General features: G+C 45.4%; 3 protein-coding genes across 4 annotated transcripts in view; all 3 read left to right on the forward strand.

The window, feature by feature from the left end:
• LOC310843264 (uncharacterized protein) overlaps positions 1–244 on the forward strand; it is a 21,749-nt gene extending 21,505 nt beyond the window's left edge. The window contains exon 6 of the mRNA XM_083736312.1: positions 1–244. This exon is cut by the window's left edge and continues 366 nt beyond it. The gene's annotated coding sequence lies outside the window, so the exon portion shown is untranslated.
• Positions 245–12,738: 12,494 nt separating this feature from the next.
• On the forward strand, positions 12,739–62,827 carry LOC310843341 (uncharacterized protein). Of its 2 annotated transcripts, none has more exons than XM_083736577.1 (6): positions 12,739–13,035; positions 14,203–14,695; positions 14,892–14,973; positions 15,249–15,331; positions 15,989–16,115; positions 26,994–28,101. In XM_083736577.1, exons 2-6 carry the CDS (start codon positions 14,294–14,296, stop codon positions 28,082–28,084), a joined length of 1,785 nt encoding a protein of 594 aa, XP_083592703.1. In that variant the 5' UTR covers positions 12,739–13,035; positions 14,203–14,293; the 3' UTR covers positions 28,085–28,101. The 2 variants fall into 2 exon arrangements, with proteins under 2 accessions (XP_083592703.1, XP_083592702.1); XM_083736576.1 differs by lacking the exons at positions 15,249–15,331; positions 15,989–16,115; positions 26,994–28,101 and adding exons at positions 50,982–51,064; positions 51,803–51,929; positions 59,565–62,827 and having other exon boundaries at positions 12,814–13,035.
• A 21,083-nt stretch (positions 62,828–83,910) lies between these two features.
• Positions 83,911–125,357, forward strand: LOC310843279 (uncharacterized protein). The gene is made up of 6 exons (XM_083736345.1): positions 83,911–83,995; positions 85,180–85,672; positions 115,115–115,196; positions 115,464–115,546; positions 116,271–116,397; positions 123,063–125,357. Exons 2-6 carry the CDS (start codon positions 85,271–85,273, stop codon positions 125,159–125,161), a joined length of 2,793 nt encoding a protein of 930 aa, XP_083592471.1. The 5' UTR covers positions 83,911–83,995; positions 85,180–85,270; the 3' UTR covers positions 125,162–125,357.
• The last annotated feature ends 4,801 nt before the right edge of the window (positions 125,358–130,158 follow it).

The following is a 130,158-nucleotide window of genomic DNA, read 5'->3' on the forward strand; positions in this document are numbered from 1 at the left end:
ATGCTAGAAGTGTTCTCCGGGGCAAGGGGAGCAGCTGAGAAATTGAACTACGGGCGCAAAATATTACTTTTTTTAAAAGTCACTGCCATTATAGGCATTGCCATTCTAATGGTGTGCATGCACCATGTGATTGATAGTGCAAGGCGGGCCTTACCTGGCCCCCACCAATATTTTATTCAAGTCGGCACAACTGGTCAGGTGATTTACAAATTAAATAAATACATAAATCACCTTCCTTTGCACATGTTCCAGCTTGCCAAGATCCTCATTTATGCTTTTTTAAATGTGTTTGCCCATCATCTGAAGATTTTACAATATAAACATACAGGATGAAAGCATGGCTTTCTCAAAAACAAGACAAGCCAGAGAAATCTCTCCATTTTTATTCTTTTCTTTTTTTGGATGGAGTTATACACTTTGTTGATCAGGGAACTGCTGTGGAAATTGTGTATTTTGATTTCAGTAAGGCTTTTGACAAAGTCCTCTGTGATATTTATGTGAGGAAGCTGGTAAAATGAGGCTGAATGAGGTAACTGTTAGGTGGATTTGACAGACCGAACCCAAAGAGGACTCCTTCATGGTTCCTCCTCATCCTGGGGAAAGTGACCAGAGGGGTGCTGCAGGGTTCTGTCCTGGGCCCGTTGTTGTTCAACGTCTTGATAAGTGACTTGGATGAAGGAACTGAGGGGATGCTCCTCACATTTGCACACGACATCAAACGGATCATAATGGCATCCTCTCTATTCCTCAGCAACAGACAGGGAGACAAAGAACAGTGCAAAAGCACAGCAGAGCAGAAGAGATAAGACTGACTTCTGTTCTTACACTTTCCAAGCCTAGGAAAGTAAACAGGGGCATGTGACATACTAGCCACATATCCAGCAACGGGAGGGGTGAATTGCTAACACACCACACATGATTGCAGGTGATATAAGGAAAAAAACCTGCTCCTTTTTCCTTATGGGGTACCCAAGAGCCCACATACAGTCCTTTTGTACATTCTCTGTTGGTAGATAGAAGAAAATAGCAGAGACCAACCACACCAATTGTACATTCTGGACTTCCAGAAGCAGCGCCATCAGCAATGGCGGAATCCCTCTGAGAAAGCAGCCAGTAAGCCTCTTCTTTATTAACTGTTGCAACAGGGTTCTTCCCCACACGCAAGAGAGAGGAGGAGGACCCCGAGCCCTGCATGCAAGCCCTTATACAGACATTTTTAATTGCCCGCCCTGGAGTCCAAGACCACACCCAGAAACATCATACATACATCACAGAAAAGGCAGTCTACAACAGAAATCTGAGTGCATTGTTTTTACCTTGAGAAATATTTGAGGTGACTGAAAGAGTGAAAGAGTCAAAATGGCTTTAGGAATTTTCCTGTGGGTTTTGGACATGTGGTTTATATATATGTGTTTGCGTGTTACATTTATATGTATATATATATATAACACCTATATATCACCTAAAAATTCTTATAACAATTCCCCCCTTTGAGGATATAATTTTGTAGCCTTATTGGAGTTCACTGATTGGGTCTGCGTTGCTCCGGGACAGGAGGAAGGAAGTCAAATGACGCCGAGGTTGGTTCAAAGAAAGAGTTTATTCTGCTCTCCGGATAGCAGAAGGCACTTGCGTGGTGAGTCCACAGCAAGTCCAAAGAAGTTTCATGCAGTATTTATATCCTCCACACCCTCTCCCCCTTCCCCAGCCACGTCAGCTTGTACACGCAGGTTGACAACACAGATGTTCCTGCTCCGGCACTCTTAACCATAAAAGGGATTTCCTTCCTGCACTCCTGACCATAAAAGGGTATTCCTGTTCCTACTCCTATCTTGGAGCCAGAGGTCACCATCTCTGGGAACACGCTTCTTGCGTTTTTCCTGGACATCGGTCTGCGCATATTTTGTGGTCAGCACATAAGATAAAGTACTGATGTGTTTTCTCTGTTCCCCTAGAGAGCCAGGGTCATCCCTAGCCGTGACTGATAAAGGAGAGAGCTTGTTTATGCAGCCGTGTCCTTGTTATGCTTTTTGCTCAACAGCTCAAGTTTTACGCATTTTAGAGTGCTCCCTTTTGAAAGGCCAAAAAAAGGGGGGGGTGAGTCAGTTTTAAATTTACTGCACTGAAACCCATTCCTTCAATTTTTTTCTGAAACATTGTTGCCCCACAAATAACCTGGTATGTTGCAAATGGATGCCTTCGTGTAAATCTTAAGAGACCTGCATGTCAGGCCTCTTAAGGTTATTTGCAGGTGTAGCAGTGCACATAGCTGGACATAGGATATCACATAAAAAATAACACGTTGCATTTTGTTACTAAATTACTTGTGGCATTCTAGCACTTTGGGAGAAACATTCTCCATAGTGGTCTATGCTTTACACTTAGCGGGAAGGTCAAATAATGAGTGGAAAAGGCAGTTTGTTTTGTTTCTGCCTTTTTTGTGTGTTCCCACCTTCATCATATCACAGCAGCAACAATCCCTGGTGAATCCCCGTAGGGCTTTCATATTGACCATGTCACCTTGTAGTGGCACAGGTTTGGGCATTTCTTGAGAGAGATGTCTTTGCCTTGGCCTTTCTAGGGGATTTTTTATTATTATTATAGGCTCTGGTCTTCCACCCTAGGGAAGTTGCTCAGTTGTTCCTAAGGGACCAAAAAGCTGGATACACTTGCCCAATTCAAACGGAGTCCAATTAGAATTTATATAGCCCCATGGTTCTCCGACGTGGAGTTCCGGCCGCACCTGCCGGTGGCGGTCGGCCTGGGCCTTGTACGCATCCTTGGCCTGGCGCAGTTGCTCCATCAATAGTTGGTGCTGAGACTGGTGCTCCTGGAGCCAATCTGTCACCGTGGGGACCGCAGATGCTGGCAGCACGTCCGGGAACAAACACAGATGGTAACCGTAAGTGGCCTGGAACAGGGTCTGCTGGGTGGAGGCGTTCACCGCATTGTTGTAAGCGAACTCCTCCAATGCCAAGTGGTCAACCCAGTCTGGAGGTACTCCAGGTTCCGGTGGTCGGTTCTCATTTCCACCAGTCGTCTTGCCCCCTCAGGATGATGGCCCCTTGCGGTGATGATAGGTCCTTGCGGTTCCGGGGTGCTGCCCATTCCCAAACTGCGGCCACTTTCCCGGGATCCATCTGCACCCCATCAGGGGAGAGTTGGTGACCGAGGAAGTCCACTGACCACTGGTGGAACTTTCACTTGCTGAGCTTAGCATACAGGCGTTGCTCCCGCAAGCGCTGCAACATGGACCGGACATGACCCTCGTGGCGAGCTGGGTCATGGAAGTAAATCAGAATGTCATCTAGGTACACCACCACATACTTGTCTAGCAAGTCTTGGAACACGTGGTTGATGTACCGTTAGAACAGGGCAGGCGCATTGCACAACCCGAAAGGCATTACCAGGTATTCAAACTGCCCATACCGGGTCCCAAATGCTGTCTTCCACTCATCCCCTGCTAGGATCCGAATCAAATTGTAGGCCCCCCAAAGGTCCATCTTGGTGAACATCTGCACCCCTTGCACCCGTTCCAGCAACTCCGCAATAAGGGGCAAGGGATACCGGTCTGGGATGGTAATCTTATTCAGGGCCCAGTAATCATGGCAGGGATGAAGCTTCCCACACTTCTTAACGAAGAGAACTGGAGCGGCGGTGGGCGTGGTATTGGGCCGAATGAACCCGCCCTCCAGGTTCTTGCGAAGGAAGTCCTGCAAGGCTTAGTGCTCTGGCTCCGTAAGACAGTATGGGCAACTCACAGGCAGGGGCACCCCGGGCTGGAGGTCTATGCCACAGTTGAAAGTGTTCCTTGAACACTTCTTGGTACTCCTGATAATCAGCGGGGAGCATTGAGGCATCTTCCCCTGTGGGGGCGGCCACTAGCATCTTGGACCAAGCATGGGGACATGGGTTTGGGAAGCGCACAGTCTGATTGACCCAGTCGATCTGAAGATTGTGAGACTCCAGCCAGTCCATCCCGAGCACCAGGGGAAACCGGGGCATGGTGGCAATGTCCAAGGTGCGCACCTCCCGGTGCTGCTGGTGACACAGGACCAAGGGCTCAGTCTCCTGAGTAACGGCACCCGAGCGCAAGAGCCGTCCGTCAATTGCCTCCACCTGTACCGGTTCTGGCTTGTCCTGGAGTGGCACCTGATGATGGGCAGCGAAGGCAGAGTCCATATAGGAGCGGGTTGCCCCTAAATCTACCAGACTGTGGGTGAGAATCCAGGGCCCGCCAGAGGCGTATAGGCGCACCGGAACTATGAGGTGTTGCAATTCCACCGGTGAGGGCCCATCATGCGATGTCTGGGACCCCAGGTAGCCTGGGCCATCGGCTACTGGGGTTGGCCATTTCCCTGTGGCTGGCGTTTTCTCGGGAGTGGCATACTGTCCACTCCCGCCACAGTAGAGACACAGGTTCCCCTCCAGACGCTGAGTCTTCTCCGAGGGGGAGAGGCGAGGCTGCACTGCCCCGAGCTGCATTGGCTCCTCCAGTGATTTGGCTGTGGCCATGGAACTGTTGGGAAGAACCGGGAGTCGGGAGTGCTGGCGGCCCTGAGCCTGGCGACAGTCCTCCAACCGATCGTCTATCTGCAGGCCCCATTGAATGAGGGTGTCTAGCGTGGTGGGTCGATCCATCATGGCCAGCTGGTCCAGTATCTCATCCGAAAGCCCCTCGAGATACTGGTCCTGAAGGGTGGAGTCATTCCAGGACAAGTCCTGTGCCAACGGCCGAAATTCTGTGGCATAGGCGGCCACTGTGGACTTGTCCTGTTTCAACTGCCAAATTGCCTGATTGGCTTGACTCCCCTTGACTCCCCTTCTGAGTGTTGCCGAATGCGGTTTCCAGATGGTTGCAAAACCCTGTATAGTCTGTCAGCAAGGGAGAGTCTTGCCGGAGCAGCTGATCAGGAAGTGTACCTTTGTGCAGTCATCGGGGAAATTCCGGGCTTGCCCCTGAATATACATGTGATGGCCTGGGATTCCGATTCAGAGGCTGAACCAGAGGAATCCCAGCCTGCACAGGAGTCCCCGCCTCCAGGGCCGGCTGAACTGGGGCAAGGCCTAGATTCTGAAGAGCCTACACCTGTGGCAGAGCACCAGGAGCTGGCCCCAGGTGAAACCCTTCTGGCCCCAGAGGTGCTTGAGGACTCAGTGGCTACAGGTGAGCCTCCTCCGGGGCCCAGTAACCCTTCGGCCTCTCCTGAACTGCAGAGGCTTAGGGCAGAGAGGCGAAGGGAACTGGTTGCTCCCAGGAGGAGTGCTCGCCTTAAGGCCAGAGGAGGCGGGGCTCCTGGGGGCCGGGACCGCCCCTGGCCTTAGAAGAGGATAAAGGCCAGTCAGCCCGGTCCCAGGTTGTGGGAGCAACGTCGTTGTTGGCTTCGGACCATCCCGTGTTCCTGTTCCCTGCTCGGCCTCCTGTTCCTGACCATCCAGTGTTCCTGTTCCCTGCTCGGCCTCCTGTTCCTGACCATCCAGTGTTCCTGTTCCCTGCTCGGCCTCCTGTTCCTGACCATCCAGTGTTCCTGTTCCCTGCTCGGCCTCCTGTTCCAGCGTTCCTGTTCCCTGCCCGGCTCTCCGCCTCGGACCTCGCCCCTCTTCGTGTGGACTCTGACTACGCCCACGGTACCTTTCCCCCGGGACCAGCACAGTTTGCTCCCGCCACACCCGCACTCCCCCTTCGTTGGGGTGCGTTCGGGAAGAGCCAGAGGCCATGGCTGACCAGGCGGCTGCGCTGGTGGCTTTGGCCCAGGAGAACCAGGCCTTGACTCACACCGTGCAGCAGCTCAGCGACACTGTTTCGGCACTTCAGCAGCGCTTGGAAGCCCTACCGGCTCCTGGGGCCGACGCCCCGGCTCCTGGCAAGTACCCAGTGGCTTTGCCTGAGAAATTTGATGGGGCCCCGGCCAGCTTTCCCATGTTCCTTTCCCAGGCCAAGCTGTATATTCAGGGGCGAGCCCGGAACTTCCCTGACGACCGCACCAAGGTGCACTTTTTGATTAGTTTGTTAAAGGACCAGGCGGCCAAGTGGGCGTTGCCGCTACTCAGGCAAGACTCCCCCTTGCTGGCAGACTATACGGGGTTTTGCAATCTTTTGGAGGCCGCGTTCGGCAACCCCCAGAAAGGGAGTCAAGCCAACCGGGCGATTCGGCGGTTGAAACAGGGCAAGTCCACGGTGACCGCATATACCACGGAGTTTCGGCTGTTGGCACAGGACTTGACCTGGAATGACTCGGCACTGCGGGACCAGTATCTCGAAGGGCTTTCGGACGAGATACTGGACCAGCTGGCCACAATGGAACACCCCACCATGCTAGACACTCTCATTCAATGGAGTCTACAGATAGACGACCGGCTGGAGGATCGTCGTCAGGCCCGGGGCCGCCGACACTTCCAGTTCTCGGCACCAGTTTCTTCTGGCAGCCCCACGGTCACAACTGAGTTATCGGAGGAGCCTATGCAGCTCGGGGCAGTGCGGCCACGCCTTTCCCCCGCAGAGAAGGTGCGGCGTCGGGAGGGGAATCTATGTCTCTACTGTGGCGGAAGTGGACACTACGCTCGGTCCTGCCCTGAGAAACGCCAGCCGCAGGGAAACCGCCAACCCCAGTAGCTGATGGCCCTAGCTACCGGGGGTCCCAAACAGCGCAGAATGGGCCCGCACCAATGGACTTGCAACATCTTATGGTTTCAGTACGTTTATACCCTCCAGGTGGGCCCTGGATTCTTACCCATGCTTTGGTAGATTCAGGAGCAACCCGTTCTTATATGGACGCTGCTTTTGCTGCCCATCATCAGGTGCCACTTCGGAACAAGCCAGAACCGGTCCAGGTGGAAGCAATTGACGGACAGCTTCTACGTTCAGGTGCCGTTACTCAGGAGACCCAGCCCCTGGTCCTGTGTCTCCAGCAGCACCGGGAGTTGCGAACTTTGGACATTGCCTCTATGCCCCGGTTCCCCCTAGTGCTCGGGATGGACTGGCTGGAAGCTCACAACGTTCAGATTGACTGGGTCAAACGGACTGTGCACTTCCCAGACCCATGTTCCCATGCTCAATCCGAGATGCTAGCGGCCGCGCCCACGGAGGAGGCAGCACCCACGCTCCCAGCCGTGTACCAGGACTACCAGGACGTGTTCGAGGAACGGGGGGCAGACCGTTCGGCCGCTGCCGCCGCATCGGCCTTTTGACTGCGGCATAGACCTCCAGCCCAGAGCGCCTTTACCAGTGAGTCGCTTATATTCTCTAACAGAGCCAGAGCGCGAGGCTTTGCAGGACTTCTTGCGCAAGAACCTGGAGCGTGGGTTCATTAGGCCTTCCACCTCGCCTACCGCGACACCAGTGCTCTTTGTTAAGAAGAAATGTGGGGAACTCCGCCCTTGCCATGATTACCGAGCCCTGAACAAAATTACCATCCCAGACCGGTACCCCTTGCCCCTTATCTCGGAGTTGCTGGAGCGGGTGCAAGGGGCACAGGTGTTCACCAAGCTGGACCTCCGGGGGGCCTACAACTTGATTCGGATCCGAGCCGGGGATGAGTGGAAGACAGCGTTCTGGACCCGGTACGGGCAGTTCGAATACCTGGTTATGCCTTTCGGTTTGTGCAACGCGCCTGCTGTGTTCCAACGCTACATCAACCACGTGTTCCAGGACTTGCTAGACAAGTACGTGGTGGTGTACTTGGATGACATACTGGTTTACTCCCGTGACCCGGCTCGCCATGAGGGACATGTCCGGACCGTGCTGCAGCGCTTGCATGAGCACCGTTTGTACGCAAAGCTCAGCAAGTGCGAGTTCCATCAGCGGTTTGTGGACTTCCTTGGTCACCGGCTCTCTCCAGATGGGGTGCAGATGGACCCTGGGAAGGTGGCAGTGGTTCGAGAATGGGCGGCACCTCGGAACCGCAAGGATCTACAGCGTTTCCTGGGGTTCGCCAACTACTACTGGACCTTCATTGCAGATTATGCTCATCGCACCACCCCGTTGACCCGGCTACTGCGCCCAAAGACGCCGTTTTCCTGGGACAAGGAGGCAGAGGAGGCGTTTCAGGGGTTGAAGGCCTGTTTCCAGAGGGCGCCAATTTTACAACATCCTGACACCTCTCGACCCTTTGTGGTGGAGACCGACGCCTCCAGTACGGCTCTCAGTGCCGTCTTGTCTCAACAGAATGGACCTGAAGCGCCACTCTTACCCTGTGCCTTCTATTCCCGCCAGCTCCTACCAGCGGAGCGTAACTATACTGTGTGGGAGCGGGAACTACTGGCCATCAAGGTGGCCTTTGAGGTCTGGTGCCACCATCTTGAGGGGGCACGACATCTGGTGGAGGTGAGAACCGACCACCGGAACCTGGAGTACCTCCAGACCACCCGCAAGCTGAACCAAAGGCAGATCCGGTGGGCGTTGTTCTTTTCCCGGTTCCAGTTCCAGATCCGCTACATCCCTAGCTCCCAAAATCAGAAGGCGGATGCCCTGTCCCGGAAACGTGAAGACGTCGCAGACACGGTACAGCAAGCAGTACCCACCACGATCCTACCTCCAGCTGCATTCCTGGCCACCCAGGAGGCGGAGCCACTGCAGGCTCGCGTGCGGGAACAGCAGCGGGTCGACGCTTGGGCCCAGGAACGACTCCGGGAGCTGGCTGAAGGGTCCAGCCCTCAGTATCCGGGGCTGGTCCTGCATCAGGGCCTTCTGCTGCACCACGGTCGTCTGTACATCCCGCCAGAGCCACTGCGGCTGGAGGGTCTCCGGATGGCCCATGATGCCCCAGCAGCGGGGCACTTTGGACGGTATCGGACCACCCATCTGGTAAGTCGTGAGTTTTGGTGGCCCCGCCTGAAGGCTGACGTGGCTCGCTACGTTGCTGGTTGTGATGTCTGCCAGCGCGCCAAGGGCCCTATCGGGCGACCCCCCGGCCTACTTCAGCCATTGCCAGTTCCACCAAGCCCTTGGCACACGGTTTCGCTGGACTTTGTAGTGGACTTACCCCCGTCTCGTGGCTGTACCTGCCTTCTAGTTTTCTCCGACCATTTCACCAAGATGGTGCACTGCGCCCCCTGCCCATCTGTACCCACAGCCAAGGAAACCGCTCAGCTGTACCTTCAGCATGTCTTCTGCCTGCATGGCCTACCTGAGCGTGTGGTGTCCGACCGGGGCGTTCAGTTCACATCCCGGTTCTGGCGAGCATTACACCAGACCCTCGGGACAGAGGTCTGCCTCTCGTCAGCCTACCACCCACAGACCGATGGCCAGACGGAATGGGCGAACGCGGTGCTGGAGCAGTATCTCCGGTGTTACTGCAGCTACCAGCAGGATGACTGGATCGACCACCTGGCACTGGCAGAGTTCGCCTACAACAACGCGGTGAATGCGTCCACCCAGCAGACCCCGTTCCAGGCCAGTTACGGTTATCATCCACGGCTGTTTCCAGATGTGCTGCCGGCATCCGCGGTCCCGGCGGTGACGGAGTGGCTTCAAGAGCTCCAGTCCCAGCAACAGCTTTTGGTGGAGCAACTGCACCAGGCCAAGGAAGCGTACAAAGCCCAGGCCGACCGCCACCGCCAGGTGGGGCCGGAACTTCGCGTCGGTGACCTGGTTTGGCTCTCCACTCGCCACCTCCACCCCTCTCGACCTTCACGGAAGTTGGACGCCCGTTTCACCGGCCCGTTCCCTATCGTGGACCAAGTCTCACCTGTGGCATTCCGTCTCCGGTTGCCCGCAACCCTGAAGGTTCACCCGGTCTTCCACAGGTCCCTTCTGAGTCCGGTGGCCCCACCCGACGAGTTCCACCTGAACCGTCCCCGACCGCAGCCAGTGTTGGTTCAGGGAGAGCCCGAGTACGAGGTGGAACGCATCCTGGACTCCCGATACCGCAGGGGAAAGCTGCAGTATCACATTGACTGGAAGGGGTACGGACTGGAGGACCGTTCTTGGGAACCGGCGGCCAACGTCCACGCACCTGCCTGCCTCCGAGAGTTCCATGCGACGTACCCCGGCAAGCCGGGTCCGGACCCTCGGTTGAGGGGGGGGCCTGGGAGGGGGGATGGTGTGATGGCCTGGGATTCCGATTCAGAGGCTGAACCAGAGGAATCCCAGCCTGCACAGGAGTCCCCGCCTCCAGGGCCGGCTGAACTGGGGCAAGGCCTAGATTCTGAAGAGCCTACACCTGTGGCAGAGCACCAGGAGCTGGCCCCAGGTGAAACCCTTCTGGCCCCAGAGGTGCTTGAGGACTCAGTGGTTACAGGTGAGCCTCCTCCGGGGCCCAGTAACCCTTCGGCCTCTCCTGAACTGCAGAGGCTTAGGGCAGAGAGGCGAAGGGAACTGGTTGCTCCCAGGAGGAGTGCTCGCCTTAAGGCCAGAGGAGGCAGGGCTCCTGGGGGCCGGGACTGCCCCTGGCCTTAGAAGAGGATAAAGGCCAGTCAGCCCGGTCCCAGGTTGCGGGAGCAACGTCGTTGTTGGCTTCGGACCTTCCCGTGTTCCTGTTCCCTGCTCGGCCTCCTGTTCCTGACCATCCAGTGTTCCTGTTCCCTGCTCGGCCTCCTGTTCCTGACCATCCAGTGTTCCTGTTCCCTGCTCGGCCTCCTGTTCCTGACCATCCAGTGTTCCTGTTCCCTGCTCGGCCTCCTGTTCCAGCGTTCCTGTTCCCCGCCCGGCTCTCCGCCTCGGACCTCGCCCCTCTTCGTGTGGACTCTGACTACGCCCACGGTACCTTTCCCCTGGGACCAGCACAATACAGCTTGTTCTGGGCAAGCAACATGGGAAAGCTGGCCAGCGACCCATTGAATTAACCCGAGGCAAGGTCCAAGTCCAGTCCATGGTCAAAGGTGCAACATGGAGGCAGTCCGTAGTAGCTGAAGCTGGGTGCAGGGCAGGGAGTTGGGTGAAGTTAGGAACAGGCTTGCAAGCAGGGAGCCAGAATGGGTCAGGAGCTCAGGCAGGAACTAGCAACCAACAATGTTGCTTCTGCAACTTGGGACTGGGGCTGGTCGGCTTTTATCTGCCCTGAGGCATAGGGCGGCCCCAATCCTCTGGTGACTCGCCTCTCTAACCCTGAGCCTCTGCAGCTCAGGAGAGGCTGGAGGGTTACCAGACCCATAGGCAACCTCAGCTTTCTCTGACGGGGCTGAGAGTGGAGCACCTGCAGGCAATGGGTCCTCCAATACCTCAGGAGCCAGAGCAGACTCAGCTGGTGCCTGCACCTGAGGATCCAGCACAGGTGAGGACCCTTCAGGCTCATGCCCCAGCCCTGGCTCAGCTGGTTCTGGAGGCGGGGAATCCTGTGCAGGCTGGGATCCCTCAGGTTCAGCATCCAAGTCCGAATCCCAGGCCATCACACCTTGTCAACAATGTGGAACTGTGGTAGTCCCCAATTTGGACTTAGCAGACATTTGGTCTTTATGAATGAACTGATTTATTGGGACTTCCGTCTATATTATTGCACTTTATATGTTGTTGATGTGCAAGATAAACCTTTGGACTGGGAAAAGTTTGTAGAGTATCTGAAAACCTGTGTGATGTGCAAACAACGCTAGTGGGGTTTCAAGAAGCACTGTAAAAGTTAAGATATATTGTCAAAAATAAATAGAAGGCGGAGGCGTTAAATGGCAATATAACGAAGGGAATGTGTACTAAAGAATAACTATGGATGATTACCAGCGTAACTGAAGATTTAATTTTTAAAAATTTGGATAAAATTGTATACTTTTGTTGGAAAATTAATAAAAAAATATTTTGTAAAAAAACCTTTGATATTGTGATAAGAATAGATAGAAGATTATTGTTTATGTGAATGCACAGCCGGTTACGTCTTGTGTGTTTGTACATTCAAGGAACAGCATTCCTGACCCAGATGTTCACAGGAAGTCCCTAAGATGATTCCCCTTTCAAACAGGATACATGCGCCTAGGCCAGTAGGGTCCTCTTCTCCGGCAGACGGACAACCCCTCCCCCAAAGCCCCTCCATCCCCCACTTCCCCATGGGGGTGCCCCACACCACCCATCACTCACCAGGATGGTTTTGAATCACCTCCAGCAGGTACAGCTGAGCTTCCAACAAAATATTAAAATAAAATAGTCCATCAAATATTAAAAGCTTCCCTAAACATAATAACAACAACCATCCATTTTCAGTCCATTGAATTAGCAATTAAGCATTTCTGCAAAGGGAAATGGCAGAAAAAAGCATAGAAAGCATACATAAGAAAGTATTACTGATTTATGATGAGAATAGGATTTATTTATTTTGAACTTTGCTTGGTTCCTCCTTGGCAGCCAGTGCGATTATTTCAGCAGGGCTAGACCTCAGGACCCGCTGCCTTGAGGGACATCTAAGAGCAGTTGGGCAGGAGAAAGGTCTCCCTTGGGCTCCCTTGGGAGGTGGGGGACTCTCCTTCCTTGGAGGTTTCTCAGCAGAGATCGGAGGGCCATCTGCCATGGATGCTTGAGCGGAGATTCCTGCATTGCTGGGGGTGGGACGAGAAGACCCTGGGATCCCCTCCTCTCTCTCCACTCCTGAATTCCAGGAGGAGCTTCCTTGCCTCCTGCAAAGCCCCTTTCCCTGCAGGCTCCTCCTCTGGTTTCTGGCCAAGGGAGGGAGATGCTCAGAGTCCAGCCAAGAGCCTCACCCCCAAAAGGATATCTGGGCATTGGCGGAGCCAGGGGGGCAGCTGCCCCCCCCCGAAATCCATAAAAAATAATAAGAATCTGAGAGAGGGCTGAGCGAGGAAGGACTCAGCTTGGCAAGGGTTAAAGGGAAGTGAGCTGCCTTCCTAGAGAGGACAGGAAGCAAGGGGGGGCAGGTCCTCCAGAGCCAAGGCCCCTCCCTCCCCAGTCCTTCCCTGCTTTGGTGTTTCTGCTGCAAGGGCTGCCTCGCTCTCCCCTCCTGGGATCTGGTGAGTCCATAGCTGTCAACTTTCAGATGTGAAAATAAGGGATCAGCAGCCTCACCTATCTACCAATCCGGGATAGCAGCAGGAAGCAGCGGGAAACGGCGCTGGAATAAGGGAATTTCCCGCAAAGAAAGGGAAGGTTGACAGCTGTGGGTGGGTCTCCTCTCTCCCCCCCCCCAGGGTGCAGTGGGGAGACGGGGGGGGGGGTCCCCGGGCTGTGGCAGGGGAGGGGGCCTGGGGGGCCTGATCTGCTCCTGTGGGGGGGGGGCCCTAAGTCAGGGAGGAGGAGAGGGTCCTGCCAGGGAGGGGCCAGGTCTGCCACGCTCTCCTTCCTGCAGATCAGAGGATCCCTGACTCCCACGAAATCTCCCTTTTTTAAACAAAGGAGTCCACGGGACACTCTGTGTGACATCGCTCAGCCTCATTGCACAACGGAGGAAACAGGTGCAAATGGTTTTCCAAAGCTGGACGAGGAGGTGGACTAGCCCCCCCCAAAAAAAAACCCCACAGGGAGGGAGGAAGTTAAGGTGGGAGAGAAAGGGCAGGAATAAAGAGAGGGATCCCAGCCCAGAGTCTGCCTGCTGCATTGGGGACCAGTTTCCCAGTCATCTCTCAGGGCAGCTCCCCACGGAGGCCACTGCAGCAATCCCCTCGCACCCAGAGCATGGCACCCCAGGACCACATCCTCTCTGCCCCAAAGGGAGTGTAGCTGGAAAACCAGCCGGAAATGGGCGCTGCTACTCACTGAGCCTCCAGGGACCTTGGCATCAATGGCTGTGTGTGCGTTAATAGTAATAATAATAATAATAATAATATAAGAATAAAAAATTACCCTCCTAAATTTCAAGGGAGATGTCTTTGGCCCTGCCCACTTGGCCCTCAGGGGGTTGGCCAGATACATACCTGGCCCTCAGAGCAAAGAAAAAGGGACCCCGCCCCAGAAGTCTATTCTGAGAGTGGCAGAGAGTCCAAGTGCAAGAAAAGGAGACAGAAGCAGCGGAGTGGGTGTAGGTGTGGGGGGCAACTCCTGAGGACCCCCACTAGACCCAAGCATCCATTTTTCACAAGATGGAAACGACTCCTTTGTCAGTAGGTTCCGACGTCATCAATTAACTGGAAGGATGGAGAAACCAGGTTGATTCATCTCTCAGAAATCCCTTCAGTTGCCTCCACATTTTGCATTGCTAGAAGGCTAGAGACTTGTTTCTTCTCCTCTTCCTCCTCCTCTTGTTCCTAGCAAGGAGCATCATGCTTGCTCAGGGAACCATTTCCCCTCCTGTCCTACAAATTCTGTAACAGAACAATGTATTTGCTTTGTAGGATTTGCTAGAGCTTCTCATTTAGACGGACAGAACTTGGCAGAAGACCACAGGGTTCCTTCCGATCTCTCAGAGGCTTCCTGAGAGCACAGATGGATGAGCGAGACTCGGCTGGCCCTGGAACAGGAAGAGGCCATGGTAGCCAAACTGGGAGCAGTGGGGGGTTCTGGGAAAACTCTGTGCAGAAGATCCTGGGTGAGGAGGACACCCTCCGCTCAGAGGTGCAGAGCCAGCAGTTGAGGCAGTTCTGCTGCCAGGAGGCCAAAGGACCCCGAGAGGTTTGCAGCCGACTCTACCACCTTGACCATCAGTGGCTGAAGCCAGAAAGGCACACGAAAGCTGAGATGCTGGACCTGGTGATCTTGGAGCAGTTCCTGGCTGTCCTTCCCCTGGAGATGGAGAGCTGGGTGAGGGACTGTGGAGCGGAGACCAGTTCCCAGGCGGTGGCCCTGGCCGAAGGTTTCCTCCTGAGTCAGGCAGAGGAGAGAAAGCAGGTGAGAGAGACTTTCCTTTGGATACTCCCAAGGGGCTCCAAACAGGACGGAGAACATCCCATAATGCTCTGCTGATGGCCCATCCTTTTTCTGGGAAAGCATCCATGGAATGAGATCTCACACCCTTCAAGTCTTTGTCATTCTCTTTCTAGTATTTCTCACCATTCTCTGTTTTGAATCCTTGTTTCTTTCTCAGGGAAAGGATCTCTTTGCAGAAATGGACCTGGATTCCTGTGAGGCAGAGAGGCCTCCGTTGGACACCAGAGAGAGGCCACTGGGTAAGCAGGAAGGTGGCTTTTCTCTCATTCTGTTGGTTTTCCAATTCATCTGAGGGTTCTTTTCATCTTGTTTTGGGGGGAGACAGTTGGGAACAAGGGTCCAGAAGAGGGGAGATGTATTTTTTCACAACAAACATATGAAATGATCATAAACGTCCAAATGCTCTCAGCAGGTAAGACTTTCTCAAAGGCCCATCTGTAGTTAGAGATGCCCTGTTTCACCTGTGAAAGAAGCAGGCACTCCTGGCATCCTGCTTACCTTTTTTCTCTTGCAGGTGGCAGAAGGATGCCAGCAAGACCTCCTGATCTGCCTTTTCATGGGGGCAGAAGGGAAGCAGCGGCTGTGGAACCAGATCAGGTCAGGGGAAGCTGCCTTGTGGGGACAGAGGCCGAGGGATGGAGCAATGTCATGGACTGGTTGGGCACAGAGGAATGGTGGGAGGAAGCAGCCTGGGAACCAGGAAAGGAAGACGGCTCAGAGCCCAAGGATTGGAGGTGGAGGAAGAATGAGCAGTCAGAGGGGGAAGCCTGGGAAGAGGAGGTGTCAGAAGCTAAAGGGGAAACAGGGCTTAGTGAGCTGGGAGACTCTGTGGCAGAATGCAGTGCAGAATCAGAGGCAGAAGAGGAAGGATGCGAGTGGGAGAGGAAGGTCGAGAGGCTAAGGTGAGTCTCGAGAAGGAGGAACCACCGGTGGAATCTCTGCTAGATAATCCAAGACCAAAAGAGGCTTATTTTATTTCTAGATTGATAACTGAATGCAAAAATTTGTTTCTAAGCAGTGGACAAATGAGAACAAATAGCGGCCTGAAAACACAAGGTGGAGTACCACCTATTTGCACAAAGACGAATACCCATAATTAAAATGCAGAATAAAATAAGCATCCATAAATAAAATGTGCAGCGAAGCAATCCTATTTAAACAACACCGCAATTTACAGGAAGGAAACAACAGAGCATTGTGGAGCAGATCATATTTCTGCTGTTTCAGAGGAGGACATTTCCCTTTTTCCTTTAGGGTCCAGTGTGCTTTGAAGATGTTGCTGTTCGTTTCACGGATGAGGAGTGGGCATTGCTGGATCCTGACCAGAGAGCTCTGCATAAGGACGTCATGGAGGAGAATCGTGGGATTGTGGCCTCTCTTGGTAAGGCTCCCTGTGGGGTTGTCATATCTGCCTGGAAATTCAAAAAATACCTCTATGGACCAACCTCATATATTTTCACAGAGCTCAACAGAGCCCCCTATAACACCTGGGAACCTAACACCCCCACAATAAAAAGTAACTTACAGTTTTTTCTTTGAACAATCTTCTTCAAATTATTCCTTTTTCTACCACGATTGGGCTGGTCTCAACTGCCCAGGCCATATTCAATGTCAGCTTCAGAAAGATAAGTAGCTTCAGGTTTTCTGTTTTTGCTCCTGTCAGTCTTTAAGAAACTTAAAATTTTCCGGAAGGGGACTGTTCTTAAATCGAGGTACCACTGTAGTAATAATAATAATTTTTATTTCTACCCTGCCCATCTGGCTGGGTTCCTCCAGCCATTCTGGGCAGCTTCCAACATATATATTAACATGAAACATAAATAATTATAATCTGATCCCATATAAAAAGAACATTAACTTTATTTTATTTTTACCAATCAATTTTTATTGTTTTCTTTACGCAGTCATTTTACAATACATTAAATCACATATATACTTTTAGCTCTGCCAAGCTTGCGACTTCCCTCCTTCCCTCCTTCCCTTCAGCAGGTATCCCTTATTTTCTCCAGTCGCGTATTTTAATTTCTAACCTTGTATCTGTCTTATACATTGTAGGAGTTTAATTTTACAATTATCCTTTAAGTACACAGTACATTTACTCCAGTTTTCCTGAAATCTCTGATCGTCCTGATCCCGAATCCTGCCAGTCAGTTTGGCTAATTCCGTGTAGTTCATCATTTTCGTCTGCTACTCCACAATGGTGAGAACTTATTGTAATTTCCAGTTTGGGGCCAATATATTCCTTGCCGCATAAATAGCCTTTGGTCTGTTTTCTTAACCTCCTTCCCCTTCAAACTCAACAAAAAAGCCTCTAGTTTTTTAGGAAAGGTATATTTAAGTACTTTCTTAAGTTCATTACAGATCAACTCCCAAAAATTCTTGACTTTATCACAAGTCCACCACATATGATAGAAGTCTCCATCCACCTTTTTACATTTCCAGCATTTCCTATCCCTCATCCTATACATTTTCGCCAGTTTTACTGGTGTCAAATGCCACCTATATATCATCTTCATTAAATTTTCTTTTAAAGCCGTACACGCCGTGAATTTCATACTTTTGTTCCATAATTTTAGCCATGCATCCAGTTCAATAGTATGCCTAAAATCTATATCCCATTTTATCATTGCTTCTTTCACCTCTTCAACTTTTGAAACCATTCTAATAACAAATCATATATCCTAGATAGTATTCTACCTCTGCCTTCCACTAATTCTAATTGAAATCTTGATTTTTTTATCCTTAAACCCGGCTTTCCTTTTATCCTCACTCAATATATCATTCACCTGATGGTATTGCAACCAACCTGTAAACATGCCCTCTCTTTACTCTTATGGTTTAAGTTTTAACCCTTGTTCCAGTTTTCTAATAATTTCCTCATAGGTGGCTCACCTTCCTTCCATATTTATCCATATTTACTTTTTTAACTGTCAGTACCTCTATTGGTGATATCCACCATGGGGTTTTCCTTTCCCATACTTCATAAATTGACCTTCTGATAATAATAATAAATTTTATTTATATCCCGCCCTCCCCAGCCAAAACTGGGCTCAGGGCGGCTAACAACAATCAATAATTCAACGATTCTAAAAACATTTCATTATAAAATTAATTAAAATCAAATTTATGGCAACCAATAAGCAAAATTCTGTGTAGATTTCCAGAGGAGGGGGGTCAGGCTGCGCCCTGACTGAAGGCCTGTTGGAACAGCTCTGTTTTGCAGGCCCTGTGGAAAGATGTCAAGTCCCGCAGGGCCCTGGTCTCTTGTGACAGAGTGTTCCACCAGATTGGAGCTGCGGCCGAAAAGGCCCTGGCTCTAGTTGAGGCCAGCCTAACCTCTCTGTGGACTGGGATCTTCAAGATGTTTTTATTTGCAGACCGTATGTTCCTCTGTGGGACATACCAGGAGAGGCGGTCCCGTAGGTACGAGGGTCCTAGGCCGTATAGGGCTTTAAAGGTTAAAACCAGCACCTTAAACCTGATCCTGTACTCCACTGGGAGCCAGTGCAGCTGGTATAGTACCGGAAGAATGTGATCTCGCAGCGAAGACCCCATAAGGAGTCTCGCCGCGGCATTCTGCACCCGCTGGAGTTTCTGGGTCAGTCTCAAGGGCAGCCCCACGTAGAGCAAGTTACAATAATCCAGTCTGGAAGTGACCGTCGTGTGGATCACAGTGGCTAGGTCAGGGCGAGAGAGATAAGGAGCCAACTGCTTAGCTTGGTGGAGAAGAAAAAATGCTGCCTTTGTTAAAACTGTAATCTGCGCCTCCATAAGAGAGGGAGGTATCGAAGATTACACCCAAACTCTTAACGGACGATGCTGGCACTAATTGCACCCCCGCAAGAGATGGGAGTTGACCCCTCAATCCCATATCGCCCCGTCCCAGCCAGAGGACCTCTGTCTTCGAAGGATTTAACTTCAACCGGCTCCCACGTAACCATCCAGCCACAGCTTCCAGACATCTGGTCAGTGTGTCTGGGGCCGGGTCAGGATGGCCATCCATCAACAGATAGAGTTGGGTGTCATCGGCATACTGATGGCAACCCAGCCCGAAACTCCAGATCACATGGTTTAAAAAACCTTTATGAACTTTTACCTTATCATACCACAGGTACGAGTGCCACCCGTACCTGTTGTCATGACCTTCTAAATCCAATAGGTCTGTATTTTCCAATGTTATCCATTCCTTTAACAATACGAGACAGGATGCTTCATAATAGCGATTCATACCTGGTAATGCAAATCCTGGTGAGGCGATTCTGTTGGAATTCTGGCCCGGTCAGAGGTATGTGCCTATCTATTCAGGCACCGGCTGAATTCCTTAGACCTCCCTCCGGCGACTCCCGGCAGGAAAAACATACGAGGTCCGTTCCGGCGATTTTCCTCAGGCTGTGAGAAAAACACACCAACTGCTTCTCCTCCTCCCTGCTCCCTGCATATCCCCAGGGAGGGGAATCAGACACAGACAGAAATGTAACTACATGCTTTTATTCCTGTCTTTAGCAGCCATACAGTAAAAGATGTCTGCTCTCTTCAACAAACAGAGAAAAACCAAACTCCACCCACGTACATCCTGTACAGATCATATGACACATCCTGAGCTCACATCCTGTGCTCAATAACGAGAATGGACTGCCCCTTCGTTTTCATGGCAACAGTCACATACTTCCTGTTTGGCTTTCCAGCCACAAGCAGCAGACTGAGCTGCTAGAGCCTTTGCTTGCTGCAGCATTGCTGCTTTAGAATAACAGATTCATACCTGGTAAGGCAAATCCACAGCTTTCTTTTTCATCTACCAAAATTTTCATTTTGATCCTCGTCTTCTTTCCCTGCCAGACAAATCTTGACACTATTTTTTGCCATTCTCTACATTGTCCTGTCCCTTTAATCAATGGAATTGTTTGGAATAAGAATAACATTCTAGGTAAAACGTTCATCTTAACCACCGATATTCTGCCCAAAAAGGATAATTTCAAACTGTTCCAAATTTCTAAATCCTTCTTAATCTCTCTCCATGCGGTTTCATAATTATCTTTATACAATTTTCCCCCTGTTGTCAACCAAATTCCAAGGTACCGTATTTTTTGCCCTATAGGATGCACTTTTTACCCTCCAAAAATGAAGGGGAAATCTGTGTGCGTCCTATGGGGCGAATGCAGGCTTTCGCTGAAGCTTGGAGAGCGAGAGGGGTCGGTGCAGAGCTCCCCGCGCTTCGGGAAGATATCCGCAGCCTAGGGAGCCCTGCAGGAGTTCCCGCATGGCTCCCTAGGCTGCGGATAGCAGCCTGCTGCCCAGAGCGCGGGGCGCGTTGAAGCATAGTGCCCCGCGCTTCGGGCAGATATCCTTTTCTCCTCTAAAAACTACAGTAGGTGAGTTTTTAAAAGCTCGGGCTTCCCCCGCAGCTGGAGGGGGATAATTTTTCCCCTTTATTCTCCCTCCCCCAATTAGGTGCGTCCTATGGGCCGGTGCGTCCTATAGGGCGAAAAATACGGTGTTTCACTTTCTTAACCACCATAATTCCTGTCCTGTGTTACAATTCCTCTGTCTCTTCTTTATTCATATTTTTTACCAGCATTTTGGTCTTATTTCTATTGAGTTTGAATCCCACAACTTTTCCAAATTCCTCCATTCTCTCTAGGGCTTTTTGTACACTGTTCTTTGGGTCTTCTAATGTTAAAACTAAATCATCAGCAAACACTTTTACTTTAAACTCTTTCGATCCCACCTTAATACCTGACACTTCTCTCAAATTCTTGTTTAATACCTCCAAAAGTGTAATATACAACAGGAGCGACAAAGGACACCCTGCCTGGTACTCAATTATAGCCACTATGTTCCTAACATTGCCCTTCAGTTGTCGCCCTGGTAGGAGACCAGCTTGATCTTTATGTATTACTTCCTTTAAAAGTTTTTTTAATCTGTCGGCCAGCACATCCACAAATAATTTATAGTCATTGTTCAAAAAGGAAATAGGTCTATAATTTTTAACACTCAAACCATCTGTATCTTTCTTTGGGATTAAAGTGATGTACGCCTCTTTCCAGGTATTTGGAATTCCCCCTTCCTTCAAAATGTTATTCATAACCTCACACAGCACAGGTAATAATGGTCCACCTAGTGTCTTATAATATTTTGCCGGAATGCCGTCAGGGCCTGGAGCTTTCCCTATCTTCATTCTCTTTATCGCTTTCTCAATTTCTTGTTCTGTAATTATCTGGTTTAATTGTTCCTTTTTTCCTGGGGGGATCTGCTGTAATTGATGACTTTTCTATTTTCTATTTTCTTACCATCTTCTTTCTCTGTCTTATACAACAACAACAACAACAACAACAACAACAACAAGTTTATTAAATTTGTGAGGTCCATGCCTTTACACAAAATACCATAAAACATTATTAAAAAGATAAACAATAAAATTATAAAAATAAGCTAAAATTCATGCTATGCTGTCCCAGCAAAGGAAACTACCCAAAAAACCCCACCATTCAGGAAAGAAGATACAGCAACAGGTTAGGAGAGCAATGGGAGGGACCTCACCATTTCATCCAGGAACCATACCCTAGTTTTCATAGCCTTCACCACAAAGACCGCTACCACGTGAGAAATCCGTGGGTCAGCGTCCACCAGTAAAAACTTTACTTGGTCCTCAGAGTTGACTATTGATTTGGGAATAGTTTGTAACATCGCATCCCTGAAGGCCGAATAGATGGGACAATACAACATGTAATGTGTGTGATCCTCTTTAGTTCTCATATGACAAGGACATATACGCTGCTCTGCTGGGATTTTTGCATATCTGCCTGACAGATAGGCCGTAGGAATGGTTTGAAAACGGGCCATGGTGAAAGCTCTCCGAAGGGTGGGATTGGTGATATTCGCCAAGTAATTGGCACAGGTTTTGACTGTTTTCAGTCGGGGAAACCAGTGGGAGGACCCTGGGTTCTGTATTTTTGTGATGTCTAACAGGGCGTCTCTCTCCAGGATCCATTCCCGAACTTTGTCCGGGCTCCACAGTTTGAGAGTATTAAACTCCGATAGGGTGTATCTAACCAGGATCTCAGATAGGTTTTGACGCCAAGTGGTGTTCTTTTGAAGAGATACAAAGGCTTGTTTGGCCAGTAAGGTGTTTGAAGTGTTTGCAAGGTTGATGTAAAATCGTAGGAATCTTAAGTGGGCCCTGGCAGACACAGAGGGTAAACCAACCTCCACCCTCAAGAAAGCTGCTGGGGTTCCTTGAGGAAGGCCTAGAATCCTCTTGAGATAATAATTTTGCAAAATTTCAAGCCGTTCCAACAGCCTCTGGTTCCACCCCCAGAGTTCTATCCCATATAACATCTGGGGAATAGCTTTCCCAACAAAAGCTCTTAAGGCCGGGATCACCAATTGTCCTCCCCGGGTATGGAAGAAACTAAGCAGGACACCAATTGTTCTTCGTGTTAGGATGGTTACAGCCTTAAAGTGGGCTAGCCAACTAGATGTAGCCTGGAATGTAACACCCAGATATTTAAAAAAAGGGCACTGTTCAATCACATGTTCGTCAAAAGACCATCTAAAAGTGTGGCGAGCTCTAGTGAACACCACAATTTTTGTTTTGTCAAAGTTTATCTTTAGTGAGTTATGGGAACAGTAGGCTGCGATCCCCTCCAACATGCTGCGTAAGCTTCTTCGGGTGAGTGCCATTAAAGCCATGTCATCGGCATATAGCAATATATTCAGACGTTTACCTTCGAGGGCTGGAGCCGATGACTTGTACTTTGCCATGTACTGGACAATGTCGTTTATATAAAAGTTAAAAAGAAATGGGGCTAGCAGGCATCCCTGTTTGACCCCTTTCCCCAATGGCAGTGGGTCCGTAAGAGTTCCCGATGGCCCAGTTCTGATTTTAACTGTAGTATCTGTGTGTAACTCTCTGAGAATTTTTAAAAGTCGTCTATCAATGTCCGTATATAAATTCTCTGTTGTGCAGGCGTGGGAAGGCCTCCATGCTTGAAGAGAGGGAGGAGGACTAGTTTATGTTTAATTAAAGTTAAGTTCTGGCTCTTTTGTACTCCCTTCTGGGGAGTTTCTTGCTTTGGGTCTGGAGTTTTCTTTAGTTTTCCACTAGAGGGCAGTGATTGTTTTACTAGCCTTGGAGGGCTAGCCACCTGATGTTTATTTAAAATGTTTGGGCTTTGGCTCTTATTTGGCGTTGTTATGCTGGGGTTCTTTGTGCTTGAGTTCTCCAGAATCTTGAATAACTTTGAGAAATTCATTTTCCCAGTCCGAGAGGGCAGCTTAGCCTTTCGACCCATTTTCACATTCTTCGACTTCTTCTTGTGCATTGAACTCTTTCCCTTATAGGAAGGTTTCCTAGTGGCCAGTACTTTTCCCTGGACTAGTTTGGCTCTGCTTGTTTTCCTTTCTTTGATGTTGGGCTGGGTTTTATTTCCAATTGGCTTGTTGTTGGCTTCTTTGTGAAAGTGGCAGTCCTCTTTCCTCCTGATTAGTTCAATCAGGGAGGTGAGCAAACCCAAACATTCTGAGAGAAAGTTTTTAATTGGCCCCAGTTCTTTAATTAACTGAGTTTGATGTTCTTCCAACAGATCTTTATACAGCCCTGTCATTATGTAATTATAGCTGCCCAGGTCTGGATGTCGAACTCTTGTGTCGTTTATCCACTCCTCCACCTCAGTCGGGGCAGGGGACCCCCCCTTCCCTCTAAGCATAGATTGATGAATGGGTTCTTTTGACTTGGTTTCTGGGTTTCCCAGTTGAGGCTCCTGTTCTGATCGGGCCTTAAAGGCTGTATTTTCTGTAGTTGCCTGCTTTAACTCGGTTGCCAGGTCGACTCCTTTTCCTCCTCCTCCCTCTGCTTCCATACCCCTTCCGAGCGAGGTACGGTCGACAGACCATTCGTGCGGATGCAGGCTCTCTGTGTTTTTTATTTCTTCTGCTTTTGGTTTAAAATAATATGGAATTTTTGCCTGCTTTTTCTTTGGGGCAGGGGTTCAGCAGCTTGTGCTTGTGCTAGAAGAATCCCCAGTTCTTTATAGTTCTGTCTTGTAAGTACCATTTGAGTTATCTCCTCTAGCCGTGTGCTAGGGCCTTATTCAAAAGGAGCTCAGAGGTTGTAATTAGCCTCGGATAGCCTCAAATAGCACTGGATGGTCTTGGGAAATTTGAATGGCTTCCACGGGATTACAAAGGCCAGATAAAAAAGCTCAAGAGAGGAGAGGAGAGGAGAAAGGGGAGGTTTAAAAAAAACCTCTGGTAGCTCCCGGATTCTTTATCAGGCTAGACTTTGATCTTTTCTGAGTGTCTTTCTGTATTATTGTTATTATTTTGTAAAAAGCTCCTACTCTGTTGAGGCTCACAGAAGACTTACTGCTGGTGCCATCTTGCTAATTAAAACCTCTCTGTCTTATACAAATCTTTATAAAATTTCAGAAAGGTCTTTCTACTTTCTTTGGGGTCTTCAATGATGTTTTCTGCCTATCTTACAAATTGTCTTTTGTTTTTGTCTTGCCTTTAATTGCCATGCCAATAATTTTCCAGTTTTGTTGGCGGATTCAAAATTCCTTTGTCTCATTGTTTTTGTTTTCCACTCTACATCCTGACTCACCGACATAGAGAACTGAGTCTGCAACAATTTAATATTTTCTCTTATTAGCTCATCTTTTGGTTTTATTTCAGCAGTCTCTCATTCTCCATGAGATGGGACAGGATTTCTTCTTTCTTCTTCTCCCTTCCTCTTTTCTGAAAACTGTTCTTTTGGATCAGGAATCCTCTCATTACAGCTTTGCGTGCATCCCATACTGTTTCAATGGGTGTTCCTTTGTTTAAATTCCACTTATTCTGTAATTGTCTCTTTTGCCTAATTTACTATATTTTGGTCATTGAATAAACTTTCATTCATCCTCCATCTGAATGATGAAGGGTCTTTTCCTTTTAACTCCAAATATAACGAATTATGTTCTGATAATGTCCTTGGGAGAATCTCAATTTTGGAAATTCTTGGCACCAATTCTTTAGAAGTCCAAATGTAATTTTTTCTAGCAAAGCTTTGATTTGGACCTAGAAAGAATGTGAACTGTTTTGTTGTGGGATTTCTAAGTCTCCAAATATCTGTTAGCCCCATAGTGTCTGATATATCAAAATATTTTTGGTAGTTTACCTTCATTTGTGTCTCACCTTTTCGTTGATCTATCCAAATCCGGAATAACCACACTGTTGTAATCCCCCATTACTATCACTCTCTGATCCAAAAATTCTGACAATGTTCCATTGAGCTTCGAATAAAAGTCGGCTTTTTTGTCATTAGGTGCGTAGATTCCCACAATGATTACCTTTCCCCCCTGGAACGTAATTTGCACTATCAGCACTTTCCCCTCCTCATCTTTATAAATTAATTTTGGGTTATATTTCTCCTTTATATACAATACAACCCCTCTTTTTTTGTTTGTGTCTGAGGCAATAAAGTCTTTCCCCAATCTTTTAGTTCTTAAAATCCTCTTATGTTTCCTTGCGACATGTGTTTCCTGTAAACAGGTTAAATCTAAATTCCATTTAATCAAGATTTTGTGCCTTTTATTTTTAAGTCCATTCACATTCTATAAAAATATTTTCAGAGCTTTTTTCTGGTTTGTTTAAGTCTACTATCAAACTTGGGGGTCCTTGTTATCATTATCCTCTTCTTCCTCTTCTCCCTCTTCTTTCTCCTCTTCAGACTGGTCCCGTCCTGGTCTTACCTTCTCCACTTTTCCCAACTCTTTATAATATCTTCTGGAGAATTTTTCCAGATCCTGAAGGCTACTTAGTTTGAACCTCTTGTCTTTGTAATAGAAGGAAATTCCTTCTGGAAATTCCCATCTATGCTGGATTCCATTTTTCTTTAACTGGCCAACTGGTTGGTGGCAGCAGATTAGTGGTGTACGGGTCAATAGTCCGTGAGATGACTGCGGCTCTGTACAAATGCCACAGTTGGCGCCATAGATTTCTGATTGGGTTAATGTTTGGGCTATTCCCAAGCCATTCCAGCAGTGCAATAGGATTATCTTTAAAGCACCTTTTGCACACAGCATGGAACATTCATGGAACTGAATCCTGTTGAAAAAAGAAAGAAAGAAAGAAAGAAAGAAAGAAAGAAAGAAAGAAAGATTTGTATAAATATATATAGAAATGCTTCAGTATCTGGGAAAAGATCACTTGTGGAACGCTTCAGTTTGGGCTCAACATTCCCATTAATGATGCAAATTCTGCCCACACCTTTTGCTGCCATACAACCCCAGATCATCACACTGTCTGGGTGTTTCACAGATGGTGTAATGCAATTAGGATGTAAATCTTCTCTGATTCTTCTCTTCTCCGATTAAAGAAACTCACGTATTTCATGCCATCACAACCAAGCAAGGTAGTGTCCCATTGTTCCGCTGTCCAGTTAACATGGGTTTAATCTTTTCAACTTTTGCTTGAGAGATTACCATGGCTATTTTCTTAGAATTCTAACATTTCGATCAGTCCTTGCACTCAACTTCCCATTATATTGTGTCATGTCATCTTGTATACACCCAGAAGATTTTCTTCTGTCATGTAGGGACAGTCTCTCCACTCGTCCATCGTCACTTGCCTTTGTGCACCTTTTCCTGCCTTTACCAGTCAGATTTTGTAGTGACTGAGTCTCCTTATACCCCTTCAAAAATATAGAAAGGGCAGCTTTGGTTTTGTTTTCCCCAATCTTTCATTTAATTTCTTCATAACTGTAGCCTTGTTCACTTAATATTAGAATCTTACATCGCTTTCTGGGTGACCAGTCAACTCTTTGTGCCATTTCTATAATTTTATTATGTTTTACAACCTCACTAAATGAAAGAACACAAAAAACCAACCAACTTGATAGCAATCACATAACACACCAAAAAAAAGTCAACCTAAGCAAGTTGTGCTTCCTTTTTTGGTTATTGGCTATAACGTTTGATAAAATACAGGTAATTGAACAAACTTTGTTGGATTACATTCTTGATTAAATTATCTTTCCATTGATATATAATTTTATGAAATTACTCCAAAAGAAGTGGTGTTTTGAGCCATCAAACCTCTGAAATACACTTTTTTCCGGAAGTTGTCCACAATTTTGACCACGACTGTATAACAAAGCAACATTCAACAACTCATCAGAATCTCATAATAAACAAACAACACAGGTAATGAACACACAGCCAACTCCCTTCAGATCTTCTCCATTTGTTCCTGAGGCTCTAATCCCTTTTTGTTTCCATTGCAGATGGTGATGAATTGGAAATCGAGAACAAAGGTGACCACGACAAAATCCCCAGAGAGGAGAAGCCATGTAAAAATTTGGAGTGTGGGGAAACTTTCAGTCAGAGCTCCTATTCGACTTCCCATCAACAAAATCTCCTTGGAAAGAAACTATATCAATGCATGGAATGTGGAAAGAGCTTCAGTAAGAGCTCCTTTCTCACTTCCCATCAAAGAATTCATACAGGGGAGAAACCCTATCACTGTGTAGAATGTGGAAAGAGCTTCAGGAGGAGCTGCGATCTCACTTCCCATCAAAGAATTCATACAGGGGAGAAACCTTTTCAGTGCTTTGAATGTGGAAAGAGCTTTAGTCGCAGCCACAGTCTCACTTCCCATCAAAGAATTCATACAGGGGAGAAACCCTATCAGTGTGTGGAATGTGGAAAGAGCTTCAATATGAGCTCCTCTCTAACATCCCATCAAAGAATTCATACAGGGGAGAAACCCTATCAGTGTGTGGAATGTGGAAAGAGCTTCACGCATAGCTTCTCTCTCACTTCCCATCAAAGAATTCATACAGGGGAGAAACCCTATCAGTGTGTGGAATGTGGAAAGAGCTTCAGGAGGAGCTGTGATCTCACTTCCCATAACACAATTCATACAGGGGAGAAACCCTATCAGTGTGTGAAATGTGGAAAGAGCTTCAGGAAGAGCTCCAATCTCACTTCGCATCAGAGAATTCATACAGGGGAGAAACCCTATCAGTGTGTGGAATATGGAAAGAGCTTCAATCAGAGGTCCTCTCTCACTTCCCATCAAAGAATTCATACGGGGGAGAAACCCTATCAGTGTGTGAAATGTGGAAAGAGCTTCAGGAAGAGCTCCAATCTAACTATGCATCAGAGAATTCATACAGGGGAGAAACCCTATCAGTGTGTGGAATGTGGAAAGAGCTTCAATCAGAGCTCCAATCTCACTTCCCATCAAAGAATTCATACAGGGGAGAAACCCTATCAGTGTATGGAATGTGGAAAGAGCTTCAGTCAGCGTACCAGTCTTACTTACCATCAAAGAATCCATACAATGGTGGGAAAAACCATTATACAGCTTTAGGAACCAGGCAGACGCACCTTTTTGGATCCCTTCGAATCGGGATTTAGGCCTCACCATGGGACTGAAACTGCCTTGGTCGCACTGGTTGATGATCTCCAGCGGGCTAGGGACAAAGTGAGAGTTGTTTCCTGGCTCTGCTGGATCTCTCAGCGGTCTTTGATACAATGACCATAACATCCTTCTGGACCGTCTAGAGGGGCTGGGAGCTGGGGCCATTCCAAATGGAAGTCCGTTGTGAAGAGGTCACTTTCCCCACTGCTGAAAGGTAGGACTTCCAGGTTAGCGCCATTGGCAAATGGCGGATTCCCTCTGATTCGGAGGGACCAGCTCTGTGGAAATTGGGTCTGCACCGCTATGGTGAAGCGGGGACCCTTTAAAAATCACAGGCGGATGAAGCCTGTGAGCATGGGACTCGGCAGGCACCCTTTGCACCCCAGTTCGCAAGAAAACCCATTTACGGGCTCCGGAGCAAAGCGGGGTGAGTGGCGCGGTGCTGTGAGTCAACTGCTTCTTTCACGGAGCGAAGCCACATAGCCGTTGCCGTAGAGCGCTGATTTTTTCCTGGGACAATTCGACTACAAAAAGCAATTACCTGTGAGTAGGGGAAATTGGATTTATTTAAAAAGGAGGAAAAAAAGACTTAATTGGATAACGAAGCGGGGTGGTCTAAACAGGATGTCCGCCTTCCGCTTTTGTAAATAGATAAAAGCAAACAGACTTTAAGCTAAAGCTTTGGGATTTCGCCTGGAAAGGACTGACTTCTAACACAATAAAGTTCTGAACCCCCTTCCTAGGAAGCAGGGAAGGAGGGGGGACGTTTTGGACTGTGTATACCTGCAAGAGAGAGGGAAAGAGCTTAAAATCCACTGCTCAAACTTGGGAACGGTCTGCCAGTAGACAGTAGACAAAGACTGTCGTCTTTTGAACTGTGCTCTAACTGTCAATAGAAGGTTTGCTGACAGCAAGAGAGATACATTGTGATCAGTTATCCTACTTTGTTTGCAAAAACGAGAGAAAGTAATTGGAAAGTAACAAAAATTGGAACTGTTTATTTTTCCCGGTTGGAGTTTTAAAAGGTTATTTCCTTTTTGGACTATTGCAACTGTTTCCCCCTAGAGGGAGTTTTAGAAATTGCTGCAAGGGGAATTTTCCACTGGTAAACAGAAACTGTGTATCTGGGTGACCTTGGCTCTTCTATTGTTTAAGTGTTATGGCAGATGGGAAAGAAAAAGTAGATTTGTCACTCCCAGACAGAACAATAAGGTCTGGGAAGACCTTGGGGCAGCGAAGGCAATCAGCTGCTGGTCTCACTACTTTATCTGCGACTGTACCAACACAACCTAAGTCTAGTGGAATGTCTTCAGAAGATGCTTTAGCGAACGCACTGGCCAAGATTAATGAATCTTTGGTGCAACTCAGTACAAGGGTCGAGGAGACAAATAAGAGGGTCGAAGAGACCAAAACGACTGTGGATGAGACAAAAGTGAAGGTCGACACTGCAACCACTAAAATTGACTTAAATACAGAAACTTTAAACAGTTTGGGACAAAAGGTCAACACTAATACAGAATCTATTCAGAAATTGTTGCAGGAATCCACTTTGATCCAACAGACTGCAGATGAAGCTAAGGAGAAAGCTGCTGCTGCGGAATTCAAGATAACACAACTGGAAACAGAGAAGGTTCCAGACCTACAGAAACAAATTGAAGACCATAAACTGATGCTGTCTATGATTGAATTGAAGGAAAAACAGACGAACTTAAGGATTAGAGCTGTACCCGAATTGGAGGAGGGCACCCTGATAGACTTTTTGACACAGGAATTTGCAGAGTTTTGGAAGTCGGATCTGAAACAAGAAGAATTTAAAATTGTGAGGGCCTTCAGACTAGGAAAAGGAGGAAAGAAGATCAAAATAAGGGACTGTCTGATTACCCTCCGATCTAAAGAAGAGAGAGACCAAATTTTGGGTTTGCACTTTCAGAATCCTTTGATAATTCAGCAATCAAGAGTGGAAATTTTTTAAGACATACCGAAACATCTTTTGGATCTTAGATCCAATTTTGGAGATTTGGTTGCCCTTCTGAGAAGGAACAAAATCATTTTCAGGTGGGAATTCCCCCAAGGCCTATCTTTTAGTTACAAAGGAAGAAAGATAAAAATAAGATCAGTTGAGGAAAAAGACAAGTTTTTGGGAAACCACGAAGATCTGCAGAAAGAACTTGGAAAAGAGCCAGAAGTTTTGGACAAGAGTTCACCAAAAAGAGGGAAATCAACACCACCGACAGATATAGACAAAGTACTGGGTGCTGGTGGAGGAAAAGCAGAGTAATTACATCATGACACTGCAAGTATTAAGCTGGAATGTGAATGGACTGAACTCCCCGGAAAAAAGGCGGAGAGTCTTTCATTTATTAAAAAAAGAACAATTGGATTTGATTTACAAGAAACACATGTGACAAGGCTACATCGGAAGATTCTGAGTAACAAAAGATTAGGACATGAATTTATTTCATCGGATAAAGTTAAGAAAAGAGGAGTAGTACTTTATGCAAAGGAGAGCCTGTCACCGAAATTCTTATTTAAAGATGACAAAGGAAGATTTGTTGCAATTGAAATTCAATCACAAGGAGAGAAGTTTTTGATATTAGGCATTTATGCACCAAATGAGGGGAAATCGGAGTTTTTTAAGAAGTTGCATGAAACTCTGATGGACTACTTGGACTATAATATGATCTTGATGGGAGATTGAATGGAGTGGTGTCCACTAATATGGATAAGACCCAGAGACTGGTGGTTACAAAAGATGGCAGATTACCAAAGACGTTTTTTGACATGGCTGACAATATGGACCTTGCTGACATTTGGAGAACTAAGAATCCCTTGGGAAGAGAAGGAACTTTCTTCTCTGAAGCCAAAATGACATGGACCACAATTGACCAAATTTGGGTAACTAGGGGGCTGGCCCTGAAGATTTAAAAAGTGGAAATTTGCCCCAAAACCTGCTCCAACCACAATGCGGTGAAGATGGAAATGAAACTAACACCAATTGGTTCCTTTAGATGGAGGATGAATGACACCTTGTTTAGGAATGAAGGAGTGATTAAATAGGCTCAAAAAACCTTGAGAGACTATTTTGACCACTGTTGAAAAAAGAGTAATATGGGACGCATGTAAAGCAGTTATGAGAGGGTTTCTGATACAACAAAATGCAATTAAGAAGAGAGCTCAAAACGAAAGAAAGGATAAAATTTTGGAGAAAATTAATGAAGGAGAAAAGAGACTGAGAGCAAAACCAAAATCACAGGAGATCCTGAAAGAGATAAAGTTATATCAAGTACAATATATGAAATTGATAAATCAGGAAATAGAATGGAAGATTAAACATATGAGACAAAAGACATTTGAATCGGCTAACAAATGCGGGAAACTGCTGGCTTGGCAAATGAAAAAAAGACAAAAGCTTAATACTATTACCAATTTGGAAGTGGAGGGAAAGAATATACAGAATCCTGTGGAGATCAGGAAGTGTTTTCAAAAGTATTTTAAACAGCTATATACACTGGAGAAATGGACATTGACCGATTTCTGAAAATAAATGGACTACAAAAAATCTCTCAAGAGAATAAGTCAATGCTGAATTATAAAATAACAGATCAAGAGGTGGAAGGAGCTATTCAGAATATGAAATTGGGCAAATCTCCAGGGCCGGATGGCTTGACTTCAAGATATTATAGAGTTTTGAAAGAATGGCTAGTACAGCCTTTGAAGGAAGTTTGCAATGAAATACTGGAGGGGGAAAAGGCACCAGAGTTGTGGAAAGAAGCCTATATTACACTTATACCGAAAATAGAGTCTGAGAAGACACAGCTTAAGAATTACTGCCCCATATCTTTGCTCAATGTGGATTACAATTTTTTTGCTGAAATCATGGCTAAAAGATTTAAAAAGGTATTGGTAGAAGAAATCCATAAAGATCAGGCGGGCTTTCTCCCGGGGAGACACTTGTCAGATAATACAAGGAATATAACTAATATTTTAGAAAAATTACAAGTGAATATTAACACTAAAGCAGTTTTTATATTTGTGGACGCGGAGAAAGCCTTTGACAATATTTCTTGGAGCTTTATGAAGAAAAAATTACAGGGAATGGGGGAAGGCCAAGGTTTTGAAAACGGTATAAGTGCAATTTACTCAGAACAAAAAGCTAAATTAATTGTGAACAATGTAATTACAGAAGAATTTAAGATTGAGAAAGGAACACAACAGGGTTGCCCAATCTCCCCATTGCTTTTTATATCGGTACTGGAGGTTTTGTTCAATATGATTAGAAGGGACCAATTGGTTAAAGGTATACAAGTCGGAGCCAAACAGTATAAATTGAAAGCATTCGCTGATGATTTAGTTTTGACATTAAAGGAGCCAGAATCCAGTACTAAAAGAGTATTGCAATTAATTCATGAATTTGGTCAGGTTGCGGGATTTAAGTTGAATAAGCTGAAAACTAAGGTGTTAGAGAAAAATCTAACAGTGATTGAGAAAGAGAGGTTTCAGAAGGAGACAGGATTAACATTGGTTAAGAAAGTGAAATACCTGGGGGTTAATATGACTGCTAAGAATGTGAATTTATTCAAAGATAACTATGAAAAATGTTGGATGGAAGTGAAAAAGGATCTAGAAATATGGTCAAATTTGAAGTTATCAATGCTAGGCCGAATTGCTGCGATAAAGATGAATGTATTGCCAAGGATGTTGTATCTGTTTCAAACATTGCAAATTTTGGACAAGATGGACTGTTTCAAGAAGTGGCAGAGAGACATTTCTAGATTTGTCTGACAGGGCAAGAAGCCTCAAATAAAATTTAAGATTTTAACTGACGCTAAAGAAAGAGGGGGATTTGCCCTGCCAGACCTGAAGCTTTATTATGAATCAGCCGCTTTTTGCTGGCTGAGAGAATGGCTGCTTCTTGAAAACACGGACATTTTGGATTTAGAAGGTTTCAATAATGTATTTGGGTGGCATGCATATCTGTGGTATGATAAGGTCAAAGCACATAAAGCATTTAAAAACCATATTGTCAGGAAAGCACTGTTCAATGTTTGGATAAGATATAAGGACTTGCTTGAAAATAAAACTCCAAGGTGGTTGTCACCAATGGAAGCTAAGGCTCAGAAAAAACTCAATGTGGAGGCAAATTGGCCGAAATATTGGGAAATTTTGGAACAAGAAGGAGACAGATTAAAACTGCAGAGTTTTGACAAATTAAAAAACAAAGTACGAGACTGGCTTCATTATCAAATAAGGGAGGCTTATAATTTGGATAAGAAAATTGGTTTTCAGGTGGAAAAATCAAAATTGGAAACAGAATTGTTAGATCCTAAAACTAAGAATTTGTCAAGAATGTATAACTTGCTGTTGAAATGGAATACACAGGATGAAACGGTTAAATCTGTTATGATTAAATGGGCACAAGATGTTGGACATAACATTATGATGGCTGACTGGGAACAGTTATGGACCACAGGTATGAAATTTATGGCATGTAATGCCTTAAGAGAGAATATAATGAAAATGATTTACAGGTGGTACATGACACCAGTCAAGCTTGCAAAAATTTATCTCCTGCCCGATAATAAATGTTGGAAATGTAAAGAGATTGAAGGTACATTCTTTCACCTTTGGTGGACATGCCCAAAGATTAAGACCTTTTGGGAGATGATTTATAATGAAATGAAAAAGGTATTTAAATATACCTTCCAGAAGAAACCAGAGGCCTTTCTCCTGGGCATGGTCGGCCAATTGGTGCTAAAGGAGGATAGAACTTTATGTACGCCACAACAGCAGCAAGAATACTTATCGCAAAGTATTGGAAAACACAAGATCTACCCACCCGGGAAGAATGGCAGATGAAGGTGATGGACTATATGGAACTGGCTGAGATGACTGGCAGAATCCGAGACCAAGGAGAAGAGTCGGTGGAAGAAGATTGGAAAAAAATTAAAGTTTATCTTCAGAAATATTGTAAAATTAAGGAATGTTAGAAAGATGTTGGAATAAAATTATGTGGTTTTAGCAGAAAAGATATAAAGGATTATGCAAAAATGAATTGGTGAAAGAAGAGAATGCAAAATTACAGTATATTAAGATAAATTATTAAGATAAAAACAAAGCTGGAAAGGATTTGCTGAAATATCTAACTCAATTAGAATAAAAAAATGGGAGGTACGAGAAGGTCACGGAAGGAAGCGAATGAAAGCAAGTGATGTAAAGGTTTGACTTGTTTCCTTTTTTTCCCCTTCTCTGTTTTTTGATGATGCTTGTTTTCTATGTATTGTTCTTTCTTTTTCTTTTTTGATTGTTCTGTTTTAACTACTTATATTTTTTCTTTTTTTCTGTAACCTTTAAAAAAAAATCCTAATAAAAAATTATTTAAAAAAAAACAATGCCACAGGTAGAGGAGATGGAATGCTAGAAGTGTCTCTGGGGCAAGGGGAGCTGCTGGGAAATTGAACTACGGGCTCAAAGTATTACTTTATAAAAAGTTGCTGCCATTATAGACATTGCCATTCAAATGGTGTGCATGCATCATGTGATTGATAGTGCAAGGCGGGACTTACCTGGCCCTCCACCAATATTTTATTCAAGTCGGCATCACTGGGTCGGGTGGTTTACAGATTAAATAAATACATAAATCGCCTTGCTTTGCACATGTCAATATCCTCATTTATTCTTTTTAAAATTTATTTGCCCTTCATCTGAAGATTTTACAACATAAAGGATGAAAGCATGGCTTTCTCACAAACAAGCCAGAGAAATCTCTCCTCCTTTTCTTTTTTTGGATGGAGTTACAAACTTTGTTGATTAGTGGACTGCTGTGGAAATAGTGCATCTCTAGTTCAATAAGGATTTTGACAAAGTCCTCTGAGATTTATGTGAGGAAGCTGGTAAAATGTGGGCTGAATGAGGTATATGTCTTAGGACATCAAATTGGGAAAGTGGATTTTAAACTGACTGAAGAGGTTTTATGCCCTTGGGAATTTGGTCTCTTAAATCTACCCCTTCGCCTTCCGTTTCTGTGCGCTGCTCTGGTTTGCCAGAAGCGGCTTAGTCATGCTGGCCACATGACTTGGAAGCTGTACACTGGCTCCCTCACCCAATAAAGAGAGATGAGCGCCGAAACCCCAGAATCAGCCACGACTGGACCTAATGGTCAGGGGTCCCTTTACCTTTACCTATGCATTATAGCAGGGACATCCAAATTGCAAGATGCTGAGATCTACTCCCAGTAATAAAAAACCTGCCAGTCATCTACCCATTGTCTTTGACCAGAGTTGTTGAGCTTTTCTCAGGGAGCAGTGACCAGAGTTGTGGATCCACCAGCAGATCGCGACTGACCTGTTGCACGTGCCTCCATTCTAGGAATTTGCAAAACAACATCAAACCTTGCGTTATGTGAAATACATTTGACAAACACAAGACGTAACCGGCTGTGCATTCACATAAACAATACTCTTCTATATATTCTTATCACAATATCAAATGTTTATCTTGCACAGAAACAACACATAAAGTGCAATAATATAGACGGAAATCCCAATAAATCACTTCATTCATAAAGACCAAGTGTCTGCTAGTTTCTTTTCCACATATGTTCATAAAGTCCAAATTGGAGCCTACTACAGTTCCATAGTATAGCAGTGCCTCCATTGTAGGAACGGCATTCCTGACCCAGATTTCCACAGGAAGTCCCTCAGATGATTCCCCTTTCAAACAGGATACGTGAGCCTAGGCCAGTAAGGTCCTCCTCTCCGGCAGACGGACAACCCTTCCCCCAAAGCCCCCACCTCCCCATGGGGGTCCCTCCCCAGAATGGCCTCCGCTGTCCAGTGCTTGGACACCTGAAGGGCGTGGAGGCCTCTCAGGGCAGCTGCCTGGCAGCTCGGCATCACCTGGAGCAAGAGATCTTGTTCTGGCTCCAGCAAAAGTCAGGCTGTCACGTTCCTCGCAAGTGAGAGTCCTGGCAGCAGGGAGCAGGTCTTTGAGATCCTCTCCCTCATTCATAGCTGTCAACTTTTCCCTTTCCTTGCGAGGATCCTTTTCGGAATAAGGGAATTTCCCTTAAAAAAAAAAGGGAAACGTTGACAGCTATGCTCGCCCTGCTCTTGTTTCCTCCAATAGTCACCATTGCTGGATGAAGAAAGCCTGTGGCACATCTTCAAGAAGAGAAGAAGAAGTAATAAATGAAATAAGAAACTGAGAAAATAAGAATCCACTGACTGCCTTGTCCTCCGTCAACTGCCACCAACTGCTCTCTCCTCCACTCGCCTCACTGCTAACCCAAAATGGCCGCCTGCAAGTCTGTGGCTTTTACCGGTCCTTGTCACCATGGCAACCCCCTCCCACCTGGACCTGGGCCCACCTGGCTCCACCTATTGGGAGATGATGTATAATGAAATGAAATTAAAATGTTTAAGATAACCTTTGTTAAAAGACCAGAAGAATTTTTATTAGATATTTTAGGGCAGGATTTACCAAAAATTAAGAATAATCCATTCATGTATGTGACAACAGCGGCCAGAATTTTTCTAGCTCAAAGATGGAAAGGCGATGAAATACCAGCGAAAGAACACTGGCAAGAAAAGTTGGTGGAATACGCTGAAATGGCAAAGCTAACTGAGAGACTTAAAGATAAGGACAAAACTGACTTTTAAAAAGATTGGGAACCTTTTAACAATGTGTAGAAATGAACTCACTGGCAGGATTTGAGTGATACACTTACAGAGGACAAATACAAGTAGAAAATACAATTATGAGGTAAAAATGAGAAGGAAGAGACAAATGTTATAACCTTCATTTTAATATATAAGGAATACAAAATTATAAGCAAAAGAAACAGAGGTGTTATAAACCGGGGGGGGGGGTGTTAATTGAAATTGTACAATGTAATTTGAATTTTTGATTATATTAAAATTTATTTAATTCAGATATTAAAAGTGGCTCCTCTTACTTAAGGGCCCCACAGACCTCATGGGACACCAGAGCAGATTCCCTTGTTGCTTTTTTGAGTTGACCAGCAATGGAGGTTGCATTTCCTTATTTACAGGAGGGCTGTTGCTAAAGCACATGACATGCTCTTCACACTTAGTTATCTATTAGGAGCACAGGCACAAATTATTTGTGTGTGTGTGTGTGTGTGTGTGTGTGTGTGTGTGTGTATTTGCAAACTCCCCCAGTCCCTGAGCGCTGAGATTCCAGGGGTCCCAGGCGCTTCTCCAGATTCAGTTTCCTTGGAACAAAGGTCAGTGGAGACTGCGTTGTCTTTATGATATCTAGTTTTATTTACTCACATACACAACCGGAGTGTAGGACAGAGGGGCTCATAGCATCAACACCCAAACAGATTGCTTCTACATTAGTCACAGCTTTGGCTCCGGCACAGAGCAAGCTGGTTTCGGGGTTTCCCACAACTCTCTCTGGGTCTTGCTTTCCTACCTAGCAGCCAGGTGAGATGGGAGGGGGGAGGACAGGCCTCCCCCATTAGCTGCAGCTCTTGCAACCCAGCTCCTTCGTTGGGGATGTTGAGGAGGACACTCTATGGCCAGCAAAGGCCCTTGTCGTGCCAAGAAACTTGTCTGTGGGAATCGTGCATCCATAATGCTATGGAAAGGGTGAATGTCTTCTAGAATTCTCTGGTGTCACCAGAAGAGGAAGCCGTTCTTTTCAGTTAGGTCTGTTATCAACTGCAGAGGATGAGTAGCCTTGGGAGCCTCTTGGGGAGATGGAAGTGATGAAAGGACTGAATCCATGAGGGAGAGCTCCTTGCTCTGAGATGGGGGACCTTAGGGCAAAGGCCAGCAGAGAAGGGATGCTGTTGGCCGCTAGTTTCCGCACTTCCCCATTGTCACACAGGGCGTAACATCGGAGGTCCTGCGGGAGGAAAGATGCCTCAGAGTCAGGGGCCAATCTGGGCCAAAGAGGCCCCCACTGCCCCCACCACGGAGTCCCTGGCACTCCTGGACCATGAGGGATGCCAGCTTTGGTCTTGGACCAAATTGGGGGCCAAACTGTCAGTATTTCATTCTCCCATTGCTAGTGTAACATGATATCCACGTTTACACCTTCTGTACTGTCTGTGTAAGAATGGAGGTCAGTCTGTAAATCACTTCCATCCTTTGTTCTCTTTGACCGAGGAGGAGACGGCTGTGGAAGACAGCTCACGCCATGTGTGGTAAACGGGTCCCCAACCATTTGCCCCTCCCTCACCTGTCTTTGCGCTCCGGCCAGTCCAGGTTTCAGGAGCAGGGCGAGCAGACCCTTTACTTTTTCAGAATCAGGACAAAACAGAACTGGTAAGGCTGCCACCACTCCCTCATCCCAGGGTTACCTGAAGCCACAGCCCAAGGGAGACGGCTGTGCTCCTTTGTTACCGGTTAACCCCAAACTACAAGTTGCTTCCACAAGCTTGCAGGCAGAAATTCTTAGGAAGAGCGCAACCAAGAAGTTGGAATTAGGCGTTGGAATTAGCTATTCCCTCGGACAGGCACTTTTATATGCCTGTTGTCTTTGTTCATGGGGTTTTCTTGGCAGGGATACTGGAGTGGCTTGCCGGTTCCTACTCCAGGTGGATCACGTTTGGTCAAAACTCTCCACTATGACCTGTCCATCTTGGGTGGCCCTGCATGGCATAGCTCATAGCTTCTCTGAGTTATTCAAGCCCCTTCGCCACGGCAAGGCAGTGATCCATGAAGGGGATTTAAACGACTAAACAACAACAACGGACAGGCACACAATACAAGAGAAAGTTTCTTTCTTAAAATTTATTTTAAAAAGCATAAAGAAACATGCTAAAAAGCAGATACATCTTTTGTAGAATTACAAGCAAGAAAAAATAATAACATTGCAGAATATAACTGACTAATACTCACTTCTACACACTAAGACAAAGATAGGATAGTTCAGAGTCCTTCGGTGATCCGCATTCAGAGGTCTTAGAAAATCTTCATCACAAAAGAACAAAGGACGGCTGCCAGGTGGAACCTTAGCAGCCAGGCGGATTTGTGAATTGCAGAGGGCACCTTTCCAGCCATTCTCAAGATCTTTTATTCCCAATTTGCACGTGGAACCAGAACCCCCAGGTCCAATCACAACCCTTGGCTACATTCAAATTCTCCAATGACCAGCTTGTGGGCTAATAATTTTAACTTGTGACAGCTGGGCCAATTAAGGCTCCAGAGCCTACATCAAATGTGTTTCCTCCCTTCAGTGGAGCTTATGCAGATGCACCTCCTTTGGGCAATTAAAAGATAGATAACATCACCGCTTGAATGTGCATAACTTCCATCACAGGTGTCAAGCCTTCACATCACCCAGAGAATTCCTTTCCCATAATAAATCTTTCACACCCTTGGAGCCTGCTGGTCTGCGGCTTAAAGCAACACGACCTAGTTCCCATAATTCTTGTGGCTTGCTGATTTCCCACAAAGCCTTATTCTCTGCTTGAACAAGGAACAGCTTCTTGAAATGTACTAACTTCACTACACCATGTTTCTTTGTTATTTTCCGCTGTAAATAAAGCTTGATGTCACATTCCAACACAGTTTGCAGCACATCTGCAAAGAGAAGGACGTGGGAACAGGTGAGTTCCTCCCTGAGCACCTGGCAATCAGTGTGTATCAGGAATCAGGAATCTGTGTGTTTTCAGATGAGTAGAATGTGTCCTTTTATTTAAAATGCATCTCTGGGTTATTTGTGGGGTATAGGAATTTGTTCATCCCGCCCCAAAAAAATATAGTCTGGCCCCCCACATGGTCTGAGGGACGGTGGACCGCCTCATGGCTGAGAAAGGTTGCTGCCCCTTGCCCCAGGCTAACAAGATGGTCAATATCCGGTTCCACTCCATCCTTTTAAAATTGAAATATCAAAACAGATCCCAACTTTCAGAGCATGTAAACCACAGGAGATGAAAGACCGCTGCTCCATGCACAGAAACAGGACTGTACTTCCTTCTCCCACCTTTAAAGTAAATGTCTACGTAATGAAACCGAATCGACCCAAGTCTGCCTTCCTCCACTAACCTGAACTTCGCTCTTCAAGCCAAAAGACAACACTGCCCGTCCCCGAGTGAAACCCCCTGGCCTTCATTGGTAGAGCCGCCACCACGCCTGTGGCGTTTACCTCAGCACAACACAGGGACTGACTGAGCGGCCGGCGAGATGCTTTCAGCCTCAGACACTTGGCGGGTTCTGAAATGGCCGCGCAGGCCAGATTCACGACCCTGGAGGGCTGGATTTGACCCGTGGGACATAGATTGAGGACCCCTGGTCTACACTGACTGGCAGCAGCTCCCCAGAGTTTCGATTTTGCAAACATAATTTTTATTGATTTTAAACCATAACAAACAAAAATAAAAATATTTACATCTTGTTATCACAAATTTCTTTCTTTAAGACTTCCTTCAGCTTCCCCACAAATCATCCGTGCCCTTATTTGAAAAGTTTACGCAAATCCTGGTTTATATTGACATTATTTTCTCTTTTCTTCCTTTTCTCTTTAGACAATATTCCTACTTTTTCACAGAGCCTTTTTAAACCCAACTAGCGTTATCTGACCTTCACTTATGTTATCCAGATATTCCACAAATTTCCCCCAGTCATCAATGAACCTTTGGTCTTTTATATATCTAATTTTCCCCGTCAATCTGTCCATCTCCGCGTAGTCTAACAATTTTGTTCTCCATTCCTCAACCGTCGGTATGTTCTGTTGTTTCCAATTTTGAGCTAGTAGGACTCTTGCGGCCGTTGTTGCATATTGAAAAAAATTACCGTCATTATTCTTTATATCCCTTCCTGCTAGTCCTAACAGGAAAGCCTCCGGGTTTTTTCCAAAGGTGTATCTTAATATACTCTTCATTTCATTATATACGCTTTCCCAAAAACCCTTAACCTTTCTGCATTCCCACCACATGTGGAAGAAGGATCCCTCTTTTTCCCTGCATTTCCAGCATTTGTTACAGGTTTTATACATTTTTGCTAATTTTGCAGGAGTTATATACCATCAGTAAAACATCTTCATGAGGTTCTCCTTTAACGTTATGCAGGCTGTAAATTTAAGGTTTTTTTCCAAAGTTTCTCCCACTCTTCATAATATATGTTGTGACCGATGTCCCTAGCCCAGTGAATCATCACCGACTTCACTTCCTCGTCTATCAAATTCCACTCTAATAGTTGATTGTACATTTTAGATAGGATTTTATAGTCATTGTTTATTATTTCGGTCTGGAATTTAGAATCTTTATCCGCATATCCTCTCTCTTTAATATCTTGCTTAAACATTTCATTTATTTGGAAGTAGTGTAGCCAATCAAATACTTTTTCTTTAACCTGGTCATACGGTTTCATTTTCCATATCCCCCCCTACTTTAATTAACAGTTGTTCATAGGTTATCCAGTCACCTCTCATATTTACCTTTTTCACACTCATAGCTTCTAATGGGGATAGCCACTGTGGTACTTTAGGTTCTAATAGAAATCTATTCCTCTCCCATACTTCGATCAGAGGGCCTCTAAAGATGTGGGTTTCAAAACCCTTATGGATTTTCCTCTTTTCATGCCATAAATACGCATGCCATCCTACTCTATTGTCAAATCCCTCCAGATCTAGCAGTTCCTTGTTTTCCAATTTTATCCACGTTTTCAACCAGCAAAGGCACGATGCCTCGTAATATAATTTCAAGTCTGGCAGGGCAAATCCCCCCCTTTCTTTAGCTTCTGTTAAGAGTTTAAACTAAATTCTTGGTTTTTTGCCCTGCCAGACATATTTTGAGATCTCTCTTTGCCACTCTTTAAATATCTTGGTGCCCTTAATTATCGGTATATTCTGAAACAAAAATAACATTCTCGGGAGCACATTCATCTTGATTAAGGCTATCCTACCCCAGAATGACAATCTCAACTTCCCCCACCTCTCAAGGTCCTTCCTTATCTCTTTCCATACCAGCTCATAGTTGTTCTTAAATAGATCTATATTTTTCGGGGTTATCCATATTCCTAAGTATTTCACCTTTTTGGCCACCTCTATTTCTGTTTGTTGTTGCATTTCCTCGATTGCCTTCGAGTCCATATTCTTCACCATTATTTTAGTCTTTCTTTTATTTAATTTGAAGCCAGCCACCTTACCGAATCGTTCAAATTCTTCCAGTATCTCTTTTGTTGAGCTCATCGGATCTTCTGTTGTTATTACTAAGTCGTCTGCGAACGCCTTGACTTTATATTCGTTTTGACCAATTGTAATCCCTTTTATCTTCTTGTTTTGTCTTATTGAATTCAAAAGTATTTCCAATACTATTATAAACAACAACGGGGAAAGTGGGCAACCCTGTCTCGTTCCTTTCGCTATCATTATTTCTTCTGACACCACGTTATTTATAATCAGTTTTGCCTTTTGCTCCGTGTAAATTGCCTTTATTCCATTGAAAAATTCCGGGCCGACCTCCATGTATTCTAACTGTTTTAGTAAAAAATCCCAAATTATATTATCGAATGCTTTCTCTGCATCCACGAACATCAATATAGCTTGCTTTTCGCTCCTGGCCGACAGATATTCTATAGTGTTTATTATATTTCTAATATTGTCTTTCATTTGCCTGCCAGGCAGAAAGCCCGCTTGATCTCCATGAATATATTCTAACCAAATATTTTTAACTCTACTTGCCAATATTCCTGCAAAGATCTTATAATCAACATTCAATAATGAAATCGGCCTATAGTTTTTGACTTGCAGCAGGTCTGAATCTTGTTTTGGGATTAAAGTAATAAATGCGTCTTTCCATGTATCTGGTATTTCTCTTTCTTTCAGGATGTTATTCATTACTTCTCTTAATGGTGTCGATAATATAGTTTCCATTTCTTTATAGTAGCTTGCCGTGAAACCATCCGGGCCCGGGGCTTTCCCTCTTTTTAATTCTTTTATTGTTAATTTTATTTCTTCTATCTCTATTGGGATGTTCAGTTGCTCTTTTTTCTCTTCTGCACCTGCTTGTCCTTCAAAAATCTTTCTATTTTCCTCTGGTTGTTTCTCTCTCTGTTTTTATATAATCCTCTATAATAGTTTAGAAAAGCTTTCCTTATTTCCTTAGGATTAGTTATTTCTTCTCCATCCACTGCAATTTTATTTATTGTACTTTGTTCCTTTCTTTTTTTAGTCTGCCACGCCAGGAGTTTCCCTGACTTATTCGCAAACTCGAACGTTCTTTGTTTTAGTTTTTTGATGTTCCATTCCACTTCTCTGTTTATTAATGTTGCATACTGGGCTTGCAAGACTTTAATGTTTTCTTTTATTCTCCTATTATTAGGCTTTTTGACTAGCTTTTCCTCATTGTCCATTATCTGTTTCAGAATGTCTTTTTTCCCTTTTTCCCTTCCTTTATTTTTAATGGCATTCTGCTGGATGAAAAAGCCCCTCATCACTGCCTTGCCTGCATGCCACACCACTTTAGTTTTTGTACCTTTGTTCATATTATCCTTAAAGAATTCTGTCATCCTTTTCTGCGCTTTTTCTACAATTTCTTGATTGTCTAAGAGATAGTCCTTCAGTTTCCATCTAAAGGTACCTTCTTCCTGGCCTTTCAGTTCCATCTTTATTGGATTATGATCAGATATTGTTTTAGCCTGGATCTCTACCCGTATGATTCTTGGTATTAATTCATTCGAGACCCAGATCTGATCTATTCGGGACAATGACTGATTGGGCTCAGAGTAATACGTGAATTGCTTTCCCAGTGGATGTCTAAGTCTCCAGGCGTCTATTAGGTTACAATTTTTGACCAATGAGAAAAAAGTTCTGGGCAGCTTCCCTTCCTTACCCCCTCCATCTCTAAGTCTGTCCATTTCTAATGAAACCACCCCGTTCATATCCCCCAATATAAGCATTTTTTGGTCTAAATAATCAGCTAGTTTTTCTTCCAAGGTTTTATAGAACTCAGACTTATTATCATTTGGGGCATATAACCCCACTATAATTAGGTTTTGTCCATGCCATTTAATTTGTACCATCATTATCCTTCCTTCTTCATCTTTGAAGATTTGCTGTGCCTCAATTTGTTTTTTAACATAGATGACCACTCCTCTTTTTTTGACTTTGTCAGATGATATGAACTCATTTCCTAGTCTTTTATTTATCAAAATTCTTTTATGTTTTCTTGCTATATGAGTCTCCTGTAAGCAAATAATGTCTACACTTTCTTTTTTCAAGATTTGTTCAATTTTATTGTGTTTTTTCTTCTTGTTTATCCCATTAATATTCCAGCTCCAAATCTTTAACACCATGGTGCTTAAGTTTAACCTAATTTACTTCCCTTTTTATATTTCAGTTGTTTCTTCTTCCTCCTGTTCTTCTTCTTCTCCTCGTGTCCCTTCTGTTTCCTCCTCTGTCTCTTCCTCTACACCTCCTGCTGCCTCTCCTATTTTATCTTCCTCTTTTTCTAGTCTCAGTTCTTTATATTTTCTTAGGAATTTATTAGTTTCTTCTGGACTTGTCAATCTATGCCTCTTACTTCTGTACATAAATGAGACGCCCTCCAGAAACTCGATTTAAACTCGATATTATTTTTCTTCAGCATCTGTACCATTGCTTTATATGGCTCTCTACGTTTCAGAATTCTAATTGGTATATCTTTGAAAATTATTATGTAATTCCCGTTAATGCACAGTCTTTTCTCTCTTTTTTTTGCAAAATCATATTTCTCATTTCCTTTTCTTTAAATGTAATCAGGCAGTCTCCTACAATTTTTTTAGCTCTGGTTGTTTTTACTTTCAATCTAAATGCCGTTTGTACTGATTTTGCCATCTCTTCTATTGGCATTTCCATCCATTGAGCTAATTCTACTATCAAATTCTCTTTAATGTTTTCTCCTTTTGTTTCTGGAACTGCTCTGAGTCTTAAATTAACCTCCCTCTGTCTTAATTCATTCATAGCAATTATGTCTTTCAGATCTTCTTGCGCTTTACTTAGTTCTAGCACCTCTACTTTAATCCTCTCTTCCTTACGTCTTACCTCCTTCAATTCTAGTCTCGTCTTTTTCAGTCCCTCTTCTGCTACCTATGTTCTCCTAAACACTTCCTTTATTTGCCCTTTTAATTCATTGACTGTTTCGTCCATTTTTTAATCCATTTTCCCTATCTTATTGTCTACTTGTTCTAATTTTACTTCTAATTTTTTTTCGCTTTGTTTAATTTCCGCAAACATTCTTAGTATATCTGCCTTAAAGTCTTGTTCTTGTTTGGATCCCTTTCTTTCCGATGGTGTCCCCCCCTCCCCCTCTTTGCTGTGTTTGACATTGTCCCCAAATTACAATTATAAAACCACGACCCTTCACCTGATTATTGAATACAATACAATAACCAAATTTACACAGACCCCAAATGATACCGCTATGACCAATATAGTTTGGTAATAATTTCAGCGGACCGGCAGACCAGCAGCCTTCTTTCTCCTCTTCTTGCCTCTATTCAGGCTAATCCACGTATTTACTTAGTCTTCTTCCTCCTCTTTGACTCAATTGTCAAGTCACCGTTTAAGATCAGTTTTATATTCCCTTCAAATTCCTATATACATGACCTCCTCAGTCCAAAATACTTAAAGAGTTCATGAAGAGAAGCTGGTATCAAAATAGAGTCTATCTGCCAAGTATAGAATGTATTCCTGTTAGTAAAGAGTCGTGGGGCTATAGGGGAGTCACAAAAATAGATAGAGTCTATAAAAAAAGAAGGAAAGAAAAAAAAGACCAAATTGCGGTACTGTATTCTCTCCACTAGGTGTCGTCTGTTATTATAGCAGACTTCGTAGGAGAAGAGAGGGACTTCAAGCGAGAGTATCCGAGTTTCCACTTTATATCTGTTAAATGTTACTATAACCCCGTTCCAAAAATATCCCAAATAGGTTGGTAAGTAGAGATAACTTGCTTCAGTACAGTCTGTCAGGGTACGTTGTTAGTTATAAATTGTTAGTCACCACGCTTCGGCTTCTGTAATGGCGTAGGGACCTTCTCTTCCGCTTTCACTGTCTTTACTCTTTAATTACCAAGGTGGAGAGCTTCCTCTCTTTACCCCCTTCAGCTCATTGAGTACTTCCAGTTTGTAAATAATACTTTCTGTCCCCTGTTTAAATCAATCAGTCTCTTGATATTAAGTGTCTTTCCCTTTGGTTACTTAAAGACCAAAGATTAAAGCCCTTCAGGGAAACAAAGAAACGTCGCTAGGGTATTTCACTTTCCCTTTCTCCGCTCCGTGAATTACCTTGCGTCCGTGCTGATTCCAGGCGAAAGCTGAACTCCTTGATACTCTTATTTCTCACCCTGGATTTCTTTTGTTCTTAAACTATTCGCTCACTTCAATTTAATCCCGGGTTTCTTTGTTTGGAGAGCGGTGCGCTTGCCTCGGCAGGGTCGGGGCTTCACTACTCGGAGGGTAGGAAATGGCTTCCCTTGACCTGCTGCTCAGCTCCGCCATACTCTTCGCTTCTTATTGAAGTTACCTGACGGCCGGGCAAGCTGCTGTTGGTCTTGCTGGGATCCTCGCCTTCTGGACACCCACCAGAGGTAATTTGGGGGGCCTCTGCGCCCTTCGACACCCCCTTCTCTCCCCCGAAATAGCTTGGGATTTTCCTCGCGGCAAATCCCCTCCTGCTATGAGCTTGCGCTCCACCGGAAGCCCGTCGCAGCTCCCCAGAGTTTCAGGCAGGGATTTCGTCCAGCCCTTGCAGGAGATGTCAGGGGTTGACCCTGGGACATTCTGCATGCCAAGCAGATGCTCTAGGGCTCCCCATATTTCCCTGCACTTTCAATGCTATGCTATTAGCAACCGTGGATATTCCACCTGCCACTTTTGAAAGGAGAACACTCCCCTGATTAATAATAATAATATAATAATAATAATAATAATAATAATAATTTATACCCCACCCATCTGGCTGGGTTTTCCAAGCCACTCTGGGCGGCTTCCAACAAGATATTAAAATACAATAGTCCATCAAATATTAAAAGCTTCCCTAAACATAACAACAACCATCCATTTTCAGTCCTTTGAATTAGCAATTAAGCATTTCTGGAAAGGGAAATGGCATATTTTGTATATTAGTATAAAAAGCATGCATAGGAAAGTATTACTCATTTATTTTGAGAATAGGATTTATTTATTTTGAACTTCGCTGGGTTCCTCCTTGGCAGCCAGTGCAATGGTTTCAGCAGGGCTAGAACTCAGGACCCGCTGCCTTGAGGGACATCTAAGAGCAGTTGGGCAGAGGAAAGGTCTCATTGGGAGGTGGTGGACTCTCCTTCCTTGGAGGTTTCTAAGCAGAGATCGGACGGCCATCTGCCATGGATGATTTAGCAGAGATTCCTGAATGGCTGGGGGTTATAATAATAATAATTTATAATTTATACCCCGGCCTTCAGTTTGTAAACCGAGGTACCACTGTATCATCATCATCATCATCATCACCACTGCTACTTCTACCTGAAATTCAATAAGCCTAGCTCTTCTTCTCTGGGATGAATTTTGTTTGGCCCAGTCATGGCATCCCCTCCATCTCCAATGTCAGTCGTCTCTTTGGTCAACCCAAGACTGACAGGAGCAAAAACAAAAACAGAAAACCTGAAACTACTTATCTTTCCTAACAATTCTGAAGCTGACATTTAAGATGGCCTGGGCAGTTGAGACCAGCCCAATCGTGGTAGAAAAAGGAATAATTTGAGGAAGATTGTTAAAAACCCCCCTGCAATTTACTGTTTATTGTGGGGGTGTTAGGTTCACAGGTGTTATAGGGGGCTCTGTTGAGCTCTGTGAAAATATATGAGGTTGGTCACATAGAGGTATTTTTTGAATTTCCAGGCAGATAGGACGACCACACAGGGAGCCTTACCAAGAGAGGCCACGATCCCACGATTCTCTTCCATGACGTCCTTATGCAGAGCTCTCTGGTCAGGATCCAGCAACGCCCACTCCTCCTCCGTGAAATGAACAGCGACATCTTCAAAGCACACTGGACCCTAAAAGAAAAAGGGAAATGTCCTCCTCTGAGACAGCAAAAATATGATCTGCTACATAATGCTCTGTTGTTTCCTTCCTGTAAATTGCGGTGTTGTTTCAATAGGATTGTTTTGCAGCACATTTTAATTATGGATGCTTATTTTATTCCATTGTTTCAGCAGGGCTAGAACTCAGGACCCGCTGCCTTGAGGGACATCTAAGAGCAGTTGGGCAGGGGAAAGGTCTCCCTTGGGAGGTGGGGGACTCTCCTTCCTTGGAGGTTTCTCAGCAGAGATCGGACGGCCATCTGCCATGGATGCTTAGCTGAGATTCCTGCATTGCTGGGGGTTGGACTAGATGACCCTGGGATCCCCTCCTGTCTCTCCACTCCTGAATTCCAGGAGGAGCTTCCTTGCCTCCTGCAAAGCCCTTTTCCCTGCAGGCTCTTCCACTGGTTTCTGGCCAAGGGAGGGAGATGCTCAGAGTCCAACCAGGAGCCTCACCCCCAAAAGGATATCTGGGCATTGGCGTAGCCAGGGGGGCAGCTGCCCCCCTAAATCCATTAAAAATAATAAGAATCTGAGGTTCTGCCAAGTGAGAGAGGGCTGAGCTGGAGGGACTCAGCTTGGCAAGGGTTAAAGGGAACTGAGCTGCCTTCCTAGAGAGGCCAGGAAGCAAGGGGGGGCTGGTCCTCCCGAGCCAAGGCCCCTCCCTCCCCAGTCCTTTCCTGCAAGGAAGGGGGGTGTTACTTTGTGTCTCTCCTGCAAGGGCTGCCTCGCTGTCCCCTCCTGGGATCTGGTGAGTCTCCTCTCTCTCCCCCCCAGAGGGTGCAGTGGGGAGACCGGGGGGGGGGTCCCAGGGCTGCAGCAGGGGAGGGTGCCTGGGGGGCCTGATCTGCTCATGGGGTGGGGACCCCAAGTCAGGGAGGAGGAGAGGGTCCTGCCAGGGAGGGGCCAGGTCTGCCACGCTCTCCTTCCTGCAGATCAGAGGATCCCCAACTCATTTGGCCCTCCGCCCCCCCTTTTAGAAAAAAATCTCCCTTGTTTAAACAAAGGAGTCCCTGGGACTTTGACTCTGTGTGAATTCGCTCAGCCTCATTGCACAACAGAGGAAACAGGTGCAAATGGTTTTCCAAAGCTGGACGGGGAGGTGGACACTAGCCCCCCCCAAAAAAAAAACCCACAGGGAGGAAGGAAGTTAATGTGGAAGAGAAAGGCCAGGAATAAAGAGAGGGATCCCAGCCCAGAGTCTGGCTGCTGCATTGGGGACCAGTTTGTGTTAAGCTATCTAACAGAACAACAACAAAAATAAAAAAATCAAGGGAGATGTCTTTGGCCCCGCCCACTTGGCCCTCTGGGGGTTGGCCAGATACATTCCTGACCCTCAGGGCAAAGAAAAAGAGACCTCACCCCATGAATCTGTCTGGACAGCGGCAGGGATTGCAGAAAAGGAGACAGAAGCAGGGAGTGGAGGTGGGGTGGGGGTGGGGGTGGGGAGCAACTCCAGAGGACCCCCAGGTCAGGACCCCCACCAGAGAAAAGCATCCATTTATCACAAGATACAAATGACTCCCTTGTCATTCGGTTCTGACTTCATGCATTGACTGGGAGGCAGCAGAAACCAGGTTGATTAATCTGACAGAAATCCCTTCAGTTGCCTCCACATTCTGCATTGCTTGAAGGCTAGAGACTTATTTCTTCTCCTCTTCCTCCTCCTTTTCAAAAAGATATCTCATTGTCTGGGATCCGGTGCAGTCCAACCCAGGTTTCCAGCAAGACTCAGGGAACCATTCTCCCCCCCCCCCCGTCCTACAAATTCTGTAACAGAACAATGTATTTGCTTTGTAGGATTTGCTAGAGCTTCTCATTTAGACGGACAGAACTTGGCACAAGACCAAAGGGTTCCTTCCGATCTCTTAGAGGCTTCCTGAGAGCACAGATGGATGATCGAGACTCAGCTGGCCCTGGAGCAGGAAGAGACCATGCCATCAAAACTGTGAGCACTGGGGGATTCTGGGGAAACCCAGTGCCGAAGATCCATGGTGAGGAGGACACCCTCCGCTCAGAGGTGCAGAGCCAGCAGTTGAGGCAGTTCTGCTGCCAGGAGGCCAAAGGACCCCGAGAGGTTTGCAGCCGACTCTGCCACCTTTGCCACCAGTGGCTGAAGCCAGAAAGGCACACGAAAGCTGAGATGCTGGACCTGGTGATCTTGGAGCAGTTCCTGGCTGTCCTTCCCCCGGAGATGGAGAGCTGGGTGAGGGACTGTGGAGCGGAGACCAGTTCCCAGGCGGTGGCCCTGGCCGAAGGTTTCCTCTTGAGTCAGGCAGAGGAGAGAAAGCAGGTGAGAAGGACTTTCCTCTGGATACTCCCAAGGGGCTCCCAACAGGACAGATAACATCCCATAATGGTCTGCTGATGGCCCATCCTTTGTCTGAGAAGGCATCCATGGAATGAGATCTCACACCCTTCAAGTCTTTGTCATTCTCTTTCTAGTATTTCTCCCCATTCTCTGGTTTGAATCCTTGTTTCTTTTCCAGGGAAAGGATCTCTTTGCAGAAATAGACCTGGATTCCTGTGAGGCAGAGAGGACTCAGTTGGACACCAGAGAGAGACCACTGGGTAAGGAGGAAGGTGGTTTTATCCATTTGGTCTAATTCTGTTGGTTTTCCAACTCATCTGAGGGTTCTTTTCATCTTGTTTTGGGGGGAAGAAAGTTGGGAACAAGGGTCCAGAGGAGGGGAGATGTATTTCTGCACAAAAAAACATATGAAATGGGCACAAACCTCCAAATACTCTCAGTAGGTAAGGATTTCTCAAAGGCCCATCTGTAGTTCTCAAAGGCCCACTCCTGGCGTCCTGCTTACCTTGTTTCTCTTGCAGGTGGCGGAAGGATGCCAGCAAGAACTCCTGATCCACGTTTTCATGGGGGCAGAAGGGAAGCAGCAGCTGTGGAACCAGATCAGGTCAGGGGAAGCTGCCTTGTGGGGACAGAGGCCGAGGGATGGAGCAATGTCATGGACTGGTTGGGCACAGAGGAATGGTGGGAGGAAGCAGCCGGGGAACCAGGAAAGGAAGATGACTCAGAGCTGAAGGAGTGGAGCTGGAGGAAGGATGGGCAGTCAGAGGGAGAAGAAGGAGAAGCCTGGGAAGAGGAAGTGTCAGAAGCTGAAGGGGTAACAGGGCTTAGTGAGCTGGGAGACTCTGTGGCAGAATGCAGTGCAGAATCAGAGGCAGAAGAGGAAGGAGGCGAGTGGGAGAGGAAGGTCGAGAGGCTGAGGTGAGTCTGGAGAAGGAGGAGCCACCGGTGGCTCCCTCTCCTTTTGCCAGAAGCCACCCTCCCTGCTTGTCTCTCTGAGCCAGGAGACCCCCTGCAACACCGGAATCTCTGCTAGATCATCCAAGACCAAAAGAGGCTTATTTTATTTCTAGATTGATAACTGAATGCAAAAATGTGTTTCTAAGCAGTGGACAAATGAGAACAAATAGTGGCCTGAAAACACAAGGTGGAGTACCACCTATTTGCACAAAAATGAATACCCATAATTTAAACTTAGAATAAAATAAGCATCCATAAATAAAATGTGCAGCAAAGCAATCCTATTTAAACAACACCGCAATTTACAGGAAGGAAACAACAGAGCATTGTGGAGCAGATCATATTTCTGCTGTCTCAGAGGAGGACATTTCCCTTTTTCTTTTAGGGTCCAGTGTGCTTTGAAGATGTCGCTGTTCGTTTCACGGACGAGGAGTGGGCGTTGCTGGATCCTGACCAGAGAGCTCTGCATAAGGACGTCATGGAGGAGAATCGTGGGATCGTGGCCTCTCTTGGTAAGGCTCCCTGTGGGATCGTCATATCTGCCTGGAAAGTCAAAAATTATGTCTATGGACCAATCTCAGATATTTTCACAGAGTTCAACAGAGCCCCCTATAACACCTGGGAACCTAACACCCCCACAATAAAGAGTAACTTACAGTTTTTCCTTTGAACAATCTTCAAATTATTCCTTTTTCTACCAGGATTGGGCTGGTCTGAACTGCCCAGGCCATATTCAATGTCAGCTTCAGAAAGATAAGTAGCTTCAGGTTTTCTGTTTTTGCTCCTGTCAGTCTTGGATTGACCAAAGAGACGACTGACATTGGAGATGGAGGGGATGCCATGACTGGGCCAAACAAAATTCATCCCAGAGAAGAAGAGCTAGGCTTACTGAATTTCAGGTAGATGTAGCAGTGATGATGATGATGATGATGATGATGATAGTAATATAGTGGTGCCTTGGTTTACAAACTTAATAATAATAATAGTAGTAACAACAACAACAAAACAACAGCAAAACAACAACAATAATAATACAACAACAACAATAATAATACTACTACAACACCAACAATAATAATAAGAATAAGAAACTTAAAATTTTCTGGAAGAGGACTGTTCTTAAATCGAGGTACCACTGTAGTAATAATAATAATTTTTTATTTCTACCCTGCCCATCTGGCTGGGTTCCTCCAGCCATTCTGGGCGGCTTCCAACATATATATAAACATGAAACATAAATAATTATAATCTGATCCCATATAAAAAGAACATTAACTTTATTTTTATTTTTTACCAATCAATTTGTATTGTTCTCTTTACACATTCATTTTACAATACATTAAATCACATATATACTTTTAGCTCTGCCGAGCTTGTGACTTCCCTCCTTCCCTTCAGCAGGTATCCCTTATTTTCTCCAGTTGCGTATTTTAATTTTTAATCTTGTATCTCTCTTATACATTGTAGGAGTTATTTCAATCCTGCCAGTGTTTTTAATTTTTTTACAATTATCCTTTAAGTACACAGTACATTTACTCCAACATTCCTGAAATCTCTGATCGTCCTGATCCCGAATCCTGCCAGTCAGTTTGGCTAATTCCGTGTAGTTCATCATTTCCGTCTGCTACTCCACAATGGTGGGAACTTATTGTAATTTCCAGTTTGGGGCCAATATATTCCTTGCCGCAGCTGTGGTGTACATAAATAGCCTTTGGTCTGTTTTCTTAACCTCCTTCCCCTTCAAACCCAACAAAAAAGCCTCTAGTTTTTTGGGAAAGGTATATTTAAGTACTTTCTTAAGTTCATTACAGATCAACTCCCAAAAATTCTTGACTTTATCACAAGTCCACCACTCCATCCACCTTTTTACATTTAAAGCATTTCCTATCCCTCATCCTATACATTTTCGCCAGTTTTACTGGTGTCAAATGCCCCCTATATATCATCTTCATGCCCTCTCTTTACTCTTATGGTTTAAGTTTTAACCCTTGTTCCATTTTTCTAATAATTTCCTCATAGGTAGCTCACCTTCCTTCCATATTTACTTTTTTTTAGACTTCCGGGTTAGCGCCATCGCCTAATGGCGGATTCCCTCCGAGCTCCGGAGGGAATCGGCTCAGCAGGGGTCGGGTCCTGCCGCGGCGGCGACGCGGGGACCCTTAAAAACCACAGGCGCGGAAGCCTGTGGACCTGGTGACTCGGCGGGCACCATTTGCGCCCCCGACCCGCGAAGGAGCCTTTTTAAAGGCTACGGAACGGGGGACGGGGAGCGACGCGGTGCTGAGAGTCCTCTGCTTCCCCTGCTGAGTGAAGCCACATGCCATGGACGGAGAGCGCTGACGTTTTCCTTTGAACATTCGGACTAAAAGCAACAACCCATGAGTAATATGGAAATTGGACTTAAAAGGGAAATTTTTTCTTCTGAATTTGGCACGATCGGGGAGGGTGCCAAAAGGAAGTCTGCCCCCCCCGCCTTGTAGATAACTTAAAGCAAGGATTAGATAACTAAGGTTGAGAGAAATATCTTCGTCTTTATTGGACAAAAGTTATTAATTTCACGATTGGACAGTACAAGTAATTTTGCTGGAGGATAAGAGTTGGTTTGGAAAGCTGAAGTGCAACCCCCCGGGACCCGGGAGTGATCCGCGAGAGAGCCTGTTGAAAAGATACAGAGGACTTTGACAGCTGTCAAACTAGCTGTCAAAGTTGGGGAATAAAAAGAAACTTTGTTTCTGGTGACTTTGCTGGTTAGATTTCTTTAGTTTGGATACAAATTGTTGGGAATAAAGAAGAATAAGTTACTTTGACTTTTGGACTGGAACTGGAAGGATACTAAGCAACCATAATCCCCCTAGAGGGGATTTTTGGGACACTGTAAGAAATGGCTGCAAGTGGAAAAATACTCACTGAGCTGAACAGGACCTTTTATCTCCTGGGAAAGCTCCAGGAACAGAGCGATATTTTGACTACAAGGGTAATAACACTGAATGAAACAGTAAATAATTTTACTGGAACTGGAAGAGACTTGACTCAAGTCTTTGTTGCTGAACAAAAAGCCCTTGAAGTTGGAACAGAAGCCGTTGCAGCTGAGCAGGAAAAGAAATTTGATAAATCCGAGAAAGTGGAACAAGAGATATATGAGGATTTGGAGGAAAATGAAGGTGAAGTTACAATGCTGCAGAAGATTAAGGTAGGCCAGAGGCCTGTCAGGAAGGACATAAAGGAAGAATGGAGAGATCTCCTTAGGTGGGGTTTTCCTTTCCAACCAATATTTGTTTCTTTCCCATACTTCATAAATTGACCTTCTGATCACATGGTTTAAAAAACCTTTATGAACTTTTACCTTATCATACCACAGGTACGAGTGCCACCCGTACCTGTTGTCATGACCTTCTAAATCCAATAGGTCTGTATTTTCCAATGTTATCCATTCATTTAACAATACGAGACAGGATGCTTCATAATAGAGATTCATACCTGGTAAGGCAAATCCACCTCTTTCTTTTTCATCTATCAACATTTTCGTTTTGATCCTCGGCTTCTTTCCCTGCCAGACAAATCTTGACACTATTTTTTTGCCATTCTCTACATTGTCCTGTCCCTTTAATCAATGGAAATGTTTGGAATAAGAATAACATTCTAGGTAAAACGTTCATCTTAATCACCAATATTCTGCCCGAAAAGGATAATTTCAAACTGTTCCAAAATTCTAAATCCTTCTTAATCTCTCTCCATATGGTTTCATAATTATCTTTATACAATTTTTCCCCTGTTGTCAACCAAATTCCAAGGTATCGTATTTTTTGCCCTATAGGACGCACTTTTTACCCTCCAAAAATGAAGGGGAAATCTGAGTGCGTCCTATGGGGTGAATGCAGGCTTTCGCTGAAGCTTGGAGAGCGAGAGGGGTTGGTGCAAAGCTCCCCGCGCTTCGGGAAGATATCCGCAGCCTAGGGAGCCCTGCGGGAGTTCCCGCATGGCTCCCTGGGCTGCGGATAGCAGTCTGCTGCCCAGAGCGCGGGGCGCGTTGAAGCAGAGTGCCCCGCGCTTCAGGCAGATATCCTTTTCTCTTCTAAAAACTACAGTAGGTGAGATTTTAAAAGCTCGGGCTTCCCCCGCAGCTGGAGGGGGATAATTTCCCCCCTTTATTCTCCCTCCCCCAATTAGGTGCGTCCTATGGGCCGGTGCATCCTATAGGGCGAAAAATACGGTATTTCACTTTCTTAACCACCATAATTCCTGTCCTGTGTTGCAATTCCTCTGTCTCTTCTTTATTCATATTTTTTACCAGCATTTTGGTCTTATTTCTATTGAGTTTGAATCCCACTTTTCCAAATTCCTCCATTCTCTCTAGGGCTTTTTGTACACTGTTCTTTGGGTCTTCTAATGTTAAAACTAAATCATCAGCAAACACTTTTACTTTAAACTCTTTCGATCCCACCTTAATACCTCTGATTTCTGACACTTCTCTCAAATTCTTGTTTAATAACTCCAAAAGTGTAATTAATATACAACAGGAGCGACAAAGGACACCCTGCCTGGTGTCTTTAGAGATTTCAAAGTTGTCAGACAAATTATTATTTATAATAAGTTTGGCTTTTTGTTCTGAGTATATAGCCTCAATACCTTTCAAAAACATTTCTCCTATTCCCATTGTTTTTAGGTTTTCTTTTATAAACCGCCATGAAGCATTATCAAATGCTTTCTCTGCATCAATGAACACCAAGGCCGCTTGTTTATCATTTCTAGACTCCCAAGTATTCAATTATAGCCACTATGTTCCTAACATTGTCCTTCAGTTGTCACCCTGGTAGGAAACCAGCTTGATCTTTATGTATTACTTCCTTTAAAAGTTTTTTTAATCTGTCGGCCAGCACACCCACAAATAATTTATAGTCATTGTTCAATAAGGAAATAGGTCTATAATTTTTAACACTCAAACCATCTGCATCTTTCTTTGGGATTAAAGTGATGTACGCCTCTTTCCAGGTATTTGGAATTCCCCCTTCCTTCAAAATGTTATTCATAACCTCACACAGCAGAGGTAATAATGGTCCACATAGTGTCTTATAATATTTTGCCGGAATGCCGTCAGGGCCTGGAGCTTTCCCTATCTTCATTCTCTTTATCGCCTTCTCAATTTCTTGTTCTGTAATTATCTGGTTTAATTGTTCCTTTTCTCCTGGGGGGATCTGCCGTAATTGATGACTTTTCTATTTTCTTACCATCTTCTTTCTCTGTCTTATACAAATCTTTATAAAATTTCAGAAAGGTCTTTCTAATTTCTTTGGGGTCTTCAATGATGTTTTCTGCCTCTCTTATCTTACAAATTGTGTTTTGTTTTTGTCTTGCCTTTAATCGCCATGCCAATAATTTTCCAGTTTTGTTGGCGGATTCAAAATTCCTTTGTCTCATTGTTTTTGCTTTCCTCTCTACATCCTGACTCACCAACATAGATAACTGAGTCTGCAACAATTTAATATTTTGATTTTGTCTTATTAGCTCAACTTTTGGTTTTATTTCAGCAGTCTCTCATTCTCCATGAGATGGGACAGGATTTCTTCTTTCTTCTTCTCCCTTCCTCTTTTCTGAAAACTGTTCTTTTGGATCAGGAATCCTCTCATTACAGCTTTGCGTGCAGCCCATACTGTTTCAATGGGTGTTCCTTTGTTTAAATTCCACTTATTCTGTAATTGTCTCTTTTGCCTAATTTACTATCTTTTGGTCATTGAATAAACTTTCATTCATCCTCCATCTGAATGATGAGAAGGGTCTTTCCCTTTTAACTCCAAATATAACGAATTATGTTCTGATAATGTCCTTAGGAGAATCTCAATTTTGGAAATTCTTGGCACCAATTCTTTAGAAGTCCAAATGTAATTTTTTCTACCAAAGCTTGGATTTGGACCTGGAAAGAATGTGAACTGTTTTGTTGTGGGATTTCTAAGTCTCCAAATATCTGTTAGCCCCATAGTGTCTGATATATCAAAATATGTTTTTGGTAGTTTACCTTCATTTGTGTCTCACCTTTTCGTTGATCTATCCAAATCTGGAATAACCACACTGTTGAAATCCCCCATCACTCTTTGATCCAAAAATTCTGATAATGTTTCATTGAGCTTCGAATAAAAGTCGGCTTTTTTGTCATTAGGTGCGTAGATTGCCACAATGATTACCTTTCCCCCCTGGAACGTAATTTGCACTATCAGCACTTTCCCCTCCTCATCTTTATAAATTAATTTTGGGTCATATTTCTCCATTATATACAATACAACCCCTCTTTTTTTGTTTGTGTCTGAGGCAATAAAGTCTTTCCCCAATCTTTTAGTTCTTAAAATCCTCTTATGTTTCCTTGCGACATGTGTTTCCTGTAAACAGGTTAAATCTAAATTCAATTTAATCAAGATTTTGTGCCTTTTATTTTTAAGTCCATTCACATTCTATAAAAATATTTTCAGAGCTTTTTTCTGGTTTGTTTAAGTCTACTATCAAACTTGGGGGTCCTTGTTATCATTATCCTCTTCTTCCTCTTCTCCCTCTTCTTCTTTCTCCTCTTCAGACTGGTCCCGTCCTGGTCTTACCTTCTCCACTTTTCCCAACTCTTTATCATATCTTCTGGAGAATTTTTCCAGATCCTGAAGGCTACTTAGTTTGAACCTCTTGTCTTTGTAATAGAAGGAAATTCCTTCTGGAAATTCCCATCTATGCTGGATTCCATTTTGCTTTAACTGGCCAACTGGTTGGTGGCAGCGGATTAGTGGTGTACGGGTCAATAGTCCGTGAGATGACTGCGGCTCTGTACAAATGCCACAGTTGGCGCCATAGATTTCTGATTGGGTTAATGTTTGGGCTATTCCCAAGCCATTCCAGCAGTGCAATAGAATTATCTTTAAAGCACCTTTTGCACACAGCATGGAACATTCATGGAACTGAATCCTGTTGAAAAAAGAAAGAAAGAAAGAAAGAAAGAAAGAAAGAAAGAAAGAAAGAAAGAAAGATAGAAAGATTTGTATAAATATATATAGAAATGCTTCAGTATCTGGGAAAAGATCACTTGTGGAACGCTTCAGTTTGGGCTCAACATTCCCATTAATGATGCAAATTCTGCCCACACCTTTTGCTGCCATACAACCCCAGATCATCACACTGTCTGGGTGTTTCACAGTCGGTGTAATGCAAGTAGGATATAAATCTTCTCTGATTCTTCTCCTCATGCCCAGTTAAAGAAACTTGCGTATTTCATGCCATCACTACCAAGCAAGGTAGTGACGCATTGTTCCTCTGTCCAGTTAACATGGGTTTAATCTTTTCAACGTTTGCTTGAGAGATAACAATGGCTTTTTCCTTAGAATTCTAACATTTAGACCAGTCCTTGCACTCCACTTCACATTACATTGCACCATGTCATCTTGTATACACCCAGATGATTTTCTTCTGTCATGTAGGGACAGTCTCTCCACTCGTCCATCGTCACTTGCCTTTGTGCACCTTTTCCTGCCTTTACCAGTCAGATTTTGTAGTGACTGAGTCTCCTTATACCCCTTCAAAAATATGGAAAGGCCAGCTTTGGTTTTGTTTTCCCCAATCTTTCATATAATTTCTTCATAACTGTAGCCTTGTTCACTAATATTAGAATCTTACATCGCTTTCTGGGTGACCAGTCAACTCTTTGTTCCATTTCTATAATTTTATTATGTTTTACAACCTCACTAAATGAAAGAACACAAAAAACCAACCAACTTGATAGCAATCACATAACACACTGAAAAAAGTCAACCTAAGCTTCCTTTTTTGGTTATTGGCTATAACTTCCTTTTTTGGTTATTGGCTATAACATTTGATAAAATACAGGTAATTGAACAAACTTTGTTGGATTACATTCCTGTTTAAATTATCTTTCCATTGATATATAATTTTATGATATTACTCCAAAAGAGGTGGTGTTTTGAGCCATCAAACCTCTGAAATACACTTTTTTCCGGAAGTCGTCCACAATTTTGACCATGACTGTATAACAAAGCAACATTCAACAACTCATCAGAATCTCATAATAAACAAACAACACAGGTCATGAACACACAACCAACTCCCTTCAGATCTTCTCCATTTGTTCCTGAGGCTCTAATCCCTTTTTGTTTCCATTGCAGATGGTGATGAATTGGAAATCGAGAACAAAGGTGACCACGACAAAATCCCCAGAGAGGAGAAGCCATGTAAAAATTTGGAGTGTGGGGAAACTTTCAGTCAGAGCTCCTATTTGACTTCCCATCAACAAAATCTCCTTGGAAAGAAACTATATCAATGCATGGAATGTGGAAAGAGCTTCAGTCAGAGCTCCTCTCTCACTTCCCATCAAAGAATTCATACAGGGGTGAAACCCTATCAGTGTGTGGAATGTGGAAAGAGCTTCAGGAGGAGCTGTGATCTCACTTCCCATCAAAGAATTCATACAGGGGAGAAACCTTTTCACTGCATTAAATGTGGAAAGAGCTTTAGTCGCAGCCACAGTCTCACTTCCCATCAAAGAATTCATACAGGGGATAAACCCTATCAGTGCATGGAATGTGGAAAGAGCTTCACTGATAGCTCCTCTTTCACTTCCCATCAAAGGATTCATACAGGGGAGAAACCCTATCAGTGTGTGGAATGTGGAAAGAGCTTCACGCATAGCTCCTCTCTCACTTCCCATCAAAGAATTCATACAGGGGAGAAACCCTATCAGTGTGTGGAATGTGGAAAGAGCTTCAGGAAGAGCTCCTCTCTCATGTCCCATCAAATAATTCATACAGGGGAGAAACTCTATCAGTGTGTGGAATGTGGAAAGAGTTTCACTCAGAGCTCCTCTCTCACTTTCCATCAAAGAATTCATATAGGGGAGAAACCATATCAGTGTGTGGAATGTGGAAAGAGCTTCACTGATAGCTCTAAACTCACTTCCCATCAAACAATTCATACAGGGGAGAAGCCATATCAGTGTGTGGAATGTGGAAAGAACTTCAGGAAGAGCTCCTCTCTGACTTCCCATCAAAGAATTCATACAGGGGAGAAACCCTATCAGTGTGTGGAATGTGGAAAGAGCTTCACTCATAGCTCCTCTCTCACTTCCCATCAAAGAATTCATACAGGGGAGAAACCCTATCCGTGTGTGGAATGTGGAAAGAGCTTCACTCACAGCCACAGACTCACTTCCCATCAAAGAATTCATACAGGGGAGAAACCCTATCAGTGTGTGGAATGTGGAAAGAGCTTCACTGATAGCTCCTCTCTCACTTCCCATAAAAGAATTCATACGGGGGAGAAACCCTACCAGTGTGTGGAATGTGGAAAGAGCTTCAGGAAGAGCTCCAATCTCACCAAGCATCAGAGAATTCATACAGGGGAGAAACCCTATCAGTGTGTGGAATGTGGAAGGAGCCTCAATCAGAGGTCCTCTCTCACTTCCCATCAACGAATTCATACAGGGGAGAAACCATATCAGTGCATGGAATGTGGAAAGAACTTCAGGAAGAGCTCCTCTCTCACTTCCCATCAAAGAATTCATACAGGGGAGAAACCCTATCAGTGTGTGGAATGTGGAAAGAGCTTCACTGATAGCTCCTCTCTCACTTCCCATCAAAGAATTCATACAGGGGAGAAACCCTATCAGTGTTTAGAATGTGGAAAGAGCTTCAGGAGGAGCTGCGATCTCACTTCCCATCAAAGAATTCATACAGGCTAGAGAGAAAAAGGGGACGTGGCCTACATACATAGATTTGCTGAAAGGAAATGGTAATTAAAAGAATATGAGGAAATACAGCGGTGCCCCGCAAGACGAATGCCTCACAATACGGAAAACCCGCTAGACGAAAGGGTTTTCCATTTTGGGGGTGCTTCGCAAAACGAATTTCCTATGGGCTTGCTTCGCAAGACGAAAATGTCTTGCGAGTTCCTGCGGGGTTTTTTTTCTTTCCCCCCCTTTTTCTAAGCCGCTAAAAGCCGCTAATAGCGCTAGTCCGCTAAGCCGTCAACGGGCTTGCTTCGCAAGACGACAAAACCGCTAGACGAAGAGACTCACGGAATGGATTCTTTTCGTCTTGCGAGGCACCACTGTAAAATATCATTTGCAGAGTTGGTTACACTACAATTACTTGAGTTGTACAAGGAAGATAATAAGAAAGGGTTTAGTTATACATTTTCTAGATTTCAACAGGAAATTATAGAAGTGCAGGTGCTGAAGAAAGTGTATAGTATTTTGCTAGAATGGGGAACAAAAGATGAGGTCGAATCGGTCATGATCAAATGAGCACAAGATATAGGACATAACATACAATTTGAGGACTGGGAAAAATTGTGGAAAGTAAATTTCAAATTTACAGACTGTTATCTTTTGAAAGAAAACTACAGTGGTACCTCAGTTTACATACGCTTTAGGTTGCATACACTTCAGGGTACAGAGTCCACTAACCCAGAAATAGTACCTCAGGTTAAGAACTTTGCTTCAGGATGAGAACAGAAATTATGCTTCGGCGGCGCGGCGGCAGCAGGAGGCCCCATTAGCTAAAGTGGTGCTTCAGGTTAAGAACAGTTTCAGGTTAAGAACGGACCTCCGGAATGAATTAAGTACTTAACCCGAGGTACCACTGTAGTTGGAAAATGTATAGATGGTATATTACACCAGTACAGAAAGCAAAAATATATAAAACCGAGTCAAACATATGTTGGAAATGTAATGAAAAAGAAGATACTTTTTATCATAGGTGGTGGAAATGTAGAGAAGTTTAAAAAATTGTGGGAAATGATATATAATGAATTGAAAAAAAATGTTGAAGTTGACATTTGTAAAAAAAACCAGAAGCTGAATTCAGTGCGCTGTCAGAGCTTTGTAGGGAACTAGAGTTCTAAAGTGTTTGGTCCAAGAGATCTGTGGAGAGTGTTGCTTGCCCATCACCATTTGGGAAGACAATCAACCCTGTTTGAAGTTAGCAGAGTCTGGACAGTTTATGTCCAGAACCAAACATTTGGACATACGTTTCCAAAATGCATGTCAGAGTGTTCAGACAGGCTTAGTGAAGCTGAAGTACTGTCCGAGCCAGAAGATTCTGGCAGATGGGTTCACTAAACCTTTGAGCTTCCAAAAACAGGGGGAGTTCTGTGAAGGGTTGGGTTGGGGTAAGTGGTAGTGCTTACATTCACCCCAGCAGTACAGGATGGGGGGGGGGGTGAGGAGACCCAGAGCTTATAGGGTTAATAGCTCGGGAAGTTACATCCTGTCGCTGGGGGGGTGTTCACATACGGGGTTTGTACACTTTGTAATGTGAAATACTTTACTTTCTGTTTTGCTTTGAAGGGGAGAGACAGCATGTCAGCTCTTTCTCCCGGACTGCTGATTTATTTTGCCGCTGTACAATAAAGCTTCTTAGATTAGAAAGAAGCTGCATACAGAGTCTTTTTCTGCATGCCTGAGCTTTCTTCACACAGGGCACATCGCTGTTCACAAACTCTGCTAGATGACGGGAAAAGCACTGGTCGCAGTGGAAGTGTGTTGTTTTTACCTTGTCTGCCAGGTTACCTCTTAATGGTCGCTTGACTGGATGACCTGGGGAGGCTGGCCATTCTCTTGTAATGATAATACTTCATTCCTGAGCCAGGTCACAGGCTCACCCTATTCACACCTTAAATGTGCCCTTAAGGCAGGATTTGTGAGGACAGAGACAATGAGGAGGTTTCTGCATTTCCTTTGACCTTGTAGAGAAATATTTGAGGTGAGTGAAAGAGTCAAAACGGCTTTAGGACTTTTCTTCTGGGTTTTGGACATGTGGTTTATATATTGATATATGTGTTTGCTTGGTACATTGAGGAACATATTATATATTTTATATATATATATGTATATATATATATATATATATATATGCAGGTTTTGGTGTCCTCGGGTGTCATCCCGTGTAAAAGTTGGGGTGTCTAGGCGACGTTTCGACGAGGTCTCACTCGTCATCTTCAGGCTGGTGCTTTCGGCTTCTTGTTACTGGAACAGAGCGGGATCTCAATGTTTGAGTTCCTATAAATACTGTAGAGGGGGTGTGGTGTCTAGCCTCCAATGTTCTGGGCAGAGAGGAAGTTCCCAGGCTAGTGTGCCTTTTCTTCTTTTGTTCCTTAATTACTTGAGAGATACCTTGAGTGATTTCTTGAGTGATATCCTGAGTACCACTTAGGTGGGTCATTAGGTGGGTCATTAGGCACTACAGATAAAATTAGCAAAATCCTCCATAAACACAATATCAAAACAGCCTTTTGCACCAACCAAAAAATAGCCAATATCCTCAGAAACCCCAAGGATAAAATCCAGTTGGAAAACCAAGGGATCTATGAAATACCCTGCAAAGTCTGCCCAGCCACGTACATTGGACAAACAAACAGACGAATAAATGCACGTATCGCAGAACACAAGAATGCCGTCAAAAAAGAAGAAAAAACTTCCTCTCTTTTCCAACACATGAAAGAAACAGGACACGAAATTAATTTTGCAGATTCCAAATTGCTCTTTAACACGGAACATCACCACAAGAGAATAATCATGGAAGCCATCGAGATAGAGAAACACCCTCACAACATGAACAAGCGTGACGACACATCCCGCTTGCCAGACATCTGGAAATTAGCCCTCCCCACAAAAACTGACACCAGATCCAGAGGCACACAGAACGCCAACACCAATCAACCACACCAGACCCAAACCCAGACCCTCTCCACAGATGAATTACTGACACCATCCAGTAGCCAATCCATGGTGGCACCTCCGGATGCTGCACCCCCCTGCAATCCCTACACAGATCTGGCTGACACAAGCCACAAAACCACAGCTCGCCCCTATACACGAAGCCAAGCCAAAGCACAACTAAGTGCAATACAGCCATCTTCTCAAGAAAACTCTTCACAAAGTTCAAGAGGTCAAGACACAAAGACTTTAGCAACTAATCCACACCTAATGACCCACCTAAGTGGTACTCAGGATATCACTCAAGAAATCACTCAAGGTATCTCTCAAGTAATTAAGGAACAAAAGAAGAAAAGGCACACTAGCCTGGGAACTTCCTCTCTGCCCAGAACATTGGAGGCTAGACACCACACCCCCTCTACAGTATTTATAGGAACTCAAACATTGAGATCCCGCTCTGTTCCAGTAACAAGAAGCCGAAAGCACCAGCCTGAAGATGACGAGTGAGACCTCGTCGAAACGTCGCCTAGACACCCCAACTTTTACACGGGATGACACCCGAGGACACCAAAACCTGCATTCCTGTACCCGTGAAAATCTACGAAAGCAAATATCTTACCTCTACGGGGAGGAAACCTTCCAGCTGACAAGAACCTACGAGAAACTAGAAGTCCGAAGAGCCACCATCTTATGTGATCTCTTGTTCCTACGCAACTGCCGAGACAACAAATTAATTCCCACATGCTTCCAACTTAAATTCCATTCTAAAACCCCAGCCACCGAAAGGATCCTGAAACGAACTGAACTATCCCTAATCAGAAACGAACTACACAAGAAAAGATACCTACTAGACCAAACCAACAAAGATCTACTCACTCTTCACCTCAAACTCTGTAACAAAATCCACCCTGCACTCTGGGACAAATGCAAACAACTAGCCGTCTGGAGAGCTGAAACGGAGACCTCACATAAGACAGACACACACACCAACAAACTCCACAAACTAGAGAAACGCCAGAAGCCCGGCCACCCTCCACAGCAACCCATGAAACAAACAGTACATAACATATCAGACAGGATCCTCACCACAACTGAAACCAAAGTACTCTCCAAAGGTTTCAACTTTGCAGTCGCCCCGAGACGCATCCCCACGGAAAACATCATATGCGGAGTCGAAGCTAGCCTAACCAAATTCAACCCAGATGAAGCCAATAAAATCAGACTTGAAGTCACCAACATCCTCTGCTCCAGCAAACCACCCAGAAGCAATTTACACAAAGAAGAACAGAAAGCACTCACCAACCTGAGGAAAGACAACAACATAATCATTCTCCCAGCAGACAAAGGTAATGCCACAGTGGTGATGAACACATCGGACTACCAAGCAAAACTATCAAAGCTACTCCAAGATCCTGCCTACAAACCTATAAAAACAGATCCCACCACCTATCTGGAAAAAACCACCAAATCCAAAATAAAAGCCTCTCCTATCAGTGAAGAAATCCAGCTAAGAATCATCCCCAGAGAAAAATCATCCAGATGCCCCAAACTCTACGGCCTCCCCAAGATACACAAAGAAGGAACACCACTCAGACCAATAGTCAGCTCCATAGGCTCACCTCTACAAAATCTCGCTAAATTTCTCGCCAAGCAACTTCAGCCCTATGCAGAATCCATCTCTTCACACGTACCAAACTCCTTCCAGTTCATAGAAACAATAAAGAAGCAAAACCTACATCCTAATGACCTACTTGTGAGCTTCGATGTTGTATCTCTCTTCACACAAGTGCCCATTAATGAAGCCTTGACAGCTATTCAAAACAAATACAATCCCCCCGAATACATCTTGGACCTGACCAACCACTGCCTAACCAACACGTACTTCATCCACAATGGACAAAGATACAAACAGATAGAAGGAGCACCTATGGGATCACCCCTCTCACCGGTCATCGCAAACCTGTACATGGAACACTTTGAAACCAATGCTTTAGACAAGTCAGAACACAAACCCAAACTTTGGCTCAGATATGTTGACGACACCTTTGTAATTTGGCCACACGGGAAGGAAAAACTGGATAGCTTCCTCACACATCTCAACAACTTACACCCCAAAATACAATTCACTATGGAAATAGAAGCCAACAACCAACTTCCCTTCCTTGACGTCCTAATCTACAAAAAACCTGATGGCTCCCTAGGACACACTATCTACCAGAAAAAAACACACACCAACCGCTACTTACATGCACAATCACACCACCACCCTGCACAAATAAACTCCGTAGCCAAGACTCTCATCTCCAGAACCAAACGCCTGGCTGACAAAGACCACTTGACAACTGAGTTACAGAATCTCTCAAATGTGTTAATTGCCAATGGATACCAGCAAAACAGGATTACGAAGCTAATCCAAAAGGAAACACCCCCCAAAAACCAAGACACAGAAGAAAACAATGGCATGGCCCTCCTTCCTTATATCAAGGGCACTACAGATAAAATTAGCAAAATCCTCCATAAACACAATATCAAAACAGCCTTTTGCACCAACCAAAAAATAGCCAATATCCTCAGAAACCCCAAGGATAAAATCCAGTTGGAAAACCAAGGGATCTATGAAATACCCTGCAAAGTCTGCCCAGCCACGTACATTGGACAAACAAACAGACGAATAAATGCACGTATCGCAGAACACAAGAATGCCGTCAAAAAAGAAGAAAAAACTTCCTCTCTTTTCCAACACATGAAAGAAACAGGACACGAAATTAATTTTGCAGATTCCAAATTGCTCTTTAACACGGAACATCACCACAAGAGAATAATCATGGAAGCCATCGAGATAGAGAAACACCCTCACAACATGAACAAGCGTGACGACACATCCCGCTTGCCAGACATCTGGAAATTAGCCCTCCCCACAAAAACTGACACCAGATCCAGAGGCACACAGAACGCCAACACCAATCAACCACACCAGACCCAAACCCAGACCCTCTCCACAGATGAATTACTGACACCATCCAGTAGCCAATCCATGGTGGCACCTCCGGATGCTGCACCCCCCTGCAATCCCTACACAGATCTGGCTGACACAAGCCACAAAACCACAGCTCGCCCCTATACACGAAGCCAAGCCAAAGCACAACTAAGTGCAATACAGCCATCTTCTCAAGAAAACTCTTCACAAAGTTCAAGAGGTCAAGACACAAAGACTTTAGCAACTAATCCACACCTAATGACCCACCTAAGTGGTACTCAGGATATCACTCAAGAAATCACTCAAGGTATCTCTCAAGTAATTAAGGAACAAAAGAAGAAAAGGCACACTAGCCTGGGAACTTCCTCTCTGCCCAGAACATTGGAGGCTAGACACCACACCCCCTCTACAGTATTTATAGGAACTCAAACATTGAGATCCCGCTCTGTTCCAGTAACAAGAAGCCGAAAGCACCAGCCTGAAGATGACGAGTGAGACCTCGTCGAAACGTCGCCTAGACACCCCAACTTTTACACGGGATGACATCCGAGGACACCAAAACCTGCATATATATATATATATATATATATATATATATATATGAAAATGGACATCGAATACTCGTTGCCAAGGGATGGAAAGATCAGGAGGCTCCAAAAATAACAGATTGTCAAATCAAATTACAGGAATTTGTGGAGACGGCTCAATTGACTAGTAAACTCAGAGGAAACTCAAACCAAAAATCGCGGAAAACTGGGATGGTTATAGAAGATATGTTCAAAAATACAATAATAGTTTTGACTCCATGCTCGCATTCGAGTGATAAAGGAACTAAAAGAAGGTGGACAACTATTAAGGATTTATGATGTTTTCAGAATCTTTTGGAAAATTTATATAGAAAGGTTTATTGTTTTGTGTACGTTCAATTGTAAGATAAAATATATGCGAAGGGACTTGATAGGAAGTCAAAACTGAAGAAAAGATTTTGTAATATAAAAGGGGGGAAATATTTATTTTCATTATTATCACTTTATTTTATTGTAATTTTTGTGTTTCTGCGGGAGTGTGTTTTGTATGGAATGTTTGGGAGGAAATAAGACAGTAAATAACAAATAGCAAACAAAATATTGATGTATGTAATTTTTATTTCTCAATTATATTTTGTGGTAGTATGGTTGTAATGTTTTTTGTAACATAAAATCATTCAATAAAAATTATTTAAAAACAAACAAGCAAATCGGTCAAAATAAATAAATATCAGCAGTAAGCATTGGAGATGCAGACAAAATGAGGGAGCCTTATTCCACATGTGAACATGTCCCCAAAGGGAAAATAAAATAAAATAAAATAAAATAAAATAAAATAAATGCTATTTATTTTAAAGAAAACCAAAGCTTTCCTGTCAGGTCTGCCTCTAGATCCCAGCTCACAGAGGACCAACGCCCGGTGGATATAATGTACAAAAGTCTTTATTGAAGTTTAGTTTCCATTTCAAAGCTCTGGGCGCGCAGACCCACGTCTTGACGCTAGACCGGCTAAGTCCCCTCTGACTCACTGCTCCACCCACACCAGTTTAAGATTCTAGCCCGGCTCCACCTCCTACGCTGTTCTTTCCTTCGCTGGGTCCTTCTGCCCTCTGGGGTTTCCTCCTTCCTGGACTCCTCTGACGCTGAGCCTCCTGAGTCTTGCCCCTTCCTCCGGCGGGCTTTAGGACCTGGCTCCCTTCCCGGGCTCCCCGCTGTGCCGCGCTCCTGTACATTTGAACTTGGCGCGCACGCCCAGCCGGTGACTTTCCTTCTGACCGTTTCCCCGCTTCCTGATGTGGGCGTTGCCAAACCTGACTCCTCTCCTCCCTCTGGTGGTGAGGACACTGGTCCCGACTCCTGGGACTCCCCCTCCCCACTGCGCTCTGGTGGAGAAGCTGGCCCTGATTTCCAACTGCTGCTCAGGGACTCCCCGCTGGCCCCTTCCTCCTGGGGCTTCCCCCCTGGAACCCCCCTCACTCTGGCCACCGGCGCTCCCTTCTGTGAGTCCTCCGATTCGCTAGAGAGGCTTGTGGAATAACTCTGGCCACTGTCACTGCCTGCGCCCCCCTCGTACTCCTCCTCCTCACTCTCCATTTGCTCCCCCTCCTGTGTCTCTCCTTCTGAACCCCTGACATTTCCTATTTAACATTCTAACGATAAGCATCCCAAATGAAAATAAAAGAATGTTTCTTTACACGACCACAACGGGTAGGATGTTAATAGCAAAATACTGGAAAATTAATATCAACAAAAGATGAGTGGCAGTTAAAGTTGTGCTAGTACCTTGAAATGGCCACAATGCCAGAACTTCCAAGAGACTGAGATCTACTCCCAGTAATAAAAATACTGCCAGTGATCTACCCATTGTCTTTGCCCAGAGTTCTTGAGCTTTTCTCAGGGAGCAGTGACCGGAGTTGTGGATCGACCACTAGATCATTAAACAAATTAAAATCATATAAACAATTGTGCTTTAAAAGTACATACCGTATATGAAGTATCAAGATAATAGAACTTATAGTGGTTTCTGCAGTGAACAACAACTCTTACAATGTAAGATGATATAGACAGGCGCAGCATTGATTTTACAGTGGTGCCCCGCAAGACGAATGCCTCACAAGATGAAAAACTCACGAGTTTTCCGTTTTCGAGGTGCTTCGCAAGACGAATTTCCCTATGGGCTTGCTTCGCAAAACGAACGCGTCTTGCGAGTTCTTGCGAGTTTTTTCCCTCCCCACCATTTTCTAAGCCGCTAATAGCCGCTAAGCCGCTAATAGCGCTAAGCCGCTAAGCTGCTAATGGCCGTGCTTCGCAAGACAAAAAAACCCGCTAGACGAAGAGACTCGCGGAACGGATTAATTTCATCTTGTGAGGCACCACTGTAGTTACAGGTGACAGCAATCTGCAGCTGTAAGGTTTTCTTCTTAAAGTGACCCCGTTAAAACAACAAATGAAAAGCAAACTTTATCCGTACACAGGTTTGTATTTTGTTGCACATTTGTTAAATTGTTAAACTGACTCACCACCGCCCCAGCTTAAGAGGCCTCATGAGGCACTGGGAAACCGCTGCTGCTGCTGCTGCTGCACCGTGGCTGTTGGGGAAGGCCGCTCCCTCCTGTAGGCCCACTCCACCAGGCCTAGGGGGCAGGGCCCAGACTGACTCACCACCGCCCCAGCTTAAGAGGCCTCATGAGGCACTGGGACACCGCTGCTGCTGCTGCTGCACCGTGGCTGTTGGGGAAGGCCACTCCCTCCTGTAGGCCCACTCCACCAGGCCTAGGGGGCAGGGCCCAGATTGACTCACCACCGCCCCAGCTTAAGAGGCCTCATGAGGCACTGGGACACCGCTGCTGCTGCTGCTGCTGCTGCACCGTGGCTGTTGGGGAAGGCCGCTCCCTCCTGTAGGCCCACTCCACCAGGCCTAGGGGGCAGGGCCCAGACTGACTCACCACCGCCCCAGCTTAAGAGGCCTCATGAGGCACTGGGACACCGCTGCTGCTGCAGCTGCTGCTGCTGCACCGTGGCTGTTGGGGAAGGCCGCTCCCTCCTGTAGGCCCACTCCACCAGGCCTAGGGGGCAGGGCCCAGATTGACTCACCACCGCCCCAGCTTAAGAGGCCTCATGAGGCACTGGGACACTGCTGCTGCTGCTGCTGCTCCTGCACCATGGCTGTTGGGGAAGGCCGCTCCCTCCTGTAGGCCCACTCCACCAGGCCTAGGGGGCAGGGCCCAGATTGACTCACCACCGCCCCAGCTTAAGAGGCCTCATGAGGCACTGGGACACCGCTGCTGCTGCTGCTGCTCCTGCACCATGGCTGTTGGGGAAGGCCGCTCCCTCCTGTAGGCCCACTCCACCAGGCCTAGGGGGCAGGGCCCAGACTGACTCACCACCGCCCCAGCTTAAGAGGCCTCATGAGGCACTGGGACACTGCTGCTGCTGCTGCTGCACCGTGGCTGTTGGGGAAGGCCGCTCCCTCCTGTAGGCCCACTCCACCAGGCCTAGGGGGCAGGGCCCAGATTGACTCACCACCGCCCCAGCTTAAGAGGCCTCATGAGGCACTGGGACACCGCTGCTGCTGCTGCTGCTGCACCGTGGCTGTTGGGGAAGGCTGCTCCCTCCTGTAGGCCCACTCCACCAGGCCCAGGGGGCAGGGCCCAGATTGACTCACCACCGCCCCAGCTTAAGAGGCCTCATGAGGCACTGGGACACCGCTGCTGCTGCTGCTGCTGCTGCACCATGGCTGTTGGGGAAGGCCGCTCCCTCCTGTAGGCCCACTCCACCAGGCCTAGGGGGCAGGGCCCAGATTGACTCACCACCGCCCCAGCTTAAGAGGCCTCATGAGGCACTGGGACACCGCTGCTGCTGCTGCTGCTGCTGCACCATGGCTGTTGGGGAAGGCCGCTCCCTCCTGTAGGCCCACTCCACCAGGCCTAGGGGGCAGGGCCCAGATTGACTCACCACCGCCCCAGCTTAAGAGGCCTCATGAGGCACTGGGACACCGCTGCTGCTGCTGCTGCTGCTGCACCATGGCTGTTGGGGAAGGCCGCTCCCTCCTGTAGGCCCACTCCACCAGGCCTAGGGGGCAGGGCCCAGATTGACTCACCACCGCCCCAGCTTAAGAGGCCTCATGAGGCACTGGGACACCGCTGCTGCTGCTGCTGCTGCTGCACCGTGGGTGTTGGGGAAGGCCGCTCCCTCCTGTAGGCCCACTCCACCAGGCCCAGGGGACGAGGCCCGCACTCGCCACCGCTACAGCTTTAACGACACTGGTGCTGCTGCAGCAAATGTTAAAAATGTTTTAAAGGGGTTTTTACTTTTTTACTTTGTTGTACCACTGTGAACGGTGGTTTTTATTGATGTATTTTTATTGTGTTCCGTTTTATTTTGGTTTGGGGTTGGATATTGAGTGAGGTGGGGATTGGTTTTTATTGGTACAATTGTTTTTGGTTTTGTTTGCTTTTCTATTTTGTAAATGGAGGTTGGTATGAAGCTTGGGATTGCTACCATGGTGGGGCGAGGGAGGTACGGCGGTGGGGGCAGATGTCATAGGCGAAGGGGATCGAGATCCAGATATGCTCGTACCCCTTCCAATCTGCGCCCCATCCCGAGGGGCGAGGGTAGGGTGAGCAAGGATTACTCACCTCCATCACTGGTGTTGTGCAATGCCAGAACTATAGGCAACAATACTGCCACCCTGTGAGATTTCTTCACCTCGCAGGGGGTTGACCTGGCTTGTGTAACGGAGACCTGGGTGCGCAAAAGGGAAACTGTTACCTTACGAGAGATAGCGCCCCCGGGTTTCTCCGTCCTCCACCAGTTGCGGACTGTGGGCCGGGGGGGAGGGGTGGCATTATTAATCTGGGAAGATTGTTCTTTCAGGGCTCTACCATCGCCATCGATCCCCGGCATTGAATGTGTTGGCCTAGTGTGGGGCTCCGAGGTGAGCTTGGCTGCTGGTGTACAGGCCACCTAGCTCACCAGCAGCCACCCTGTCAGGCCTGCTGGAGGCGGTGGCCGGCTGGGTCTTGGAGTTCCCTAACCTATTGGTATTGGGGGACTTCAACATCCATGCTGATGCCACTCCCTCCTCACAGGCTCTGGACCTGGTGTCTTCCATGGCAACACTAGGGCTCTCCCAGTTTCTTTTGGGCCCCACACATCAAGCAGACCACACGCTGGATTTGATCTTTGGCGTCGGTATAGATGTGATCATGTCTCCTTCAATGAAGGTGCCATGGTCTGATTACTACGCTCTGAAAGCCAGGATTGATTTTCCACCCTCACCCTGCTTAGGTGGCAAGCCAATTTGGGCTCGCCCACAGAGGCTAATGGACCCTGATAGATTCTGTCAGGCCTTGCGGGACCTTGCTCCCCCTGGCAACTCATTGACTGAGCTTGTTGAGGGCTGGAATATCCAGCTCCTAGCAGCTATCGATGAGATCGCACCTAGGCGCCCTCTGCGACCCCGCAGAAACCGGGCTCCCTGGTTTACCGAGGAGCTTTGGAAAATGAAGCGGGACCTCAGACAGCTAGAGCGAGTATAGCGGGGTGCCCGTGACGGAGCCTCAATAACATCTTATAGGGTTTTTATGAAAACCTACGAGATGGCAGTGAAGGCCGCTAAGAAGTCCTACTTTTCGGCCTCCATTGCCTCCGCTAGCTCTCGCCCGGCGCAATTATTTAGTATAATTAGGTCTTTAACGTCTCTTGAAGGGCAGCCAAATTTAAATAACAATTTGACGCACAGCTGTGAGGCATTTGCGAGCTTTTGTGCAGAGAAGGTCCTGTTGCTCCGCCATGACCACCCTTCCAATTTGGATACAATAAAGGAACTGGAGGCCCCTCGACTGTCCTCGGGTCCAGTATTGGACCACTTTGACCGGATATCCCCAGCTGATGTGGACAGACTCCTCCGAGCTGGAAAACCCACCACCTGTCCTCTTGACCCGTGCCCGTCTTGGCTGATTAGAGCATGTCCAGATGAGGTGCGGGCCCCCTGGGTGATATCATCAATTTGTCCCTTGGCACCGGGATATTCCCAGGGGAACTGAAGGAGGCAGTGGTGCACCTGCTCTTAAAGAAAACATCATTAGATCCCTTAGATCTATCCAATTACCGCCCGGTTTCGAATCTTCCATTCCTGGGTAAGGTGATTGAGAGAGGGGAGGGGCCACTAGGGGCGCATCAGAAGATGGCTGACAATAACATCTCTCTGACCCACACGAGGTAATTTGGAGGCTGTGATGGGAGTAAATAGCCTTCCTGCCCCCCCCAGGATTGCGGGGGGGGGGGGACTGCCCTTGCCTGCTGTGCCCTATACCACCCCTGAATTTGAGGGGATGGGGGCACTAGGCACAATGCCCTCCTGTGGGATTTCGGCACTCCTGGACGCCGTCTCTGATCCGCGCCACTAGCTGCAAGAACTTCAAAAGAAACAATTTGGATGAAGCGAATGCACATATTTCAAGGAAGAAGGGGGAGTAAAAAACAAGACGAGTCGGAGGAACAAGTATAAATCATAAGAAGATACGCCAAGACTCGGTATGGCAAAGGGACTGATGAGGGAGGGGGAAAAAACCTTCCTTTCTTTCTTTTATGTGATTAAACAAGAATCCCCCCCCTCACAAGTCAGAAATGTCGTGTTAAGGACTTAAGCTGTGGATTTAAGACTGTGTGGAGATAAACTTTCGAACCAAAGCATGTTTTAAGAAGAGCGTGGAATGTATAAGGGCTTTGGAATGACGCAGTTAAAAATGCCGTTGCCATATTGGGAAGTTCTGTCGGAGGACTTAAGTCTGAGAGGAGAAATAGAGAAATAGAGCTGTTTTTATATTGTGGGTGAAACTCCTCAGTGGGACTTAAGAATGACAGTTCTGTAATTAATGATGGAAAGAGCGCTGTTATCTATGAAGGCAATGATATATGGAAACCATCTCGATCATTATTATTCATTATTACCAAGTCATCTGCAAACGCTTTGATCTTATATTCGTTCTGGCCGATTGTCACACCTTTTATCTCCTTATTTTGTCTAATCGAATTCAAAAGGACTTCTAACACCGTTATAAACAGTAACGGTGAGAGTGGGCATCCCTGTCTTGTTCCTTTTTGTATCCTTATTTCTTCTGTAACTACATTTGTCAGAGCCACCCAAGGTCCCAGCTCACAAGAGACCAAAGTCCAGTCCGGCTTATATACAAAAGCTTTTATTGAAGAACATTCTTGGCTTTACATCCGAGCTCCGTGGCTCTACGTCTGTTACTCTTAGACCGCTGAAGTCCCCTCTGAGTCAGTCCCGCCTCTACACCAGTTTAAGAGGCTTGTGCTGGTCCACCTCTTCCTTTCCTTCCTTTTCCGCAGGGTCTTTCTGCCCCCCTGCGTTCTCTCCCTCCGGGACTCCTCAGAGGCTGAAGCCTCTGACGCCTGCTCCCCCCTCCTTCGCGCTTTGGGACCAGGCTCCTCCCCAGGACTATCCCCATTTCTGCGCGCCTCCACATTTGAACTTGGCGCACGTACGTTGCTTCTGACCTTCCTTTCGACAGTTACACTGCTCTCGGTACTAGTCTCCGCCCCTTCCGGCAAGACATCTCCCCCCGATCTCCTTCCCCTCTCTGCTTCCTGTTCTGCTCCTTCTGACACACTGGTAACTCCACCCCCTTCACTCCGTTCCGGCGGAGAAGCCAGTCCCGATCTCCAACTACCACTGGGGGTTCCCCCTTCGTTCCCCTGCTCCTGACTGCTTCCCCCTCTAGCTCCCCTTGGTCTGACCAGGGGGGCTCCCTTTTGGGAGTCCTCCGATTCACTGGACGGACTCATGGACAACCTCGGGTCATTGTCATCCTCCTCCTCGTCGCCCTGGGATCCTTCCCCCTCGCTCTCTGTCTCCTCCCTCATCTGCGCCTCTCTCCCTGAACCCCTGACAACATTGTTTATAATCAGTTTGGCTTTTTGTTCCATATAAATTGCTTTTATTCCATTGAAAAACTCTTTGCCAACCTCCATATATTCTAAATTTCTCAACATAAAATCCCATGTTATATTATCGAAGGCCTTTTCCGCATCGACAAACATCATTGTAGCTTGTTTATCAATCCTAACAGACAGATACTCCATCATATTAATTATATTTCTTATATTATCTTTCATCTGTCTGCCTGGAAGGAAGCCCGCCCGATCTTTATGTATAATTTCTAATAATATATTTTTCATCCTCTTCGCAAGGATTGCAGCAAATATCTTATAATCTGTATTTAACAGTGAAATCGGCCTATAATTTTTGACTTGGGTTAAATCTGAGTCCTGTTTTGGAATAAATGTAATATATGCCTCTTTCCATGTTTCCGGAATTTCTCCTTCTCTTAAAGTGTTGTTCATCACTTCCTTCAGTGGCGTTGTCAAAATAGATTTCATTTCTTTATAATAACAAGCGGTGAATCCATCAGGCCCTGGAGCTTTTCCCCTTTTTAATTCTTTAATTACTTCTTTTATCTCCTCTGTTTCAGTTGGGGTATTCGTTGCTCTTTTTTATCAGTCGGGATCTTCTGCACCTTTTTATCTTTCAGATATCTCTCTATTTTCCTCAGGTTGTTTCTTTCTCTATTTTTGTATAGTCTTCTATAATAATCCAGGAACCCCTTTCTGATTTCCCTCAGATTGGTTATCTCTTCTCCTTCTACTGTAATTTTGTTTATTGTATTCTGTTCTTTCCTTTTTTTAATATGCCATGCAGGCCATTTTCCTGATTTGTTCGCAAATTCAAAATTTATTTGTCTCAGTTTCTTTATATTCCATTCCACTTCTCTATTGGGGAAAATTGAAATTGTCATTTTGGGGAGGGATCTCCACAATTAAAATGAATGTGCTTCCAAAGATATTATTTTTATTTCAGACCATCCCCATAATTAAGGGGAGTAGAATTTTTAAAGAGTGGCAAAGAGCGATTTCAAGATATATCTGGCAGGGCATAAAGCCAAGAATTCAATTTAAGTTGCTAACAGATATAAAAGAGAGAGGAGGCTTTGCCCTGCCAGATTTGAAACTGTACTACGAGGCATCATGTCTTTGCTGGTTGAAAGAGTGGATTAAACTAGAAAATAATGAATTGTTGGATTTAGAGGGGTTTGATAATAGATTTGGATGGCATGCATACCTATGGCACGAGAAAAAGAGAGTCCATAAAGATTTTGAGAACCACATCTTCCGGGGTCCTTTAATTGAGGTATGGGATAGGTATAAAAACCTATTAGAACCTAGAACACCACATTGGCTATGACCTCTAGAAGTCACGAGTGTAAAGAAAACTAATATGAGAAGTAAGTGGATAACATATGGTCAATTGCTATTTAAAGAAGGAGGAAAATGGAAAATAAAATCGTACTAGCAGGTTAAAGAACATGTATATGACTGGTTGCACTACTTCCAAACAAATGAGATGTTTAAGAAAGATGGTAAAGAACGAGGTTTTGCGGACAAGGAATCCAAATTTCAAAGCGAGATTATAGATAACGATGGTAAAAATCTATCCAAAATGTATAAACTGTAGTTAGAATGGAATTTGAAAGATGAAGAAGTTAAATCGGTAATGATTCGTTGGGCCAGGGATGTGGGTCATAATATACAATTTGAGGACTGGGAAAAATTATGGAAGGAGGGTCTAAAATTTACCGCTTGCAAGACGTTAAAAGAGAATGTGATGAAAATGTTTTATAGATGGTATATGTAAAGGTAAAGGTACCCCTGCCCGTACGGGCCAGTCTTGCCAGACTCTGGGGTTGTGCGCCCATCTCACTTAAGAGGCCAGGGGCCAGCGCTGTCCGGAGACACTTCTGGGTCACGTGGCCAGCGTGACATCGCTGCTCTGGCGAGCCAGAGCTGCACATGGAAACACCGTTTACCTTCCCGCTGGTAAGCGGTCCCTATTTATCTACTTGCACCAGGAGGTGCTTTCGAGCTGCTAGGTTGGCAGGCGCTGGGACCGAGCAGCGGGAGCGCACCCCGCCGCAGGGATTTGAACCGCCGACCTTTCGATCGGCAAGTCCTAGGCGCTGAGGCTTTAACCCACAGCGCCACCTGCGTCCCTGGAGATGGTATATGACACCGGCAAAATTAGCAAAAATGTATAAGACATGCAATAAGTGTTGGAAATGTAAAGATAAAGAAGGTACTTTTTATCACATGTGGTGGAAATGTAAGAAAGTGAAAGACTTCTGGGAGAAGATAAACAATGAACTGAAGAAGATTTTAAAATATATATTTACAAAGAAACCAGAAGTCTTTTTGTTAGGAATAGTAGGAAATGAGATAAAAAGGAAAGACTGCAAATTTTTTCAATATGCAATTACAGCCGCAAGAGTGTTACTGGCCCAGAAATGGAAACAACAAGAAATACCGACTGTGGAAGAGTGGAGAATGAAACTGTTAGATTACGCAGAGCTAGATAAATTGACAGGGAAGATCAGATACTTAAGAGACCAAAAGTTCATCGAGGACTGGGGGAAATTTGTGGAATATCTGGAATACTTAAGTGAGGGACAGATGACGCTTAAGGGATTTAAAGAAGCACTGTAAAAAAGTAAGTATTGTCTAAAGGGAATAGGAAAAAAGAGATAAACAATGTCAGTGTCAGGTGTTTGGGGCCCAGGCTGAGAAATGGACGTATTTATGGACACTGGTTTGGGGATCAAAACCGGGAAAGGGAGGGTGAGATTTGGGAATCCGAAGGGCGATATAATCTGTTTAGATCTTGTTTATATGTTTATTTCTTTTTTGTAATTTTTAAAAATTGTGGAGGAAAAATTTGGGCTGACTTTAGGAAAAAGGTTTAAGTTTAAGCTAGAATTGTGTTTTGGTTAAATTAAATAGATATAAGGATGTAAAAATAAATTGAGGAAGGAAAGAAAGAAGAAAAGGAAAATAAATATTAGGACATAACAAAATTATTAAGTTAAGGTCGAGAAATAAGATAAGAACTTGCTGAGTGGAGAGTAATGAATCTATAATACAGAAGGGGAAGGTGTGAGGAGGTTGGGGAAGTAAGGTTCAAGAAAAGAAAGGTTTGAAACTATACTTGTATTTTGTTTGTGTATGTCTGCATTTTGTTTGTGTATGTCTGTGCATTTTTGTGTTTTAATAGAAACTTCAATAAATATTATTTTTTAAAAAAAAAAGTTCATCGAGGACTGGGGGAAATTTGTGGAATATCTGGAATACTTAAGTGAGGGACAGATGACGCTTAAGGGATTTAAAGAAGCTCTGTAAAAAAGTAAGAAGTATTGTCTAAAGGGAATAGGGAAAAAGAGATAAACAATGTCAATATAAATTTGAGAAATGTGTAATTAAAATTATAACTATGGATGATTTACGGAACAGCTGAGGGAAGTCCAAAAGAGAAATAAGTTGTGAAAAATGATGTGAAATTAATGTATTTTGTTTTGTTTTATTTATTGATGTTAATTAATAAAAATTTATATATATAAAAAAGGAAACCATCTTGATTTGAGGATTGGAAGAACGGAAAAATTCACACAGGATTATTATTGGTGTTTATCGGCTTAAGGAGACTATCAGAAGAGATCATAAAGAAAAAAGAGAAAATATATGAACAAGATGTGATGCGGAAACAGCAAGATAAGACTAGATAGAATTATGAACTTTGTTTGGACTGATTTGGACATTAACGCAGTGGCAAGAAGATGATCAGAATCCCCCTTCGGATCTTGAAATATGGGTCCCCTCAACAAAATTTAAAATTCGGCTCTGTAATTCGGAATTTATGTGATTTGATTTGATTTGATTTGATTGGCCGGTTAATAATTTTTTTTTTTAAAAAAGGTGATTGAGAGAGCTGAACAGCTTGGTAGGTTTCTGGATGAAACATCGGCTCTCGATCCATTTCAGTCCAGCTTCTGCGCTGGTCATGGACCAAGACGGCTCTGGTTGCCCTAACAGATGATCTCCGCAGGCAGCTGGATCGAGGCGGGTCGGGGCTGCTGATTCTTCTAGACCTGTCAGCAGCCTTCGACATGGTCAATCACGAACTCCTGGACCACCGCCTTGCCGACGTGGGGATCCAGGGCACAGTCCTTCAATGGCTGCACTCGTTTCTCTCTGGTCGGGGACAGAGGGTGGCGCTTGGGGGGGAATTGTCATCGCGCCACTCCTTGGTGTGTGGAGTGCCTCAGGGTGCGATTCTCTCCCCGATGCTTTTTAACATCTTTATGCGCCCCCTCGCCCAGCTTGTCCGGAGTTTTGGGCTGGGTTGCCATCAATATGCCAATGACACCCAACTCTACCTGTTGATGGATGGCCATCCTGACTCGGCCCCAGACACACTGACCAGATGTCTGGAAGCTGTGGCTGGATGGTTACGTGGGAGCCGGTTGAAGTTGAATCCTTCAAAGACAGAGGTCCTCTGGCTGGGACGGGGCTATATGGGATTGGGGGGGCAACTCCCATCTCTTGTGGGGGTGCAATTGGTGCCAGCATCGTCCGTTAAGAGTTTGGGTGTAATCTTCGACACCTCCCTCTCTATGGAGGCGCAGATTACAGCTATAACAAAGGCAGCATTTTTTCATCTCTGCCAAGCTAAGCAGTTGGCTCCTTATGTCTCTCACCCTGACCTAGCCACTGTGATCCACGCAACGGTCACCTCCAGACTGGATTATTGTAACTTGCTCTACGTGGGGCTGCCCTTGAGACTGACCCAGAAACTCCAGCGGGTGCAGAATGTCGCGGCGAGACTCCTTATGGGGTCTTCGCTGCGAGATCACATACATCCGGTGCTATACCAGCTGCACTGGCTCCCGGTGGAGTATAGGATCAGGTTTAAGGTGCTGCTTTTAACCTTTAAAGCCCTTTACGGCCTAGGACCCTCGTACCTACGGGACCGCCTCTCCTGGTATGCCCCACAGAGGAACCTACGGTCTGCAAATAAAAACATCCTGAAGACCCCAGGCCTCAGAGAGGTTAGGCTGGCCTCAACTAGAGCCAGGGCTTTCTCGGCCGCGGCTCCAATCTGGTGGAACGCTCTGTCACAAGAGACCAGGGCCCTGCGGGACCTGACAGACAGAGTTGTTCCACCAGGCCTTTGGTCAGGGCGCAGCCTGACCCCCTCCTCTGGCAATTTGCACAAAATTTTGCTTAATGGTTGCCATCAATTTGATTTTAATTAATTTTTATAATGAAAGGTTTTTAGAATGTTTTTAGAATTATTTTGATTGTTGTTAGCCGCCCTGACCCCAGCTTCGGCTGGGGAGGGCGGGGTATAAATAAAATTTATTATTATTAGTAGTAGTAGTAGTAATAATAGTAGTAGTATCAAAATATGATGTACATTTGTTAAAATATGATGAATTGCGACATTATATCCATTTCTATTACTTAGACTATGTACTACTGATGAAGCCCATGAGAGCGAAACAAGGCATTATTCCGGAAATCCTCACATAGCTGACAACCTTCCCTTTCTTTGCGGGAAATTCCCTTATTCCAGTGCTGTTTCCTGCTGCCATCCCGGATTGTTAGATATCCCATAGACTGTCCCTGGGACAGGTGAGGCTGCTGATCCCTTATTTTCAAATCTGAAAGTCGACAGCTATGAATCCTTGTCAACGCTGTGTAACTTGTAGTAGGCTCCAATTTGGACTTTATGAACATATGTGGAACAGAAACTAGTAGACATTTGGTTTTTATGAGTGAACTGATTTATTGGGACTTCCGTCTATATTACTGCACTTTATGTGTTGTTTATGTGCAAGGTAAACATTTGATATTGTGATAAGAATATATAGAAGAGTATTGTTTATGTGAATGCACAGCCGATTACGTCTTGTGTGTTTGTCCATTCCAGGAAGGGCATTCGTGACCCAGATGTCCACAGGAAGTCTGTAAGATGATTCCCCTTTCAAACAGGATACGTGAACCTAGGCCAGTAGGGTCCTCTTCTCCGGCAGATGGACAACCCCTTCCCCAAAGCCCCTCCCTCCCCTACTTCCCCATCACTCATCAGGATGGCTTTGGTCGTCTCCTGCTTGGAGCACTTCGGGGTGCAGAGCCCCCTGAGCTGAGCTGCTTGGCAGTTCTGAATCACCTCCGGCAGATACAGCTGATCTCCCTCCAGCAGCTGAAAGGCAAAAGTCAGTCTGTCAGTTCCTCACGAAGGGAGGGCTTCTCCACCTCTGAGAGGGCAGAGTGGGGGGCAAGGAGGGCAGGTCTGAGTCCCTGATATGGTTCTCTCCAATACTCACCCCTGGGGGAGGGATGTGCAACCGCAGCACATCTGCAAAGAGAAGGACATGGGGACAGGTGAGTCCGTACCTGAGCACCTGGCAAGGCTATTCCAAGATTTTTCTCCTGGATTTCAAGTCCTACTGCAGGGGAGGAGGGACATCCCAGGCCTTGGGGCCCAATCCTGTTCTCCTTCAACCAGAATGTGGCTCCCCAGGCCAAAGAGATGATCAATATCTAGTTCCGCTCCATCCTTTTAAAATTTAAATATCCAAACAGATCCCAACTTTCAGAGCATGTAAACCACATGAGTGGAAAGACTGCTGTACCATTCACAGAAATAGGACTATACAGTGGTACCTTGGGTTACATACTCTTCAGGTTACAGACTCTGTTAACCCAGAAATAGTGCTTCAGGTTAAGAGCTTTGCTTCAGGATGAGAACAGAAATCGTGCTATGGCGGTGCGGCGGCAGCAGGAGCCCCATTAGCTAAAGTGGTGATTCAGGTTAAGAACAGTTTCCGGTTAATAACGGACCTCCGGAACGAATTAAGTACGTAACCCGAGGTACCACTGTAGATGAATGAGCACTCCTTTCCCCACTTTTAAAGTGGGAAACCTCTACGTAACGAAACCAAAGTCTGCCTTCCTCCGCCAACCTGAACTTCACTCTTCAAGCCAAAAGACAACACTTCCCCCTCCCCGGGCGAAACCCGCTGGCCTTTCATTGGTAGAACTGCCACAACACCAGTGGCGTTTACCTCACGGGGACTGACTGAGCGGCCGGCGAGATGCTTTCAGCCTCAGACACTTGGCGGGTTCTGAAATGGCAGGGCAGGCCAGATTCACGACCCTGTCAGGCTGGATTTGACCCGTGGGACATAGATTGAGGACCCCTGGCCTACACTGACTGGCAGCTCCCCAGGGTTTCAGGCAGGGATTTCATCCGGCCCCTGCAGGAGATGTCAGGGGTTGACCCTGGGACATTCTGCATGCCAAGCAGATGCTCTAGGGCTCCCCATATTTCACTAGCCTGTCAACATTCTGCTGTTAGCAAGCGTGGAGATTCCACCTGCCTCTTTCGAAAGGAGAACATTCACCTGACCAATTTAATAAATAATAATAACTATTATTATTATTATTATTATTTATACCCTACCCATCTGACTGGGTTCCCCAGCCACTCTGAGCGGCTTCCAATAAAATATTAAAATACAATTGTCCATCAAATATTAAAAGCTTCCCTAAACATAATAACAACAACCATCCATTTTCAGTCCTTTGAATTAGCAATTGAGCATTTCTGGAAAGGGAAATGGAATACTTTTGTATTGGCATACTTTTGTACTTTTGTATATATGAAAAGCATGCATAAGAAATTATTATCCCCAGCCACTCTGAGCGGTTTCCAATAAAACACTAAAATACAATAAGCTAAAACAAAAAAAATTCCTTCCAGTAGCACCTTAAAGACCAACTAAGTCAGTTCTTGGTATGAGCTTTCGTGTGCATGCACACTTCTTCAGATACGAAGAAGCTATTAAACAATAAGCTATTAAACATTAAAACCTTCCCTAAACAGGGCTGCCCGGCCCCCTCTTGCTTCGGGTTGGACTAGAATTCAGTGTTTCCCAACCTTGTGCCTCCAGCTGTTTTTGAACTACAACTCCCATCATCCCTGATTAGCAAGACCAGTGGCAAGGGATGATGGGAATTGTAGTCCAAAAACAGCTGGAGGCACAAGGTTGGTGACCCTGGGATCCCCTCCTCTCTCTCCACTCCTGAATTCCAGGAGGAGCTTCCTTGCCTCCTGCAAAGCCCTTTTCCCTGCAGGCTCTTCCTCTGGTTTCTGGCCAAGGGAGGGAGATGCTCAGAGTCCAGCCAAGAGCCTCACCCCCAAAAGGATATCTGGGCATTGAGGTAGCCGGGGGGGGGCAGCTGCCCCCCTAAATGCATAAAAAATAATAAGAATCTGAGAGAGGGCTGAGCGAGGGAGGACTCGGCTTGGCAAGGGTTAAAGGGAACCGAGCTGCCTTCCTAGAGAGGCCAGGAAGCAAGGGGGGCAGGTTCTCCAGAGCCAATCCCCCTCCCTCCCCAGTCCTTTCCTTGCTTTGGGGTCTCTCCTGCAAGGGCCGAATCGCAGCCCCCGCCTGGGATCTGGTGAGTCTCCTCTCTCTCCCCCCAGAGGGTGCAGGGGGGAGACGGGGGGGGGGTCCCAGGGCTGCAGCAGGGGAGGGTGCCTGGGGGGCCAGATGTGCTCCTGCAGGGGGGGACCCCAATTCAGGGAGGATGAGAGGGTCCTGCCAGGGAGGGGCCAGGTCTGCCACGCTCTCCTTCCTGGAGATCAGAGGATCCCTGACTTCCACGAAATCTTCCTTTTTAAAACAAGGTTTTAAAGTTCCTTTTTAAAGTCCCTGGGACTTTAACTCTGTGTCACATCGCTCAGCCTCATTGTACAACAGAGGTAACATGTGCAAGTGGTTTTCCAAAGCTGGACGAGGAGGTGGACTAGCCCCCCCCAAAAAAAAACAACAACAACGGGGAAAAGTAGGAAAGAGAGGCCAGGAATAAAGAGAGGGATCCCAGCCCAGAGTCTGGCTGCTGCATTGGGGACCAGTTTCCCAGTGTCTCCCAGGGCAGCTCCCCACGGAGGCCACTGCAGCAATCCCCTCGCACCCAGAGCAGGGCATCCCAGGACCACATCCTTTCTGTCCCAAAGGGATTGTTGCTGGCAAAGCAGCCGGAAATGGGTGCTGCTACTCACTGAGCCTCCAGGGATCTTGGCATCAATGACTGTGTGTGTGTTAAGCTGGCTAACAGAATAATAATACTATTAATAATAATAAATTACATACCTAAATTCAAAGGAGATGTCTTTGGCCCTGCCCATACCTGGCCCTCAGAGCAAAGAAAAAGGGACCCCACCCCAGGAGTCTGTCTGGAGAGCGGCAGAGACTCCAAGTGCAAAAAAGGAGACAGAAGCAGGGGAGTGGGGGGAGGGTGGGTGTGGGGGTGAGGAGCAACTCCTGAGGACCCCCGAGTGAGGACCCTCACTAGAGCCAAGCATCCATTTTCCACAAGATACAAATGACTCCCTTGTCAGTCGGTTCTGACTCCATGCATTGACTGGGAGGCAGCAGAAACCAGGGTGATTAATCTCACAGAAATCCCTTCAGTTGCCTCCACATTTTGCATTGCTAGAAGGCTAGAGACTTATTTCTTCTCCTCCTCTTCTTTCTTTTCAAAATGATAGCTCATGGTCTGGGATGCGGTGAAGTCCAGCCCATTTCCCCCCCCCCCCCGTCCTACAGATTCTGTAACAGAACAATGTATTTGCTTTGTAGGATTTGCTGCAGCTTCTCATTTAGACGGGCAGAACTTGGCAGAAGACCACAGGGTTCCTTCCGATCTCTCAGAGGCTTCCTGAGAGCACAGATGGATGAGCGAGACTCGGCTGGCCCTGGAACAGGAAGAGGACATGGTAGCCAAACTGGGAGCAGTGGGGGATTCTGGGGAAACCCAGTGCAGAAGATCCTGGGTGAGGAGGACACCCTCCGCTCAGAGGTGCAGAGCCAGCAGTTGAGGCAGGTCTGCTGCCAGGAGGCCAAAGGACCTCGAGAGGTTTGCAGCCGACTCTACCACTTTTGCCATCAGTGGCTGAAGCCAGAAAGGCACACGAAAGCTGAGATGCTGGACTTGGTGATCTTGGAGCAGTTCCTGGCTGTCCTTCCACTGGAGATGGAGAGCTGGGTGAGGGACTGTGGAGCGGAGACCAGTTCCCAGGCGGTGGCCCTGGCCGAAGGTTTCCTCCTGAGTCAGGCAGAGGAGAGGAAGCAGGTGAGAGAGACTTTCCTCTGGATACTCCCAAGGGGCTCCAAACAGGACAGATAACATCCCATAATGGTCAGCTGATGGCCCATCTATTTTCTGGGAAAGCATCCATGGAATGAGATCTCACACCCTTCAAGTCTTTGTCATTCTCTTTCTAGTATTTCTCCCCATTCTCTGTTTTAAATCCTTGTTTCTTTCTCAGGGAAAGGATCTCTTTGCAGAAATGGACCTGGATTCCTGTGAGGCAGAGAGGCCTCCGTTGGACACCAGAGAGAGGCCACTGGATAAGGAGGAAGGTGGTTTTTCTCCACTGGTCTAATTCTGTTGGTTTTCCAACTCATCTAAGGGTTCTTTTCATCTTGTTTCGGGGGGAGAAAGTTGGGAACAAGGGTCCAGAAGAGGGGAGATGAAACATGAAATGGGCACAAACGTCCAAATACTCTCAGTAGGTAAGTCCTTCTCAAAGGCCCATCTGTACTTAGAGATGCCCTGTTTCACCTGTGAGAGAATCAGGCACTCCTGGCGTCCTGCTTACCTTTTTTCTTTTGCAGGTGACAGAAGGATGCCGGCAAGACCTCCTGATCCGCCTTTTCATGGGGGCAGAAGGGAAGCAGCAGCTGTGGAACCAGATCAGGTCAGGGGAAGCCGCCTTGTGGGGACAGAGGCCGAGGGATGGAGCAATGTCATGGACTGGTTGGGCACAGAGGAATGGTGGGAGGAAGCAGCCGGGGAACCAGGAAGGGAAGATGGCTCAGAGCCGAAGGATTGGAGGTGGAGGAAGCATGAGCGGTCAGAGGGAGAAGCTTGGGAAGAGGAGGTGTCAGAAGCTGGAATGGTAACAAGGCTTAGTGAGCTGGGAGACTCTGTGGCAGAATGCAGTGCAGAATCAGAGGCAGAAGAGGAAGGAGGCGAGTGGGAGAGGAAGGTTGAGAAGCTGAGGTGAGTTAGGAGAAGGAGGAACCACCGGTGGCTCCCTCTCCTTTTGCCAGAAGCCACTCTCCCTGCTTTTCTCTCAGACCCAGGAGACCAAAATAGGCTTATTTTAATTGTAGATTGATCACTGAATGCTAAAATTGTTTTCTAAGCAGTGGACAACTGAGAACAAATAGTGGCCTGGATTCACCTAACCAGCCCCATCGGATGAAAAATGGGGCCTGCCCCCCAATCCTCCCCCTCTCCATGCTCCCATGGACCCCTTGAATTTGGCTTTACAGCATTGGGAGGGAACCTTCGTGGAACAGCTCAAGAGGAGAGGAGTAATTGGATCCTTCCATCAGGCAAACTGGAAGCAACAGAGCATTGTGTAGCAGATCATATTTCTGCTGTTTCAGAGGAGGACATTTCCCTTTTTATTTTAGGGTCCAGTGTGCTTTGAAGATGTCGCTGTTCGTTTCACGGACGAGGAGTGGGCGTTGCTGAATCCTGACCAGAGAGCTCTGCATAAGGACGTCATGGAGGAGAATTGTGGGATTGTGGCCTCTCTTGGTAAGGCTCCCTGTGGGATTGTCATATCTGCCTGGAAATTCAAAAAATACCTCTATGGACCAACCTCAGATATTTTCACAGAGCTCAACAGCGCCCCCTATAACACCCGGGAACCTAACACCCCCACAACAAAGAGTAACTTACAGTTTTTTCTTCCAACAATCTTCCTCAGATTATTCCTTTTTCTACCATGATTGGGCTGGTCTCAACTGCCCAGGCCATCTTAAATGTCAGCTTCAGACTTGTTAGGAAAGATAGTAGCTTCAGGTTTTCTGTTTTTGTTTTTGCTCCTGTCAGTCTTGGGTTGACCAAAGAGATGACTGACATTGGAGATGGAGGGGATGCCATGACTGGGCCAAACAAAATTCATCCCAGAGAAGAAGAGCTAGGCTTATTGAATTTCAGATAGAAGTAGCAGTGGTGATGATGATGATGATGATACAGTGGTACCTCGGTTTACAAACTTAATCTTTTCTGGAAGAGGACTGTTCTTAAATCAAGGTACCACTGTAGTAATAATAATAATTTTTATTTATACCCAGCCCATCTGGCTGCATTCCCCCAGCCACTCTGGGCGGCTTCCAACACACATGTAAAAATGAAACATAAATAATAATAATAATAATCTGATCTCATGTAAAAAGAACATTCACTTTAAAATGAACAACTTATACTATTGGCTGAAATTGTGGAAAGTGAAAAGTGTGAAAAGTGTATTTCTGAGGTTTGATGGCTCATAACACCACTTTTGTGTGGAGTAATCCCATAAAATTATATAGCAATGGAAAGATAATTTAATGAAGAATGTAATGCGATGACTTTTATGAAGGAGTATTTATTAGAACAGCAGTCATAAAGAAAAAACGTGAAACCTTTGGTAACCTTTAGCTTTAATTACGGCCTTACAACGCCTTCCCATGATGTGATGGGATAATGAGCTGCTTGTGCGTAAAAGCTTGATCCCTCTGGGTTTTGGCTGGTCCACCAACCCGAGTCACTAACGGAGCTCCCAAAGCATGACTCCGTCAGTCGCTGGTAGTATCTGACAGTGGGCGTCTACGGAACTTACTCCAACATAAAAGCTGTTTGACGGACATGCGCCTCCTGGACTCTCTGCGTGACAGTTTCCGGCGAAGGGTGGGAGTTCCTAAAGGGGGTCTGGTTAGCTCTTCACTGTTCTCACTGGAAGTATCCCAGAGCCTCTCCTCCGACTCCCCTTCCGGAACTCCTGCTCTCCCCCTACTGGTTCCTTCTTCTGCTGCAGTGTCTCTCCTATTCTCCTGGAGCCTTTCCATCACCTGTTCCACCGATGGCAGTTCCCTGACATCCACCTCCCCCCTAGGGCCCCCTTCACCCCCCGCCTCCTCTCCCACTGGCGGTGAGGGCGGAAAGCCCCTGAAGGAACTCTCCTCGTCGTCCGAGGATTCAAACACTTCTAGCCACGGCTTACTGTCTCTTTCCCCGTCTTCCTCTCCTTCGTCAGAGTCGGTTTCCTCACCCACCCCTGACTCTGGGAACCCTTCAAACTCCTCTTCCTCATCGGTGGTCCCAAAGTGTTCCCTTCTAAATCGTGCCACGGGTTGCGGTTTTTTTGGGAAACGCTGATGAAATGTTTCTATTAAAACCTCGTCATTGACTACCTCTGCTGGTACCCAAGTGTTTTCCGACTCTACTTCCCCCTCCCATTCTACCAGATATTCCACCTGATTCCCCTTCCACCTGGAATCAATGATTCCTGCCACGTTCATGTCACGTTCTCTCTTTTCTATCACGGGCGTTTGGGTGACCTCTCTCTCACGCTCCCCCCACTCACGTACCTCTCGGTACGGCGACAGTAATGACCTGTGAAATACTGGGTGCAATTTCATGTGACTGGGCAGTCTGAGTTTGAATGCTACTGGGTTGACCTGCTGTATGACCTCAAAGGGTCCCAATCTTTTGGGTCTCAGTTTCTTACTCCCTCCCTTGAACGGTAGTCCCTGGGTGGATAGCCACACCCGGTCTCCCACCCTTATAGTTTCACCTTCCCTCCTATTTCTGTCTGCTTGCTTTTTATATTCTTCCTTGGCTTTCTCTAAGTTAAGTTGAAGCTGACGGTGGATCGCTTCCATCTCTTCAAAAAAATGTTCCGCCGCCGGCACGCTCCACCTCTCCCCTCCTTCTCCTGGAAATGCCCGGGGATGACACCCATAATTTGCCAGAAAGGGACTCATCCCTGTGGACACGTTCTCCGCGTTGTTGTAGGCAAATTCTGCCAGAGGTAACTTATCTACCCAATCATTTTCTCTATCTTTTACATAACACCTCAGGTATTGTTGTAAAATCCCGTTTGCCCTTTCCGCTTGCCCATTTGTTTCTGGGTGCCGGGCAGTTGAAAAATTGATTTCCACGTGCAGTAAGCTCATAAGTTTCCTCCAGAACCTGGAAGTAAACTGTTTCCCTCTGTCGCTGACCACCCTCAAGGGGGCACCATGCAACCTGAAAATATGCTCTACGAACAACTTGGCGGTTTCCTCCGCTGTGACCGCATGTGAACAGGCTATAAAATGACACATCTTAGTTAATAGATCTACCACCACCATGACAGCCGTTTTGCCCTTGGATTTTGGCAGGTCCATCATAAAATCTATGGATACTGCCTCCCATGGCCTTTCTGGTGTGGGTAAGGGTTGTAAGAGCCCCGCTGGCGCCACCCTCTCCCCTTTCGCTCGCTGGCACCTGTCGCAACCCCTGACATATTCCTGTACGTCCTCCCTCACCTTGGGCCACCAAAACTCCCTGGTAACCAACCACATGGTTTTGTGCTGTCCAAAATGCCCCGTTGTGGGGCTATCATGCAACTGCTTGAGTACTCTGCCCCTCAGTTCCCCATCGGGTATGTACAGTGCCCCTTTGTAATACAACGCCCCGTTATTTTCTTCAAACCCCCCAGTGTTCTCCTCTGTCCTCCTGAGTTCTCTGAGTTTCTCTTGGGCGTATTCGCCGTTTTCCGTACCCTCTAACAGTTCTCTCTGCCCCACCAATGCCGCCCCACACACCCAGCGGTCTTCAGGGATTACATGCCTTGCCTCAGGCGCGCCCTCCCCCTCTAAGTACTCAGGTTTCCTGGAAAGAGCGTCCGCCCTTACGTTCTCGGAGCCTGGCACGTAACGAATCTCAAAGTGGAATTTGGAGAACTCCTGGGCCCATCTCACTTGTCTCTGGTTTAGCACTCGGGCTGTTCTCCAGTACTCCAGATTTTTGTGGTCAGTCCAGACTTGAACCTTGTGCTGCGCCCCAATCAGCAAGTGCCGCCATCTCCGAAATGCTTCATGAATGGCGAGCAGTTCTCGGTCGTATACTGTGTAGTTCCTCTCGGATTTGTTCAACTTCCGCGAGAAGAATGCACACGGTCTCCATTCACACGTATCTTTTCCCGGCTGGAGAAGCACGGCCCCCACCGCTCGATCTGATGCGTCAGTCTCCACTCTCATTGGTTGTTGTAGATCCACGTGCAAAAGTTGCTCTTCCGACGCAAACGCCTCCTTTAAGCGTTCGAACGGCCGCTGCGCTTCTTCCGTCCAAACAAATTTCTTCTTGCTGCTAAGACAATCCGTGATGGGCGCTGTTAAATGGGCAAAGTTTTTGATGAACTTCCTATAGAAGTTTCCGAAGTTACTTCTCTAACATCTCGCACATGCTGCTCCTCATTCTCTGAGTACACCAGGACGTCATCTAAGAACGCTACGCAGTTCTTGTAGAGCAATGGCCCCAGGACGTGATTCATGAATGATTGAAAACAGGCCGAACCCGCTTGTAATCCGAAAGGCATAACCAAGTACTCAAAAGCCCCCAAGGGGGTGAACATAGTGGTCTTCCACTCATCCCCCTTTCTCACACGTATCAAGTTATATGCCCCCCTAAGGTCCAGCTTGGTAAAAATTTTCCCTTTTCTCACCCGTGTCAGAATGTCATCAATTCTAGGCATAGGGAAAGTCACTGGTTCTGACACAGCATTTAGGGCCCTGAAATCACATACAAGCCTGGGTTTACCCGTGTTTTTTTTGTCCACAAAGAGCACTGGGCTGCCCCCCACGGCTTGTGACTCTCTGATGAAACCTCGCTTGAGGTTCTTGTCAATGAACTCCCTTAACTCCTGCATCTCACTGTCTGACATTGCATACAGCTTGCCCACTGGCAATTGTGCTCCTGGGAGTAAGGTAATTTGACAGTCAAAGGGTCTGTGCGGGGGCAGTTTATCTGCTTCCTTTTCGCTAAAGACGTCAATCAAGTCAGCGTATTGTGGTGGCACCTTCCCCTTGTCCATCACTTCCATCCCTGCTAGAGTGGCCCTGGCCCCTGCCTGAGCCTCTCCCTCCTTGCAGTGTTCTAGGCAATGTGCTGATCCAAAGGAAACCACTCTCTGATGCCAGCCTACTAGCGGATCGTGTAGTGCCAGCCAGCTCATTCCCAAAATAATAGGAGCTCCTCCCACGGTGGCTACGTTAAACGCTATCAGTTCTGTGTGTCTTGCCACCCTCATTATCATTGGTACAGTCTGTTGGCTCACTTCTCCTCCCAACAGTTCCCTCCCATCAATCGTGGTAACCTGCAAAGGCTTACTTAATGGGATAGTCTGTATCTGGTGTTCAGCTGCAAACTCCTTACTCATGAAATTACAGGAGCTGCCTGAATCCAATAGCGCTTTTATCTTCAGTGGGTGTCCGTTTGACAGTTCCAGCAACACCTCTATCACAAGCGCTGGTCTTGGAGGTTCTGGCACATTCACTACTCCCTGGCCTGGCTGCTGTGCCCTGATGTTGGCAGCCAGGCGTTGGCTTTTACTTGCTCCTTGATTTCTCCTTCCTCCTTCCCCCCAACAGTTCCCGCCATCCCTTGCCATTCCTTCATTTGCGGACAGACTCTGGCAAAGTGACCTGGCTGTTGGCAGAGATAACATCTCTTGGCACTCTTTCCCTCCTTCTTCCGCCCTTCACTGGTGTTTGAAACTGCGCGCGCGCGCGTGTGCTGTTCCAAGTTCCATCGGCTCTGCTGGCGGGAAAGACTGCTCCGGAATCTCTGGAATGCGGAAGTCCTTCCAACGTTCCCCCTTTCCTTCCCGCTTTTCCAAAGCTCTTGCCTCTTGGCGCGCTCCTATGGACAGCGCAGATTTAGTCAGCTGGTCCATAGACTCCGCCCTGGGCGCCCGGGAAAGTTCATCTTTCACTGCCGGAGAGAGCCCTTCTTCAAACAGCATTTGAATAGGTTCACTCGCTAGATCCCACCCCAGTCTATGAATCAGCATAGTGAATTCAGTCCAGTACTCACGTACAGATCGGCTCCCCTGTTTACACGCCATCAACTGCCTGCGCACCACCCCCTGCTCAATCTCGCTGGAAAACATCAGGTCCATGGCGCGAAGAAACTTCATCGTGTCCTTTAAGATTTCATTATTGGCTGCCATCAGGGGTCGAACCCAGTCCTTCGCCCCTCCCTCTAGATGGCCAATTACGTACGCCACTCTAGAGTTCTCATCGGGGAAGTCATCAAACAGTAGATTGAGAGCATATTGCATCTCCGTTCTAAAGGCTTGATAGTTCCTGGGATCCCCCCCAAATTTCTGCACCAATCCAGGCACCTTTCTGGCAAGTGGGGTGGTTTGCCCCTTATCCGCATCTTGAGCCCTCCTCTCCTCGAGCCTCGCCGTTTGCAGCGCGAGCTGGACCTCCAACGCCCTGTACCTTTCTTCCAGGCTTGGACCTGCTCCAGCTCCAGCTCCTGCTCCTCCGGTTCCGGCTGGTTCGCTCATGATGCCCTCTGCTTGCACAAGCTGCTTTCAAAGACTGTCAGATTGCTGTGATGGGATAATGAGCTGCTTGTGCATAAAAGCTTGATCCCTCTGGGTTTTGGCTGGTCTACCAACCCGAGTCACTAACGGAGCTCCCAAAGCATGACTCCGTCAGTCGCTGGTAGAATCTGACAGTGGGCGTCTACGGAACTTACTCCAACATAAAAGCTGTTTGACGGACATGCGCCTCCTGGACTCTCTGCGTGACAGTTTCCGGCGAAGGGTGGGAGTTCCTAAAGGGGGTCTGGTTAGCTCTTCACTGTTCTCACTGGAAGTATCCCAGAGCCTCTCCTCCGACTCCCCTTCCGGAACTCCTGCTCTCCCCCTACTGGTTCCTTCTTCTGCTGCAGTGTCTCTCCTATTCTCCTGGAGCCTTTCCACCACCTGTCCTTCCGATGGCAGTTCCCTGACACATGAAGTGAACCAAGTTTTTAGTTCTGCAGCTGTAATAATGTGAAACCAAGACTGAATTATTGCCTCTGTTAATTCGGCTTTTTTGCTGGGTTGCTTCTGACTAACAAGTTTCTTTAGCTGGCTCCAAAGATTTCTGATTGGGTTAAAGTGTGGGCTATATCCAGTCCATTCCAGCAGTGAAATATCATTATCTTGAATGCACCTTTTGCACACAGCAGCAACACGACATAGAGCTGAATCCTGTTGACATAATAAAGAAAAAGAAAAATATATAAATATATATAACAACAACAATCTTTATTACGGTCCAGAGACTCAACAAATCATTACAAATCAATACACAATTCATACAGCCGGGTTAATCAAGCATTTTGTTTAGAATATAGGACTCATTTGTTCTTGCAACCACCGATAAAAACTTTGCCACTGCTAACGTTCTAGTTTTTGTCCGGTCTTCCAGTAGGAACCTGACATAGTGAGCCTCTGATTTTCCTGGGCAGGGTACCAGCAAGGGTAGTATCAGTTCAGCCCAGGCCTGCTAATATTTTGCACAATGCAACAAAAGATGATTTACGGAATCGATGTCTTGAGCACACGAGCAAAGTCTGTTCTGGTAGGGAACTCCTCTCAACCTACCATCCAGCACTGCAGAGGGGAAGACATTTAGTCTGGCTTTGGTGAAAAGCCTTCGGTAGTTAGGTACTGTCAGGTTTTTGATGTAAGATGTTAACTTAAAGACATACCCATATTGAACTCCTGCTGCCAGCATACTACAGACTGTGTGTGATCGAGATGGCAAGTCACTGTGTGCATTGTCCCATAATCTTTGCTTTAAAACCTTTTGGGCGCCTTCATAACCCAGGTAATACAGTTGGGGGGGGGGAGACAGACCAATAGAGGTGGCTTTTTTAGCCATGGTTTTCTGCCATTTGCTGACAAATTCCTCATTGGTCAGATGTTGGTACAGACCCTTCCCTAGATCAAACACTGAAATCCTGAGCCAATGTTTTAAGGCAGACCACCACGCTTTAGTTGAAATTGGGCATTCACCAGCTTCTAACAGAAGTACGGAGTTGGGGACGCAGTTAGGTACCTGCAGCAGAGATCGTATAAGTTTTGCCTGAAAGCCATCTAGCTTTGGCAGGTCCCCATTATGCCAGACATTTGCTGCATACAGGAGTTGGGAAACGGGCTTTGCGTTGAAAACCCTTAAGGCTGCTGGAACATATTTGCCGCCCTTTGTGAAGAAGAATCTATGTATGGCTAGCTTTGTAATCTCCGGCTTTTGAAGGGAGGTTTGCCAATGGTGCTTCCACGATCCTGTATGATGAAATGTGAGCCTTAGGTAATTGAAGTATTTTACCTGTTCAAGGTTATGGCCCTCCAGCACCCATTTAGACTGGGAGAATCTTCTTTCGAAGACTAAAATTTTAGATTTTTCATAATCAATGGATAAACCATTTCCAGAACAGTAATGAGAAAATTTCCTCAGCAGATAATTCAAACCCGGTCTGGAACGTGAGATGATGGCCGCGCCATCAGCATATAACAACAGAGGGGTCCTTCTCATTCCTTTTTTGGGACTGTGTCCATCTGGGTCCATTAAGTTCTCTTCTAGGTCATTTAAGAATAGACAAAACAATGTGGGGGCCAAAATACAACCCTGTCTCACCCCCCCTAGTCATCTTGATGCTGTTCGATAGCTGTCCCTGTCGACCGCATCGGACCTGCAGTTTGGTTCCAGGGCTTTTATGAGAAAGAGAAGTCGTTTGTCCTGCAAAATCAGACTTAATTTGGACCATAGCTGGGATCTGGGGATGGAGTTTAGTTTCATTGTTTAGTGAGGCATTCAGTTTATGTTAACCGAAACCACATCCTGCAGGGACTCAATGAGATTTTCGTAAGCCGTCAGGGAGGAGTCTACTGATAGATTGTTTATTATAATTGATAACTTAATTGCAGTTTGTGAATTCAATCTATTCTCAACTGCAATTGCTCTCTCAGGTGTCCATTTTTTCCTACGCAATGCTGGATAATTTGCTTTATCTATGACCTCATGTTCTATGTGAGTAGTGGAGATGATCAGAGGTAGGTGGCCGCTTTCAGTCCTATTATCTATGGTGAATTTTTTAATTGATTCGAAGGCCTCTCTGTGAGGCAGTGCTGTTCTGGCTCCATTTGTATTTATGAATGTGTACTCGCCTTCTCTGTCCCCGGGGAATGCCCCATTAGCACTGATGAGGTCAAGACTTATTTGTAAAAAAAGCCAGGCAGAATCCGGCATAGTTGATTTGGCAATCTTTCGAATGTCTACGTGGGGGTGGGTTTAGAAAGAGGGCGTTATTTTCCTTTAGATCTCTTAATATTGGGAATTTTATTTCCAGGCTATCATCATTTGAGCCTGTTCTGGCATTCATATCTCCCATTAGGTAAAAAGGCGATCCAGGGTGCCTAATTTGTAGGGAATAAAGGAAACTATGGAATTTACGCCACATGCTCTCTATCTGTGTTTGCACTGTATATGGTGGGATATAAGCTGAAACAAGAATGATACCCTTGGATTCCAGATGCAAAGTGATCCCTAGCGCCAGCTGCTCGAAAACTGAGCACTCAGTAACTTGTGACGCCAATTGAGTGGAAACCAGAGTTACTAGGCCCCCCCTCGGTCGTCCCCTTCCGAGCGGTTTAGAGGCCTTGATTTCATAAGCGTCGTAACTGTCGAGAACTATGTTGTCAGTTGCCCAAGTTTCCTGCAGCATTATTATGTCAAACCCCGTTATATATTCACGAAATGGCTCATCCCCTAGTTCGTTGGCCCAACCCGCTATGTTCCATGAGATGAAGTTAAGGCTGCACGCTCCATAACTGGCTTGGCTTCATTGTGATGGGGAAATTATCAGCTCTCCCACTGGTTCGAAAATGGTGCAACCGTTCTTAGGATATGCACGGTGTTGTTGTTCTCGGGGTTGATTTGTAGCATTTTCCCGATTTCCCGGCATCGATGGTGTTTTCTGAATTGCTGGGACCATCGGGGGATCTTCGTCAAAGAGCATTAAATCTGTCTCTGGCTCTCTATGTGTCCCATTTTCCTTGGGAGGGTCGTCACTTGGCATTGGCTGATCACATTCCAGCTGGAGTAGAGAGTGGTGAAATTCTGGATCTGCCAAAGGCGTAATGGTGTGTCCTATCTTTGAATTATCTAGATTGGGCTGGCGTTCTTTGTGTGTTTGGCCTTTTTGCTTTGATGTTTCCCTCTCCAAGGGAGTGTTGCAGCTGGGTTCACCGCACATATTCCTCTTTGATGGCCCTCCCGAATGAATCATGGCCCTGTGGCGAAAGCCCTTTGGCAGAGGGGGCGTTGATTGCTTGGGGTCGGTCCGGCTATACGACAAGTTTGGCAGTAGTTGTTTTCATTCTGTGTCTTTAAAAACACGCCTTAAAACAATATTATAGTCCTGTAAAATGGCCCTATATTTCAGTAGCATTTTAGGGGTAGCTGAGTCAGAAAATGTCAGCATGAGTCTAGTGTGCTGGGGGTCTGTGCAGAGCAAGTTTATCACGATCAGAGTGTTGCAATGGATATTTAGTAAAAGCTTAAAGTTTCTTTTCACACTGTCAATTGATTTCCAGTAAGGCAGCATACCATTAAAAGGATATATATCCAGAGCTACCTGAGTACTTTGTAGGATCAGGTCCCTACTTTCGCTTTTGTTGTTTTTAGTATTTGTAGTCTCTCGGTTATCAAGTCCAGACCGGTTACACCCCTGTACGCGATGGTCTAGAGGGAGGGCAATGCTGTGGTCGGTCTCTTTAGTACTGAGTGAGCTATTTTTGGCTGCCAGGAGCACCAACTCCGTCAGGAGAGACGTTACCTTTTCTCATTTGATGTTAATTTCCTCCACTGTTCTTGCAGTCAGCAGACAGTGGTCCGCGAGTATTTCTGCATAGAGCGGTGCCCCCTCACATGGTAGTTCATGAGCGCTCATCTCAGCATTCTCCGCTGGGTGATCTTCACCCATTAAAGCATCCCCACCTACCTGGGAATGAGTTCTGTTTGGTGCAGTGAGTTCTGAATTCTGTGCTCTTACAAAATCGTCCATTTTGCTCTGCTTGCTCTTCTGTGGGCTCACTTGTGGAGATGAGGCCGGTCGTTTCTTTTTCCTAGGCATTTCCCAGAGATAGAGCCGCTGCTAATTTATGTTATAAATCAAGGAAGCTCGGCATCTACCCACGATAGGCGTCTAATCTCCACTCCTGCAGAGCCGTTGTGTTCCATTACACAACTCCGATAAAGCACAGTATTCAGCTTCTGTTGAAGATGTGGCTACGATTCCTTGCTTTTTGGACTTCCAACCTATCAAGGAATCCCCAAATTGAAACACCATGCCAGAAATTGATTTTCTCTCAGGCAGGTTGGCCCAGTCGCTGACAATGTAACACTGCAATTTTGTAGACCCTGAAGATGGTAATCTTAAACAATAATCAAGTGTATGCTTTAAATACTGGAAAATATGTTTTAAACCTTTCCAGGCATTTTCTGTGGGATAGCTTACTAGTCTGCTCAGTCTTCCAACTGCATAACTCAAATCTGGTCTGCTCCACAATGAAATGTATAATAAACTTCCAACTATTGAATGGTACATTTCAGGATTTACTGGTTCTGTGCATTCTCCTTCATTCTTGAAAAAGCCTATTTCCATTGGGGTTTTTACTCCCTCTCTGTTTTGCATATTGTTTCTTTCAAGTAATTCCATTATTTTATCTTTTTGATTCGACAAAAAACTTCCATCGTTTGTTCCTTGAATTTCTAGACCTACCGTATTTTTCGCTCTATAACATGCACCCGACCATAACACGCACGTAGTTTCTAGAGGAGGAAAATCCGTAGGCATGCCACCCGTAGGCATTCCCTCCATAACACGCACAGGTATTTCCCCTTATTTTTTAGGAGGAAAAAAAGTGAGTGTTATGGTGCAAAAAATACGGTAGATACTTTTTTTTACTGGCCCCAAATCTCTTACTTTAAATTCCTTTCTTAGTTGTTCTGCAAATTTTTTCACTTGCTTTTGATTTTTTCTAGAATAAAGCAATTCATCAACATAAGATAAACATAATTCTTGTTTATCACCCTTTCCTTTAGTGTACAAGCAATTATCAGCTAAGCTTCTTTTAAAGCCAAGATTTTCAAAGCATTATCACGACACTCGTTCCAATTTTTAGCTGATTGTTTGATCCTGGTGCTTGATTCATAAAAATTTCTTCGTGCAGAGTTGCATTAAGGTAAGTTGTTTCAATATCAAAATGGTTTACCTTAAACCCACGTTGTGCTGCAATAGCTAGCAGTAAACGTACACTTTCACTCCTTGCAGTAGGAGAAAGGTTTCATCAAAACTTTCACCTTTTCTTTGCGTAAAACCTCGTGCTACCAGCCTAGCTTTGTACTTAACACTACCATCTGCTAAATGTTTTATTTTATACACCCATCTACAGTCCACTGCCTTTTTTCCTTCTGGCAATGGCTCAATAGTAAACACATTATGTTTCGCTAAAGATTTCATTTCTGCTCTCATTGCATTTTTCCACCTTACTGTTTCCTGGTGTGGTAACTTTAAAACCTCCTCATAATCACGAGGCTCTTTCTTCACATCAACAGTTTTAACTTCTTGTATAGTAAACCTTTCTGGAGGTACCCCCTTATCGCTTCTTTGTGATCTTCTAACTTGAGCACTCTCCCCCTCTGAACTATCTTCCCCTTCTGATTCATCTTCCTCAGGAGAAATTGGTTCAGCTTTAGGAGATTGTGTACTGGGACCCTCATCCCCTGATTCCTCATCACTATCACTTTCAGAACTCTCTTTAATTTGTGACTTTTCTTCCTCAGATTTCACAAATTTATCTGTATCATCTGAAGACAAAACAACTTCTGAATTTCCATGTAAACGACCCCAACCATCTTGCTCACAAAACTCTGCATGTCTTGATATCACAACTCTGCCATGCCCTCATGCAAAACGATACCCTTTTGACCAACTTTGATAGCCAACAAACCTAGGTTTCTTTGTGAACCCAAGACCAACAACCAAAAGTTTTAACTTGATCCAAAAAAAGTTTTTTTTCCATAAAGCAAAAAATGAGGTGTATTGTTTATGGTAGAATGAAACAATCTGTTCTGTAGGTAATTGGCACAGAGAATTGCTTCCCCCCAAAACTTCCTGGATAAGCCAGAATCACTTAGCAGAGAATCTAGCATTGTTTGCAAAGACCTTATCTTGCGTTCTGCAACTGAATTTTCTTCAGGCGAAAAAGGACACGATTAACAGTGGCTAAAACTAATACCATGTGTCACCATGTGACACCAAAAACACCATGTTTTTTCAACCATACCTGGAGAGCTTCAGACATGAACTTGCCTCCACGGTCACTCTGCAACTGGGTAACTTTGTAGGGAAACTGCCTTTCTATATAGTTGACCCAATTCTTAATCAGTTGACCAGTTTCACTTTTGTGTTTTAACAAGTATACCCAAGTATACCGGCTATAATCATCCACAAGAACCAGAAAAAAACTTTGCTCCTCCTTCAGATTCTGCAAATGGCCCACAAAGGTCTGAGTGTACTAAAGCAAATGGCTTCTTGCTAATTCTATTACTTTCAGGATAAGATCCCTGCTTACTTTTAGACTCCTTGCAAGTATTGCAGTCCAGGAAAACTGAACATTTTTTCTTTTTAATTCCCTTACTTAATTCTGGCATTTTTGCAATACTGCGGAAATTGGCATGCCCCAAATGACGAGGCCACAGATGCTGGCACTCATCATGCAAGGCTCTATTACAGTCTTTAACACATGCCCCAGACTCACTTATTAGCTGGGCTTTCAAAACAAATAAACCATTTTTTAGTATAACCACTTTTCCAGCTTTCTCTATTTTACATCCTGACCCCGAGAAGGTTACCATAAACCCCTGCTTAACAAGACTTGTAACTGAAAGCAAATTAATTTCTAAACTTGGTACACATAAAACATTGGTAAATTTGGTACTTAAACAGTTAATATTCATACTACCCTTTCCAGCTGACTCATGCACTGTTCCGTCAGCTAGTACTACATTTACAGATTTACAAGGTTGCTTTTCTACAAGGGCTTGTGCAGACTTAACAAAAATGTTTCTCACTGCTGAGTCTAAAATCCAGTCCTGTCCAACGTTGTGACTGGTGCCTCGAACTGCTGCAGAAACATACTAGACTCGACTCTTCCTGTCTCCTCACTTCCCAGCAAATGCAGGCCGCCCTTTTCTTGTGTTTTCTCCCCCAGACACACTACACTGTAGGCTAAATGCTTGCTTGACCCACAACAATAGCATTTTCTGACTGTGAAAGCTGCTTCCTCTCTGTGGTCTACAACCTCTTTATGTTGCCGCCCCTCATCAGTTGCATATCTTTTACTGGACTGCCTCCCATTTCCGGAGTTACGGTGAGGGATTGTCACCTTCCTCTCATGGCGTCTTTCCTCCTCATCAAGCAAACGCCCAGTTAAGAAATGCATCGTTAAATGGCTTTCTGGAATTGCCTCCAGCGTCATCACTAAATTATCCCATGACTCAGAAAGTGAAGACAGCACAATATAAACCTTTCTCCGCTCAGAAAAATGTTCCCCAAGTTCATTTAACTGTGAAAATAAATCATGCATTCTTTGAAGGTGTTTTGAAACACATTCACCCTCACTTAGTCTGGCTCGGTACAGAGCTCTCAGAGTAATTTTGCTGCCAGCAGTGTCTCTAATGTGTATTGCTTTCAGTGCTTTCTTTCTTTAAAAATGCCTACATCTGTAAACTCCATGACATATAATTGGACTCTCCCAGTTTCTCTACTGGAAAATATGAAGCTCCCCCTTGAGCTCCAGCTCCAAGTCCAAGTCCAGTCATGGCTCCACCCAGCTTTCAGCTTTCCACTCAGTCTTTACTCACACGTGGCTTGAAGAATTGTTCGGCTCCTGGTCTCAAACAGACACTCTCTGCTGGTGCCTCCACACAGCCAGCTGCTTGAGAAACGCTGAGTTGCTTCTAGTCTCTGGGTTATTTTCATGTTCTGTCTCTGCCCACTCGGGACTGGGCCCATAACCTGTTATAGGGGGATTTTCCACTGGTGGCAGATGACAGAAACGGTGACACCACAAGACCGGTGTAAAACCAAATTAAATAAGAGTTTTATTATAAAACAACAAACAGCAAAGCTTGTGGGTGTTTTTCCTGCAGGCAGGTTCAAACTGCAGCTTTTCTCCTTTTTTTATAATAATATTTATTAAAGATTTTTTCAGTTACAAAAAAGAAAAAAACGACAAAAAGAGGACAAAACGAAAATAAAAAAGAAAAAGAAAAAAATACATCCATCATTCTCAAATTTTTAACTTTCATTACCTTCTTTCCTTGACCTCCTCCTCCTCCCCTTTCTTGTATCCTAGTTAATAATTATCACAGCAAATACTTTCCATAGTTCATAATATTTTGTCCTTACATTGTCTTAATCTGTTTTCATCTTGTCATATAGCAGACCTTGGAACTTAAAACTTAAATCTTATTTTAACCATCTTCTCATAACCATATCATTAACCTAATTTTTAAAACATTTTTACTAGAACCAAGTAGTTCCATTTCAACATTTTTCTAACATTCAACAATTATTTAAAAACAGTGCTAATGATAAAAGGAAAAAAAGTAAAACAATCCAATCTTCATCCAGTGTCCCTTCCTCCTGGTCCCGGATTTTGTCAGTCCTTTTCCCCCCTTAATCTAGCGCAATAACCTGGTATCCTTATATCCGAGGCCCTCAAGTCCCCTCCATGTCCCTTCCGCAACTCTTCTTCATTTTTTCCTTTCACTCGTGGGAAATCCAGCTTAGTAATGTTTTTGACCCTTTTCAGCAGATCTGCCCCATTTCCATAGTCCAGACTAAACACCATGTGGTATTTCAACACCTGTTTCAAATTCCCTCCAAAATTAAGAGCCCCCACAACTCCAAACATCTGACGGCCCATTACCAGACTCAGAAAGTCCAAACATCCCTGCATGGGAGGGTCAGTCCAACCCCCCATTTCCAAACCAAACCAAACTTTTTTCTTTCCAAATCTGGTTTTCTCCAAATTCATTTGTCAAATCCAAAGGCTCATGATCCTGCAGAGCCGCAACTCCCTCCATTTCTGGCACCCAGGATTCAGCAGTATCCTCTTCTCTCGTCTGTGCTGTCAAAGCACACTCCTGTTTTAGATCCTGGGTAGGCTCCAAGTAGTTTCCTACTGCCTGTTCAAAATTTCTGGCCACATTAGTCATCAAGTCCGTCTTCTGGCTTAGCTGATCCAATAGGGCATTTATTTTACAGAAAGCACCCAACAGAGCTTCTGAAAACATTGTCCTACAAGGTCACCAATCCTTTCCCACGATTGTAATCTGTAACAGCTGCCAGCTCCTTAAGTTGGTTACAATTTCACAGTCTCCCTCTAGGGGGAAAACTTCTGTTTATTCTTTCTCTTAAGAACAATAGCAACAAAGTTTCTTTTTCAAAAAATTCAGTCAATATTTGTTCCTTTGAAATGTGTAAGGAAACAATAGAGTCACTATGTTACTCTTCTTTTAGCTGTCTGTCAAAAACATTTGTCTCTGGTCAATGATCTTCAAACGTCAGTCCTGACACTCCGCTCCAGGATCAGGACGGTGGAAAGTTACTTTACTTTAAACTCACTTCTGCAGGTTTAAACAGTCCAAAAAAGAAAATCCCCCTTCTTCTCCTGCTACCGAAGGGGGCTCCACGATTTTAAATGATGAAGACCAGTCCTTTAAAAGTAATTTTCTAAGCTCTAGTTTACGTTGTCTTTGCTTTGTTCTGACTACAAAGAAACGGAAGGCTGACTTCCTGTTTAGACCTTCCCGTTTCAGTACCAAATTGAATTAAAATTTTGAGTCCAATTCCTCTCTACTGGCCAATCCTTACTTAATGTCCAATTGTTCAAGTTTCAAGTACTCACGGGTGATTCTTTAGATGCCAAATTGTCCCAAGATAAAGGCAGCGCTCTCCGGCAACGGCTATGCGGCTTCGCTCCATGAAAAAAGCAGTAGACTCACAGCACCGCGCCACTTCCCCCTCTTCGCTTCGGAGCCTGTTAATGGATTCCTTTGCGGGTTGGGGGGACGCTAAAGGTGCCCGCCGAGTCCCATGGTCACAGGCTTCATCTGCCTGTGATTTTTTAGAGGGTCCCCGCTTCGCCGCAGCGGATATGACCCGTTTCGTGCGGAGCTGGTCCCTCCAGTTCAGAGGGAATCCACCATTGCCGATGGCGCCACCCCGGAAGTCCTCCAAACTGCAGCTTTTCTCCTTTTGTAGTCATGGCCAGCTGTACCCAATTTACCCAGAGCTTACAGAAACTGTTCTTAAAGGTACAAACATCTTTACTGTTTCTATGTAGAATGTTTCTTTCCCAACATTTCCTGCCTTTACCAGTCTGATTTTGTAGTGACTGAGTCTCCTTATACCTCTTCAAAAATATAGAAAGGCCAGCTTTGGTTTAGTTATTCCCAATCTTTCATCTAATTTCTTCATAACTGTAGCCTTGTTAACCTAATAGTGCAAATTTACATCACATTCTGGGTGACAAGTCAACTCTTTGTGCCATTTTAAAAATTTGATTATGTTTTTCAACCTCACTAAATGACCAACTTGATAGCAATCACATAAGTTACTGACAAAAGTCAACCTAAGCAAGTTGTGCTTCCTTTTCCTGGTTATTTGGCTATATGGTTTGATAGAATATGGGTAATTGAAAAAACTTCGTTGGATTGCATTCTTGATTGCATTCTTGATCAAATTATCTTTCCATTGATATATAAATTTAGAATATTACTCCAAAAGAACAACACTTTTTTCCAAGTCTTCCACAATTTTGACCACTACTTTAAATCAAACAAAGCAACATTCAACAATGCATCAGAATCTCATAATAAATATGTTGGTTAATGACCAACAACACAGGTAATGAACACACACCCAACTCCCTTGAGTTCTTCTCCATTTGTTCCTAAGGCTCTAATCCCTTTTTGTCTCCATTGCAGATTGTGATGAATCAGAAATTGAGAACAAAGGTGACCACGATAAAATCCCCAGGGAGGAGAAGCCACGTAAAAAATTGGAGTGTGGAGAAAGCTGCAGTCAAAACTCCCATTCCACTTCGCATCAACAAAATATCATTGGAAAGAAAGTCTATCAGTGCATGGAATGTGGAAAGAGCTTCAGGAACAGCTCCAATCTCACCTCCCATCAAAGAATTCATACAGGGGAGAAACCCTATCAGTGTGTGGAATGTGGAAAGAGCTTCCGTCAGAGCTCCGATCTCACTTACCATCACAGAATTCATACAGGGGAGAAACCCAATCAGTGTGTGGAATGTGGAAAGAGCTTCAGTCAGAGCTCCCATCTCACTTCCCATCAAAGAATTCATACAGGGGAGAAACCCTATCAGTGTGTGGAATGTAGAAAGAGCTTCACTGAAAGCTCCAACCTCACTTCCCATAAAAGAATTCATACAGCGGAGAAACCCTATCAGTGTATGGAATGTGGAAAGAGCTTCAGTCAGAGCTCCAATCTCACTTCCCATCAAAAAATTCATACAGGGGAGAAACCCTATCAGTGTGTGGAATGTGGAAAGAGCTTCACTCACAGCCACAGACTCACTTCCCATCAAAGAATTCATACAGGGGAGAAACCCTATCAGTGTGTGGAATGTGGAAAGAGCTTCCGTCAGAGCTCCGATCTCACTTACCATCACAGAATTCATACAGGGGAGAAACCCTATCAGTGTGTGGAATGTGGAAAGAGCTTCAGTCAGAGCTCCCATCTCACTTCCCATCACAGAATTCATACAGGGGAGAAACCCTATCAGTGTGTGGAATGTGGAAAGAGCTTCAGGAAAAGCTCCTCTCTCACTTCCCATCTCAGAATTCATACAGGGGAGACACCCTATCAGTGTGTGGAATGTGGTAAGAGCTTCAGGAAAAGCTCCTCTCTCACTTCCCATCACACAATTCATACAGGGGAAAAACCCTATCAGTGTATGGAATGTGGTAAGAGCTTCAGGAAAAGCTCCTCTCTCACTTCCCATCACACAATTCATACAGGAGAGAAACTGTATCAGTGCATGGAATGTGGAAAGTGCTTCAGTCACAGCTCCCATCTCACTTCCCACCAAAGAATTCATACAGGTGAGAAACCCTATCAGTGCATGGAATGTGGAAAGTGCTTCAGTCAGAGCTCCCATATCACTTCCCACCAAAGAATTCATACAGGTGAGAAACCCTATCAGTGTGTGGATTGTGGAAAGAGCTTCACTGATAGCTCCAATTTCACTTCCCATCAAAGAATTCATACAGGGGAGAAACCCTATCAGTGTGTGGAATGTGGAAAGAGTTTCAGTCAGAGATCCTCTCTCACTTCCCATCAAAGAATCCATACAAAGGTCAGAAAAACCATTATATAGCTTTAGGTGCCAGGCAAATCCACACCTTTTTAACCAGGCCTATTTCTTATTGACATCTAATACTGTTTTAACATGTGGTGTTTTGTGTTTTTATGTTGTGTTTTTATGTTCTAAGCATTCTGAGACGTGTGGGTGTATGAATACAACCACTCTTAAATTCCTAGGGGTCTTTGCCCCCCCTAAAATATTTGAGGAGGCCACCCCCCAGGTTTTCTTTGTGTATTTTTCAAATGCAACCTTTTATTCTTCCACTACTTGGCATACAATTTCACTATCAATTTGCCCTTTTAAGAAATTTTAAAAAACCGCACAAAGGTCATGAGAAAAACAAAATACAAGAAGATACAAACATGGACAGGTCCCATCTTTGCGGGGAAAATGGAAAAGCTGCTTTGCAGCAGGCTTTCCCAAACTTGGGTCCCCAACAGCTCCCGGACTACAGTTTCCATCATCCCTCCCCATTGGTTCTGCTAGCAAGGGATGATGGGAGTTGTAGTCCAAAAACAGCTGGAGACCCAAGTTTGCTTTAAAGGGAAAGTAGGCTGGCCTTGTGATACCCTCTGCTGGCCAAAAGCACTGCCCCAGAATCTGAACCACCCCCAGTACTCCTAATTGGAATTAATAGAGCGCAAAACTGAAGTCTGATCGGCACTTCAACCTCTAGTCAGCTTCTAGGTGCTTTCTGCACCACCTAGAGTACCCACAGAATTGTGGCTTCTACTGGCAACCCACACAGGAGAACAAATGAAAGACAAACACAATGAGCAAGAAAAAACCTGGAAAGGGCCATACCAAATGGACATCCGGTGTGAAGAGGTCACTTTCCCCACTGCTGAACAATGCCACAGGTAGAGGTGATGAAATGCTAAAAGTGTTCTCCGGGGCAAGGGGAGCTGCTGAGAAATTGAACTATAGGCGCAAAATATTACTTTTTTAAAAAGTCGCTGCCATTATAGGCATTGCCATTCAAATGGTGTGCATGCATCCTGTGATTGATATTGCAAGGCGGGACTTACCTGGCCCTCCACCAATATTTTATTCAAGTTGGCAACACTGGGTCGGGTGGTTTACAGATTAAATAAATACATAGATTACCTACCTTTGCAAATATTCCAGCTTGTCTATATCCTCATTTATTCTTCTTTAAAATGTATTTGCCCTTCATCTGCAGATTTTACATTATAAGCATACAGGATGAAAGCATGGCTTTCTCAAAAACAAGACAAGCCAGAGTTTTTTGGATGGAGTTACAAACTTTGTTGATCAGGGGCCTGCTGTGGAAATAGTGCATCTCTATTTCAGTAAGGCTTTGGACAGAGTCCTCTGTGATATTTATGTGAGGAAGCTGGTAAAATGAGACTGAATGAGGTAACTCCTAGGTGGATTTGACTGACCAAACCCAAAGAGGACTCCTTCATGGTTCCTCCTCATCCTGGGGAAAAGTGACCAGAGGGGAACTGCAGGGTTCTGTCCTGGGCCCGTTGTTGTTCAACGTCTTGATAAGTGACTTGGATGAAGGAACTGAGGGGATGCTCCTCACATTTGCACACGACACGAAACGGATCATAATGGCATCCTCTCTCTTCCTCAGCAACAGACAGGGAGACAAAGAACAGTGCAAAAGCACAGCAGAGCAGAAGAGATAAGACTGACTTCTGTTCTTACACTTTCCAAGCCTAGGAAAGTAAACAGGGGCATGTGACATACTAGCCACATATCCAGCAACGGGAGGAGTGAATTGCTAACTCACCACACATGATTGCAGGTGATATAAGGGGAAAAAACCTCCTCCTTTTTCCTTATGGGGTACCCAAGGGCCCATAAAGAGTCTTTTTGTAGGTTCTCTATTGGTAGGAGAAAATAACAGAGACCAACCAGAGAATATTGAGAAGCAAAGCAGTCAGTAAGCCTCTTCTTTATTAACTGTTGTAAGAGGGTGCTCCCCCTCATGCAGGAGAGAGGAGGGGGACCCCGAGCCATGCATGCAAGCCCTTAATAGAGACTTTTTAAATTGCCTGCCCTGGAGTCTAAGACCACCGCCAGAAACATCATACATACATCACAGAAAAGGCAGTAAACAACAGAAATCTGGGTGCATTGTTTTACCTTGAGAAATATTTGAGGTGACTGAAAGAGTGAAATATGGCTTTAGGACTTTTCCTGTGGGTTTTGGACATGTGGTTTATGTATCTATATATGTGTTTGCTTGGTACATTTAGATTTATATTAACTAAAAAATGTAATAACAGTTCCCACCTTTGGGGCTATATTTTTTTTCTAAAAAATTGTTGCCCCACAAATAATAACTTGGTATGTTGCAAATGGATGCCTTCGTGTAAATCTTAAGAGACTTGCATGTCAGGCCTTAAAGCTGTTTGCAGATGTAGCAGTGCATATAGCTGGACATAGGATATCACATAAAAAATAACACATGTTGCATTTTGTTCCTAAATTACTTGTGGCATTCTAGCACTTTGGGAGAAAGCCTATGCTTTACACTTAGCGGGAAAGTCAAATAATGAGTGAAAAATGCAGTTTGTTTTGTTTCTGCCTTCTTTGTGTGTTCCCAGGTGTCAAAGCTAGCTCTCCTCTGGTCTCACACCTCCATCATATCACAGCAGCAACAATCCCTGGTGAATCCCTGTAGGGCTTTCATATTGACCATGTCACCTTGTAGTGGCACTGGTTTGGACATTTCTTGAGAGAGATGTCTTTGCCTTGGCCTTTCTATGGGATTTTTATTATTATAGGCTTTGGTCTTCCACTCTAGGGAAGTTGCTCAGTTGTTCCTAAGGAACCAAAAAGCTAATTGCAGCCTGGATACAATTGCCGAATTCAAATGGAGTCCAATTAGAATTTATATAGCCCCATGGTTCTCCGAGGCAGAGTTCCGGCCCCACCTGGTGGTGGCGGTTGGCCTGGTCCTTGTACGCATCTTGCCTGGCCTGGCGCAGTTGCTCCATCAATAGTTGGTGCTGAGACTGGAGCTTCTGGAGCCAATCTGTCACCGTGGGGACCACAGATGCTGGCAGCACGTCCGGGAACAAACGCGGATGGTAACCGTAAGTGGCCTGGAACAGGGTCTGTTCGGTAGAGGCATTCACCGCATTGTTGTAAGTGAACTCCTCCAATGCCAAGTGGTCAACCCAGTCTGGAGGTACTCCAGGTTCCGGTGGTCGGTTCTCATTTCCACCAGTTGTCTTGCCCCCTCAGGATGATGGCCCCTTGCGGTGATGATAGGTCCTTGCGGTTCCGAAGTGCTGCCAATTCCCAAACTGCTGCCACTTTCCCGGGATCCATCTGCACCCCATCAGGGGAGAGTTGGTGACTGAGGAAGTCCACTGACCACTGGTGGAACTTTCACTTGCTGAGCTTAGCATACAGGCGTTGCTTCCGCAAGCGCTGCAACATGGACCGGACATGACCCTCGTGGCGAACTGGGTCATGGAAGTAAATCAGAATGTAATCTAGGTACACCACCACGTACTGGTCTAGCAAGTCTTGGAACATGTGGTTGATGTACCGTTAGAACAGGGCAGGTGCATTGCACAACCCGAAAGGCATTACCAGGTATTCAAACTGCCCATACCGGGTCCCAAATGCTGTCTTCCACTCATCCCCGGCTAGGATCCGAATCAAACTGTAGGCCCCCCCAAAGGTCCATCTTGGTGAACATCTGTACCCCTTGCACCCGTTCCAGCAACTCCGCAATAAGGGGCAAGGGATACCGGTCTGGGATGGTAATCTTATTCAGGGCCCGGTAATCATGGCAGGGATGAAGCTCCTCACACTTCTTAACGAAGAGAACTGAAGCAGCGGTGGGCGTGGTATTGGGCCGAATGAATCCGCCCTCCAAGTTCTTGCGAAGGAAGTCCTGCAAGGCTTAGTGCTCTGGCTCTGTAAGAGAGTATAGGCAGCTCACAGGCAGGGGCACCCCGGGCTGGAGGTCTATGCCACAGTTGAAAGTGTTCCTTGAACACTTCTTGGTACTCCTGATAATCAGCAGGGAGCATTGACGCAGCTTCCCCGTGGGGGCAGCCACTAGCATCTTGGACCAAGCATGGGGACACGGGTTTGGGAAGCGCACAGTCTGATTGACGCAGTCAATCTGAAGATTGTGAGACTCCAGCCAGTCCATCCCGAGCACCAGGGGAAACCGGGGCATGGTGGCAATGTCCAAGGTGTGCACCTCCCGGTGCTGCTGGTGACACAGGACCAAGGGCTCAGTCTCCTGAGTAACGGCACCCGAGCGCAGAAGCCGTCCATCAATTGCCTCCACCTGTACCAGTTCTGGCTTGTCCTGGAGTGGCACCTGACGACGGGCAGCGGAGGCAGAGTCCATATAGGAGCGGGTTGCCCCTGAATCTACCAGAGCTTGGGTGAGAATCCAGGGCCCGCCAGGGGGGTATAGATGCACCGGAACCATGAGGTGTTGCAATTCCACCGGTGAGGGCCCATCATGCAATGTTTGGGATCCCAGGTAGCTGGGGCTACTGGGGTTGGCCATTGTCCTGTGGCTGGCATTTTCTCGGGAGTGGCATACTGTCCACTCCCGCCGCAGTAGAGACACAGGTTCCCCTCCAGACACTGAGTCTTCTCTGAGGGGGAGAGGCGAGGCTGTGCTGCCCCAAGCTGCATTGGCTCCTCCAGTGACTTGGCTGTGGCCGTGGAACTGCTGGGAAGGACCGGAGCCGGGAGCCGGGAGTCGGGAGTGCTGGCGGCCCTGAGCCTGGCGACGGTCCTCCAACCGATCGTCTATCTGCAGGCCCCATTGAATGAGGGTGTCCAGCGTGGTGGGGTGATCCATCATGGCCAGCTGGTCCAGTATCTCATCCGAAAGCCCCTCGAGATACTGGTCCTGAAGGGTGGAGTCATTCCAGGACAAGTCCTGTGCCAACGGCCGAAATTCTGTGGCGTAGGCGGCCACTGTGGACTTGTCCTGTTTTAACTGCCGAATCGCCCGATTGGCTTGACTCCCCTTCTGAGGGTTGCCGAACACGGTTTCCAGATGGTTGCAAAACCCTGTATAGTCAGTCAGCAAGGGAGAGTCTTGCCGGAGCAGCAGCAATGCCCACTTGGCCACCCGGTCCTTCAGCAAGCTGATCAGGAAGTGCACTTTAGTGCGGTCATCGGGGAAATTCCGGGCTCGCCCCTGAATATACAGCTTGTCCTGGGCAAGAAACATGGGAAAGCTGGCCGGGGACCCATTGAATTAACCCGAGGCAAGGTCCAAGTCCAGTCCATGGTCAAAGGTGCAACGTGGAGGCAGTCTGTAGTAGCTGAAGCTGGGTGCAGGGCAGGGAGTTGGGTGAAGTTAGGAACAGGCTTGCAAGCAGGGAGCCGGGGTGGGTCAGGAGCTCAGGCAGGAACTAGCAACCAACAATGTTGCTTCTGCAACTTGGGACTGGGGCTGGTCGGCTTTTATCTGCCCTGAGGCATAGGGTGGCCCTGATCCTCTGGTGACTCGCCTCTCTAACCCTGAGCCTCTGCAGCTCAGGAGAGGCTGGAGGGTTACCGGACCCAGAGGCAACCTCCTCTTTCTCTGACGGGGCTGAGAGTGGAGCATCTGCAGGCAATGGGTCCTCCATCACCTCAGGAGCCAGAGCAGACTCCGCTGGTGCCTGCACCTGAGGATCCAGCACAGGTGAGGACCCTTTAGGCTCATGCCCCAGCCCTGGCTCAGCTGGTTCTGGAGGCGGGGAATCCTGTGCAGGCTGGGATCCCTCAGGTTCAGCATCCAAGTCCGAATCCCAGGCCATCACACCTTGTCAACAATGTGGAACTGTGGTAGTCCCCAATTTGGACTTAGCAGACATTTGGTCTTTATGAATGAACTGATTTATTGGTCCTTCCGTCTATATTATTGCACTTTATGTGTTGTTGATGTGCGAGATAAACCTTTGGACTGGGAAAAGTTTCTAGAGTATCTGAAAAAGGTGTGTAATGTGCAAACAACGCTAGTGGGGTTTCAAGAAGCACTGTAAAAGTTAAGATATATTGTCAAAAATAAATAGAAGGCGGAGGCGTTAAATGGCAATATAACGAAGGGAATGCGTACTAAAGAATAACTATGGATAGCAACTGAAGGAATTCCAAGAAAGATTTAATTTGTCAAAATTTGGATAAAATTGTATAATTTTGTTGGAAAATTAATAAAAATTTATTTTAAAAAAACAACATTTGATATTGTGATAAGAATAGATAGAAGATTATTGTTTGTGTGAATGCCCAGCCGGTTACGTCTTGTGTGTTTGTCCATTCCAGGAAAACCATTCCTGACCCAGATGTTCACAGGAAGTCCCTAAGATGATTCCCCTTTCAAACAGGATACATGCGCCTAGGCCAGTAGGGTCCTCTTCTCCGGCAGACGGACAACCCCTCCCCCAAAGCCCCTCCATCCCCCACTTCCCCATGGGGGTCCCCCACACCACCCATCACTCACCAGGATGGTTCTGAATCACCTCCAGCAGGTACAGCTGAGCTTCCCACAAAATATTAAAATGCAATAGTCCATCAAATATTAAAAGCTTCCCTAAACATAATAACAACAACCATCCATTTTCAGACCATTGAATTAGCAATTAAGCATTTCTGCAAAGGGAAATGGCAGAAAAAAGCATAGAAAGCATACATAAGAAAGTATTACTGATTTATGATGAGAATAGGATTTATTTATTTTGAACTTCGCTGGGTTCCTCCTTGGCAGCCAGCTCGATTGTTTCAGCAGGGCTAGAACTCAGGACCCGCTGCCTTGAGGGACATCTAAGAGCAGCTGGGCAGGGGAAAGGTCTCCCTTGGGAGGTGGGGGACTCTCCTTCCTGGGAGGTTTATCAGCAGAGACCGGACGGCCATCTGCCATGGATGCTTGAGCTGAGATTCCTGCATTGCTGGGGGTTGTAGTAATAATAATAATAATAATAATAATAATAATAATAATAATAATATATTTATATCCCGCCCATCTGGCTGGGTTTCCCCAGCCACTCTGGGCGGCTTCCAACAAAACACTAAAATACAATAACCTATTAAACATCGAAAGCTTCCCTCAACAGGGCTGCCTGTTTAGGGAACTAGACCAGCCCCCTCTTGCTTCGGGTTGGACTAGATGACCCTGGGATCCCCTCCTCTCTCTCCACTCCTGAATTCCAGGAGGAGCTTCCTTGACTCCGGGAAAGCCCTTTTCCCTGCAAGCTCTTCCTCTGGTTTCACCCCTAAAAGGATATCTGGGCATTGAGGCAGCCGGGGGGGGCACCTGCCCCCCTTAATCCATAAAAAATTAATAAGAATCTGAGGTTCTGCAAAGCGAGAGAAGGCTGAGCTGGGTGGATTCGGCTTGGCAAGGCTTAAAGGGAACTAACTGAGCTGCCTGTCTAGAGAGGCCAGGAAGCAAGGGGGGGCAGGTCCTCCAGAGCGAAGCCCCTCCTCCCTCCCCAGTCCTTTCCTGCTTGAATGTCTCTCCTGCAAGGGCTGCCTCGCTCTCCCCTCCTGGGATCTGGTGAGTCTCCTCTCTCTCCCCCCAGAGGGTGCAGTGGGGAGACGGGGGGGGGCCAGGGCTGCAGCAGGGGAGGGGCCTGGGGGGGCCTGATCTGCTCATGGGGGGGGACCCCAAGTCAGGGAGGAGGAGAGGGTCCAGCCAGGGAGGGGCCAGGTCTGCCACGCTCTCCTTCCTGGAGATCAGAGGATCCGAAACTCATTTGGCCTTCCGCCCCCCCCCCCCCGAAAAAATCTTCCTTCTTTGAACAAAGGAGTCCCTGGGACTTTAAATCTGTGTGAATTCGCTCAGCCTCATTGCACAACAGAGGAAACATCTGCAAATGGTTTTCCAAAGCTGGACGGGGAGGTGGATAACGCCCCCCCCCAAAAAAAAACCACGGGGAGGGAGGAAGGAAAAGTAGGAAAGAGAGGCCAGGAATAAAGAGAGGGATCCCAGGCCATAGTCTGGCTGCTGCATTGGGGACCAGTTTGTGTTAAGCTATCTAACAGAACAACAAAAAATCAAGGGAGATGTCTTTGGCCCCGCCCACTTGGCCCTCTGGGGGTTGGCCAGATACATTCCTGGCCCTCAGAAGAGAGAAAAAGAGACAGTGGCAGAGAGTGCAGAAAAGGAGACAGAAGCAGGGAGTGGAGGTGGGGTGGGGGTGGGGAGCAACTCCTGAGGACCCCCAGGTCAGGACCCCCACTAGAGAAAAGCATCCATTTATCACAAGATACAAATGTGATAAATGTCCCTTGTCAGTCGGTTCTGACTCCATGCATTGACTGGAAGGCAGCAGAAACCAGGTTGATTAATCTGACAGAAATCCCTTCAGTTGCCTCCACATTTTGCATTGCTAGAAGGCTAGAGACTTATGTCTTCTCCTCTTCCTCCTCCTCTTTCTTTTCAAAAAGATATCTCATGGTCTGGGATGCGGTGAAGTCCAGCCCTAGTTCCCAGCAAGACTCATCCATGCTTGCTCAGGGAACCATTTCCCCCCCGTCCTACAAATTCTGTAACAGAACAATGTATTTGCTTTGTAGGATTTGCTAGAGCTTCTCATTTAGACGGACAGAACTTGGCAGAAGACCAAAGGGTTCCTTCTGATCTCTCAGAGGCTTCCTGAGAGCACAGATGGATGAGCAAGACTCAGCTGGCCCTGAAGCAGGAAGGGGCCATGGCATCCAAACCGGGAGCAGTGGGGGATTCTGGGAAAACTCTGTGCAGAAGATCCATGGTGAGGAGGACACCCTCCGCTCAGAGGTGCAGAGCCAGCAGTTGAGGCAGTTCTGCTGCCAGGAGGCCAAAGGACCCCGAGAGGTTTGCAGCCGACTCTACCACCTTGACCATCAGTGGCTGAAGCCAGAAAGGCACACGAAAGCTGAGATGCTGGACCTGGTGATCTTGGAGCAGTTCCTGGCTGTCCTTCCCCTGGAGATGGAGAGCTGGGTGAGGGACTGCGGAGTGGAGACCAGTTCCCAGGCGGTGGCCCTGGCCGAAGGTTTCCTCCTGAGTCAGGCAGAGGAGAGAAAGCAGGTGAGAGAGACTTTCCTCTGGATACTCCCAAGGGGCTCCAAACAGGACAGAGAACATCCCATAATGGTCTGCTGATGGCCCATCCTTTTTCTGAGAAGGAATCCATGGAATGAGATCTCACACCCTTCAAGTCTTTGTCATTCTCTTTCTAGTATTTCTCCCCATTCTCTGTTTTAAATCCTTGTTTCTTTCTCAGGGAAAGGATCTCTTTGCAGAAATGGACCTGGATTCCTGTGAGGCAGAGAGGCCTCTGTTGGACACCAGAGAGAGGCCACTGGGTAAGGAGGAAGGTGGTTTTTCTCCACTGGTCTCATTCTCTTGGTTTTCCAACTCATCTAAGGGTTCTTTTCATCTTGTTTTGGGGGGAGAAAGTTGGGAACAAGGGTCCAGAAGAGGGGAGATGAAACATGAAATGGGCACAAACGTCCAAATACTCTCAGTAGGTAAGTCCTTCTCAAAGGCCCATCTGTACTTAGAGATGCCCTGTTTCACCTGTGAGAGAATCAGGCACTCCTGGCGTCCTGCTTACCTTTTTTCTTTTGCAGGTGGCAGAAGGATGCCAGCAAGACCTCCTGATCCGCCTTTTCATGGGGGCAGAAGGGAAGCAGCAGCTGTGGAACCAGATCAGGTCAGGGGAAGCCGCCTTGTGGGGCCAGAGGCTGAGGGATGGAGCAATGTCATGGACTGGTTGGGCACAGAGGAATGGTGGGAGGAAGCAGCCGGGGAACCAGGAAGGGAAGATGGCTCAGAGCCGAAGGAGTGGAGGTGGAGGAAGGATGAGCAGTCAGAGGGGGAAGCCTGGGAAGAGGAGGTGTCAGAAGCTGAAGGGGTAACAGGGCTTAGTGAGCTGGGAGACTCTGTGGCAGAATGCAGTGCAGAATCAGAGGCAGAAGAGGAAGGAGGCAAGTGGGAGAGGAAGGTTGAGAAGCTGAGGTGAGTTAGGAGAAGGATGAGCCACCGGTGGCTCCCTCTCCTTTTGCCAGAAGCCACCCTCCCTGCTTGTCTCTCAGAGCCAGGAGACCAAAATAGGCTTATTTTAATTGTAGATTGATCACTGAATGCTAAAATTGTTTTCCAAGCAGTGGACAAATGAGAACAAATAGTGGCCTGGATTCACCTAACCAGCCCCATCGGATGAAAAATGGGGCCTGCCCCCCAATCCTCCCCCTCTCCATGCTCCCATGGACCCCTTGAATTTGGCTTTACGGCACTGGGAGGGAACCTTCCAAGAACAGCTCAAGAGGAGAGGAGTAATTGGATCCTTCCATCAGGCAAACTGGAAGCAACAGAGCATTGTGTAGCAGATCATATTTCTGCTGTTTCAGAGGAGGACATTTCCCTTTTTCCTTTAGGGTCCAGTGTGCTTTGAAGATGTCGCTGTTTGTTTCACGGATGAAGAGTGGGCGTTGCTGGATCCTGACCAGAGAGCTCTGCATAAGGACGTCATGGAGGAGAATTGTGGGATCGTGGCCTCTCTTGGTAAGGCTCCCTGTGGGATCGTCGTATCTGCCTGGAGATTCAAAAAATACCTCTATGGACCAACCTCAGATATTTTCACAGAGCTCAACAGCGCCCCCTATAACACCTGGGAACCTAACACCCCCACAATAAACAGTAACTTACAGTTTTTTCTTTGAACAATCTTCCTCAAATTATCCCCTTTTCTACCACGATTGGGCTGGTCTGAACTGCCCAGGCCATCTTAAATGTCAGCTTCAGAATTGTTAGGAAAGATAAGTAGCTTCAGGTTTTCTGTTTTTGTTTTTGCTCCTGTCAGTCTTGGGTTGACCAAAGAGACGACTGACATTGGAGATGGAGGGGATGCCATGACTGGGCCAAACAAAATTCATCTCAGAGAAGAGCTAGACTTATTGAATTTCAGGTAGAAGTAGCAGTGGTGGTGATGATGATGGTGATGGTGATGATGATGATGATACAGTGGTACCTTGGTTTACAAACTTAATCTTTTCTGGAAGAGGACTGTTCTTAAATCAAGGTACTGTTGGAATTCTGCCTGGGTCAGAGGAATGTGCCACAGCCTAGGCACCGGCAGATATTCCTTGGCGACCTCCCCGCTGCGCCACTCTGCTGATAAGCAGGCGAGGTCTCGGCGATTTTTCTCAGGCTGTGAGAAAAACACACCGTTCTTCCTCTCTCCCCTTTGGTGTCCCCCAGGGAGGGGAAAGAAGCAGACAGAAATCTATTTACATCCTTTATTTCTGTCTCTTACATCAGTACAGAGAAACATGTCTGCACTCAACAGCAGTAAGAATAAACTCCACCCATGTACATCCTGTACAGGTCATATGACACACACTCTGAGCTAACATCCGGTGCTCAGTACAGAATGGACTGCCCCTTTGTTCCCATGGCAACAGTCACAAACATCCTGTTTGGCTTTCCAGCCACAAGCAGCTGACTTGGCTGCTATAGCCTTTGCTTGCGGCTGCATTGCTGCTTTATAATAACAGGTACCACTGTAGCAATAATAATAATTTTTGTTTATACTCTGCCCATCTGGCTGCATTCCCCCAGCCACTCTGGGCGGCTTCCAACACACATGTAAAAATGAAACATAAATAATAATAATCTGATCCCATATAAAAAGAACATTAACTTTAAAATGAACAACTTCTCCTAGTGGCTGAAATTGTGGAAAGTGAAAAGTGTGAAAAGTGTATTTCTGAGGTTTGATGGCTCATAACACCACTTTTGTGTGGAGTAATCCCATAAAATTATATAGCAATGGAAAGATAATTTAATGAAGAATGTAATGCAATGAATTTTATGAAGGAGTATTTATTAGAACAGCAGTCATAAAGAAAAAACGTGAAACCTTTGGTAACCATTGGTAAGCTTTAGCTTTAATTACGGCCTTACAACGCCTTCCCATGCAACAAAATATGATTTACGGAATCGATGTCTTGAGCACACGAGCAAAGTCTGTTCTGGTAGGGAACTCCTCTCAACCTACTCAACCTACTGCAGAGGGGAAGACATTTAGTCTGGCTTTGGTGAAAAGTCTTCGGTAGTTAGGTACTGTCAGGTTTTTGATGTAAGATGTTAACTTAAAGACATACCCATATTGAACTCCTGCTGCCAGCATACTACAGACTGTGTGTGATCGAGATGGCAAGTCACTGTGTGCATTGTCCCATAATCTTTGCTTTAAAACCTTTTGGGCGCCTTCATAACCCAGGTAATACAGTTGGGGGGGGGGGAGAGACAGACCAATAGAGGTGGCTTTTTTAGCCATGGTTTTCTGCCATTTGCTGACAAATTCCTCGTTGGTCAGATGTTGGTACAGACCCTTCCCTAGATCAAACACTGAAATCCTGAGCCAATGTTTTAGGGCAGACCACCACGCTTTAGTTGAAATTGGGCATTCACCAGCTTCTAACAGAAGTACGGAGTTGGGGACGCAGTTAGGTACCTGCAGCAGAGATCGTATAAGTTTTGCCTGAAAGCCATCTAGCTTTGGCAGGTCCCCATTATGCCAGACATTTGCTGCATACAGGAGTTGAGAAATGGGCTTTGCGTTGAAAACCCTTAAGGCTGCTGGAACATATTTGCCGCCCTTTGTGAAGAAGAATCTATGTATGGCTAGCTTTATAATCTCCGGCTTTTGAAGGGAGGTTTGCCAATGGTGCTTCCACGATCCTGTATGATGAAATGTGAGCCCTAGGTAATTGAAGTATTTTACCTGTTCAAGGTTATGGCCCTCCAGCACCCATTTAGACTGGGAGAATCTTCTTTCGAAGACTAAAATTTTAGATTTTTCATAATCAATGGATAAACCATTTCCAGAACAGTAATGAGAAAATTTCCACAGCAGATAATTCAAACCTGGCCTGGAATGTGAGATGATGGCCGCGCCATCAGCATATAACAACAGAGGGGTCCTTCTCATTCCTTTTTTGGGACTGTGTCCATCTGGGTCCATTAAGTTCTCTTCTAGGTCATTTAAGAATAGACAAAACAATGTGGGGGCCAAAATACAACCCTGTCTCACCCCCCCTAGTCATCTTGATGCTGTTCGATAGCATCAGATCCCTGTCGACCGCATCAGACCTGCAGTTTGGTTCCAGGGCTTTTATGAGAAAGAGAAGTCCACCAGTGGTTTTTCCACTGGTGGCAGATGACAGAAACTGTGACACCACAAGACTGGTGTAAAACCAAATTAAATAAAGGGTTTATTATAAAACAACAAACAGCAAAGCTTGTGGGTGTTTTTCCTGCAGGCAGGTTCAAACTGCAGCTTTTCTCCTTTTGTAATCATGGCCAGCTGTACCCAATTTACCCAGAGCTTACAGAAACTGTTCTTAAAGGTACAAACATCTTTACTGTTTCTGTGCAGAATGTTTCTTTCCCAACACCCCCTCTCATTCAGACAGAAGCAGAAACAAAACAGTACTTTATACATATACAAAACATATTTATACATCATACACAACAATTCCTAATTTTGCCACTAGTTGTGCATGTTTCTCAAAAGTTAGTGCTTTCGTAAATATATCAGCCACATTTTGCATACTCTCACAATATTTTAGCATTATCAGGTTTAGTTTATGATTTTCAGTCATATTTTGATACTTCATTTCTAAATCTTTGGATTTATTTTTAAACTGCTCAGACACTGCCAAAGTTATTACAGCTTGATTGTCTTCCCATATTTGAACTGGATAATCACATTGTATTTCGAAATCACTGAGGTTTTGAACGAAAAATTTTATTCCATTACACAACTCCGATAAAGCACAGTATTCAGCTTCTGTTGAAGATGTGGCTACGATTCCTTGCTTTTTGGACTTCCAACCTATCAAGAAATCCCCAAATTGAAACACCATGCCAGAAATTGATTTTCTCTCAGGCAGGTTGGCCCAATCGCTGACAATGTAACACTGCAATTTTGTAGACCCTGAAGATGGTAATCTTAAACAATAATCAAGTGTATGCTTTAAATACTGGAAAATATATTTTAAACCTTTCCAGGCATTTTCTGTGGGATAGCTTAGTAGTCTGCTCAGTCTTCCAACTGCATAACTCAAATCTGGTCTGCTCCACAATGAAATGTATAATAAACTTCCAACTATTGAATGGTACATTTCAGGATTTACTGGTTCTGTGCATTCTCCTTCATTCTTGAAAAAACCTATTTCCATTGGGGTTTTTACTCCCTCTCTGTTTTGCATACTGTTTCTTTCAAGTAATTCCATTATTTTATCTTTTTGACTCGACAAAAAACTTCCATCGTTTGTTCCTTGAATTTCTAGACCTACCGGTAGATACTTTTTTTTACTGGCCCCAAATCTCTTACTTTAAATTCCTTTCTTAGTTGTTCTGCAAATTTTTTCACTTGCTTTTGATTTTTTCTAGAATAAAGCAATTCATGAACATAAGATAAACATAATTCTTGTTTATCACCCTTTCCTTTAGTGTACAAGCAATTGTCAGCTAAGCTTCTTTTAAAGACAAGATTTTTCAAAGCATTATCACGACACTCGTTCCAATTTTTAGCTGATTGTTTGATCCTGGTGCTTGATTCATAAAAATTTCTTCGTGCAGAGTTGCATTAAGGTAAGTTGTTTCAATATCAAAATGGTTTACCTTAAACCCACGTTGTGCTGCAATAGCTAGCAGTAAACGTACACTTTCTCTCCTTGCAGTAGGAGAAAGGTTTCATCAAAACTTTCACCTTTTCTTTGCGTAAAACCTCATGCTACCAGCCTAGCTTTGTACTTAACACTACCATCTGCTAAATGTTTTATTCTATACACCCATCTACAGTCCACTGCCTTTTTTCCTTCTGGCAATGGCTCAATAGTAAACACATTATGTTTCGCTAAAGATTTCATTTCTGCTCTCATTGCATTTTTCCACCTTACTGTTTCCTGGTGTGGTAACTTTAAAACCTCCTCATAATCACGAGGCTCTTTCTTCACATCAACAGTTTTAACGTCTTGTATAGTAAACCTTTCTGGAGGTACCCCCTTATCGCTTCTTTGTGATCTTCTAACTTGAGCACTCTCCCCCTCTGAACTATCTTCCTCTTCTGATTCATCTTCCTCAGGAGAAATTGGTTCAGCTTTAGGAGATTGTGTACTGGGACCCTCATCCCCTGATTCCTCATCACTATCACTTTCAGAACTTTCTCTAATTTGTGACTTTCCTTCCTCAGATTTCACAAATTTATCTGCATGTCTTGATATCACAACTCTGCCACGCCCTCATGCAGAACGATACCCTTTTGACCAACTTTGATAGCCAACAAACCTAAGTTTCTTTGCCTTGGGATCGCCTTTCCTTCTCTGTCCTTTTGGGATGTGAACCCAAGCCCAACAACCAAAAGTTTTAACATGATCCAAAAAAAGGTTTTTTTCCCATAAAGCAAAAAATGAGGGGTATTGTTTATGGTAGAATGAAACAATCTGTTCTGTAGGTAATTAGCACAGAGAATTGCTTCCCCAAAAAACTTCCTGGATAAGCCAGAATCACTTAGCAGAGAATCTAGCATTGTTTGCAAAGACCTTATCTTGCGTTCTGCAACTGAATTTTCTTCAGGCGAAAAAGGACACGATTTACGGTGACTAATACCATTTTTTTCAACCATACCTGGAGAGCTTCAGACATGAACTTGCCTCCACGGTCACTCTGGAATTGGGTAACTTTGTAGGGAAACTGCCTTTCTATATAGTTGACCCAATTTTTAATCAGTTGACCAGTTTCACTTTTGTGTTTTAACAAGTATACCCAAGTATACTGCCTATAATTATCCACAAGAACCAGAAAAAACTTTGCTCCTCCTTCAGATTCTGCAAATGGCCCACAAAGGTCTGAGTGTACTAACACAAATGGCTTCTTGCTAATTCTATTACTTTCACGATAAGATCCCTGCTTACTTTTAGACTCCTTGCAAGTATTGCAGTCCAGAAAAACTGAACATTTTTTCATTTTAATTCCCTTACTTCTGGAATTTTTGCAATACTGCGGAAATTGGCATGCCCCAAACGACGATGCCACAGATGCTGGCACTCATCACCCAAGGCTCTATTACAGGCTTTAACACATGCCCCAGACTCACTTACTAGCTGCTCTTTCAAAATAAACCATTTTTTAGTGTAACCACTTTTCCAGCTTTCTCTATTTTACATCCTGACCCAGAGAAGGTTACCATAAACCCCTGCTTAACAAGACTTGTAACTGAAAGCAAATTAATTTCTAAACTTGGTACACGTAAAACATTGGTACATTTGGTACTTAAACAGTTAATATTCACACTACCCTTTCCAGCTGACTCATGCACTGTTCCGTCAGCTAGTACTACATTTACAGATTTACAAGGTTGCTTTTCTACAAGGGCTTGTGCAGACTTAACAAAAAATGTTTGACACTGCTGAGTCTAAAATCCAGTCCTGTCGAACGTCGTGACTGGTGCCTCGAACTGCTGCAGAAACATACTGGACTCGACTCTTGTCGAGACATCTTTACTGTTTCTATGCAGAATGTTTCTTTCCCAACATTTCCTGCCTTTACCAGTCTGATTTTGTAGTGACTGAGTCTCCTTATATATCTTCAAAAATATAGAAAGGCCAGCTTTGGTTTAGTTTTTCCCAATCTTTCATCTAATTTCTTCATAACTGTAGCCTTGTTCACGTAATAGTACAATTTTACATCACATTCTGGGTGACAAGTCAACTCTTTGTGCCATTTTTAAAATTTGATTATGTTTTTCAACCTCACTAAATGACCAACTTGATAGCAATCACATAAGTTACTGACAAAAGTCAACCTAAGCAAGTTGTGCTTCCTTTTCCTGGTTATTTGGCTATATGGTTTGATAGAATATGGGTAATTGAAAAAACTTCGTTGGATTGCATTCTTGATTGCATTCTTGATCAAATTATCTTTCCATTGATATATAAATTTATAATATTACTCCAAAAGAACAACACTTTTTTCCAAGTCTTCCACAATTTTGACCACTACTTTAAATCAAACAAAGCAACATTCAACAATGCATCAGAATCTCATAATAAATATGTTGGTTAATGACCAACAACACAGGTAATGAACACACACCCAACTCCCTTGAGTTCTTCTCCATTTGTTCCTGAGGCTCTAATCCCTTTTTGTCTCCATTGCAGATTGTGATGAATCAGAAATTGAGAACAAAGGTGACCACGATAAAATCCCCAGGGAGGAGAAGCCACGTAAAAAATTGGAGTGTGGAGAAAGCTGCAGTCAAAACTCCCATTCCACTTCGCATCAACAAAATATCATTGGAAAGAAAGTCTATCAGTGCATGGAATGTGGAAAGAGCTTCAGGAACAGCTCCAATCTCACCTCCCATCAAAGAATTCATACAGGGGAGAAACCCTATCAGTGTGTGGAATGTGGAAAGAGCTTCACTGAAATCTCCAACCTCACTTCCCATAAAAGAATTCATACAGGGGAGAAACCCTATCAGTGTATGGAATGTGGAAAGAGCTTCAGTCAGAGCTCCAATCTCACTTCCCATCAAAGAATTCATACAGGGGAGAAACCCTATCAGTGTGTGGAATGTGGAAAGAGATTCAGGAAGAGCTCTGATCTCACTAAGCATCAGAGAGTTCATACAAGGGAGAAACCCTATCAGTGTGTGGAATGTGAAAAGAGCTTCCGTCAGAGCTCCGATCTCACTTACCATCAGAGAATTCATACAGGGGAGAAACCCTATCAGTGTGTGGAATGTGGAAAGAGCTTCAGTCATAGCTCCCATCTCACTTCCCATCAACGAATTCATACAGGGGAGAAACCCTATCAGTGTGTGGAATGTGGAAAGAGCTTCAGGAAGACCTCCTTTCTCACTTCCCATCAAAGAATTCATACAGGGGAGAAACCCTATCAGTGTGTGGAATGTGGAAAGAGCTTCAGTCAGAGCTCCCATCTCATTTCCCATCACAGAATTCATACAGGGGAGAAACCCTATCAGTGTGTGGAATGTGGAAAGAGCTTCAGAAAGAGCTCCAATCTCACTTCCCATCACAGAATACATACAGGGGAGAAACCCTATCAGTGTGTGGAATGTGGAAAGAGCTACAGTCAGAGCTCCTCTCTCACTTCCCATCAAAGAATTCATACAGGGGAGAAACCCTATCAGTGTGTGGAATGTGGAAAGAGTTTCAGGAAGTGCTCCTCTCTCACTTCCCATCAAAGAATTCATACAGGGGAGAAACCCTATCAGTGTCTGGAATGTGGAAAGAGATTCAGGAAGAGCTCTGATCTCACTAAGCATCAGAGAGTTCATACAAGGGAGAAACCCTATCAATGTGTGGAATGTGAAAAGAGCTTCCGTCAGAGCTCCGATCTCACTTACCATCAGAGAATTCATACAGGGGAGAAACCCTATCAGTGTGTGGAATGTGGAAAGAGCTTCAGTCATAGCTCCCATCTCACTTCCCATCAACGAATTCATACAGGGGAGAAACCCTATCAGTGTGTGGAATGTGGAAAGAGCTTCAGGAAGACCTCCTTTCTCACTTCCCATCAAAGAATTCATACAGGGGAGAAACCCTATCAGTGTGCGGAATGTGGAAAGAGCTTCAGTCAGAGCTCCCATCTCATTTCCCATCAAAGAATTCATACAGGGGAGAAACCCTATCAGTGTGTGGAATGTGGAAAGAGTTTCAGGAAGTGCTCCTCTCTCACTTCCCATCAAAGAATTCATACAGGGGAGAAACCCTATCAGTGTGTGGAATGTGGAAAGAGCTTCAGGAAGAGCTCCAAGCTCACTTCCCATCAAAGAATTCATACAGGGGAGAAACCCTATCAGTGTGTGGAATGTGGAAAGAGCTTCACTCAGAGCTCCTCTCTCACTTCCCATCAAAGAATTCATACAGGGGAGAAACCCTATCAGTGCGTGGAATGTGGAAAAAGCTTCAGGAAGAGATTCAATCTCACTTCCCATCAAAGAATTCATATAGGGGAGAAACCCTATCAGTGTGTGGAATGTGGAAAGAGCTTCACAGATCGTTCCTCTCTCATTTCCCATAAAAGAATTCATACAGGGGAGAAACCATATCAGTGCATGGAATGTGGAAAGAACTTCAGGAAGAGTACCCATCTCACTAAGCATCAGAGAATTCATACAGGGGAGAAACCCTATCAGTGTGTCAAATGTGGAAAGTGCTTCACTGAAAGCTCTTCTCTCACTTCCCATCAGAGAATCCATACAAACGTTGGAAAAACCAGTATACAGCTTTAGGAGCCAGGCAAATCCACACCTTTTTAACCAGGCCTATTTCTTATTGACATCTAATACTGTTTTAACATGTGGTGTTTTGTGTTATTATGTTGTGTTTTTATGTTCTAAGCATTCTGAGACGTGTGGGTGTATGAATACAACCACTCTTAAATTCCGAGAGGTCTTTGCCCCCCCATAAAATATTTGAGGAGGCCACCCCCCAGGTTTTCTTTGTGTATTTTTCAAATGCAACCTTTTATTCTTCCGCTACTTGGCATACAATTTCACTATCAATTTGCCCTTTTAAGAAATTTTAAAAAACCGCACAAAGGTCATGAGGAAAACAAAATAGAAGAAGATACAAACATGGACAGGTCCCATCTTTGCGGGCCAAACGCAAAAGTTGCTTGAAAGGAGGCTTTCCCAAACTTGGGTCCCCAACAGCTCCCGGACTACAGTTTCCATCATCCCTCCCCATTGGTTCTGCTAGCAAGGGATGATGGGAGTTGTAGTCCAAAAACAGCTGGAGACCCAAGTTTGCTTTAAAGGGAAAGTAGGCTGGCCCTGTTATTCCCTCTGCTGGCCAAAAGCACTGCCCCAGAATCTGAACCACCCCCAGTACTCCTAATTGGAATTAATAGAGCGCAAAACTGAAGTTTGATCGGCCCTTCAACCTCTAGTCAGCTTCTAGGTGCTTTCTGCGCCACCTAGAGTACCCACAGAATTGTGGCTTCTACTGGCAACACACACAGGAGAACAAATGAAAGACAAACACAATGAGCAAGAAAAAACCTGGAAAGGGCCATACCAAATGGACATCCGTTGTGAAGAGGTCACTTTCCCCACTGCTGAACAATGTCACAGGTAGAGGTGATGAAATGCTAAAAGTGTTCTCCGGGGCAAGGGGAGCTGCTGAGAAATTGAACTACGGGCGCAAAATATTACTTTTTTAAGAAGTCACTGCCATTATAGGCATTGCCATTCTAATGGTGTGCATGCACCATGTGATTGATAGTGCAAGGCGGGCCGTACCTGGCCCCCACCAATATTTTATTCAAGTCGGCGCAACTGGTCAGGTGATTTACAAATTAAATAAATACATAAATCACCTTCCTTTGCACATGTTCCAGCTTGCCAAGATCCTCATTTATGCTTTTTTAAATGTGTTTGCCCATCATCTGAAGATTTTACAATATAAACATACAGTATGAAAGCATGGCTTTCTCAAAAACAAGACAAGCCAGAGAAATCTCCCCATTTTTATTCTTTTCTTTTTTTGGATGGAGTTATACACTTTGTTGATCAGGGAACTGCTGTGGAAATTGTGTATTTTGATTTCAGTAAGGCTTTTGACAAAGTCCTCTGTGATATTTATGTGAGGAAGCTGGTAAAATGAGGCTGAATGAGGTAACTGTTAGGTGGATTTGACGGACCGAACCCAAAGAGGACTCCTTCATGGTTCCTCCTCATCCTGGGGAAAAGTGACCAGAGGGGTGCTGCAGGGTTCTGTCCTGGGCCCGTTGTTGTTCAACGTCTTGATAAGTGACTTGGATGAAGGAACTGAGGGAATGCTCCTCACATTTCACACGACACAAAATGGATCATAATGGCATCTTCTCTCTTCCTCAGCAACAGACAGGGAGACAAAGAACAGTGCAAAAGCACAGCAGAGCAGAAGAGATAAGACTGACTTCTGTTCTTACACTTTCCAAGCCTAGGAAAGTAAACAGGGGCATGTGACATACTAGCCACATATCCAGCAATGGGAGGAGTGAATTGCTAACTCACCACACATGATTGCAGGTGATATAAGGGAAAAAACCTGCTCCTTTTTCCTTATGGGGTACCCAAGAGTCCATATACAGTCCTTTTGTACATAAAGAGTCTTTCTGTAGGTTCTCTATTGGTAGGAGAAAATAACAGAGACCAACCAGAGAATATTGAGAAGCAAAGCAGTCAGTAAGCCTCTTCTTTATTAACTGTTGTAAGAGGGTGCTCCCCCTCATGCAGGAGAGAGGAGGGGGACCCCGAGCCATGCATGCAAGCCCTTAATAGAGACTTTTTAAATTGCCTGTCCTGGAGTCCAAGACCACCCCCAGAAACATCATACATACATCACAGAAAAGGCAGTCTACAACAGAAATCTGAGTGCATTGTTTTTACCTTGAAAAAGGTAAGTCCAGAGACCACCCCCAGAAACATCCTACATACATCACAGAAAAGGCAGTCTACAACAGAAATCTGGGTGCATTGTTTTTACCTTGAGAAATATTTGAGGTGAGTGAAATATGGCTTTAGGACTTTTCCTGTGGGTTTTGGACATGTGGTTTATATATCTATATATGTGTTTGCTTGGTACATTTAGATTTATATTTACTAAATATAAATCTAAATGTTACAGTTCCCCCCTTTGGGGCTATATTTTTTTTCTAAAAAATTGTTGCCCCACAAATAATAACTTGGTATGTTGCAAATGGATGCCTTCGTGTAAATCTTAAGAGACTTGCATGTCAGGACTCTTAAAGCTGTTTGCAGAAGTAGCAGTGCATATAGCTGGACATAGGATATCACATAAAAAATAACACATGTTGCATTTTGTTCATAAATTACCTGTGGCATTCTAGCACTTTGGGAGAAACATTCTCCATAGTGGTCTATGCTTTACACTTAGCGGGAAAGTCAAATAATGAGTGAAAAATGCAGTTTGTTTTGTTTCTGCCTTCTTTGTGTGTTCCCAGGTGTCAAAGCCAGCTCTCCTCTGGTCTCACACCTCCATCATATCACAGCAGCAACAATCCCTGGTGAATCCCTGTAGGGCTTTCATATTGACCATGTCACCTTGTAGTGGCACTGGTTTGGACATTTCTTGAGAGAGATGTCTTTGCCTTGGCCTTTCTATGGGATTTTTTATTATTATAGGCTTTGGTCTTCCACTCTAGGGAAGTTGCTCAGTTGTTCCTAAGGAACCAAAAAGCTAATTGCAGCCTGGATACAATTGCCGAATTCAAATGGAGTCCAATTAGAATTTATATAGCCCCATGGTTCTCCGACGCAGAGTTCCGGCCCCACCTGGTGGTGGCGGTTGGCCTGGTCCTTGTACGCATTTTGGCCTGGCGCAGTTGCTCCATCAATAGTTGGTGCTGAGACTGGTGGGAGTTTCCACAAGGACTTTCATTTACTTACAAAGGAAGGAAAATAAAGATTAAATCACCTGAAGACCAGCAGAAGTTCCTACACGACCACGAGGAGGACCTGCAAAAAGGAGCTGCAGCTTCTTGGCCTCCACCACCACCGGGACCACCTCCAAGAGTTATACCACCTGGATCAGGACCAGCATTACCTCCCCCGGGATCGGGCGGAAGCTTAGATACCCCATTGTAGAACCCGTCAATTGATTCAGGATGTCTCTGCAGTTTCTTAGTTGGAACATAAATGGCGGAAACTCCCCGGAAAAAAGAAGAAAAGTCTTTCACATCTTGAAAAAGGAACAACTGGACGTTATTTGCCTACAGGAAACACATGTGACAAGGCTCCATAGAAAAGTGTTAATTAACAAAAGACTAGGCCAAGAATTTATTTCTTCGGACAAAGTCAAGAAGAGAGGAGTGGTGATTTACGCAAAGGAGAGCCTGTCACCGAAACTTTTATTCAAAGATGAATATGGCCGAATTTTGGCGATTGAAATACAGACACAAGGAGAAAAATTTTTGATATTAGGAATATATGCTCCAAATGAGGGAAAGTCGGAATTTTTCAGGAAGCTGCATGAGACTATGCTGGATTATTTGGACTATAGTAACATCATTATGCTGGGTGATATGAATGGGGTTGTGTCTGTAAATATGGATAAGTCACAAAGTGCCAACATATCGAAAGACGGCAGACTACCTAAAACTTTTTTTGAAATGACAGACAATATGGACTTAGTTGACATTTGGAGGGTTAAGAACCCTCTAGGGAAAGAAGGGACTTTCTTTTCTGAAGCTCATCTGACATGGACACGAATCGACCAAATCTGGACAACTAGAGGACTGGCACCTAAGACTAGAAAAGTGGAAATCTGCCCAAAAACCTGCTCCGACCATAGTGCTTTGAAAGTGGAATTGAGACTTAATACAACCGGTTCCTTTAGATGGAAAATGAATGACACTTTATTAAGAGATCAGGAGATTGTGAAGAAGGCCCAAAAAACTTTAAAGGACTATTTTGAGATAAATTTGAATACTACCGTGGAAAAAAGAACAATCTGGGACGCAAGTAAGGCAGTCATGAGAGGGTTTCTAATACAACAAAACACGATTAAGAAAAGGCTCTGGAATGAAAAGAAGGAGAAGATATTGGAGAAAATAAGAGAAGGAGAGAAAAAATTAAGATCTAGGCCTAAGTCGAAGGATGTGTTAAGAGAAGTGAAATTTTTCCAGGCGCAATATTCAAAATTGATAAATCAAGAGGTGGAATGGAAAATTAAACAAATGAAACAAAGATCCTTCGAATCGGCGAATAAGTGTGGGAAACTGCTAGCCTGGCAGTTGAAAAAGAGACAAAAGCTTAATACGGTTACAAATCTAGAGATTGAAGGGAGAATGGTTCAGAAACCCGAGGAAATCAGAAAGTGCTTCCAGAGGTACTTCAAAGAACTTTATTCACAAGGGCCGCAAAAAGCCTCAGAGGTGGATCAATTTCTTAAAACTAATGGATTACAAAAAATACCCCTGGAAATGAGAACAAACCTGAACTGTAACATTACACAGCAAGAAATTGAAAGTGCCATTCAAAATCTTCAACTTGGCAAGTCCCCAGGCCCGGACGGCCTAACCTCCAAATACTATAAAGTTTTAAAGGACTATTTGATACAACCTTTGATGGAGGTTTGCAACCAGATAATGGAGGGAAGGAGGGCACCGGAAACGTGGAAAGAAGCTTTCATCACATTGATACCTAAATTAGAGACTGAAAAGACCCAACTTAAGAATTACCGCCCCATTTCACTCCTAAATGTGGATTATAAAATTTTTGCT

The sequence above is a fragment of the Podarcis gaigeae genome (genome assembly GCF_964106915.1).
Source record: "Podarcis gaigeae genome assembly, chromosome: 4".
In the NCBI taxonomy this organism is placed as follows: domain Eukaryota; kingdom Metazoa; phylum Chordata; class Lepidosauria; order Squamata; family Lacertidae; genus Podarcis; species Podarcis gaigeae.

Coding starts and splice junctions, on each gene's coding strand:
- LOC310843279 (XM_083736345.1), top strand. CDS start 85,271: ATGGATGAGCGAGACTCGGCTGGCCCTGGAACAGGAAGAGGACATGGT. Junction 85,673..115,114: donor AGGCAGAGGAGAGGAAGCAG/GTGAGAGAGACT, acceptor TTTCTTTCTCAG/GGAAAGGATCTCTTTGCAGA. Junction 115,197..115,463: donor CACCAGAGAGAGGCCACTGG/GTAAGGAGGAAG, acceptor TTTCTTTTGCAG/GTGGCAGAAGGATGCCAGCA.
- LOC310843341 (XM_083736576.1), top strand. CDS start 14,294: ATGGATGAGCGAGACTCGGCTGGCCCTGGAACAGGAAGAGGCCATGGT. Junction 51,065..51,802: donor CAGCTGTGGAACCAGATCAG/GTCAGGGGAAGC, acceptor TTTTTCTTTTAG/GGTCCAGTGTGCTTTGAAGA. Junction 51,930..59,564: donor TGGGATCGTGGCCTCTCTTG/GTAAGGCTCCCT, acceptor TTTCCATTGCAG/ATGGTGATGAATTGGAAATC.